Consider the following 144179-nt stretch of genomic DNA (forward strand, 5'->3'; position numbering starts at 1 on the left):
TGAGTCTTTATTACAGTTGTGGATGATTTTTTTATTGACATGTCCAAATGGTGAGAAGTACAAACAGCTCCACAGGATCGTCACATAACATGTAGCAAAGGCACATTCACTTTGTTTTGTCACACAAGAAAAGAAACTTGGCTGACTCACCCTGACCATGTGCTACAAAGTTATGTGAACACGCACACGCACGCACGCACACATGCGTGCACACACACACACACACACACACACACACACACACACACACACGCGCACACACACACACACACACACATCTTTGGATACATTTTCTGATCCTTACACATTTTGATCAAAATGTAATATATGGAAACAAATGATTTCTTGTTCTAAAAGGTGCATACAACTGTACAACTGGCCGACTGTGGCAGTTACTGGTGTTGCATTTGACTAATCTATAAAAATATTTAAAGAAGCAGCTGCATTGGACAGAACTGTACCTTTTACCAAATGAAGCTATCAAGAGAGAACAGAATAGTCAGAACATAACCAGCTATAATATGACGACCAACCAGAACATTCAGAACCAACACGTCACAGCTAATCAACAGTTATGCTTTTCATTGGATCAGTGCTCCTATTCAGAGAGATTTTAACCAGGTTTTTGTCACCACTACTTACAAATACCTAAATGTTACAGTTTAGGAGAACACAATTACTGACCACCAAAGCTACGGCTGCCAGAAACAGCTGCTAAATTCGTCTTTTTAGAATCGTGTGCAAACTTTATTCCAGTTATTTCCACACAAAAGCGTGTCAGCTTCAGGCAATCAGCAGTGAAAGTGTTACAGACAAGTCAGTTATCAGAACTGGGACCTCAGCGGGTCCAGTACCAAGTGTGACAAATGTTTGATCTCCATCAATACACCAGTTCGAGCTGTGAAAAAGACTGGGCAGTTACAACACACACGGTTATACAGCAATTGCGCCTGTTCCAAATGTAGCTGTGCAGAACAGGCGCAATTGTGTAATTTTACAGTCTTGTTGTGTGTTGTTGTGTGTTGTTGTCCGGCTATGTGAGATCACAGCAATGACACTGTGGAAGACATTTTTCACAACCCTTCAAAGGCCTGTTTGAGGGTTCGAGGAAGGGTCTGGCACTTAGGTGTAACGGTTGAAGCTTTATATTTGTGAGACATTCATTTCCCCACGCCTCTTATTCCACCACAACAATACTCACAAATGCTGCCAGTAAATGGCTGTTGAGAAAAGTGATCCCACGCACAGTTCTTTGATTTATTAGTACGATCACAGATCTTACCGATTGGGATGGCCCCCCTCAGCAGCCACTTTCAGTTGCATATGGGACCTTATTTGTGACCTAAACTGAGCTGTAATTTCAATGTACACCAGGACATTAAAACTGCATGTATAGAATAATAAGTCAAATCCCATGAAAACCACTTTAAAATGGTTTGTGTTACTTCCTCGCCCTTCAAATAAAGTTTTAAATCCTTTTCCTCCTGTTGCCAAAGACTTCCCATAGATCAGGAGTCTTTGAGTGCCACGTGACTTTTTTCATCTGTAACACTGTACCTCTGTTTAGATGGGGGTGTTAGGCAAATGTCCATTAGAACCTGAAAGCGCAGCGTTACAAACCAACTCGCTGCCATGTCCACTTTGCTGTCCTTGTTCATTCCTTTTGCTCAGAAACACATTCGCCCTTCGGGCCTCCTGCTCTACAGGGGTCCTTCTGTCAGAGTCTATGGTTGCTGCTTGTGGGGCTGTTCTGTGGTTGCAGCGCTGTGTGATGACAAACAGAAATATGGTGATTAACAAACTGAGGGACAGCACTAGCAAAAGTGACACAATTACCAGCTCCTTTAAATAGCATGGGGCTTGGGCGGCCAGCAGCGCTTCCCCATCCCGGAGCTCTAATTCTCTCTGTCGAGGCTGCTTTGTCCATGAGGTCAGGTTTTTGCCCAGCTGTCTGGTGGTGACTTGAGTGTTCCTGTTGGATGGCGTTGTCTTAGACTCTCCTTGGTGCGTTTCTGTTCCTACAGATATGTGGAGTCCAGATCCCGGCTTGGCCATAGATTGTGTTGTGGGTATGGCATTTGTCCGAGGCTGGGTGTAGCTGGTTGGAGTTTGAGACAGAGGGCTGGTCTTCTGCTTGACATGATAGATGGCCATAGTCTGTTGGTAGCCATTTTCAGTGGAGAGGCAGAGGTAGTGGCCCAGTGTGGCAGGGGTGGCCACAAAGCTCAGACTCCCATCCTCCAAGTTCAGATACAAGTCTGAGGACAGCCGACTGTTGGGACGCTCCCAGAGCTGCTGAGACAGTCGTGATGCAGCAGGACACTGCAGCCGCACGACTTCGTTCAGAGACACAGACACCAGCTCGCCTGGAGGACACGAGGCTGACATACAGATTATAGTTTGCATCAGAAACAGGTGTTTGGATATCACAGAAACTAAGAACAATGACCGTGCTTCTAAACAAGAATCTATTGGAAAAATCTGAACTTCACACAATCATGTCTAAATTAGAAAAGTAAAAGTTAAACAAAGCAAATTCATGTTTTATATGTTTGACTCACAGCCCACACAAAACCTCAGACGTGTGACTTTTCATGATTTATTTCATTCCTTTTAGACTTTTCTCCTCCATTTAATCTTCAGACTAAAATAGATATTAAAAAGATGTTATACTCACCCGCAGGCAGTTTGTTTGGACCAAATCTGCTCTTGTGATTTAATGAAACACTGCTGCATGCCTCTTCAGCGTTTCCTCTTTCTATGTCCTGGGCTCTGAGGAGGGAAACCATTAACAGAGAAGGTGGGCACTAGGTTTCACAGATTCCCCACTGATGACCAATCCTCAAACCAGAAGTAAAAACATGAAATTCACAAAGCAGTCATCTATTAATTGGAAGGTTGGTGGTTTGATCCCTGGCTGCTTCAATCTGCCAAATATCCTTGGGCAAGGTACAAACCCAAGTATGATGTGTGTGAATGTTACAACACACTTTCACAGAGGAAAAAGTTGCACGGAGCGCTTTGAGTGCTCAGGAAGAATAGAAAGGTGCCAAGTAGATAAGAACAAGACCATTAAACATTGACCGAGAGGGAGGAAATTCCTACATGGATGTTGTATAATCCCACCTGGAGTATCCAGATGTGTGGTCGCGCCTGTAAATGATTCATTTAAACAAAGCTGTGCTACCGGCTCAAAAGCTACAAGGTCAAGAATAAAAGCTGACTAGCTTTGCACAGTTTGGTATTACCGACTCCTTCCTCAGCTGATGTAGTTTCATTGTGCAACCTTGTGTTTCATAATAAAATATGTGAGCAGATCGTGTGTGCTGAACGTATTAATCATAATAAAAATGTAGTGTTACTCACAGGTTAGTGTTTGTTGTAGAGACCATCACACAGACCCTACTGGCAGGATCCCAACCACAGAAGGGATCTCGGGCCAGAACACACTGAGCACAGGTCCAGTAAAAAGAACAGTTAGCTGTCGGGACCTTCACGACGCCCTCCGACGTGCCGATATAAATCACTCCCTGCAGTGGGACAGAATAAGCCTTCAGACATGTCTGTATAGTACTCTGTCGCAATGACATCATCCTGCTTCACTGTGATGGAGAAACTTTATCTAGTTTGCAAAACTGAGTTCAAACGGTTTACCTGCAGAACATCTGGAACAACACAGAGATCAAGTCTACTTTTTACCCAGACTTGCAAATTGATCAGTTAAGGACTCCAGCATGTTCATAAAAATAATAGATAACTGAACCGAGTGCACGGTAAACCTCTGGGACATTATGTCACGTCCCATTCGATGCTGCCAGTTTGCACCTCCGACTGTCCCTGAGCTCAGAGAGGTGATTCCCCACGACGCTACCTGCTGTCTCACTGGGAGATTCCCCTGATGCTGTCAGGCATAGAAGGCACATGGGGAACATACAAAGGACTGAGCACTACTTTGAGTTGCTGCAATGGAATCTGGGCAAAATGGACCAGTCTGCCATATCATTAGTTTCAGTGTGTCTTTGAATTCATTTGCATCCAACAATGTGACATCCTTTTGTCCCTGACGTGTCCGTCGGTCCATATCAGTATGAACGTCCAGCATGACCTTGAGATGGGTTTCCTACGTGTTCCTTTATTTTATTTAGCAGTGTAGCTTGGAGCTAAATAATAATACATAAATAATTAACCCTCAAAGCAGCACACAGGAACTCTCTATGGTCATTGCCACGTCTTTGTCTCCATTGCCTCCAATAGTCTAAAAACCTAAATGGAACTGAACCACCAAACGTCAGCAGCAGCGTGCACCTTGGGTATGGAGAGCTTCAGGCTCCTGACAGGCTGAGGCTGCTCAAAGACCTGAATCTCCTCGATGATATGGGCCCCTCTGAGTAGCAGCACTGCTTTATGCAAGTAACCAGACTCTGAAACATCAGAAAAGAAATCATTAATAACATAAAACTATTCAAGAAGAAGTGCTGAGAGGATATAACCTGTACTGTGAGGTGTCAGCCTGGTAGTCGTGGAAGAGTTCAGCCTTTGAAATGTGTTAGTTGTGTATTTTACTGCTCTGCCTGCAGTCCTACCTGTAAGCAGAAACAGGACAGTGTAGTGTTTGCCGTTGGCTGCCTGGACCCTCTGGACAGTCAGGTGGCTGTAGGTGTTTTCAGCAGACACCATGGTCAGGTTCCTTCCAACTGCTCGCACACTGTCATCTGCCAGGAAGTTCTCTTTGACAAAGCGCAGGGCATTGTCTGAGGCGTTGTGCAGGCCACACTAACACAAAAGTTGACACAAACTAATTATTTTTGTATTCATTTCCATTTGTGCGGCACTTTTTTAATCGCACATTATGAGCAGCAGAGAGCGTGCCATCAGCGAAACTGCTCCCTGCTCACTCACTCAACGCTCTAACGTATTTAGGTTACACCTCAGCCTGTGGGTCTCGTCCACTTCACCCTGCCCACTGTTATGTTGCCCATAGTTACATGTTTCAAATCTGAACAGCGCTTTGAAATGTGAAGTAGAGCATTTAAAGAATTTTTAAGAAAACATTTATAATAAGGACTACAGTGTCGATGTTAATAAGTTTACAATATTCTGAACACATTAGTGGGTGTGTTGAAATATGAAAGTATGGAAAAGGAAATATGTTAAAATCTGGGTGAGATGAGAGATGATGATGAGAGATGATGATGAGAGATGATGATGAGATAGCCTTTATTTGTCAGCTGCAGGTCTTTTGCCCACAACCGAGATGACAGACCTTGCCGACCATACATACAATACAAACATCACATTGGGGAGACAGGTCAGGCCAGGTAGCGAGGAAAAAAACATTGAAATGTGTAACACAGAAGGATAATACAGGAATGCACAGGTATCAACACACCACAGCACAATAAACACAGACAGCAACATGGGAAAGAGTTCCAGTGTGGACATCTGATCTGGGACCGCTGCAATCTTTCGACTGCGCCTCCAACTTTTTTTTTTTTTTTTTTTTGCCTGTCCCGTTTGGCTCTTTTGCATCAGAATTGTTGTCTAAAGGCAAAGAAAGATGCCCAACGGATTTACTTTACCAAATTGACCATCCCAGCCTTGCCGTAATGGTCCATTTGATTCACCTTTTATTGTTTATTTTATTTTCACTTACTGAATACGGGACAGACTTGACTGGGGGAAAGAAAGAGGGAAAGAGAAACAGCTGAGAAGAGGGACGGGGGAGAAGGGCAAAAACCAAAAACCAACAGAATGAGCAGAAAAAAGAAAAAGAAAGAAAATGCATATATCAATCACCTGGATCACCTGCTGAGAAAGAAAAAAGAAAACAAGCAGAAGAGAACAAGAGTAATAGAATAAACAACATCACAATGATATATGGGAATATGACAGTAAATACTAAATATTAAACATTATTGTGCAGCACATAAGATCAACAGAACACAGTGTGCTTTGAGGTAGGAGCCAAAAAAGGTGTAGTTTGTGGGTGTGATCACCCGTGTGTACACCTGTGAGCATGGACGCGCTTGTTTTTTGTTTTTTTAAAAGGTTCCTTCATGTAATGATCTGCTAGAGGGTGTGGGGGGGCCACAGCCCCGTCCTCCAGGGCATGAAGCAGGTATGGAGGAGATCAAAACTCCAGACATCCAGAGGCCCCCAGAACACAAGAGACCAAGGAAGACCAGAGGGGCAGCCGCGCCACTGTCCCAGAAAGAGCTGAGGAGAGTCCCAGATGAGGGCTCACTCAGCAGCCGCGGAGCAGAAGCCAGGGGGGGTTGCAGTGACGCGCCCGTGAGCTCCGCCGGCAGCCAGCTGCGCCTGAGTGACCGAGCCCCAGGCCGAGAGGCCGGGGGCACCCCACCTCCGAAGGGGCCCGAGCGAGCCCCAGGCTCCAGGCCCCGATAAGCGGCCGCCAAGGAGTGAGCCGGTGTGTACCCGGACGCCCATCCCCGGACACAAAGAACCACCAACGCACCGATGTCTGAGGGAGTCCGCCACTGGCAGGGGAAGTGGTGGTGGGTGGAGATAGGCCTCCAAACCTTGGAGGGCCTGAGATGTCCCCAGAGAGGTGGCGTCTGATACCCAACCTGACATATAGACACAGACATACAGGCACACACAGATACAAACATCCATTCCCACCCTCATGCTCTCATATGCACTTACTCCACACTCAACCAACGTGGAGACAGACATAAAGAGACGCTGTACACACAATCACACTCCCCAAGCGTACTCTATGAACCGGGTCTAGGTACCCTTGCCCCTGGAGGGGGGAACTGCACCCAGACCCAGGTGGTGTTACCCTTTTCCCTGCGGTGGGGGGAGGCAGACCACCCCGACTCCGCAGCAGCAGGGAGGCCCCACACTCCAGACCGCAGTCGGACGGCCAACTCCTCCTCCTAGCCCCCCCGCTCCAGCAGGTCGCAGAGAACGGGGGTGAGAGAAGACTCCAAACCTCCCTCCACCCGCTCATTGTAGTGTTGATGCATGTGTGTTCTAAGGTGCATTTAAAACCCAGGAGGGCATGGAGCTACCTGCCAGAGAGCAGCAGGTAAGCGCATGGTCCCTCCTGCTAGCCCTCAATGTCTACGTGTATTTAACATTGAGAGGTGGGCAACGATGCCAGGGGTGGGGTGTACACCCTGATGGTCTTTTGGAGTCCGTGTATCGTGCCCACCCCCAAGATCCTACATGTATGTGTAATGAGGGTGTGAGTAATGTGAATGTCTAAGTTGTGAGATAAAATTGAGGCAGAGGCAGCCAGAAGGGGACAGAGGGGGGGGGGGGGGGGTAGCCTCCTCTGCACCCTGGTGACATACCCCTACTCCAAGGTCCTGCATGTGTGGGTGGTTGTGGTGGAGCGGGAAGAGGGAGGCAGCTGGAGATGGGGAGGGAAGGAAGGGAGGGGCAAGTGACCCCTCCCTGGGGCCAGCTCCCCCGCTGACCCCAGTAGGCACCCCCATACTCTGCGACCCGCCAGGGAAAGGGGGCCCAGGCCCATCCAGACCGGGGCCCAGTGCAGCAGCGCCTCCCGGCCCCACAGAGCCCGGGACAGTCCACCCAACCCCACCACAGAGAAAACTGCACCCACCCCACCATCCACTCATCTTCCAGACTACATAAGACAATAAACACCCAGGCTGAGATCTTCCTCCACCTCTCCTGTATCTCCCCCTCCTGCAGGAGGGGGAGATACAGGACTGCGCCTCCAACTGACCCGATGTCCAGATCAGAGGGGAGGTAAGCGTTGGAGGTGGCGTTGGATCCGGGGTAGGGAGGGTGATGCGTCGGTGAGTGCTTATCAGTATCAGTATATGTATGTGTGTGCGTGTCCATAGTTCAGCTGAGACAGTGTCCTTGCCCTGCCAGGCTAAGTAAACAGTCTTCCAGCCAACCCAGGTGGCCTTGTAGGGAATGGGAAGGAACAGACTCAACACAGTCGTTATCAGATGCATTTAGAAAAAATATCATTTACTTTGGTAAACTGAATTTCCCCGGTGTTACTAAACAGAGAAAGGAATTTTTGACACAACTTTCCAAATAACTTCATCCAAACTTTTTTTTTCTTTCCAAAAAACCAATAAATACTGAGGTTAACATTATTAGCTCCCCGATGCTATTCTTCACTTTTTGCTGTATATCAGGCTGCAGTCGTTTGTTGTAGCTCCTCCAGGTTTGATGGCATGGACTCTTCTCTTCAGTTCACCCACAGATTTTCAGCGAGATCCGAGTCGGAGCTTTGTGCAGGTCAGTCGATAACGTTCACCAGGAGAGACGTACGTTTTAGTTGTTGTCATGTTGGAAGACAAACGATGACCCAGTTTCTGCTGCCGAGTGCTTGAGGTTTAAAATGGTCACATATCCTTCTTCTTCATAAATCCAAAAATAAGAAGCATCTCAAAGAGCTGTAGTTTAATGTCATCTGACCAAAGCACGCACTTCCCCTAATCCTGCTCCAGGCTGAGTCTGGTTTGAGGTCGTAAGTTCCTGTGCAGGAGTCAAGTGATCATCTTCTTTGAGACTCCGATTCCCAACTCGGCCAAGTCATTCACTCGTGTTGTGGCAGCGTTTTCTTAAAATCTTTCACTTCTGCAACAGTTGTTCTGTCCTGTTCGGCTCTCATTACATTTCTCGATGATACATCTCAGTAGAACAACTCGGAAACGCTGCGATAACTTTGAGTATCCATCTCCTGCTTTGTGAGCATCAAAAATCATTTTTCTCATGTAAACAGATTTGATTTGGTTTTCGGCTGCTGCTTTCTCTGTGACACACGAGACACTGGAACCTCAGTTTTAACTTAATTTTATAAGCTTTCAGCTTTAAAGAGTTAAAGCACATCATTGCACAACCTGGTTTGTTATTCAGGGATAATTTATACTGACCCTGGAAAAAACACTTTCTCAGATAATTCTATTATTGTGAATAAATATATATAATTTATGCTTTCTAAAGAAAACTAGCATGCTTAGAAATGCTATGTTGGAAATCCTTTGTTCTGTTTTGTCAAAATTTTGACAAAAACTTGAAATTTCATGCTAATAATTTTATCCACATCTGTATAAAGAATGCTAAGCTAACTGTGAAAGTGTGAACTTGGTACCAAGAGCAGAAGTAGGAAGTAGTGAGAAAGCAGGAAGGACCAGACGGCAGTAATGACGTGGAAGAAGACGACAAATAATCGTGAAACTTTTACATCTGAGAATTAAAGTTTCTCACAGCTGTGAATATGTAATTAGTTTTTGCACATGAAGGCAGCGTGTGTGCACGTACACCCGCTGGTTCATGGAGACTTTACTCTAAATAAGTTTTCATAAGTAACCATTTACCTCGCCTGGATTTGCGACCTTCTCTTGAACCCGTGCACTCCACTGTAATGTGTCCCGGTTCAGGACTTTGTAGTTACCAGAAAAGACCGATTTGATGTCAGTGAGGCGGAAGGAACACACTGCTGATCGCCCAGAGTTGACAGACCTGGTTAATCAAAAACAAACATTAAGAATACAGTGACGAAGAATCAGAAACATGGAACTACGGCAAGCAACTTGTTTCATTCTTAAATGTGCGTCCTTTAAATTGTATTTCTTCTCTGTTGTATTCTATGTCCACGGGTGCACATAAGTGTCAAAATAAAAGACGAGCACCAGATAAGAAGTTGCAGCGCGCGTTTGCGTACATATCAAAAGCAGTGTTTTTGTCCACTAGAGTGGGATTTTCACGGCACATTCTGCACCACATCTCTGTGCGTTCATCATTTGTTTGAAGCCAGCTCACCTCCTGCAACCACTTTTCCGAGAATACATGCTTCTTTTGTGGTTCGGACTCCTTCTGCTATTCTTTGGAGGTGGAGGGACACCAAAGTAACTGCTTAAAGGAGCTTCTTCGACATCTTTAAGAGTTCTAAACAAATGTCTGTCCTCCTCCAGAAAATCTTACGTGCGTTGCAACTTCTTATCTGGTGCGCGTCTTTTATTTTGACACCTGCGGACCACTTATGTGCAGCCCTGGTTATATCAACCCTCAATTCGCCCCTGAAGGCCACAGAAAGACTGCCTGGAGGACTCGTGAGCATGACGAGAGCCTTCCTTGACTGGTACAGAAGAGCACATCCCTCAGATTTGAATGCTTCCCCGGTCAGATGGCATGGATACATCACTGCAGTTTTCTAAATGCCCCAAAGATCAAATCTACGCATGCTTCACCTACACAGTAGGTCAAAGATCTGAAAACTGTGCTTCTCAATCTCAACAGCAAGTTTGTATTAATGGAAACATGGTGATTTTTTTCAGGAGACATCATCACTCACCACTGAGAGGTGAATATGCCATAAAAGAGTATGTCATCCACAGGAGCGCCCTCTGCAGGCAGGAGGGTGTCTATGTCCTGGAGCACATTATAGGGCAGCTCATGGTCAGCTTGGCAAAGCAGCTGAGCTTTTGCGAACGTGGTCCAGCGTCGCTGCAGGGTCCGCTGACCTCCAACATCACTCTGACAAATGAGAGAACACTGTGATGTTATCATGTACATAATATTACAGAAAGGTCAGAGTTACAGCCCTTTGACAGAATTATGAATAACAATCCTGACAGGTAGAAATCTTGGAGATGTCATCCAGTCATGTGGGTGGAGTCACAAATTCAGCTTCACCTTGCTGACTAAGTTCCCCTGCACCGTCAGACGCACTAAGAAGTTACCTTACAGGGGGATTTCTTAAATACTGACATCACTCCAGTTCATGTTGAGAAGATCAAAAGAGACAAAGTTGTTATTACAGCCTGTGATGGTGACATTCAGCCTTACTGACCACTAAAAGGGCTTTGCAGGCACATTCACCCATTGTATTTCATAAACACATAACATTCAGTGCATTTTAAGGTTTGTTATGCTATAACTGCATCTGTAGCCTTGGACACACATGTGACTGGCTGTCTGTTTCCTGTGTCTGAATGAGGACTATTAGTGTTTGCGTGACGGGTTTGGTCTGCTCGTGAAGTTTGTTTGTTCCTGGGAGAAAATTCCAAATATCAGAGCACTGCTAAATCTTTGCAGAATCTCTTTGGACGGTTCGTAGACACCATCGTTCCCACTTACCACACAGATCTGAGAGACGCGGGAGACGATGAACTTGTCGATGAAGTCATACTCTCTGCCCACTTCAGTGAAGAAGAAATAAATTTTCTCTTCATCTGGAATAAATGTGGAACTGATGAAAGTTGGATCTATGGCAAACAGAAGGTAACATAAGCAGAAATGTAAGTTACTGGAAACAATGTGTGAAAGACATGGTAAAGCTGGAAATCCAAGTACATTTTCAAGAATTAAACAGAAATAAGAAACACTTATTACAATGTTTGTGATTCCCACCACATAACAGGTAACAGACAAGATGTGCCAGCAAACAAATGGATTGATACTGATCTAAGACGCCATAAACGTATCTAATATTAAAGAAATTCAAATATCTGAGGTTGGGGAAGAACTCGCTGCACTCACCCTCCAACCATCCTAATGTGTCATCCAGCTTCAGGTCGACACGCTTGCCCTCGCTGAGGTGCCTTGAGATGACTGGCCGGTTCCCCCTGTAGTCTGCCACAGTGCCAGTATAAAGCTCTCCATCTGAGACACATGACAACATCTAACATCATACTGACGAGCAACAGCGACACAATGAAAATATATTCGACCATCTTTGTGGCTGCTGGCAGCATGGTTGTGTGCATACACACTGCTGGCAGCATGTTTGTGTGCATACACACTGCTGGCAGCATGGTTGTGTGCATACACACTGTTGGCAGCATGGTTGTGTGCATACACACTGTTGGCAGCATGGTTGTGTGCATACACACTGCTGGCAGCATGGTTGTGTGCATACACACTGCTGGCAGCATGGTTGTGTGCATACACACTGTTGGCAGCATGTTTGTGTGCATACACACTGTTGGCAGCATGTTTGTGTGCATACACACTGTTGGCAGCATGTTTGTGTGCATACACACTGCTGGCAGCATGTTTGTGTGCATACACACTGTTGGCAGCATGGTTGTGTGCATACACACTGCTGGCAGCATGGTTGTGTGCATACACACTGCTGGCAGCATGGTTGTGTGCATACACACTGTTGGCAGCATGTTTGTGTGCATACACACTGTTGGCAGCATGTTTGTGTGCATACACACTGCTGGCAGCATGTTTGTGTGCATACACACTGCTGGCAGCATGGTTGTGTGCATACACACTGCTGGCAGCATGGTTGTGTGCATACACACTGCTGGCAGCATGTTTGTGTGCATACACACTGCTGGCAGCATGGTTGTGTGCATACACACTGTTGGCAGCATGTTTGTGTGCATACACACTGTTGGCAGCACGTTTGTGTGCATACACACTGTTGGCAGCACGTTTGTGTGCATACACACTGCTGGCAGCACGGTTGTGTGCATACACACTGTTGGCAGCACGTTTGTGTGCATACACACTGCTGGCAGCACGGTTGTGTGCATACACACTGCTGGCAGCACGGTTGTGTGCATACACACTGCTGGCAGCACGGTTGTGTGCATACACACTGCTGGCAGCACGGTTGTGTGCATACACACTGCTGGCAGCACGGTTGTGTGCATACACACTGTTGGCAGCACGGTTGTGTGCATACACACTGCTGGCAGCACGGTTGTGTGCATACACACTGTTGGCAGCATGGTTGTGTGCATACACACTGTTGGCAGCATGGTTGTGTGCATACACACTGCTGGCAGCATGGTTGTGTGCATACACACTGTTGGCAGCATGGTTGTGTGCATACACACTGCTGGCAGCATGGTTGTGTGCATACACACTGTTGGCAGCATGGTTGTGTGCATACACACTGTTGGCAGCATGGTTGTGTGCATACACACTGTTGGCAGCATGGTTGTGTGCATACACACTGTCTGTAAACACGATGAAAGTTCTCAGTGGACTCAACGTGATTCCACTTTACACAGTAGAATCATGTCAATAATCCACCGTCTTACGTTCACCAAGCTGATTTATTGGTCGCGCTATAACTTGCATGTGTGGCGTGCGCAATCAACATGCAGAAAGTATTTGATAAAGATTTAAAATGTCATGTCACATTTGACCTCTGACCTCCTCAAGGTCAACAGACTGATCTGCAGGTCAAAGTGATAATGATGATATATGAAGCCATTTAAAGCAGTGTTTCTTACTGCCATTGTACTGAGACATGCACATTCTAAATATCACCTTACTTTGGAACTCCGACCTTCTTCAAGGTAAAAGATAAAATAAGGCCTTTTATCTTTAAAACAATGATCAAAAATCTACTAATGGAAAGATTCTGATTGGTAATGGCTTCATGTTCAGCAACACAAAGATCCCAAACCGGCTGATAATGCAGTAAAAGCACACCCATCATCGTGGATTAGCCTTCGCTAATCGAAAAAAAGGCATTTACAGGTTGGGGTAACATTCAAATAAGAGGTTTGAAATGTCCTCCAAGAACATGGATAACTATTCCTGAGAGCGATTAAAGAAATAACAAGAAACATAACAAAGTTCATACTGTGTTGAACCGAGTTCAGGCTCTGATGAAGGATAAAGGTGGTCACAGCAAACACTGCACAGCTGCAGCCTGAAGGTAATAAGCTCTGCAAGAACCATTACTACCCAGGTTAACTTCAAAACTGCTCGTGTTTGAAGTCATCAAAAGTGCTTCATGCTGTGAATTCCCCAATAAATCCTGCAGCTGTGCAATCCTGCATTTTCCACCAGCCAGAGACAGGACAGGGATAACTGGGACAGGGATGATTGGGACAGAGATGATTGGGACAGAGATGATTGGGACAGAGATGATTGGGACAGGGACAGGACAGGGATGATTGGGACAGGGACAGGACAGGGACGACTGGGACAGGGACGACTGGGACAGGGACGACTGGGACAGGGACGACTGGGACAGGGATGATTGGGACAGGGACAGGACAGGGACGACTGGGACAGGGACGACTGGGACAGGGACGACTGGGACAGGGACGACTGGGACAGGGATAACTGGGACAGGGATGATTGGGACAGGGACAGGACAGGGACGATTGGGACAGGGATAACTGGGACAGGGATAACTGGGACAGGGACAGGACAGGGACGATTGGGACAGGGATGATTGGGACAGGGATGACAGGGACAGGACAGGGATAACTGGGACAGGGACAGGACAGGGATGATTGGGACAGGGATGATTGGGACAGGACAGGGACGACTGGGACAGGGACAGGACAGGGACGACTGGGACAGGGACAGGACAGGGACGACTGGGACAGGGACGACTGGGACAGGGACGACTGGGACAGGGATAACTGGGACAGGGATAACTGGGACAGGGATGATTGGGACAGGGATGATTGGGACAGGGACAGGACAGGGATCACTGGGAGACACCAAAATAGAGTTGTAATAATCCAGTCATGCTGTGGCATCATTTCCTCACCTACAACGAGAGCCGTATTGCGTTGATAAGGGTCATAGGGGCATCGACCTCTCCCTTCATCAGGCTTGAGGCTCATTGTTAATGTGTCAGTGTTCTGGGAAGACAAGGAGAAAAAGTCAAGCTGCTACTGAAGTGAATGCTAAATGGACCATTTCTACAAACACACAAAAAGGGAAATTCAAGCTTTTTTGTATCAAGTTTATGCTACAATCACTAAACAGTGAGTAACACTGTAACACTGTCACAGTGTTAAACAAACTAACAACTTAAATGCCTTACGATGTAGGTGCAGCGTGGACTGAAGGCGAACGTTCCACAGGCATAGATGTGGCTGGTGTTCAGGAACTGCAGCACACGTATGAAATTGGGACAGTCAGCCTGGAAACACAAAGTTTAACATTTCAACAAAACCAGCTCATGTAAAACTGTTAACGGTTTGTCTAAACCAGGACCTGTTGGTTCAACTTCAAACATTCTCATGTTACATCAAAAGGGACTGTAACTGCCAGCTCCCATATGGAAAAGAAATAGTAAAAACATATGATTTACTCATGAAAGTGGCCACTTTCTCAGTACTTTCATTTTTTTTTTTTTAGTAAGTATACAAAACATACAAGTTTCATTATATAATTTTTCAAGGGATCTTATATGTGTTTTCACTCTTGTATGCTTTTCATACAAGTTTCATACAAGACAGATAAAAACTTTATAAGATTTATATATATCTTATATATATCTATATCTATCTTTTCCATATGGGCTGGAACATTATTGGCACCTTTGTCTCGTTTGGTTTGTATATTTGTAATTTAACAGGTTCAAAGCATTTGTTCATACATTCAAACAGAACACTTACCATTTTCTTTCCCTTCATGGAGCACTGCTCAAGGTCTTCATGTGAAGGAGTCCAGTCCAGCTGAGAGAAGAGGAGAGTTCATCAAGTTCTTCACATTAACCACAGCCGCAGGTTTGTGTAAAGATCGTGATGTGAAAGATCACAGCACGGGCCAGAACACATTTCTTTTCGAGACTGCATTTTTTTTAAAATACACCAAAAGCAGGCACTACAAGTTTTACAGTCACAAAGGATTTAACCCAGTTTGTGTTTGTCCGAATGTTTAGAAGGACCTTTAGAAATTCATTTAGCGATTTTAAAAAGCTGCCTGCTTCTACATAAAATACTGGTTTCTGCATCGTGGTCTCCTGACTTAAATAGCACATCAAACAGGAACAGTTAAAAATGCTTTCACTTTTTTACTGTGTGATTATTGCAAACTGTGACACTGAATGTGTGAGGTACATACGAGTACACAAACGTCAAACTAGTCATACTGGACGTACTCTCTAGTCCACAGACTGGATTATCGGATTGTGCCAAGATGTGGCAAGCTTAGCTAACATAGGAGTACACGAGAAAGGAGACGTGGAAAAGGTCCTGATCTAATTCTCAAACTACTGTCTGAATGTCAAGTGTGAAAAAAAATGAATGAAAATAGAAGCAGGCTGTGGTGTGCAGGCTACAAGGATGAAGCGCCAGGTTCCTCGTCTATCTTTGAGCCAGTATTTCATGCTTTAAACACAATAAATATTTCAATATATTTTAACTTGGCAACAGAGACTCTGCCTGCAATGTTTTGCAAAAATACTTTAGAATAGTTTAATAAAAAATGTGCTGTTTTTCTTTTGAGTTCTTTAAATTTAAAAAAGTACAGGTGATGGTGAAGCAGTGATTGTACTGTGTCGCAGACACAGGAAGCTGAAGACTTGACAGCCAAGTAGTCCTTCTTGTTAGGCTTCTTTGAAGTCCACCAGCAGGGCACAGACATGGTTGTTTCACTGTCTCTGCAGTCGGGCCGTCATAAACAATTGATAGTCACATGGACGTCTGTTTAGAGCCTCACAGTCTAATTCCTAACAGAGACCATCTGATCTGCATTTGCATAATCTCAAGTGACTTTATGTCAATATGCATAAGTGTGCATCTGTCAACAGTCAGCCCCTACCTTGTTCCTCAGTATGATGCTGTCCTTGTGGCTAACATTCAGTGCTAACACAGAGTCCCGGGCTCCAACATATAATATGTCCCCATCCTCACTGAGCAGCAGCGTGGTGGTGTTGCTGACATCGTGGCTGTTGAAGCGGATGAGACGTCTCCCAGGACTATCTGTTATCAAACAGCAGTTTGTATCAGGACAAAGCATGTTAGGATTAAATATCCACAGATAACTAAAAGGATCCAGATATAACCGGCTACAGAGTGTTAACTGCTTAGATGTCGAAGAACTCGGTGTCTGCGAAACGTCTCTATTTATTATGTCACAGAAAATATTGTGACCACGCTATCTAGTCACTTATTCAACACTAAACACACAATTCACAGTGCACACAAAAAGAATCCACATTTCATTATAACCTGATTCATTTTACCTCAAAGCTTAAACACAATAGTCCATAATGACAAAGTGAAACAAGGTTGAAATGTAAAAAAATATAACGTACATACGTGTTCACAGCCTTTGCTACGACACTCAAACTTGAGGTCAGCTCAATTCTGTTTCCACTGATAATCTGTGAAGTGTCACGTGACTGGTGATAAATCCAGCTGATTGGATGCCACACCTGTCTAAGGCCCCATAATTGACAGTGCATGTCAGAGCACAAACCAAGCCGTGAAGTCCAACCAACTGTGTGCCGACCTCGGAGACAGGATTAAACCAAGACACAGATCTGGGGAGAGGAAACATTTCTGCAGCATTGAAGGTCCCAATAAGCACAGAGGCCTCAGGAAGAAGTTTGGAACCAGCGCTTGGAGTCAAAGGGCCGTTGTAAGGCAGATGATCAAGAAGTTCAAAGTCACTCTGACAGAACTCCACTGTTGGTTTGTGGAGAAAAGAGAAACTTCCAGAATGACCATCTCTGCACCACTCCACCAATCAGGCCTGTACGGCCAGGTGGAAAAGTCACCTGAGGGACTTTCAGACCATGAAAAACTAAATTCTCTGATCTGATGAGACAAAGATCTAACTCTGTGGTCTAGATACCAAGCACCATATGTGGAGGATACTCTGGAGGCACTGCTTAGCACCTGGCCCCTACCATCCCTACAGTGAAGCACGGTGGGGGCTGCATCATGCACCATCAGGAACTAGGGGACTAGTCAGGGTCAGAGACATCCTTGATGATAACCTGCTCCAGAGGTACTGAAACACAGCCAAGATAACAAAGGAGCGGCTTCACTGTGTCGATGTTCTTGGGTAGCCCAACCAGAACCTGACCGAACATCTCTGAAGAGATCCGAAAGTGGTTGTGCACGGATACTATTGCTGTTATTTTTTATGCATCTTCCAGAATTTCAACCTCTTTTTTTACTTACATGTGAAACAAGCACTGAAACAGTGCCCTGTACTTGCATTATAATCAGACACTGAAGTGTACAATCTCACAGTACTCCATCTAACATGATAACTGTCAACTACATTTGTGTCCCAGTTAATTTGATTAACATGATTTTGCCCTTTTTTTAAATTCATGAGGTTTCAGCACAATATCTGTGCACAAGAATCGATTTCGTATATGAAAGACGTGAGAGAACAAACACATCGCTGTGCTTTGTTCTATCCCTAATACATTTAAATGACCCAACATGATAAAGGGGGTAAAAATGCACGTGATGTTTCAAAGGCTTCACTCACCCATGGGGAAGGAGACTCTGGGAGTCAGTGTTGTCACACATGGGCACAGAAACCCCAGCAAGGCCAGGGCGAGTGGCAGCAGGATGGGGATCTCCATCACAGCAGGAATAATGGAGTCTGGCCTCGTTTACACTGAAGTTCACATACTCTGCTGTCCATCACTCCATCTGAGACACATGCACACACGTTACCGTCCAGTCCTCTAATCAAATGCATTGATTTGTGTTGTTTCAACGGTGAGTTTGTGTAACTCCGTTAATGTTTATATGCCTAAGCATCAAAGCTACAGGTTTAGAAATCAGAGATATCACCTATGAGGAGAACATGAGGAGGAACATGAGGAGGAACATGAGGAGAACATGAGGAGAACATGAGGAGGAACATGGGTCCGTCGCTGCGTTTTGTTTGTTCAGCTGTGTCTTTGTTTCTTGCTGTGATGAAGAGTCACAGCTCAGGCAGCGCCTCGACGTTTCCACAGTGTGGAGATGTCGCTGATTTAAAAAACACGAACCTGAAGATGAGCTCGACCTTGTAACGCGACACATGCACGCGGACGGCTCCGCCAGCACAGCCCGCAGAGTTTACAGATTACTGCTGGGGCGTTTTACGTGGAGTAACGATGCAATGACGACAGTTTCTTGTGTGCTAAATAACTCTATCTTAGAAAAACTTACAGAGCGACAACACAAAGACAGAAAAGTCAGCTTACGTTTCCTTTCCTCCCCGTTTTCCTTCCATCGCTCCCAAACCACCAATATTCTGTCCAACACTCGCGGATCAGTAACGCGAGGAGAAAACGCTGACCGTGGTTCAGCCTTTACTATAACAACAATGCCTCCTCCCATTCGCAGATCTAGGAAGCCCGGCCTCCACCTGCAGGGCGGCCGTACTCATTACAACGTCCGAGCAACAGGCCCTCCTCAGGCCCCAGGTTCAAGCTGCGTGTACCAGGGGTCTCAAACCAAATGCGCTGTGGGCCACGTTAGTGTTCAAGTAGTACAAACAAACAAACCAACAAACAAAGAAACATTTCTGAAAATGTAGTTGTTTTTTAAATATCAAATATTGCATAATAAGATAAAACTGCATTTTCCTCCCTCTTAACTAACTGAAGCCTTTCATTGAACTACCAAATAAACTCATTGGTCCTCTCTGCCTGTGCACACGTGGCAGCACTTCTGCTGTCATTGTGTTCATATTTAACAAAACCGAAGTGCAGACATAAGTGTGTGCATTAGTTTGTGAGTCTGTCAGTGAACTAACACACCCTCTCATGTTTGTGCCTCTGCTCATGTTGCCTTCATATTCAATCATTTGAAGAACTTATTTTAACATTTCACTCAACAACAAACAAAAAAGTCACTTTAAGGCTGCATTATATCTCCTCACATCAGTGTGAGTAGGCCGCAGGTGGGCCCTGGGCTGTGACTTTAAGACCCCTGGTGTATACAGCATGGCCTCCTCTTTAACAAGGCCTTTAGAAATAATATGTGGACACCTTGGTGTGGGTTTGACTACTTGACTAATGACCAACAGGTTTCCATCTCATATCGTTTAGATGAGTGATATTTTTTATCTTTCCAGGAAGAAATAAGTAAACACACAAAACAAACAAAAAAGCAAAATCCTGACAGGAAACTGGTTTGTAGGACAGCTGTGATGTTTAGTCCAGCTGCAGGATGGTCAGATTCAACTTTTTTACACAAGTAAAAGTGAAAAAGTACATGCTCTGAAAAGTACTCAAAGTAAGAAGGCTAAAATATTATTCTAGTAACAAAATAATGTCAGTACACGGGGAATACCAACAAGTCTAATAAGTGGACTTAGCTTGTAGAACACGAGCAGAGAAAAAGAAGGAAATAAATAAATAAATAATGGCTATGTCCTGTTGTAGAGAACAACTTTGTCTCTAAACAGGGAAATGAGTCAGATGAGCACAATCATTTCTATTGAGATGTCTTTAGTGTGCAGGCTGTGATCAGCTGATGTGTGCTGCTCTGAGTGCATTTATACCACTGCATTCAGCAGCCTTTGTCCTGGCTGATTTCTATGCTCTACAGTAGAAAGTTCAATGACTGACTGAAGCATCACCAGCTTAACTTTAAACACTAGATGTAACTCTGACCATGAGCACCAGTCACATGCTGTTCAGTACTTTAACTTCACAGTACAGTAAACTAATAGTTAACCTGCACTAATCTGATGACTGTTTTTAAATAACACAAAGTTACCTTTGTTCAAGACACTGTCACATGTACAGACACAGCATCTGGTTTAAAAACACTTACATGTAAACTTTATATTTCCAGTTTATCAAACAGCATCCTTACCTTTGAATATAACTGCGCTTCCTCCTCTCCTGGACTGTTGTGCTTATCTTTCTCCATCTCTGAGTGAAGTTCACATGCAGGATGTCTCAGGCTATGGTACACGGAGAAGTGAAGAGAAAGCAGTTCCTGCCCTTGCTTTGTACATGTCAGTAGTATATACATGACATCCAACAAGACAAGCCTTCATTGTGAGTTCGATTAAGTCTTCAACCAACCGATGTTCCTTTTTTGTTACTTGTTGCAGTATGTTAGCTGAACAACACGTCTCTAGTTATGAATTTTTACATTAGCACACAACATGTAAAGTGTTTTTATAAACACATATGAGGTCAACATGTGTCACGTGTGGACATACCTTTTGTTAGGAATCTTGCTGTTTTTCTTGATTTCTATCCTGATGCTTTGCTGGGGAATCTTGATCTGACTCAAAAATCTCCCTTCGGGTTGTTTCACCTGCAGACCCCGTTATACACAAACCAGGTGTAGCTGCAGAATCAGTCAAACCACACTGATGTGACCATCAAAACGCAGTTTGCTCTTTGAGACGATGCATTTATTAGCTTCATTTCAAAGTTCTTTGCTGATCTAAACATCCATTTAGCTGTCATGTCCCAGTATTACATACAGTGGAAGCATATATTACTATTTACCAGTATTCCCAGCACTAACATAAGGTCCAAGCCACAGCATGTGAAATTAGTGTTCTTCAGAATAAGTCACAGGCTTCACTGTGAGCGCAGCAGCGGGTAAGATGGCTAATGAGGAGAAAAGAAGATTGGGGAGGATTATCAGTGACCTGGAAACAGCCATGTGGTAACAGACTGAATGCCTCTCAGTATCAAACATGAAGGTGTTAAGACAAGTATAGCAAAAGTTTGTGAATCCTTTGAGATTTTCCATATTTTCACAGAAAAATAACATAAAAAATAATGAATTTATAAGTCAGAAGGAGAACCTAATCAATGAATGATATGTGCTAAAAAAGGAAGATTTCTGAAGAATTCAGTGAAAAGATTTCTTGTTGCTTTGCACACTGGAAAAGGTTACAAAGCCACCTCTGAAGAGTTCAGATACAAAGTCCACGTTCAAAATTGTCAAGAGCAACAGTTACTCTTCTAGGAGTGATCGACCACTAAAGGTCATTACAAGAGCAAAACATTTAATATTCACAAAAGAATCCATGTTAACCTTTAAACAGCGTCAGGTTCTCTCTCTGCCAAGCATGCTGGTAACACTCTGGCAGCTGGAGCGCCAGAAACAAATGCATAAAATAAGAGAAATTTACCATCAAGTTTTTCACAATTAAAATAAAGAAAATGTCCATATTTTTACAAGATAATAAAAAAGTCGTTTTATGTGAAAAATCTGGTACTTTTATTCCATAATTAACACCATCATTTACCAGCTATTTTAAAAAAAGTGCAATTACAGTAATTACAGTATTGTTAATTACAGTTCTTACCAACTACACACTGATGGATGTGAATACTGAAAGACCTGAGCTTAATAAACACTGGCTTTACTTCATGTAATAACATGATAATACTGCCATAAAAACATTAGTACTGTTCACTTTGCTATATTTGTTGTTAAAAACATTTTAAAGTAATAAAAATCTTCTGCTGCTGTATGTCTTTATGTAAATTTTCACTTAAAACTACAAAAAAAGAACAAAGGATTGATGAGATTTTGTTTTACAATGAAAACTCACTTCCTGTGCCTGAACATTTAATTCTGCTAACAAACAGACCAAAACAGAAAACTACAACAATTTGTTTTGAAAAACAAATAACTGTGTTCAAAAGGCTTTTATTGAGCTATAAAAAACAAGCAGAATTAAAATGAAAAACATCTGGCAACTAAACCAAGAATCACGCTGAACGTTTCGCTGGTGCTGCAGAAACTCTGTGCAGACGGCAGAGTTATGTTTCAGTTTAGGTGCAGCTGACGTTCGCTGTGAAAGACTGTGGTAGAGATACCAGGGGAAGCAGGACAGGACTGTAGAAAGGTAAGCACTGTGCCTCAGGACCGCTGTCTTTGTGCAATGAGGAACAGAACAAACGCTGCCAGTCCTTTAGTAGCGGGACGCGCTCACATTCCAGCACCAGCCAAATCGTCTGACGTTCCCCAAAGAATACTGGAACTGGCTGGTCTGCCATGGCATCCCATTCTCTTCACAAATGAGAGCACATAATTTCAGGGAAGAGGACGGTCAGCCACCTGCTCAGTTTTCTTCTTCCCTTTATCACCTTTTGCTAAGATATCTGGGAAAGGCATCTGTTGAGTTAAATTGAAAAGAAGGGCAAACAATTAGTAATCAGTGACACTTCACATTGGGCTGATACTAAGGATTTTCTTCACTGGGAAGCTACACACAAACTGAACACACAGTGTGAGGGAAGGTAAGATGATGATGACAGAGAAACAGACGATATATACAAAAGAGGGAATCAGGCAGAGAGGGGACGCAAAACTGAAGACACACACGAGATGAGGGTCTGTCACAATAAAACAGCAAGTATCACATACGCACACAGATAAAGACACGTGAGCTTGACATAGAGACAGAACACAAAGATATTGGACAGACACACAACACAACTGGGAAGAGCACAACAGGAAACTAACAACCAAGGTAGAGAACGAGAACCATAGTTACCAAACTCGTGACGGGGTAGATACTTCAGAAAGAAAACTATAAAAACCACTGAACCACAATGCTGCCCAGTGCTTCAGACAGTCTCAGGTTTGAACAGGCTCCAGTGTTTGCTTTTCAACTGTCTCTGTTCATTGGAGCAAAAACCAGGGCTGGACTGGTAATCTGGCATACCTTTGAACAGTACCAGCAACAACTAGTTACAACTAGTAACAGCTTGTAACAGCTACAAGCAGCTAGTAACCAGACCTGCTGCTCGCATCAGCTGTGGAGAAGTAAGGAAGAGATGGAGGAAGGTGAAATTAAATGGTAAGAAAACAGATGAAGGGACGTAATCAGGAAGGGAGAGATTCAAGGATTAAAATGAACGGTTGCTTTGATCACGAGTCACTGCTAATAGCTCAAGTGTGACTTTTAATTATTGTCACATGTTGCAGGCAACTAAGAACTAACCCAACAACAACTGTACCTGATTAAAACCTTTTTCAATAATAATAATCATACAAAATGAAATATATACACATATACATTTTTGTCCCAGTCCAGCCCTGCAAAAACTGTCAATAACTGAAAACGTGCAGCAGTGCACATCCAGTACTAATCCAGTTAGGGGTAAACTGCTGAAAACAGCTCCCCAGATTGTCTCAGACTGAACAGGATATTCTACGGTTCCATTCATCCATTTGTTTAAGCAGCTAAAGTCATATTTTAAGCAAGAGTGGGCAAGTTTGTTGTTGGGGCAGTCACCAGCAGTCAACAAGGAGTTTGGCAGGTGGATTTTCTTATGTCTTTATCCTGTCTTCCTTCTCTCACCACAACCAATCACAGCAGATGGCCCCGCCCCTCCCTGAGCCTGGTTCTGCCGGAGGTTTCTTCCTGTTAAAATTGAGTTTTTCCTTCCCACTGTCGCCAAAGTGCTGCTCATAGGGGTCATATGATTGTTGGTTTTTTCTCTGTAGGCTCTACCTTACAATATAAAGCACCTTGAGGCGACTGTTGTTGTGAACACCTCGAGCTTATTTTCTTAGCATCGGCTGTTGTCCAGTGCACTTAGGATATGATTATTACTAATGTCACAGTTTTCATTCCACTTTTATGTGTGATATTTTTTTACAAAACAGTCAAACTCTTACAATAGATTCTCTCTTGAAATATAAAGACTCTAATATTTAATCTTGACTCATTTTAATGAGGTGGGAGTCTTTTTTTCATCTCTCACATGATGTTCTTAACAGCAGTGCACCTTGTAAATAATCTACTTGCCGTTTTAAAAGTGAAGTTGTCTGCTGGGACATCTCAGTGGGATCTACACTTACAACATTTGCATGTGTCAATTAGGAAATTGAGTCAGTTATGAATGGTAGTAATTCACAGTCAGAGCAGAAAGAATATGTTGGTGCACACACTTTAAACAGTGAAGTAACTGTTTAACTGCATGGGCATAGATGCAGGTTTGTCATTTACATTACTATCTAACCAAATGTGGGCAGAGATATAACCTGAAGCTCGTCTATCTGCTGAATCCACAGTGAACTTCATTTCAGCTGCACTTCACAGAGCGTCACAGCTATGTTGAAACTCAGTGGATTTTGGCTTATTGTTCAGCTGTCTTTGGCAGCAGGAATGAACTCTGGTAAGATCATTATATGTTTTTTTTTAATGTAAACATATCAGGATGTCTTTTTTTGAAATAGCACTTCTTTCATCGTAGAATTGTTAAAGACGGAATATATATCAGTAACATGATATCTTAAAGTCTACAGCACCATTGTTAGTGGTCTTTACAGTGATAATGTATTTCTGTACATATGTAAAACAAAGCTACTTAATTTTGATCTGCAATAATAAATAAAAATGCATCGGTGGAAAAAAAATGTCCGAAATAACTTTAATTCAGCCACCAAATGAATCCTCAGTAAGAGGATAGTTTGAGCACGTTGGGAGAAGCATGTGTCAAACTCGGGCCAGGCTAGCTTGTTCCTGTTTTTTGGTCCTTTGTTTATTTAGTGGGTGACTGATGTTAGGACTCAGTATGCAGATGATCCAAGCCCGTCATCGGCATACTCTAAACTACCCTTTGCAGTGGGGATAGTGGGTGCTGACCAGTGAGTGTAGAAAACACTACAGTCAATTGGTGCTCACGTAGATCATACTCCAGAATGTTGTTGTGGCAGCCCCGGATCTGGTGGGGTGTGGGGAACTGGGGAGCTGGCCCTCTCCTTCCATGGGTAGTCCTTATTATACGTTTCTTAGGCTGGAGTGGGGAGGGAAATTTGTGCGGGTTTGTTGACTGTGCCTTGTGGCCTTGTGGCCATCTGCCCCCCACACTGTCATTATGGCTTATGACATATCACTGTGCACATAGGACCTTCCCTGATAGTACATTCAGACAGATTTATTGTTTGATTCTCTGTCATTGCAGACTGGAATGTTCAAAGGAATCAATCCACCTTCATTCCAGGACACTGGTAAGCCACCGCATGATGTAACAGACCGATACTTTTAACACTAGATTAAGCCTGGCAGGGAACAAGCACTGCATATCTGTAGGTTCAATGTTACATAGAAAAACAATGTCCCTTGACATTGACAGGGAATGCTCCTAATGAGACAACAGATCGTGTCCTGGGGCATCTCCTTCCAGATCTGGACCAGGGTATCACTGAGCTCCTGGACAGTCTGAACCTGGCAGTGATGGATGGACTTTCATATACAGTAATGTCCTGGAGGTGTTTTGTTGGATTTACGTCTGTGTAAGGGCAAGTCAGTCATATCAATTTCTTGATCCTTCAATGCTCTGATCAGAGGATGAAGGAATACTCGGGCACTGTTGTGCACCAGGAGGAACCAAGACCATCTGCACTAGTGTAAAGTCTGATGATGGGTCCATGGATTTCATCCCAATACCTAATGGTAGTCATGGTGTCTGCTTCCCCAGACCATCACTGACCCACCACCAAACCAGTCGTGCTGAATGATAATATAAGCACCAAAACATTCTTCGTGGCTTCACCAGGTGAACCTGCTGTCTGTGCTGTCCTGTGGAAACCAGTGGTTTCCAGTTGTAGACCTACCAATTCTGGTATTTTATGGCATATGCCAGTGAGGCTCCACAGTGTGGAGCACAGGGCCCAGTGTTGATGTCAATTCTTCAGGCCACCCAGACCACACAATCCGTTTCTGATTGTTTGGTCAGAGACATTCACACCAGTGGCCTGGTGGAGGTAGTTTGGTTGGGCTCTGGCAGTGCTTATCCCATTTCTCCTTTAACAAATGAGCAGATACCCGTTCTGTTGATGTTTAAGGACTTCTCTGGCCCTGTTTAGCTCTCCTAGAGGAACCGCCTCTGTCCTGGAACCTCCTCCATGATTATGAGACTATGCTGGAAGACACAGCAAATCTTCTGGCTATCTGTGCAACCTCTCTAGGGCCAAGGTATTGCCTCATTCAACCGTTAGGAAAATGACCCTAGTAATATGCAAAACTATTGAAAAATTGGTCAGAAATGGTCTAGCTGTTTTGGGGGTTGTGTTGCCTCACTAGTGCACCTGGTGATAGTTTCACTAACACCAAAGCAAATGAAAGTGATCAACAACCCCCCTCTCCCAATTAACTGGCCAGATCAATATTCCAGACGTTTAACTGAGTTGATGATATACTCTGATTAAAAAGAGTTCCTTTAATATTTGAGCGGTGTATTTGAGCTTAAAATCATGAAGATAAATTTGTATTTCTAAGACCTAGAGAAGGATTCAGAGTATCACTAACATAGCTGTAGACTGACGTAAGCAATACTTAAAAGAGGTAATGTTAATAATTCAAATGCTTTTTAGGCGGGGGCAAAGGGCGTAGGTCCTGGCAGACTATTCCCCGCCTATTGAGATGACTGGGAAACAAAATGTGACCTCTCTGGTGGTGAATGAGCCTGAGCTAGTGCGTGAGGTTGGAGACATCGGCTAGATGACTCAGATGTGACTCACACCGATGCACGCCTTGGGTTCTGAAGCCAGTCTGGAGAGGAGCTGGACTTTGTTCTAGTCCAGTGTTGCTCTCAGTGAGAAGCAGCACATTGGGGGTGGGTATTTTTGTAACCCCTTGGCTTTCTGCCTGTATGTTGGAGTTTTTGCTGGTGGACGAGAGGGTTTTTTTCTTGTGCTTTTGGGCCAGGAAATGGGTCCTGACTGTCGTTTGCCCTCATGCGCTGAACGATAGCTCAGGGTACCCAGCCTGTCGCTGGGAGGGGCTCTTGAGGGTGCTCCATTGGGTGACTCCATTGTCCTACTGGGAGACGTCACCGGTCACATGGTCACGTGGTCACATGTTAGTGTTTTGAAATTGCATAATCAGATCTGTGACTGTATGTTCTGAACACTCTTAGGAAGAGAGGAGCTGAGCTGTCAATATATCACCTGATCACCACCTGGTGGTTAGGTGGATCAGTTGGTGGGGGAGAATGCTGGACAGACTTCATGAATCTAAATATGAGGGTGCACTGGGAAGGCCTGGTAGAGGCCTCTGCCCATAAGATCTTCAACTCCCACCTCTGGCAGAACTTTGACATCATTTCGAGGAAGGCTGAGGACACTGAGTCCATATTGACCATGTTCTGCACCTACATTGCTGAGGCTGCTGTATGATGCTTTGGCTTCAAGGTGGCTTGTTTCTGTTGTGGTGGTAATCCCCTAACTGGACAGTCAACATCTGAGGTGATCAAGCTGAAGAAGGAATTTTATTAGCCTTGGTTAGTGTATGAGACTTTGGAGGCAGATGATGGACACTGGCAGCCCAACTGGAATGCAACTTGGGCAGTGGTTAAAGCAAAAAGTTGAATGCGGAAGGAGTTGAGTGAGAGCATGGAAAAAGACCAGAATCGCTTTGACGCAGTCCCAAAGTCTTTTTCCAAGGTTCAATTGTAAGGCAACTCAGGAGGGGAAAGAGGTCCTAACACAGTGTATAGTGTGTAGGGAGCACTGCTGACTTCAGTTGAGGACATACTTACACAGTAGAAGGAATTCTTTGTGGACCTCCTTAATCCCACTGACATGCCTTCTGTAGAAGAAGCCAAGTTTGGGGAAGAAGGGGATGATTCACCCATTACTGGAGGCCATTAAGATAGGTAAACAAGGTGTGACAATGTGGTCGGTCTGCCATGCATCTTCTGCAGTGGTGCCAAAACCCAGGATCATGGCATAGCTTGACCACGACCGGGCGGGAGGGGAGGTGCGGGCCCAAATGGTGGCCGAGCTCGCAGTCACGCGGGGGGAGCAGGTGGTGGTGTTTTGCTGCACCCATTCCTGGCAGCTGAGCAAGCTCCACCACCTGCTCATTCACCAAAATAAAGGTGCTGAAATGAACGAACTGTGTCGTCATGCGACATGCTCGTGGCCACTTGGAGGAAGCAAGCGGCGGTGTTTTGCTGCCAGTGGGAACAATTGCAGGACTGGACCAAGCATTGGATCCAGTTGATAGAGGATCTGGGGCAGCTCGGATGGGGTCCTGGCTGACACTTGACCGCATAGTTCGTCATAGGTCGACGTGGTTCGTGGTGTGGCTGCGGTGGAGGTTGTTGCATTGTTGTTGTGAATGTATGGCTGGCAGCTGAAAAGCTGCGGCCGAGTGTTCAAGAAACAACAACCAAAATAAAAGAAAGTGTGGAAAGATGTGACAATGTGGTCGGGTCACCATGCATCTTCTACAAGGGGTCTCACACTCCCCAGCCTCCCGAGCAAGGTCTATGTCAGCATACTGGAAAGGAACTCAGATCTCATCTCTGCTTTTTGGGGATAATGAGGCCATGGTTGTCAGCCGGAAAAGGGTGGAGTTCCCACTTCGGATCAGAGACATAGAGATAGAGTGCGAAATTTAGTCATTCAGAGAGACTGAGTAGAACCGCTACGCCTCTATATCGAAAGGACCCAGTTGAGGTGGTTCTGGCATCTGACTAGGATGCCCCCTGGAAACCCACTGGATGATGTGTACTGGGTATGTCCTACTGAGAGGAGGCACCAGGGTAGACCCAGGACACGCCAAAGAAATTATATTTCTTGGCTGGCCTGGGAACCCATCTGTGTTTTGTTGGATGAGTTGGAAGAGGTGGCTGACTGCTGGCCCTGCGATATGGCACCAGATCATGGACGGATGCATTTCCAATAACTCTAATAGTAAAAACAGTAATAATGCAGACAAATTGGAAAGCCCAAAATGGGACTTCAAATCAAAATTGGCATGTTGATTGTGATTTTCAGACATTTCACAATACCAACACAATGTCAGAGAATAACTAATTGCCAAAATCATGCAGTGTTTTCTTTAACTGGGTGTTGCCTACTTGTTTTTTCTTATGTGATAGATGAAATCATTCCAGTTTATTTAAATTAGTCAGAAAGTTATACATTCACATACAATAACAATTTGAGGCATAATTAATGTCTAACAAAACTCATGTAATCCTCAGGGAAAATGACACAAAATACAGCCATCAAACGATAGTAATCATGGAAGAGGAACCTGCAGTGATTGAGTCAGCCACTTACCTGTTCCAGAAGCATCCCAGTTCATCAAATCTGCTAATGTACCATAAGAGGGCACTGTACGTTCTGCAAGGAAGCAATTTGTTTTCGACTAGAAATCATGACATTGTACTGGTTGGCCATGGTAGTCAAAGCCCTACTGGAGCAGCCCAGTTAGCTGGTTATGACCCAAAGGAACTTGCCAGATTTGTTTTCATCTTAAAAACTAAAACAAACATTGGTCATCTTGGTACCATCAGGCTCATAAGCTGCAATATTGGAAATGACCAACACTTCATGTTGCAGTTCCTACAAAGTCTCCGGTTTTTTAGTGTGGAAACAAAGCTCAGCCTATACAACACACTCCTGTCAGTTAATTCTGATGGTGATATACTGACGACAACTAACGGTGTCTGGAGGTCCCATGAGCACTACAGCACAGTCAAAGCTGAACTAAACCAAAGAGGTGATCTGGTGATAAAAAAGGAACTTGGCTGTCCAGGACCAGTATTTCACAATTATAAAGGAAATATTTTGTATCTGCAGATACTGGACTGGCCAAGCCACCCGCAAATGTTTGTCCCAATGGAACTGCGCAAAAAGTATCACTTTATCGACTGCCTGGAGGGGCTGACTTGGAGCTTGTTTTTTGAGGAAAACGAAAGAAGGCGTGCTCCTGATTATACCACAGATGATTCAAGACACCTTAAAGCAATTTGGCTAGAAAAGCCAGCAGCAGGAGAAGACAACATTATCCTGAAGCATATCATAAGCATTCAACATCTGCTAGTGGAGATACGGTACAATGCCAGAGAAGAAATTCCATTGGACCTTTACTACGTTCTCAATGAATGCATTTACAAAGTAAACGGGAAAACTCTGAATGCAACTCTGGTGGGAAAATTCATGGATCCTGACAATCAAGTGGAAATTCAAAATTTTCTTCAGAGCTTTAAGGACCAGCAGGACGAGTCCTCCCTGGAGAAGCTGAGAGAGGGTCTCAAACCATCAAAATTCAATGACTTCTGTCGCCAAACCTTCCAGTTTCAGCAGTGTAATTACAACTGTGAGCGATGGGGCCATTATTTTATGGCAGCTGTGTTTTCAGCATCGGTGCGTAACTTCAGAACCTTCTCACTTTTCCTCATGACTGTCATTGGTTGTGAAGTAGGCCACTCACGAGGAAGTGACAGTCCCTTGTGCACAGCATTTGTGAGGGATGACCACCCCATGATAACCGATCAACCCTGGCCTGAACATTTGAAACGAGGATTCTATGGCTGTGCTGTTGACAACTTTGAAATGGCACCACAGAACATGCAGATTTGGTTAGATCAAGTTGTTGCAAAGGAAAATGCACTGTACATTAAATCAAAGCAGATTATGAGTGCTATTATCCATGATGAGCAAACAGAGCTAGATATCTTTGGGAGGGTTAAAGTCATGAATAAGTACGCATTTTCATCTTATCTTGAATTCTTCCGAGGTACGCCCGAGGGGAAAAAACTCAAAAGAGGATGTGCACCTTCTTTGCATGGGAATATGAATCCATAATGCTGATGTAACAGTTCATATTGTCCACTTCATTGTTTTCATTGTACAGTTACAATATTTTTCTGTGCTAAAAATACTGTACTCTGGATGAATTACAACATAAAACTAAAAAATGCTTCACAGTCATCTACCGCTTCACTTTTGTAGCTAGAAGAATAAAAGAAAAATCTTGATGCATTAAAATGAAAGATTTAAAACAGAACTCCAGAGGTTTTTGTGATGTCTTCTTATGTCAAAATATAAAATATCTGGAAAAGTCAACACTATTCTAAAATTAAACATTTAACTGCATCATATAAACCAGTTAAATTATGTTTCTTTAAAATCAACAAAGGAACGCTGTAACAACAGGTGATATTGGGGAACTCGTTACATGTTTATTTAAATGTTCATTAAATCACTTTTCTTTTGGCGTCAAAGGTCAGACTACAGAGAATTATAAAATATAAATACACAGAAATCAGAATCAGAGGCAAAGCATTCTAGAATGAGGGAATATTACAAAGGCACAATTTGAGATTTCAAATATAATTCTATTATTAGAAATAATACAAAACAACGTGTTTTGTTACTGAGAAACAATTTACTCGCGAGTCAACTTTCTACAAGCCAGGAAATAAATTCTACACTTCAGAGGTCTGAAAGTGATGAATATTTCCAATGACTTGATGTTAAATCTCTCTTAAAGTTGACCACATAATTGGAACGTCACCTGGCGTGACTATTATTAGGCAAGGGAAGGCGGAGCTTGTTTTTTGTTCCCTTTTCTAAAATAGTAAATCATGTTTTACCTTTTTTTTTGTATTTCATTGACCTAACCATTTAAAATGTTGACCTCTGACCTATTAAGAAATACATATCAAGTTGAAAATACCACACCAGCAGACCATTAATATAGTGATATGGACCAGTTTTAAAGCACCCAACACTTTTGCAAATCAAAAACATGACAAACTGGAGCGACATGAACGGGACAGAAGTTATTCACTCTGGTTTTGACGATAGCTAACAGCTTTCTTTTTCAAACAACCAACTTAGTTCCATGTATGTTTTCATTCAAAGCAGAGGTGTTTGTAAGATTTATAGTTTTAAAATTTGTAGAACACTTTTTGGACCAAACACCCAAAGAACTAAATATGATGAGCATCTTGAAGCAAAGAGAGAAGAACATTCAGACACCAGTGACACTGTGGAGTCTAATCACATAAGGTTTAGGCTATTGTAACATGTGCAGCATGATAAATGGAAAAAATAATAATAATACAAAGGAGGACAAATTGAGTATTTTATTCAAAATCAGTTTACATTTTACTTTGAACTTAAACAAAGTAATCTGAATTCAAAGGTAAACTAGTTAAAACTGTAATGTTTAGTCATCAATGCTTAGAATGGATTTTGAACCCTTGTATTATGTTTGACAATTCTTTATGAGCGTGATGTGTATGTGTTACTCTGCTGAGTTAAATTTCCAAATACGTGTTGGGCTGAGAAGCTGCTCTTTACAGGAGAATACAGCTGCATGACGAGCCCTTCTGACCGCTAAGGTGGCCAAACTGCGAGGTGGCTAGTGACTGGATTAAATTCCAGAAGTGCTTGAAAGAGATCCCCTCGCCATCACCTACACCCATCTTCCGCAGGATATCACCAAATCCCTGGTCGGTGCCGACGCCCTGTCAGAACACGACAAAACAACTCACGTTAAAGTGAAAATGTTAACACCTAAACCAGACTTACAAGAAAATATCATTCCAGTTAATTACAAACCGTTAGGTTACTGATCACAGTTCGGAATATCACCTAAGACAAATCTGATCAGACAAAAACAAACGCAAACAGGGAGCACTGAAATGACAGAATTTTACCCAGAATAAAACTAGTACAACTGAAGACACTCTGACAAGACTTGCTCAAGATACTGAGCACCAAAATGGTCCCAACGCATCCACCGGTGTATTTGTGCACTCAAGAGTGCATGCATTGTAAGAATGTGGCTATGTGAATGTGCCTTATAGTGTGAAGAGCTCTGAGTGGTAGATACGCCAGTTCATTTACCATGGGTTAATGTTTTTAATGTATTTAACTTTGTAAAGCTGGTGCTTTGAGGACATCCGACAGATGGTTGTGGATCGGCTGGGCCTCATGCCTGAAGACCACCATTGATGCTTCCTGAGGATCTGCCTTTTGTCTATGCCAGACGGCACTTGAACCCGGTACCGTTAATGGAGGTCCCATTTGAGCCATCTGACCATTTCACAGGAGTGCACTGGGATATTGTTTTGAGTTCTTGTGGATTATAAAACACGATAGTGCCACAGTAAAATGACTTGCTAAGTGACGAGGGCCCTTTAGAGTCACCCAGTGAGTGGGGGATGTTGATTTTGAAGTGATGCGGTCGGACCAGGAAGGAGCCACACAGGTATATCACCTCAAAGCATGGAGAGTGGCTGAAACCACTTCTCTGGTGATTCCCGCCTCCCTCCAGTGTGACGACCAACTCACACAGACCCAAACAATGAATGTTGCTGCACTGCAGCAGTAGTTTTCAGATGTGTTCTCCCTTGTCCGGTCACACCACGCTCATGGAGCACCACTTTGACGTGCCCTGATGTGATGGTGCATCACGGCTCTACAGGCTACCAGAACACAAAAGGCAAATAGTTCAGGCAGAACTGGCTGTGATGCTGAAGATGAGGGTGAAAGTCCCACAGTGCCTGGTGTAGCCCCATGATTCTTGCAGTGATGAAAGATGGGTCTATACGGCTCTGTTTGGACTACCGCAAGGTGAATGAGGTGTCACAGTTTGATGTTTCGAATGCTCCGGAGTGCTGACCCAGCAGGAAGGAGCTGAAACCCTACACTACTGTTGCTCGTACATAAAAACACTGTAAATAAACCCTAATCACAATGGAACGCTGCGTGAATCGGGTTGCATCTTCACATGTTTTTAGACAGACTCACTCTGTATGTTTAATTAAATGGATTCATCTTTTACTATATGCAATATTTGCCCACTTTATTAGGTACACATTGGTCACACAGGGTTGGATCCACCTTGTCCTCTCAGAGCTGCCGTAGTACTTTGTCTTGAGATGCGGTGACTGTGGAGTCCATTCAGTAGATGGATATAAAGGGGTTTACATGGTCAGCGATAATCTTCAAATAGGCGGTGGTATATAAACTATGGTCAACTGATGCTAAGGGACCACAAAGGGCCCTAAACCATTACATGCATTGAAAGCAGGATGGAGCAGCAGAACTCAAGACTCAAAAGGTCAGACATCTTCTTCAAATGTTGTCCAATTTGTTGGGGTGGCTGCAGCTCAGGAGGCAGAGCAGATCATCTGCTGATCGGAAGCTTGGTGGTTTGATCTGCATGCCAAAGTATTCTTGGGCAAGATGTGCGTGACTGTTAAATAGAAAAGGACTTGGGCCTAGAAAAAGTGCTTGTGTGAATGAGGTAAGTTGTGCTTTGAGTAGGAAAGTGCTATATAAGAATCAGTCTATTTACCAATTTCGATGAGGCTGTGCAAATTGTGGCCTCATTTCCTGTTCTTAGCTGACAGGACTGGCATCTGGTGTGGTTTCGCATTTATAGATGCTCCACTGCATTCTTTTTTTAATCAAAGTTCCTGTTACCTTCTTATCAGATCGAAGCAATCTGGCCTGTAATTTAAGTCCTTTCTTCCTCATTCTAATACTTGGTTTGAACTTCAGCAGACACTCTTGACAACAGCCTAAATGCATTGTTACCACCACGTGTGATGGCTGGTTAGATTGCCTTAATGAGCAGATGAAAAGGTGTACCTAACAAAGTGGCTGGGGAGAATATATAGTGCTTTTCAAGTCTTACTGACACTCAGAAACTTTTACAGATCAGCAGTTATGTTTGTATTCAGAGGTTAGGCTGAGACGCTGTTAGATTAATGGAAAGGAGTGCATGTCTTCAGAGGATTAACATTTTTTAGTGTGTGTTTGCCTGTGTGTGGATTAGGCTTGTATAACTCTGTTGTAAGCATGTTCCCCTTAGTCTTTGTGCAAGCTGAATATGGTTAGGTGTGCTGCCACACCCATTTGCTACAGATAACTGCGATCCCGGTCAGAGAGAAGCACAAGGAGGCTTACGGTGGACTTACCTTCATCAGATTGGGCATCTGGGAGGACAAAAGATTTTTGAATTCATCACTTTTCAGCGTCGGAGACTTGTCTGCTGAAGCGGAGTGGAACTGGCTGACCAGTGTATCAATGGCACTCTCCAGGTCAGAATACTGGGAAAAATTAAAGGCGAAAAGAAAAAAACAACAAAAGAGAAAGCCAGGTAATTTTAAAAGAAACCTGTTTTTCTTAAAAAGTTTATTATGTCATTTACCCTAAAACAGAACAAACAAAAAACACTTTCAGATCTTGCTTTATGCACCACATTTAAGTCCAATTTTACCTGTACATTAATTTAGCACTCTGTACCCTTCAACCGTTTTATCTCCCTCAGTCATGGCCAATTTAGAGTCACCAGTGAACCTAACTGGGAAGGACGCTGGAGGACCCAGAGGAAAGTTCCCACTCAGGGTTCAGACCAGGTGCCTTCTCGCTGTGAGGAAACCGCATTACCCACCGGCGCTGTCCAACATGCATTTTAGATCTTGTTGCGGCTGCATTTTGAGCAAACACCAACCTAGAAACGCGACACATCATTGCCCTATGAAGTCATTACAATGAGCCTGTTGAGAAACTCATCCAATTATTATTCGTTGGCCATCAGAACCAGTGCTCCTGCTGTTTCTCAATGCATGTGTGGCAGCAGCTTTGTCAGAACCACACCCTTTCTGACTAACGTACCACAAGCTGCAGCAAGCCTTCTTCACCGTTGTGAAAAAGTATTTCAAAGAAAGTAGCAATGGTCAGGAGATCTATTTATTTCACTGAATTTGTTGTTTTTATATTTCTTTGAAGTCTATTAGTGATTTATCTTAAATAGTTAACGTGGGTGCTCATTAACATATCGAATCCAGCTTGTTGTAAAGCTTGATGTAAACTCCACACAGTGGAGATTCAAAAATGAGGTGCGACAAAGTCTGGGTCAGTTTGTGGCTCTGTAATGCCCGTGTGTTCCTTGATCATGGGTTACAGAGCACTGGCTTTCCTTCAGGAAATTCCTTGCCTTGACTGTTTTGTCTCATTTACTAAACGGTTCAAGATGTAACCATGGAATAATGCGAGATACTCGCTGTTCCTGTGAGCAACAGGGATATGAGAAGGAGCATAGAGAAACAGGAAAATGAGGAAACGCTGCAGAGTCGTGGAGCACACGGACACAGAGGTGGATCGCTGTCTGAGCTCGTGCAGATAAAACTGCTGTTTCAATAAGTCGAGAGCTACAAACGTGTGTGCAGACTGGTGCCAAATGAAAGGAGTGAGTAAGCCCTTCAGCCATCATGTGGAACAGAATTCTTCCTGGCAGCATTCACCATTTGGTGTCTGAGAGTGGCGAAGAGTCAAAACTCTTCAGCAAATATGAAACTGGTTTGATTTCTGTCACGTGCTGTGGCTGTACAGGCATTAAGCCCTTCCACTATACCCGAGGCTCACTGACACCCTGCAAGAGACAACACCCATCACGATAAATAACATTTCATCAGAGGATAAAGGTGATTACTCAACTTTGCACTCATTCACAGACACTCGTGTAAGTGGACCCGAACCGCGCTACAAAATGCGACCCACAGTATAACAGACACACGCTTTTACGGGTCAAGGTACTTTACCCGCAAGTTAACTGTTTGTTACAAATTAGCACAAAACTGTGATGAATTACACGCGTGTACTGTTACCACTTTGAATTCGTCGTGGAGGAGCGGCAGGACCCTGCGCTTAGCACTTCTTTTCGGGGAGGGGCCGCATACCTCTGGAAGTTTCTCCCCGAAAAAAAAGTTCGAGAATAATCCATGGCTGATGTTTCAGTCACTTCTGAATGATAAGTATTTACACCTGCGTATCCAAACAGTCCCCCCGCTGATAATCTGACGCCTTGTGTGACACGTCGCTTCTCCGTGAAGCGCACAGAGGCCATTTTTAAAAAAAATTCCACATATTGATTTCGCACCAAACCACCTTTTCCCGGTTAAAGAGCCGACGGTGTAAACGTCTGCTGCCAAGAGGTCCAATTTTCCATGTCGGCACTAAAAGAAGTTGTCTTTACCTACCTGAGGCATGTTGACTGCGGGAACTCGTCTTCCTGTGTTTCTCGCTGCTGGAGAGGTTCAGTGAAGCCCTGCATCTGTCACCAGCTGGCAGCATTCCGAGATCCTCCCTCCGCCACAAAGAAGAGCCAGGAAGGAGCTGTGCTCTTAGATAACGCCGACGCAATGCCATGAATTTACCACAGTTATACAAGACAGTCACACATGTACATCTCAGGCTGTGTTTTTCGTGAGTGTGTCATTACACAGCACAAAGGATGTGCCACACTTCGGACAGCAGTCAACAGCTTGTTCCACATCTGGAAACTTTTAGCAAAGCTGGAAACTGCTGTTCTCTGCAACAACTGCTTTACTCGGACTGTACACGGTACAGCTTATAGGAAAAGTCCCTAAAAGGATGTTCTCTGATTAAAAAGAAACAAAACTAAAAGAGTAAGGACAGAGACAGCAGGTATGAGCACATTCCTGTTATCCGGTTTGTGTGGTGGCGCAGAGGGGGTGGGGGATATTGGAATTTAAAAAACATTTTTTAAAGAACTGCATCCAAGCTGGGAAAGATAAGAGCAGGCTGCATTTGCCCCTCACCAATAAAGACCCGCTCCCCCTCCTCCTCATGTATGCGCCGGTGTTCGTACGGTTAAGGGTTAATGCCACACCCAATCCCAGAAGCTGCAACGCAGTTTCAGCAGGATGCCGTCAATCATTCTCAGGATTGTAGCTCCTCCCACAGCTTCTACAGTAACAGCCACACGGCCTCCGCTCTTCAGAGCACTTTAAACTTTAATTCTTTGAAATACAAACATTCAGTGAAATTTACCAGCAAAAACGGGCACCAAGCTTTAGCTCTCGGGGCCTTGACAACTGTGCTAAGCTTCAGATGGGTTTTTATTAGTTACCCGGGCAAAAGACTTGTTTCTGAGTTAGTCTTTGATTAAGTATATTAGCATATTACTGGAGAACCGGCTACATCTCTGAAAGCCAGAGACAACCATCCATGTGTTCATTAACTTTCCCCCCACATCGTGACTGTGTGCAGGTGTAAAACCTTGGGCCATATTCAGTTTGGTGTCCTTACCACAGTGTGTAGGAATACATTTCCCAGCATGCCCCTGCACTATCAAAACCTTTCAGTAATGGTCCCTGTTTTAGGCAATGGAGTGAAAAAAATGAGTAAATATTTGTAGATCTAAAATTCAATTCACAGGTAAAATGCACACTGTTTAAAAAGGTTTACACGATCTCTATGATGTAAACATGAGCAGCTCTTGTTTTTTGTACGTTACCTCAATGTTGGGAATATTAGCATCCAGAATAATGTAGAGAAAGGATACTTTGAGTGGTCTCCTCCTACTTTCAGGACCCCGGGGGATATGTTACCTGATGTTGGCAGCTGGCAGGCTCCCTTGCACTGAAACATGTATATCTCTCACCCTGTGCAGTACTGGAGTACTTTGTGAAGCTTTTTCCAAAGTTCATGTTATTAGTTATATTATTATTATTCCACAGCCGTCCACGCTGTGCTGAGTCACCTAGAGCAGCGGCAAAGCTACGTCCGAATGCTCTTCGTGGACTTCAGCTCCGCCTTTAATACAATCACCCCGGACATCCTCATCACCAAACTGGTCACTCTTGGCCTCCCTCCTCTCACATGTGCCTGGATAAAGGACTTTCTCACAAACCGGCCCCAGACTGTAAGACTCGGCCCTCATCTCTCCTCCACTCGCACACTGAGCACCGGCTCCCCACAGAGCTGTGTGCTGAGCCCCCTCCTGTATTCTCTCTACACCCACGACTGCAGCTCAACCCACAACAACACTCACCATCAAGTTTGCTGATGACACCACAGTAGTTGGACTCATCTCAAAGGGAGATGAGGCAGAGTACAGAGAGGAAGTCCTGAAGCTGGCAGCCTGGTGTTCAGAAAACAACCTGGCACTGAACACTAAGAAAACCAAAGAGCTCATTGTCGACTTCAGGAGGCACTGACTTGGCCCCCCTTTACATCAACAGGGAGTGTGTGGAGAGGGTCCACAGCTTCCGGTTCCTTGGTGTCCTCATCTCTGCTGACATCTCCTGGACAGACAACATCTCAGTGGTTGTCAAGAAGGCCCAACAGCGGCTGCACTTCCTGAGGGTCCTCAGGAAGTAGAAGCTGAACTCCAACCTGCTGCTGACCTTCTACTGCTCGTCCATTGAGAGCCTGCTGACATACTGCATCACGGTATGGTACAGCAGCTGCACTAAGGCGGATAGAGTGAGGCTTCAGAGTGTGGTCAAGACAGCACAAAAGATCATCGGCTGCCCTCCCCCCTCCCTGATGGACATTTATTCCTCCTGCTGCCTCAGCAGAGCAGCAAACATCATCAAGGACAGCTCAGAAAACCCACAGACTCAAAAACAGTTTCTTCCCTAAAGCCATAACCACCCTGAACTCACACATGCACCGATAACACAGAAGGAAAAACTCCCTTGTAAGAGGAAGAAACCTCGGGCAGAACCAGGCTGTGGTGTGACTCATCGGGCACAAAGGGAGAGAGAAGAGATAGAGGGACATGAGACCAAACGCACAGTGGAAGAGAGCCAGCATTTAATACAGGTGTAATGTCAGGCGGGGCAGCCCTGAAGGAAGGAGATTCCCTTCTCTACCATACACTGGATGCTTGTATTCTTAAAAGAGCTCCGCTGTATGTTTAAGTCTTTTAAAGAAACGCCAGCAGTATGAACTATGAACTTTTAGCTCTAAATGTACAGTCACACCGATTAAAGTAGTTACCATCTCTGAAAAGTTTTAATGGTGAGTGGGAGCTGGGAAATGTACTGCTTGCACTTCCTGACCTTGTTTCCTGTCATTTGTGCAAAATATTTGCAAACCTTTGGACCTCAGCTAAGCAAAGCAAAAGAGTAGAGCTTAGAAGAGGAAGTAGAGACGAGAGCAGGGTGAGCATAATGCCAGGAACTTGGATTTAAGCTGTGTTTTCAATGCTTTGGCTGATAGCACAGATGGGTGAGCATTTTTAACCTGCTGCCAGATTGAAATGTGCAGTCACATTAAAATTATACAGATATATATTAGGGCTGCTCAATTAATCGAATTTTAATCACGATTACGATCTGGGCTTTCAACGATCATTAAAAATGACTGAGCCGATTATTAGCCCCTCCCTCATTTATCCGCGACACCTTAAAGGCCGGTCCGTGAAAATATTGTCGGGCATAAACCGGTCCGTGGCGCAAAAAAGGTTGGAGACCGCTGATTAAGAGGACCCGAGGGAAGCTCGGAAAGCTAAGCAGAAGTTATTTGGAGAGTGACTGCCGTTGGTTGAAAAGAGAGTTTAAAAAAAAAAAAACTTCAGTGGTGTTGCACACTATGTTATATTATTTTTTAAAGTCATTGTTAACCCTTTAAAGCCGGTCAGAGCAGCACGCTCCGTGTTGTGTAACTATTGTTAAATCCCTGTAGAACCTGAACCGTGTAAGCTAGCGCAATAATTTGTTTTGCATATGAAACCAGAGGAGTTGTACTTACATCTGATGCCATCAGCTTGTCCTCGGTCACGGTTTCCTTCCACATATAGCTTTGCAAAAATTGCATAAAAAGCGCTTGCAGGAACAAAAACATAATATTCCAGAAACAGGCTTTGCCGTTCCTATCAGCTGTTTGTAACACTTCCCACAGTGAAATGATGCACCTGCTGTTTTCTTTGCAAATTTGCATCATAGGATTGTTTTTTGTTTTTCCTGCAGTATATAAAAATTGCTGTATCTCCAAAATAAAACTATGAAGACACTCAAAATAAATTTCCTGTTGTTGTAAACTATTTTTTGCAACTTTATTGTATTTAAAGTTTTGAGGGATAAACCTCTTAAATTTCTCCAAGTAGAAATATATGTAAACAAAACAAAAGCAATTTTCAATTTTTTTTGTAGTTTATTGCACTTTTTTGCAATTTATGTAATTACTATGGACTTAATGCATACATATTATTAAAATATGGGCTATAACAGTTGTATTGATGTATAGCAACTTGAAATGCTCCCACAAATGGCACTACAGCATGTAAAAAAATAATATAAGCTCTGGTGGACTTGGTTCTATAGTAGGTCTTAAAGGGTTAAATAAATATCGTCAAATAATCGTGATCTCAATTTCAGTGAAAATAATCGTGATTATCATTTTTGCCATAATCGAGCAGCCCTAATATATATAGTCCTTGTCAGTTTGTAAACTCGGTGCTCAGTTGAAGGTGGAAACCCTCCAGGTGCTCTTTAAGTTTCATCCTGACATCGTCCCGTATTTCCACTAACGCACCATTTGAATTCTGCTCGCTGTGTTGATCCGGTGACGACTCAACTCTGGACATGCCTCCGCTGCTCTCTGTTAAGTATTCCACACCTTTTAGATCCAGTTCTGACAAAAGAGTGTTTTTTTCTTCGCCGGCCACGTTCTCCATCGTGACAAAACGTTGCGGCTCGTCGTCAGTCGGGACAGTCAACAAGATCACCCGCCCGTCTGCGCTGTCCTGTAACCATAGCAGCTGGTGCTGCAGGTCGCGGTGGTGATCCTGACTCGTCACGTCAGACTCTCCGTGGCGTTTGTCAGAGAGCAGCAGCTTCTGCTGAGAGCCTAGATAATGCAAACTCTGCTCGTCAGTTTTAAGAAAGCACACTCCAGCTGAGACTATATGCTGAACACCTGGATTTTGCAACAAAACTTGGGAACTTGTTACACTGGTATCACTGGTTTCTACGTCTTTCCAGGTTGTTTCTTGCTGCCTATCTATCTGAACGTGATCCACATTTTCAGCTGTGTCACAGGAGCTTGTTGCAACATTTCTCTGGGTGTTCGGTGAGTCCTCGTGCTCCAAATGCCCACCACTCTGCCCCTGCCCTTTTCCACAGTACAAACAGTTTCCCTTGTCCGTCTCAGACCAGCTACTGGACTCTGGTAGAAAATTACATCCTGTCTCCATTTGATCAGCACATTTGTCCTCAATCAACTTCATATCTTTGGATTTAGCCTCATTCTCCTCTAGGTCAGGATCTCCTTTGTGCTGTCTTTCTTCTCCCCCCTCTATGCAGCTTCCCCTGTTTTTGCAACCATTCTGTGACAGAAGCAGAATGTGCTTTAGTCGCTTATCACGGAGCCCCAGCACGGTGCTCCGCAGACGGCTTTCCCTCCGCCTGGCTGCATGCAGTTGTCGTAGGGCTTTTTCCAAGCAGTCTACAACTTGGTCATAACGTCTCCTCCACAACAGGGGACAGAGCTGAGCGTAGCTGTGCTCCTTTGACAAGTAGAAGCCTGGAGGGGGGGGCAGACGTCTCATGTAACGTGACGGGGAAACGGGTCGAGACTCTGGAGGTGGAGGACCGAGTTCTTGCTGCGACAGCTGCTCCAACCCTGATGTTTCTTGAGAAAATCCAGGCATGTCTTGAGTAGTCTCCTCAGTGGAGCTCACTGACTTTTCAACTGTGGGTTCTTCTGCAGTGTGACGCTGGTTGATCTCCTGATGTGTGCCATCCTGTGCTCCTGAGTGGGAACTCTTCCTGCAGAAGAAACTGTGACAAATTAGTTTTTCCTGGACAATCAAATAGCCACTAACACTACAGCCGTCTAGCAGATTATGGATGACTGTATTCTTTTTTATTTCTATTCAAACTGCAAATGCAGTAAAAGCATAAACTGAACACTGTGGACCTCAACATAACCGATACAGTGTGGAACCATCTTGACAGAGAATGAAACAAAAGTTATCTTTAAACACTAATGTTAATGTGTGTTTGCACATCTTTAAATGTTTGCAGCCTTTCCTGTTTTTCTAGAAACACATGAAGAAATGAGTGACGGCTCAAAACCTTCACAGCACTGCAGGCTGTGAAGGTTTAACATCTCACATCTGTCACCACTGAGTGCTTCAGATTCATTCACTATTTCACATCTATCTTTTCTTAAACATTTATTTTTTCCTATTTTCTATTCACTATATCATTTCTATTTTTATGATAAATTTTTCTCTGTTCATTTTAATCATCGTGGCAAACCTTTATGCAGCATCACAGTTGTCACAGGATGCTAACATGGTTGATTTCTTCCCTGTTTTTACCCTGACTGCTATGCTGACAGATGTCATGCTAACTGTAGGCCACACCCAGCTGGGCAGCTGGGTGTGGCCTCCTTCCACTGGGGTTCAAAACTTTAGGCACTCATTCATCAACACCTGCTCATTATGGTTTTTCAGTATGGATATATTTACCCTATTCAGGGATCACTTATAGTCATCTCAGATGATTACTTCAACCTTAATTAAAGTAAATCCCTCATCTCATCACCTCAAAGAGCTGGTCCTGGATCAGCCAGCTGGTCTCAGATCTTTTGCATGTAGAGCTGACCCCAGCACGTACTCGGTGCTCGAACCAAGAATCAGAGAGCTGCTGGAATTCTCATGTTTTCCTGATACTTGGTAACTAAAGTAACAATTTCTTAGTTTATTGTAACTTATCACGTACTAATTCTTATGCTAAATTACACCAAAAATCATTGCACTTTGACTTGCAGGCATACCTGATGCTCCCGTAACAGAATCAGAAGAATACAAGCAAACGTTAGAGTTGGCCTGTTCTTTCACAGAGCATCCTCACAGAGTGGGAACTGAAGCAAAGACTATGTTTAAATAACTATAAAATAATGAATCACTTCAGGAGCTCAGAATCTGCTCACAGATGATGACAAACTATCAGCCTGTGTGAGGTTTGATTACCTGACAGGGATGTTGTCTTCTTTCTGCTGCCTTCCTGCTCTTTTGTGTTTGGCTGCTGGAGGGAAATCAAATAAAGTAGGAACTGCATCTTCCTTTAGTCGTCTGATTCCACTGTGTGAAAGGGTCAAAAACAATACTTAGGCTGCTATCGCAACACTGCCATAACTGAAAACTACACCAGCAGTTAATAACAGAAAATTCTGGTTTTAGCTGAAGTGGTATCTGTAACCTGTGAAAGTCCAGCTGGTCGATACACACCTGCTTCCACTCAGCTCAAAACTCTCGGGTGGGAAGTGCTTTGAACAAAAATAGACAAAGTCCGTCTGAGGATCCCAGGAGTCTGCGCGGTGACAGTTACTGATCCAAAGGTTTCTCCGAGCCGCTCCTTTGGGTAACCTAGCCAGCCACAACATCAGTCTGTGTTACATTAAGCTTCCATTTCAGGTCAAGTTCAATAAAGATATATTATAATATTTCAAAGAACATAACGTCACAACATCATCAGTACATCTCCATTTGAATGTGAATAACACAAATTCACTGCGACCACGTGCCATGAACTTCCTGTTGAAAGCGTTGCTTTGACGATGGCGACCAGGTGTGTGACCACTCGCAGAGAGATACTGGTGCATCAAAACTCAACAGCAACGTGATGGAGCCTGTCTGCTGAAGGTCTGAATGGGGTCAAAGTGGCAGTCACAGCAGGTACAACAAGTACTGAAATACTGTGTAATTTTAAAAGTGTGTATATAATGTTTATTCTGTGTATTTATTATCTCACTCTTACTGCCTGTTGATGCCCTGTCCTTCTCTTCAAAGTCATGCTGCTCTGTTGGACGGTAACTGCCCCTTGGGGACTGTCCATGCTATTCGCACCTCTCTTTCTTCTTCATGCGTTACTTTTTCCTGAGTCATTTCTCATTATTACACATGACCTAATTTATGGACATCTATGGTTTGATTTCTTTGCATGTGTGGATTGGATGGGTTGTTACCAACATCTGGTGTGAATTTCACGTCAATAGCACCTTTACAAATAAATTTGGTTATGTTTTCCACACTTATTGTACCTGCTGTACATGCAATCTGTTTGTGATAACATGGGAATTAACTTTGTTGCTGCCTGTTGTGTTTGTTTTGTCTGTATACACACAGGTTCACATTAACTACTTAGATTTATATTTCAGTCAGAACCTCATAGATTAGACACATTCAGACAGGTTCCCTCCCACCAGGCAACCCGCGTACTCGCCTCGCGATTCAGCGTTTGAGGGTGTTGTACATGTGGCTCAACTACTTGCAACCTCTTTCCAAATGTGAAAAATTAAATCAACCGTTGATTTTTCTAGTTATAAGGAGGTTGGGTATTATTATGATTAACTTCTCTAACTTTCCACATATTGCTCAAATAAATTATTCTAATCGTGTTATAAAACCCACAAAGTACTACAGCTAAACTCATGTCTTCTGGTTCCAGTTTTACAGAGCTTAATATTAACTGTATTTTGACCTGAACGTCAGCCTTGTGTATTACTGAGTGAATATGAGAACAGGAGAAATATAGATGTGCAGATGATTTGTGAGCTTTTGAGTTCCTCTGTTTCATTCATGTGTCTAAATGTGTGAGAGAGAGAATGTGAATAAAAACAATAGCTGGTTACTACACTCTGACCCAAACATAATGTGTAAAGTGCTCACTTGTGAAAGGTGACGCCAGCATTTCGAGTCTCATGGTTGTCCCTGGATTTGCAACCCCCTGCTGAACAATGTCTTGGCATCTGAAAGTAAAACAAAGAGTAGAAAAAGTAGAAAAATGGAGAGTTTATCATGGAAGGGGGTGTGGTTTAGCAGAAAACACATTTTACTGCTTCGAGATGGAGATTTTATTTTGCTTTTTTAGTCTTATTGACCGTCAGTGTCAATTCCTTTCTCTGCCTACCAGCTTTAAAATGGTAGAAAACATTTACTCTGTATCGTATCAACTGACAGCAAGTGAAAAAAAAGAAAAAAGAAATTAAAGACGGATGTTTGAATTTTTGTGTTTTTATTTTTTCCTCCCCAGCTCCTTAGTGTCCAACAACATTAAGCATTCGTCTGACTAAAGTCCTGTTTTCCATTGAAAAGCTGCTTCAGGCTAACAAATAGATTAATACTCATTCTCCTGAATCGAAAGCTTGCAGTTTTTCATTTAAACGTTTCTCTAAATTTGAGTCAAATTTTTAAAGGGGGGGGGGGGCATCATCATATGGACACGCTACACCTAACACAGGCGGGGGGGTCATGCCTGTGTTGGCGTGTTGCCAACATTAGCATTAAGAATACGATCGATATCGAAAAGGATAGAAATGTTTTTGTTTCCATCCACCCCACAGTTGTTCCAAACTTCATGCACCGCCCCCTCCTCATTCGTCCAATCACGGAGTTGCTGATCGCGGTGTGTAGTATCGATACGTTTGCCGCTTATCTGTGACCATCTCGGATGTCTGAATCATACCTGATTAACCCAAGTCCCCATGTAGCTTCAAACAATCGAGTAAACGGGACTAGCTGGTCCTCGATCACCTGACGCTGCAGGTTCAGGTACACATGACCGAGCCGCCTGGAGGCGCGTCACACAGTACGTTACACTGGACATTTAACTTAACAGGGTTTTCTGCTGTTTCTGTAACGAGCAGGCGAAGGGCCTAAAACGCGAAGCCGCCATTACGGAAGGTCTTACTTTCGGTTGTAACGCATTTCAGTTCATGGAAGTGTATATTATTTAAATAATAACATTAATAATAACAAAAATATCAACCCCGGCTGTTGACCTCAGAATGATGGCTGAATTTTTTTCTTCTTTCTTCATCTTCCGCTTCCTTCTTCTTCCTCCTGCCCTGCTCTGCCACTTTTACCGCCGTATACCTGATAGTGGTCGCATTACTGCCACCTACTGGACTGGAGTGTAAGCAGGAACGCGTCCTTTCTGTGGTTCTGCCCCCCCAGAGTAAAATTTGAACTGCTGTCCTCATATAAAGCCACCTCTCTCTCTCATACTTATCAGAGATGAGGGAGACATAAACTCTGATACATAAATTCTTCATATAGTCACTCTGAATTATAATTTCCTCAATTTTTACACTGGGTGCTTTCCTATTACTCTTAGTGTTCATTTTAAATTTAAACAATATATTTATATTGTGTTGCAAATAATGAAATATCTTGTCATTCTTTACAATATAAAGAGCCATGAGGCGACTGCTATCATGATTTGGCGCTATATGAATAGAAAAGAATAGAACAGAATAATTATTACTACTATAAGTGCTACTGTAACGTCAGCTGTGATACGTATTTCAGTGAAGGTGGATGGTTGACAGCCTGCCAGCTGCCTCGCTGTCCACAGAGTCATCGCGTCACAGATTATTTCCTAACAAAAATAACTTCAGTTTCAAACAAACAAACAAAAAACAAGTTGTCTGAGTGCCAAAGGTTCAGCAGACCTGCACTGTGCTACTATGGTCAGTGGTCATAGTAACATAGTAAAATAAGTCCACTGAAGGAATAGGGAAAAGCATACTAACAGTGCAGTCAATACTTGGATAAATAACTGTTGTTATTTATTTTTTTCCATTATTACATGTTGCGCCATATGTTAATATGGGATGTGCTCACATACATATATGTCCATGTTTGAAGTGTGAAACCTACCAGCCAGCACACGGTACCATCACTGCATACCCGATGGACTAAAATGCACCTTGTGTAAATGCATACACTGCCGAGCACCATATGGACACGCTGCACCTAACTCAGGCGTGGGTAGCGATGTGAATATGTTGGAGATGTAAATGCAGTGCGTTTTATAACTGTCCTACAGGAAACACCTACATCCTTGTCTGGGCATTTAATTGTGCGAACAAAAAAATCCTTTTTTGTTAAAAAACAAACAAAAAACTCCCAAACATGTCATGATGCGTGTACAACACCAGTAATCCATCTTTGTTACCCTCAGTATCAGAGACTGTGTGATCATCTGTAAGGGCCACAGGTGAGTGGATCACACAGTCACTGGTCGTTGTTCAAACAAACAGGTTCATGTGTGAACCTGCTTGTTTGACTCCCATAATGTTTTTATTTACAGGCCAAACACATTTATAAATTTAATAGTTAATAGTTTTACATATTTTCATCGTCTTGGTAGCTATTGTAAAATTTCAAGTTTTTAAAATGGTTTCATTTTGCTGCTCAGCAAACAGCAAATGTAGTCTATACTAAAATTTCACAGACGGACGAACACTGTGTACGTGTGTGTGTGGATGCGTATGTGTGTGAGTGTGAGGGGGCGGTGATGATTCAGAAGTCAGATTTCTCACAGGAACAGTCACTTCACTAAAAGCAGAAACACACTGCAGTTGGCTAGTGAGGACAGACTATTCCTTTTTCTCTTTGATGGAGAATTGAATGATTTACAGAAAACTATACAAACTTTCAAACTGAATATTTTATTTCGACTTGCTCACTGCTTTTTCAGTCGGTCTTGAGAAAGTGCGTTATGTCCAGAGTTACCAATCTGTCAAAACTGCGTCAGGAGAGGATGCGGGAGATCAACCTGCGGGTAAGTTGGCATGTTCTCGAGTTCTGCATTAATAATAAAGACTACAGCATCGGTGGCAAGTGTTGGACACATTTTGACGACAGGCAAGAAAGCACATTTACAAAATCTTGTGATTGTTAGAATGTGTGTTCATTAATACAGTATTGTAGGTCATAGACCGTAGCAGTTCATGGTTTTGTCTCCACCCCCACTCACTTCCTCACTCCTTCACCCGCTTTTGCACTCTGAACCATAAATTTGGTCATTTCCGTGTTGTGACAGAGAGCCAGCTCTTGAAAGACATGAGCACAGGGCTGGCAGATCACTGGGCCTTATGTAGCTGCATGGGCTGCAGCTAAGTCTACATGCAGCATGTAGGTGGTTGTGAGTATGTTTGCTTGTACACTGTGTGCGAGCTCCTAGGACTATATTCGACTATAGCAACTGTTGCCATAGAAATGGCTGTGACTGTGTGCTGTTACCAGTTTCTGTTGAGCTTTCTTGGCGCAACAAAGACATTTTCTTTGTTGGGCACAATGTCTTGTCTCCAACCTCCATGCTTGCGATGAGGCAGACTGGGGTGGTGGTTCCCATTTTCGAGATGAGGAGCTGAAGGAATTGTTCCAATTACAGGTTGTTTCACACTGCTCAGTCTTTCTGTGATGTTTCTTCGAAACTATGATTCATTAAGTGTGCTGTGTATTTTCAGCATTCCCAAAAAGTGCTATAGGGAAGTCTAATATGATTTTACTGGACCTCTGAAATCGTCATCAGGGTCAAGAAGGTCAAACTTTCAATCAATCAGACTTTCATAAAAAGTGTTTTATCTTTAAAACTGTGCTTAAAATCCCCCTGCCTTGGTTTTTATTGCTAACATTAACATTAGCATGACCTTAAAATGGCCTCTAATGATTGAAAGCTTTCCAGTGCAGCTGAATTAAAGCAATTCAGTTCAGTTTTATTTATACAGTGTCAAATCACAACAACTGCCTCAAAGTGCATTATATTGTAAGGTAAAGACTAGAGGTGGGAATCACCATATATCCCACGATACGATATTATCACGATACTTAACGCACGATATGACATTATTGCAATTTTTAAAAAATATTTTGCGATATTCAGATTCTGTACATAAAGGTAAACTTTATCAATATTCATTTTATCTAATATCAAAGTCTCACACTCAGTCTTTCTCTCATTTCAGTTTTATTGTTGACAAACTGAACGGTTTGTATTACAGTCTAGTCCAACTTAACTGAATGCAACCATCTGGTACAATTACAGCTATTCTGAACTATGCAATTTATGAAAACTATGCAGCCCATTCAGCAACTGAAGAATTTGAAAGTAAATTAAAACAAAATATAATTTTACATTAAATAAAAAAGTTTTAAACTTAATTAAAATAAAACATAAATTAAAGTTAAACACATTTGGACAGTGAAGGAATGTCAGGATTCTTGCTCAGAAAAAGGATCAACATGCTCTGAAGTCAGAGTTCCAGTCCACAAAAACTTTTTTGTAACAAAATATCGATTTCTGCTGTCCCTGTATCGATACATTATTAGCAAACAAAATATCACGATACTACACAGTATCGATTTTTCCCCCACCCCTAGTAAAGCCTCTACAGTAATGCAAAGAATACAGAGAAAACCCCAATAGTTATATGACCCCCCCGTGTGCTTTGGTGACAGGATCCAGGGTCACCTGGTCCAGCCCTAACTATATGCTTTAGATAGTGTCTGTCTCCTGAATCCAAACTGGAAGCTGGTTCCACAGAAGAGGGGTCTGAAAACTGAAGGCTCTGCCTCCAACTCTACTTTTACCTTAGAAACCCCAAGTAAGCGCAGTCTCACACTGAAATAAAGAACGTGTTAAATCAATAGTGGACATTGGTTGCACACATTTGCTTTGGCATAAACTTAAACAACTTAGTTAAATCAACACAACTTATTCACATTCAATAAACCTGTGCATTTTGTGTTGATGAAACGTGATTGAAACATGTTTAAATGAAGTAAGTTGAGCTCTTGGAATATTTTAATCCTTCACAATTTTGTCACTTTATTCCAACAGTATTCAATAACTTTTACCTCAATACTACTTGGTCACTTGAATACTACATGTTGTCTTCATATTACATAATTGATGGGTTTGTAGCTTGAACCCATCCGCTGGAACGTTAAAGGCAATATAATTACACTGCAAAGCAAGACACAAGTAGGCAAGCTTCTTCATGTTTCTCGTGCACGGGAGAGAACCGGACAGGCACCGTTCCTTCGCTTGACCCCAGTTGCTCTCGTCCGTTCTCCCGTACCACTGTTCTTTTATTGAGGTTACATGAATATGCATAAGTTCATTAACATATGACGTCTACATACACACAAAGAGTACCTTGCCTGTGTGTGTGTGTGTGTGTGTGTGTGTGTGTGTGTGTGGACTGCTGATCAAAGGGTCAAACATCCTTGGTCAGGAAGAGGGTAGCCTCCCCCTCCCCCTAGATGGTTCATCCTAGATAACACGGTGAGGAAGTCCTGCAGTTCATCTAAACAAAGAGCACTTAGACTAGAACAGACGCAACTACGTTAATCCTACCATAAAACAATAAGACACGGTATGACCTCTCATGCTCCCAAAGTGCTGTCTAATACACACAAAGTTTGCAGACTATCAAGGATCAAAACCTCTACCAATCTACAACTAATTACAAAACTCTAAGCATATATAAGTAAATATTTCTAAGCATAAATGACAATCAACAATACAAATCTAACAATAATGTTCAACAAAGTCTAGAGTCTGGCTAACATAAATGGTTTTGTCTCCACTTTACAACAACTTCCACTGTAGCCATCCTACTAGCTTTATCCGGGTTGCAGGGGGGCTGGGGCATAACCCAGAAGTGATAGGGTAAGAGGCAGGGTCCACCCTGGACAGGTCACCAGTCTATCACATAGAGACAAACAACAGGTTTAGAATCACCAATTAACCTAACTCGAATAACTACATGACTTTTAACTGTGGGAGGAAACCAGATTACCCAGTGAGAACCAACTGCAAACTAACCAGATTGTTTAACCAACATTAAACAATGTTTGAACAATAACTGCTTCCAGCTAAACCCAGCCAAAGCAGAAACTTTGATTACTGCACCAGGCAGTGCAATACCTGATATTAAACAGCATCTGGGTGATTTAGGTTCCTCACAGAAGCATAAGCTTAGAAACCTGGGTGTTGGTTTTGATGAAGCTTTTTCTTTGGAGGGACATTTAAATCAGACAGTAAGAACCTGCTTTTTTCACTTGAGGAACATTTCAAAACTTAGATCCATCGTGTCAACAAGTGAACTCGAGATGATGATACATGCTTCTGTCTCTACAAGACTGGACTACTGTAACAGCCTGTTTACTTGTCTAAACATGAAAGGGCTAGCTCGTCTACAGGTTGTTCAACTATGCAGTGAGGCTGCTGACCGGCTTGAACAAGGGAGCTTGTATGACCCCTGTGTTAAAGTCGCTGCAGTGGCTACCAATCAGATTTAGGTCCCATTTTAAAACTTTTACACCATTACAGGGACCCCCCCCCCATTGCTGATGTGATTCGTACACATACCTCTTCTCGTAACCTGAGGTCATCAAACCAAAACCTTTTAGTGGTCCCCCACACTCGCTGTAAAACTCGAGGGGACCGATCTTTCCAGGCTGTTGCATCCAGACTGTGGAATGCACTTCCTTTATTTCTACGGGCTTTGGACTCAGTGGAGACCTTGAAAAAGCAGCTAAAGACATTTTTATTTCAAAAAGCTTTTAATGCTTTTAAAACAACTAGCTTTTAACGCACTTTGTGACACGTCTGTGAAAGGTGCTGTATAAATAAACTTTACTTACTTATTACAAGGCTTGATGCAGAATTTTCTTTATGTTTTTGTCTTTGACAGGTTAAACCACAATAAATAGCGATAGCATACACATGGTGTGGGCAGTTGTCTGCTTCTTATAACCCGTGATCTTGTGAATTTCATGAGTCCAGCAACTAACCACTCTTACTAGATTGTATCATGTCATCTCAACAAGAACAAAATAAGTTGAATTTCATACAGATCCTACATGATTTAATCATGTTTACCATAGAAACATGAAATTATTTTCTTCAAATTACAAGTTATACTTTTGTAAATGTAACAACCACCCAATTTTCTTTTTTTGAGTGCAGAGTGAAGTGCTCTAATGGGATAACATAGTACTATAAGGTCATTAAGATAAGACGGGGCAAAATGAAGCAAGACCTTGTACGTGATAAGAATGATTTTGAATTTGATTTTGGATTTAACAGGGAGCCAATGAAGCAAAGCCAATATGGGAGAAATATTCTCTCTTTCTAGTGCCTGTCAGGACTATAAAGGAGGAGGACTCTTCACTGACATGAACAAATTGTAAATACAAATACAACTACTCTTTCAAGGATGTTTGATATGAAAGGAAGGTTGGAGATTGGCCTATAATTAGCTAAGACTGCTGGGTCTAGAGATGCTTTTTGAGTAAAGGTTTAACTACAGCCAGCTTGAAGGCCTGTGGTACATAGCTGATTATTAGAGATAGGTTGATCATATTTAAGATCGAAGCATTAATTAATGGCAGGACTTCTTTGAGCAGTTTTGTAGGAATGGGGTCTAAAAGACACGTTGATGGTTTGGAGGAAGTAATTATTGAAGTTAACTCAGAAAGATCAATTAGAGAAAAAGAGTCTAACTTAACATCAATGGTACTAAGAGTAGCTGCAGATAATATTTAAGAGTTACATAGAATAGAAGAATAATCCTTTAATTTTCCCACAAGTGAATAATTTGGGTGTGACAGCAGCAAGAGAGACACATATACAAACAAACAGTACACAAGACACAGAACAGAGACATACACAATTTTTACATAATTACAACAAGGACAATAGTTACCGAAAGCAGAGTACTGTACAGTTATTGAAATTAAATAAAATGAAATACAGATAAGAGGCAAACTCAGGTTGTAGTGCGAATCTGTTGATAAAATAGTGTCAAGTTACAGCGCAGATGTAAACATCTGTGTTTGTTGGGAGCAGTTCTGATTGTACAGTCTGACAGCTGCAGGGAGGAAGGACCTGCAGAAACGCTCCTTCATGCATCGAGGATGCATCAGTCTGTCACTGAAGCAGCTCTGCAGCAACATACATGCATGGGGTGGGAGACTCTGTCCATCAGAGATGTTATTTTGGCCAGAGTCCTTCTGTCTCCCACCACCTGCACTGGGTCCAGGGTGCATCCCAGAACAGAGCTGGCCTTCCTGATGAGTTTATCCAACCTCTTCCTCTCAGCTGCTGATAAACTGCTGCTCCTACATACCACACTGTAAAAAATGACAGACGCCACCACAGAGTCATAGAAGGTCTTTAAAAGCGCTCCCTGGACTCCAAATGACCTCAGCCGCCTCAGCAGGTAGAGTCTGCTCTGACCCTTCCTGTAAAGAGCATCAGTGTTGTGGCTCCAGTCCAGTTTATTATTCAGGTGAACACCCAGGTACCTATAAGAGTCCACTATCTCAATGTCCACTCCCTGGATGTTCACCGGTGTCAGTGTGGTGGGTCTGCATCTCCAGAAGTCCACCACTAACTCCTTGGTTTTCCCGGCGTTGATCAGCAGGTGGTTCTGCTGACACCAGTCCACAAAGTCCAGAGTCCACTGTCTGTACTCTGAGTCGTCCTCACCTGTGATGAGGCCGACTATGGCAGAGTCGTCAGAGAACTTCTGTAGGTGGCAGCGTGGGGAGTTGATGGAGAAGTCTGCAGTGTAGAGGTTGTTCCCTCACATACTGTGGGCGGCCTGTGAGGTAGTCCAGTATCCACTGTGACATGTGGTGGTCCACTCCTGATAGCTTCCAGCTTGTCCCTCAGAAGTCGTGGCTGGATGGTGTTGAAAGCACTGGAGAAATCAAAGAACATGATCCTCACAGTGCTTCCAGGCTTCTCCAGGTGAGTCAGAGCTCGGTGCAGGAGGTAGATGATGGCGTCCTCCACTCCGATGCCAGGCTGGTAAGCAAACTGCAGCAGATCCAATGAAGACCTCACCAGGGGGCGCAGATGGTTCAGAACCAACCTCTCGAGGGTCTTCATCAGATGTGATGTCAGGGCTACCGGCCTGTAGCGGCTGAGGTCCTTGGGATGGGAGGTCTTTGGTACCGGTACCACACAGGAGGTCTTCCACAGCCGTGGAACTTTCCCCAGTGACAGGCTCAGGTTGAACTGATAACCTGGGATGCCACACAGTTCATCTGCGCAGCATCTCAGGAACCTGGAGCTGACGCCATCTGGACCTGCAGCCTTCTGCACCTTGATCATGCGAAGCTCGTTCCTCGCTTGAAGTGCAGAGATAGAAAGAGAGGATTTCGTGGGGGGGGGGGGAAACTGTGATGACTGGGAGCTGAGAGGTGTGAAGTCCTGAGATGAAGGACAGGCAGGCCCTAAAGATGAGGGAGATTGCAGCAGGGGGGACGATGCTGGGGGAGGGGTGGGTGTTTGATCAAACCTATTCAAATATTTATTTAGGTCATTCACCCACCCCAAGTCTCCTGCAGCCTGGGGGGTTGGTTTTTGTCCTGAGATTGTCTCCAGGCTGTTCCAAACCCCTCTGATGTTGTCCTGTTGCAGCTGCTCTTCCACCTTCCTGCTGTAGTTTTCCTTCCCTTGCCTTATCTTCCATTTCAGCTTCTTCTGGACAGCTCTCAGCTCCTGTTTGTCTCCAGATCTAAAGACTCTCTTCTTCTCCCTGAGGAGAGGCTTTATTTCAGGATTTATCCATGGCTTGTTAGAAAAACACCGTACCTTTTTGATGGGTACGGTGTTGTCCACACAGAAGTTCATGTAATCTGTAATGCAGTCTGTGATGCTGTTGAGGTCATCCTCCAGGGGGCTGCAGAGGTTGTCCCACACAGTAGAACGGAAACAGTCCCTCAGGGCCTCTTCAGTCTCTGCCGACCATTTTTTAACTGTGCGTTTCACAACTGGTTCTCTGTAGTAGAGGTTTATACACAGGGCTGCACATAAGTGGTCCGCAGGTGCGCATTCGCTGTCAAAATAAAAGATGCAACGCAAAGAAGTTGCAACGCGCGTTTGCGTATATAAGATTTTCTGGAGGAGGACAGACATTTGTTTAGAACTCTTAAAGATGTCAAGAAGCTCCTTTAAGCAGTTACTTTGGTGTTCCTCCACCTCCAAAGAATAGCAGAAGGAGTCCGAACTACAAAAGAAACACGTATTCTCGGAAAAGTGGTTGCAGGAGGTGAGCTGGCTTCAAACAAATGATGATCACACAGAGATGTGGTGCAGAATGTGCCGTGAAAATCCCACTCTAGCGGACAAAAACACTGCCTTTTATATGGACGCAAACACAGGTTGCAACTTCTTATCTGGTGCTCGTCTTTTATTTTGACAGCGAATGTGCACCTGCGGACCACTTATGAGTACCCCTGATTATACACAGGCTGGAGATGAACCAGGGGAGGGAGAGGTGATGAGCTGTATGCCTGGTGCTGTGTTTGGAGTCTGCTGGTTACAGTGTGCAGGACCTCACAGGCTGCTGCAGCGTTAGCAGAGGGCGGGGCATGCACAGCTATCATAATGACGTGTGGAAACTCTCGCTGTAGATAGTACGGTTTCATGCTAACCGTCCTGGCTTCATAACTATGTGCTACAAGCACACTCTGATGGGCAAAGTTAAGTGGCAAACCGTCATGCCTACTTAAATTTGTGCTGGAATTACTCTGTGACAGCAGAAATGTGCATAAACTAGTTATGGTAGGACATTTTGCCAAAGTAGGATGGTTTGTCAGAACACTGGAAGTATATCACATACATGGTGATGGTTGTGATCATTACTAGTTAACGTTAAAGGGATGGTTGGCTCAACAGAACTCTGACTGTTTGTCAGCCTGGCTACAGAGCTGCAGAGAAATCTCGGGCTGTTCTTATTTACATCAATCAGTGATGAATAGTCAGATGTTCTGGCTTTATGGAAGATATTACAACATTGCATTTGTTTATGGCCAAGTTAACTGAACATGTAGTTTAGTAATAATTCTGCTTAAATTGCTCCTCTTTCATCCCAATCTGTCTTTAGACTCATGCTATGATGTAAATAAGCAGAACTAATTTCACAGATGTTAAGCAGCAGATTCAGTGCATAAGCTCTACTGTCTCTCAGTAAATGTATGTGAATAAGTATTTCATACTACACGTTTTTTACATTCTGTTTCATTTTCAGAATAAAGAGCGAGAGCGCATGAGGGAGCAAGAGAAAGCTGCAAGGGAGAGTGTGGTGCTCAAGCCCAATGGTCACCTTTTTACATCTCTGACAGTGTCAGGAACCACACTCTGCTCAGCATGCAACAAGAGCATCACTGCAAAGGAGGCTCTCTGCTGCCCTAGTAAGTAACACTCTAGTTATTCCACCACTGTCTCATCATTATGCTTTATATAGTGTAGTATGACGATGTGTAGTATGACGATAGTATGACGATAAAGCCAGAGACACAAACCTCAGAACAAAGTTCTCTCTATGTCTAAAAACACAGGATGTGCACTGAGTTATGCGTCACCTCTCTCTTGGTTTTTTAGTATTTGGTCCCTTTTTATTAACTGAATTAGACTTTAAAAGGAGGGAGACAGGAGGGGTATTTTAAGGCCATTACATTAATATTTAATTCTTAAATTAAACTAAAAAAAAAACTATTTATGGTCAAAGATGAAGAGACCTGGTTCCACTCTTATTTTCAGTCAGTCTTCACTTTAGTCACAGGAAACAGAGAAGCAACAGAGAAAACCCGACAATCACGTGTCCTTTTATGAGCAAGCACTTTGAAAACAGCGGGGAGGAAAACTCCCTTTAAAACAGGAAGAAACGCCCAGCACACCCAAGCTCGGGGGGGGGGCGGCCGACCGCATCCTGACTACATCAGCAGTCACAGTAGTGCTGATGGGAGAATCTTTATTATGATTTGATGACTGAAGAAATAAAGAGCAGTCAGTGAACAGCTTCAATCACCAAATTAAATAACCTGTCAAAATACAACAATAGGAGTTTTTGCTATTTGTTTTTATCACAGTGTGACGATGACAGCTCAGTCCACTCTCAAGTATCAGTGTTTGGATCAGAGCTACTGGCTGGCTGCAGGCTGTGTGCCCTCATGCACAGTATATGCCATAATAAACTATCGCTCACAGCTTATCATGTGTGAAAAATACTGTTGTTAAGTGAAGTATGTTTTAATCTAAACTGTGAGCCAAACAAGTTGTCATCAGTGCATACGACTTTCTGTCAGCTGTTTCTTACTTTCATTCCCGTCCATACCCGTACATTTACACAGCGCCACTGTTTTGCCCACTGAGGACTGATGTGTTTTACATCACAGTTGTTGGTTTAACCAGTGGGTTCCTTTGCCCTCTTGCTGTTTTAAAAATGTAGGTAAAATAAGCACTGAATAGGTTCTGGATAAATGAAGAAGAGGAGCCTCCCAGGTTACGTTTGAAAACTGCTGGCTTGCAGGTTTTTGGCAGTGAAAATCGTGACTAAAGAGATTATTTTGGTTGTTGATGTGATTATAGTGAAAGATCTGTGTCTATGAATGTGTTGATTTAACTGCATGTTTTATGTTCCTCACTGTTTACTTTGCCTCTTGTGTCTTCATTTACTCCAGCATGCAGTGCCACTATCCACAACCGATGTCGAGATACTTTGCCAAACTGTGCCAAAATGAAACAGAGGGTAAGACACAGACATCACTACTAATCACAGTTTCTGCAAAGAGTCTCTGTGTATCAGTTTGAACACGTGGTCTTCATCCGTCTGGTCTGGGTGAGGCTGAGCTTGTTCAGATGCATGGTCATCTCATTTTCTTCTTGTTTCCTAAGCACTGGCAGTGTCCAGAGTGTCCTGTTGTATCCATCACTGAGTGGCTGTGTGTGTGAATGGGTCAGTGTGGCTGAGAGCTCTTGTGCAAAAGAGCTTCAAGCATTGACTAAGATTAGCTAAATGCTGTTTAATTGACTGATCTCACAGACATGTCACAGATTTAGAGCTACAGTTACCAAGTAAAACAGTGATGTTATAGTCAAACCAACAGACGCTGCACTAGTGAATCCAAGCAATGGAAGAGTTTTGTACTCCTTTTGTATTTGAAGGTATCAGATCACTTTTTAGAACGATGGTCTTTGGTTAATCAGAAATTATGAATCACAGCCTGTAACAGTTCATCAAGACTACGAATCGTTTTTGTCAAACTGTGGACGTAGTGCTGCTGACGTTTACATGTAACACTGAAAGTCTGCACTTCAGTGTCTGTGCTGTCCAGATACTTACTGATCTAAACGTATTTCTATTCTGAATAGTTCCCAATAGTTCCAGCTGTGTCTCCTGCTGTTTCCTGTTTGTGTCATAGTCTTTCTGTTCTTGTACTGTTAGTGTTTCTGTGGTTCCTGTAGTTCCAAGCGCAGAGTCATTTCCTAGCGTTACAGCGTTCCCTCATGAACAGCCTATTGGATTACAATGTCACCAGGGTTTTAATAGTTTTGCAGTTTTCATTAGTATTTATTTTTATTTAGTTTTGACTTCAGATTTTCAATTTTGTATCAGGTTTTATTAGTTTTTACCTTTTGTTTGCTAGTTTAGTTTTTATTTTTTTTAAACCCTTAGTTTCAGTTATAGTTTTCGTCGTGTTTGCAACAATGAAGTGTAACAACATCCCAGTTTCATCATATCAGTCATGCTCTTCTGCTTATCCTTGGGTATGTTGCTCTTCCAGCTACCATACCCTGCACCCTGGACAGGTCGCCAGTCTGTCGCAGGGCTAACACGCAGAGACAGACAACTCACATCCCCACCTATGGGAATAAATAAATAAATGAGGGCAGATGAACAACTATTGATAGCAGGCAACTATAAGATATATATCTTGGCCCCAATGAGACTATTACCTCTTGCAGCTCCGGGTGAATTGCTAAACTTTTTGAAGGCAAAAAGTTGCGCAGATATCCCAGTCTCAATAAACATATTCACCAACGCTTCCTCTCGCTTGTGATGTTCCTGCGAACGGACCAACCAGCAGCCATCGGCTCGCTGTTGGAAGCACTGCATTAATGGTTTTTGTGGAGTTGTCTCGGGATGCTTCACGCTGCCCGGGGTTAGCTTCTGTTTCTGGGGATGAGGCTTGGGCGTGCTCCCTTACCTTCTCAAGCTAAGCTAGGTTAGCCTTCTTGTGTGAGCTTTTCAAAGGTTCCCTTTAGAAATGTTCCGCATAATTTGTCTCTTTCCACTACAAGACACTTGCTTTATCTAAAACGCAATCATATTCAGAGTAATATGAAATTGGACTCTGGCGATTTCTCCCGACTTTTGCTGACGTGATTCTGCGTGGGACGGAGCAGCGACACAGACGACTCGACTAACGTACTGCCCCCTGCTGGCACAATGAGACACAGCAAGAAAAAACCTGGAAACTACACTTCACTTTCACCCGACGCTATTGAAAACTAAACACATTTTCGCTATAAATCCAGTTAATTTTAGTTAGTTTTGTGAACGCTCATTACAGTTTTAGTTAGTTTTCCGTTTTTTGCAAAGTCTTGTTTTTATTTTTATTTCCGTTAAAAGAGGTGAAAAGAGTGAAAAATGTTTTTTCACTTCTAGTTTTTGTTATTTCGTTAGTTTTCGTTAACAATAATAACCTTGAATGTCACTGTCAATAAAAGGTTGTTTTAGTTCCTTTTATTTATTCCTAACAGTTTGCTTTTGAGTTCTCAATCAACATTAAATATAATGAATGGTGAATTTATTCTGGTAGCTAAACTGACCTAAAAACTCTCTTTGTTTCATTTTTGTGCTCCTGTAATTGTAGTTTTTGTCCTTTCAGCAACAGAAGACGGCCCTGATGAAGAACAATGTTCCACTGCGTGCAAAAAGTAAGAACAATGGAACAAATCTAAGAAATGAACTGCATATTCTGCCTCACTCTCGTCCTGTCTTCTTTCCTTCCTCCCTCCTATCTATCTCTTTATCAGTATGTTCCTCCGTCATCATTAAAATCCTCTTTAGCTTGCTAACATGTTGGAATATTTTTCCCTTTCTTCAGCCAATTCTCTTTATAATACAACTATTTTCTCCTCTCAGCTCAAGGAATGCGAGAACGTCCAACTTCAGCTATTTACCCCTCTGAAAGCTTCCGACAATCTCTGCTCAGATCACGCCGTGGCCGCTCTCACCTATCCCTGTCCAAGAGTGTCTCCACCAACAACATCGTAGGGTGGGTCATAAACACAGAGCGAATATTAGTGTTGCTCTGTTGTTTGGTTAAAGCTACCTGAGGTCATCAGTGCACGCTGGTTTGCTGGATTAAGGACAGAAACCAGTCACATCCACTAGTTTGGATTTGCTTTGTCGAATGTTCAGCGAACACCAAGAATGCATAAAAAGCAGGACAGGAAATGATCTTTTAAAAACACAGTATGTGACCTTAACCGTGGTCACTCACTGTCACATGGTGGGACAGGAAAGGTCATGAAGCTAATTCAAGATGATTTTGAGCTGCAACCATGAGTATTCATGCTTGCTTTCCCCCAACATGTCAATGTTTTTGATGAGTGAGGCACAGAACAGACTGTGGCTGACAGACAGATGATGATGAAGATTATCCATCTTCATGCTACAGTCACTGGCAATGATAAAGATGTATACAGGTTTTGTAAATGCTCACAGGGACGGTGTGATAATATCTCAGATTGCAAAATTTACTCTGCTCCACCTGATTTGAATTCAGCTCAGTTCAGTTTATTTATATGATACAAAATCACAACAGCAGCCGCCTCAAGGCACTTTATGTTGCAAGACCCCACAATACTGAGAAAACCCCAACAAGCACTTAGCGACAGTAGGAAGGAAAAACTGTGAAGGCCCGAGACCCAGACTAAGACATGCAAACTGGACACAGAGACCGGTGGGGGTTACAGGAGGCACACATGGCCCCCGTGAAGTCGTGCGAACAGTGCAGCCTTGTTGCTCTTTTTCTGTGACACATACACCCAAAAAGAGCAGAAAACCTTCAAAAAAGATAATCTATTACAAACCCTCCACTCCATGTTTGTCCGAAACCAAAGAGCTCATCCACTGTGTCTGGGATTGACACTGATTTGTTGAGTTTGTGCTGGCAATTTATACGGCTCCACGCTAATATATATACACGAGGAAATTTTCAGTTAACCCACAAACTTAGTTGGAAACTGTCAGTTTCAGTATGTCTGTCAATCAAAACACCAACATTCCCAACTCCAAAATGTATGAGTTGGTGTGCAGCCAGTGAAATCTCTATGCATTAAACACCACTGTTCAAGGTGCCTCTTATTATTTTAACATTTGGCTCTGTTTGGTTCTCCAGTTTGTTTGCCGCTACATTTATCTCATGCACAATAGTTAGGCACCAATAATACCTGCATGCATGTGTGTGCTGCAGGTCGCTGAATGATGATGCTCCCCTGGGACTACGCAGAATTCTCTCCCAGTCGACAGACTCCCTCAGCTTCAGAAACAGAACGATGTCGATGGAGTCGCTCAATGATGACGGTATCGCAAACATCCAAGCAGCACAAAATCTTAGACAGCTCCATGTGTTCACAGTCAGTTAATTATACATGTATGTTATATACTCACAAGTCTGCAGGCCAAAGACTGGTCATTCTTCCAGCAACATCATAATGCACTGGACTGTAGTAGAAAACAAACCAGAACAGTTCATGAAGTCCATTTCCACCCAGAGAACTGATGCTGCTGATTAGATATGTGCATAAATGAGCAGTTGAACAGGTGTACCTGGAGAATGTAGGTATTTAAAAAAGAAATTCCTTGTGACTATTTTCCACATAGAAAGTAAGGGCTGAATGGGAGACTGCAAAGAGTACAAGTTCCAATAATCTGTCTGATAGTTTATGGATTAATAAGGTGGACAGAACGTTCTGTCCACGCCTGCACACCTTCTTATTGTAACATTGTGACAAATGAATGCATGTTTCCAGAATTTAAGCAAGCTTGTCAACATGAATGCCTGTTTGGTGCTTAACTTTAATAGATAATTGCTTAACTACTAGTAGTTGGGGGTGGCTGCAGCTCAGGAGGTGGAGCAGGTGTCCACAGGTGGTTTAATGGGCCGAATATCCTTGGGCAGGATACTGACCCCAAGTTGCATCCATCAGAGTATGAATGTGCGTGAATGCTAGACAGGAAGCACTGTCATATAAAAAAATAAGTGCTTGTATAAATGGCTGAATGACCCTGGTTGTATAAAGTGCTTTGAGTGCTCGGGTAGAGTAGAAAAGTGCCACAAACGTGACACATTTCATGAAGAGGTCGTTGAATCTTCAAACCTTCAGGAGAAAGCTCAAGTCGTCTGTTCAAACTTTTGTCTTCAGTCTACAATAATCTCTCATATAATAATAGTAAAATAAACAATAATCTGTGAGTCTGCAGTCTTTCATACTGATCTTCTTTTCCTCTTTAGGAGAACTGTACTACGCCTCAGTCCTGGAGGAGATCGAGCTTGAGGGCCAGGACTTTAAGGCTGACTCGTGGAGCATGGCTGTGGATAGCAGTTACTTACAGACACATCGCAAAAATGTTATCAAGAGGCAGGATGTCATCTATGGTGACAAAAACATGATCTATTTTTCATCATTTCTGCCTCATATGCAGACGTTCAGTCTATTGCTAAACGTTATACATGTGTTTGCATATGGACACACATAGAAAACAAATCAGTATGTCACCGTTTAGAAATATGCAATGGTTGTCATTTAAAAATGTCGTATGCATCTCATCTCACCTTTGTTATACGTGTGTGTGTCTCTTAGAGCTGATCCATACAGAGCTGCACCACATGCAGACACTGCAGATCATGGAGAGGGTGTTTCGACAGGGCATGCTGGAGGAGCTTCAGTTAGAGCCCAGCACCGTGCATGCTATGTTTCCCTGCCTGGACCAGCTCATCAAGATACATTCCCAGTTTCTGGCACAACTTCTCCTGCGGCGCAAGAACAGCCTGCAACCTGGATCCAACCACAATTACACCATTCATCAGCTGGGGGATATTCTAGTAGAGCAGGTTTGTGATTCTGCTGACTTCCCCTTACTGACTCATATCCACAGTAACGTGACTTGTTTGTGTTCTTCTGCCAGTTCTCAGGCCAGTCTGCAGATGACATGCAGAAGACTTATGCTGAGTTCTGTAGCCGACACTTAAAGGCTGTCAAATTATACAAGGAGCTGCTCGCTAAAGACAAGAAGTTCCAGTTCTTCATACGGGTAGGAGACACATGCATGGACATATGTATATGTTAACGACCGTACCGACCTACCAAGACTTGTTCCAATTATACTTCCTAATTATTATTTCACCTTCCTCCCTCTCTTCCTCATATTGTTGTTGGGACTGCTGGCCTTCCTGCTGCACTCCTCCACAGCTGTTTCCAGCATCAGCAGCCTCGTGTGACCGCGAGGGCTTGTTACCAGTTGTTGTTGGTGCTGCTGTTGACGACGCAGCAGCATAATAAATATGAACAATAAAGCAACAATAAGCATAATTAAATAACTGGCTTACTTGGCACCTACAATGTTTCATACTAAAGGCATTTTAATTTTACTAAGCATAGACTAAAGATGTTGATCATGTCGGAGGAGAGCTAAAGGGTTTGAATGAGCATGTCTGAAAGACATAAGGAACCAGATGTCGCTGCTATAATTGGTTAAAAAAGGGCAAAAATGCTGTTTCAGAACAAGAGGACACGTTCAAGAAAAAGAAAACGCAGCTTCAATTGAAGAGTGGAGGAAATGCTTCATCGGTGCCTAAGATAAATTCACTGCCCCCTAAAATTAAAAGAACACTTGGAAAACACATCAGATCTTAATGGGGAAAACATTCATGCTGGATACTGATACTGGTACAGATGGTAATGAGTTAGGAATGAAAGGATGCCTCATTGTTTGATGGAATGAAATGAAATTATGAACCTACAGACGGCTGAATTTAAAGAATGGCGCAGCAGGCTCTCCCATTTTACTAACGGTACTCAGGAGTTTGTATGACTGACAATGTTGGGACATGCTCCTAATGAGACGGCAGATGGTGACCTGGGGGATCTACTTTTACATCTGCCTGCACATTTGCGCCAGATAAAGTGCACCAGGAGCAGCCCAGTTAACCACTGCACCAGTGCAGGGTACAGTGGGGCAGAGGAATTCCCACTGATACTTAACGACGGTCAGGATGGCGTTGCTCAGCCTGTAGAGACCCGTGTGCGAATTCTTTCCCCCCCATTGATATCTGATGTTTTTTCCAAGTGTTCTGTTCATTTTATCAGGCAGTGCATTTATCTTAGGTACTGATGAAGCACAGACAGGCCACCCCGACCATCACTGGCCCACCACTAAACTTGTCCGGGCAGCAGAGTGTTCCCCACGACTTCTCCGGGTCCTCTTAAGTATATCACGTGTGTTCAGTGTGAACCTGCACTTATGTGTGGACAGCACAGGATACCAGGGTGGACCTGCCAATTCTGCTATTCTGTGACAAATGCCAATCATGCACTCACACATACAGTGTCGATACAGTGTCGATACAGTGTCGATACAGTGTTGATACAGTGTTGATACAGTGTCGATACAGTGTCGATACAGTGTCGATACAGTGTCGATACAGTGTCGATACAGTGTCGATACAGTGTCGATACAGTGTTGATACAGTGTCGATACAGTGTCGATACAGTGTTGATACAGTGTTGATACAGTGTCGATACAGTGTTGATACAGTGTTGATACAGTGTCGATACAGTGTTGATACAGTGTCGATACAGTGTCGATACAGTGTTGATACAGTGTTGATACAGTGTCGATACAGTGTCGATACAGTGTTGATACAGTGTCGATACAGTGTCGATACAGTGTCGATACAGTGTCGATACAGTGTTGATACAGTGTCGATACAGTGTCGATACAGTGTTGATACAGTGTCGATACAGTGTCGATACAGTGTTGATACAGTGTCGATACAGTGTCGATACAGTGTCGATACAGTGTCGATACAGTTAGCACAGGGCTAGCTAGACATTGTCGCGCCCTCAGGCCACCCTCGTGGAAGCTGGTTGAAACCATGACTTCGTGGAGAAAAGTCATACTTTTGACTTCAGCTCTGCTGAGTGTATGATTCAAACTGATCGCTTTTAAATAATGATGAAAAATTAAAGCTTCCTTTCTGTCTCTTAGCAGCAGGTGAGTCGAGGACCCTTGCTACGTTGCCATGGTGTTCAAGAGTGCATCTTATTGGTGACTCAGCGGATGTTCAAGTATCCTGCACTTATTCAGCGCATTCTGGACAACACAACAGGTGACTCATCCCAGTCATCTGCCTCCTTCTTTTCTCAGATCTACAATGTCACTAGAAAATTAAAAAATGCTGGTTTTCACATTTAACTAACATTCATGGTTCCACACAACGAAGCAAAACCAGGCTTCAATGGGAACTTTTTCCTCTTCTCCATTTTTCTGTTATTTACTGTAAACCTAACCCTTTAACACCCAGGGTAATATATTTGGTACATGAAGCTTTTGTGAGCTGGATTTAGTAAATTAAAACTCATATATGCAAATTCATATTTCTTTCTTTCTTTTGAAAAAATTGTCAGAAGATGAAATTCAAACTTCACAGTTTTACTGAAATTAGAGATGAATCAGATGATTGTTTCTATTTTATCCAGATGATGAAGAAGAAGCTTCCTCTGTGGCCCAGGCTCTGCTGATGATCAGAGAACTGCTTAGTTCAATAGACCAACAGGTACTGAAGTGTTTGCTCCCTGTGCAATAATCTGTGCGTCATTCATTCTCTTCATATTCAAATATCAGCAAACTCACAAAGAATTTATGTTCTTTTCTAAATCTTACACATTCAGACATCAAGTACAAGTCAGTGCAAACACTCATTCTTCCTAAATGACGCTTAGATTAGGTCTTTAGATCTCTAGTTTTTAGCTTGTGCTAACAACCCAGCATTCATTTGTTCTCCTACCTCAGCTGTAAAGTGGACGACTTGTTTCACTAACCAGAGAGAGGATTTGTAGCATTTACAGGACAAACAATTGCCTGCCCTGTTCGACAGGCTCTAAACTTCCACACAAGTGCTTTTAGCTCATACTCGAGATCTTTGTTTATTTCTAAGACTGATTTACTTCTGTTTTTTATCTACTGAAAAATCTCATCGTATTTTCTGTCTTATAATGTATTACACTGTAATACAGTCATAATATGTAGTATTTATTAGTTTCAATAGAATAACATTTAGTAATAAGACCTTACTATTCCTCTACTTTTACTAAAACTCAGTAAAACTCAGCTTCATTTTTAAACACTTAGACTTTGTATGTTCATCTTTCCGCCTGACTCCCTCCAATTCACACACATTTATTTTGTCTAAGTGATGTTCATTCCTCTTCTCTTCAGAGCACACCTCCACCTCCATCACCGTTTCGAAACGGATCTTACAAATCTCCTTGTAACATCCATTTTAGCCGACTCAGATTAGCTCGCTGGTTCATTCAGATGATTTAATCAAACTGAAAATGTAAGATTGAATTTCCTGTCGGCAGATGGACGATCTGGAGAAAACGCAGCGGCTTCAGGAAATCCATGCCAAGCTTGACCCAAGGGCTGAGGCCATAGTACGGGATGGAGGAATATTTAAAGCTGGAGAGTTACTCCGACGGAGACTTATCCGTGAAGGGACCCTTTTCTGGAAAACTCCAGGATCACGACTCAAAGGTACACAACAATTGGGTGATTAATATTTAATAAAATAAACATAATACAACAGGTAGACAACAGGTAGACACTGACTATTGTCCTATTACTAGCTGTCTTAATTCTTTATGGCATAGATTCAACGAGGTGGTGAAAAGACTCCTCAGAGATTTTGGTTCATATTGACAAAATACCATCAAGTCAAAACTGAACATTTAAATCAGCCTCAGTTGACCTTTACAGCAGGGGTGACCAACTCCAGGCCTCGAGGGAGGTTTAGATCTCACCCTGGGTCAACACGCCTGAATCACACGATTAGTTCATTACCAGGCCTCTGGAGAACTTCAGGACATTTTGAGGAGGTCATTTAAATTGTGTTGGATCAAGAACACATCTAAACCTGCAGGACACCGGCCCTCCAGGCCTGGAGTTGGACACCCCTGATGTACAGACTGTATATATAAAACACACGTTATACGTTGGCTTATGTAATTATTCTGTCATTAACACTAAACAACATTAAAATGCACCTTAAAAACCGTGAATCTCAATTATGAAACAAATTCTCAATTTAAAAAATGACAAATATAATGAAATAAAAACAATAATAAAAGTAAGTACGGCTGTGCACAATGAAAAGTTGGGACACTCTGCACAACTAGAATTAAATGGTAAATGGCCTGTATTTGTATAGCGCTTTACACTACATCCACACACACATTCACACACTGGTGATGGCAGCTACATTGTAGCCACAGCCACCCTGGGGCGCACTGACAGAGGCGAGGCTGCCGGACACTGGCGCCACCGGGCCCTCTAACCACCACCAGTAGGCAACGGGTGAAGTGTCTTGCCCAAGGACACAACGACCGAGACTGTCCGAGCCGGGGCTCGAACCGGCAACCTTCCGATTACAAGGCGACCTCCCAACTCTTGAGCCACGATCGCCAAGCAAGAAAGGCAAGCAAGAATAAATGCAGACAGACCGACAAGAGACAGAGGACAGCACAGAGCATAAATACACACAAGGTAACGAGGGAAATGCACAACAGGAGGGAGACACAGCTGAACCTAATTAAACATGAGGACAGGGAGGAAAACAGAATACACTGACATAGGACATGGAGTTTCAAAGTAAAACAGGAAACGCAAGAGACATACACAACAATGCTGTCTTAACACTGAGACATAGAGACATGACTGACTGAGGACACAGAGGGAACACGGAGCACAGGAACAGAAGCCAAGATACTAGAAATGAACTCAAAGACCGACCCAGGACTGTGACATTAACAAGGTAGTTATGTTAATGTTAGTTCCCCGAGGCATGGATTATGGATCCGGTAAAAAAAGAAACATCAAAGCCGATATGAAAAATGAACAACACACCAAAAGACGAAGAAGAATGTCGGTGGAGGACAAGGTCCACCTGATGTGTTTGCCCAGAATAAGAGACTTATGTTGTTACCTTGTATCTTACTGATTAATTTTCATTTCACTCCTCACATTTAACTGATTTTTTGTTGTTGTTTATGCTCATAAAATATGAGCATTTATCTTTTTTGTTTTTCTTTAACAAACAATGTCAGACACGGTCATATTCAATTGCTGGCTGTCCGAGTGGTGTGGGTGATTTTAACACCCATGGAGAAAATGACGGCCTTAACACGACAAATAAGAAATAACATATTACTCCCATACTGGCTTCTCATGATTGGCTCCCTGTTAAATCCAAATGTAAAATCCTTTCAATCACAAACAAGCAAACAAACATCTTAATAGCTTTATAATAACATATCACCCCATTAGAGCATAGCCCAAACTTTCCTTTTTGCTAAAGCATAGTTAGGGCTGGATCAGGTGACCCTGAATCCTCCCTTAGTTAAAGGAGGATCCATTCTTCGTTTTATTATGAATATTCTACTATTATTAATTATAATTAAAAAATATTATTATATTGATTGATAACTTGTCCTGTCTCTGTCCCCTGACCCCAACTGGTTGGAGCAGATGGCCCCGCCCCTCCCTGAGCCTGGTTCTGCTGGAGGTTTCTTCCTGCTAAAAGCACCAAAGGGCTCAAAGGAGATCCAATGATTTCGTTTTTCTCTGTTTTCTCTGTTTTCTCTGTATTATTGTAGGTCCCTACTTTGCAATATTAATCTCTCAGTGCCTTAAGGCAACTGCTGTTGTGATTTGGAGCTGTATAAGTACAACTAAATTGAAATTCAAGTTTTAGAAAGGGGCTGTGTTGTTGTTGCCAAGGTTTGAAAGCCTGGGATTGAACCTGCTGGGTGGTGGCGTCTTTCTCTATGGTTGCCTGCATTGGTTTCCTACAGGTCCTCTGTCTATCTTCCACACTTCCGCATTTAAACCCAGAACCATCCTGCACTGCATTAAGTAAAGATTTTATACAATGACACTAAAGGGTGATTCTAGTCTAAAAAAATGTTTATGTGTGTGTTTGTGTAGATATACAGGTCTTACTGATGTCTGACATCCTGGTGTTTCTGCAGGAGAAGGACCAGAGGTGCATCTTTCCATCTATGGTAAGAAAATATTTGCACACATGTTAAAAACACACAAAAAACTAACCAAAACCCCCCCAAAGCATGCTAAAACTAATTACACAAATGCATCATTTTTGGAAAGACATTTTTTAAACATTGTAACCCTTTTGTTTTGAAAAGGATATTTCAAAACACTAAATAAATATGGATAAATAAGTAAATACTGCTTACACACAGACAGCGATGAAGCAGGTGACAGAGAGCGAATGCAGCAAGAAAGAGAAAGTACAATGACGCGCATTACTGGTAACCAAATAGCTGCGGCATGCTAAGCATGCTAACAGAAATGCACAGAATCTGTATCTTTAGGTGTGTCCTGGCTGTTTTACCTGTTCGAGGTGTGTGTGTGCGTGTGTGTGTGTGTGTAAGCCTTCATGTAACTGAACTAAGTCGTTTATTTAAAATGGAAAATAAAAGATAAACGAGGGTGAAAAAAACACATAGTTACAACAAGTTTTTCTCTTTATTTCACTAAAACTATCCATGTTGTACGTTGTAGGACAAGCCTCCAGTACTGTCCCTTCAGAACCTAATAGTAAGGGACATAGCCAATCAGGAACGAGGCATGTATCTGATTAGTGATTCCACCCCTCCTGAGATGTACGAGTTTTATGCTGCCTCCAAGGATGACAAGAACATCTGGATACGCCATGTACAGCACGCTGTCAGCAAGTGGGTAAATGCACACACAACACATGCTAAAGCTTTCCATCGGTTTGTAGTCTACAAACTGAAGTTTATTACATCTTGGGTCTTATTTCTGCATTTTGGAAAATATAAAGAAAAATGTAATTACCCAGAGACAATTATGGACTGTAAATCCCACAGAAAACACAAACATTTATTTGCATTTGCAGAGCAGAATAAATGTAGCATGTTTTTCATAGAGCCTGTACTTTCCTCCTATAGGTTATGAGGTCGGCACACTGGTTCCTATATAATAATAATAATAATACTAATAATAACTCCCAGATGGCTGAGCTCCTCACCCCAGAGGCCAGACACTCTTCAGGGGAAGCTCATTTCTGTCTGTACCCGTTTTTTGGTCACTACCCAGAGCTTGTAACCATAGGTGAGGGCAGGGTAATAAAGTCGAGTTACAAAAATGAGACCCAAGTTGTGATAAACTGTTTAATTATTGAGGTATAAATGTCTACTAATTAGTTTATGAACAAAAAAACGACAAATCTAAAACGTTCGTGTCTGTTATGTGACTGATAAGACGGCATGTGTGGTCTGGATTTTGTGTGTTCAGGTGTCCATCAAGAGAGGAGTTTCCCCTGATAGAGTCGGAACACAAGGCTCACCTGAGGAGGCTCAAAGGTCAGGAGAATATACAGACTAACTGAATTACATTCACATTTCAAATACCTGGGAACCAGAAAAAGACGACATGGTAGCTTAGTCTTACTGGTGGCTACGTGTTCTCTACCACAAACTTTAACCAAAAAGATGAATACTCAGGTTTTCTTTCACCCTTTTGGTCCTAAATAGTTATTTAAAGGTTTCCATACTTTTACCAAATACAGAGGTTCCACTGGACCGAACATCACTGTGATCTCCAAACCAAATCCAAAGGCCCTGTCAGAGTATCAAACATACCAAACCTGATCTAAAAATGTAAACTGCTGTAGTATCCACAGGCAGAACATCTGTGCTAGTGTCAGGAATCGTTTAGATCTTCTGACATGCCAGTATTATCTTGGATTGCGTTTTTGCCCACAGTAAATGCTTTTGCACAAGAAGGCAGCATTTCACAAGTTTGGAACAACAGTAAACAGTAAAACCATAAAGAGCAAAGCAGCTTTGGTAACGGTAAAACCATCAAATGCCTCACAGAATTTCTCTCATCAAGCTGCTTTTTTTCTGATGTATTGATTGCAAACAATTTTGGAGCAGTGACATCTAACCAGAAGCAGAGGAAGTGAAGCACGTGACTAAACGAGGAAACAGACATGAACTTATCGGGGAATTGGCACAAGAGTGGAACTAAACTCTCAACAACCAAGAACTGAGAACAGGACAAACTAAAACTAGGAAGTTAAATGAAGATATGAACAAATAACAAGTCGACCAAAGAATCAGCAGGAAAAACCGTTTCTGCTCCACAGTCATAGCTGCACTGGTCTCCTCCTGTTTAGACCATGTCTGAGCTTGTTTCATACAAATAAAATTAAACTGAAAATTGAACTGAATAGTTATTTACATGAACTGTATTTCAAACTAAAGCGTCCTGCATCAGCTTTTTCATTTTGTCCAGTGAAGGCTGGGGTCTGCCCGACCTTTCTGTCAGATCAACATGAACCAGGGAGACCTGTGAAGAGGCAGGCTTTGTTTTTCTGCACGTCTGTTTTAGACTGATGACTGATTGATTGTCATCCAATCAGCTGACCTGCAGCACAAGGACCAGGAGATGCTGGAGCTCCTGCAGGAAAGAGTGACTTTATTCTGTGAACTGGCAGAGGTGACAAGTGGCCAGGAGAGCCTGCAGCCTCCCATCACTCGCTACTTGTTTAGGGCTGACACACCACAAGCTCCTCGTGCTGAAAAACTATTACTGGATGCCACATCTGAGGGTAACTATCCACGTTTCATATTAGCATGCTTCACATGTGAAGGTGAATATCTGATCCAACTCAACAAAAAAATAAATAACTGTTTTTGTACATAACTTCACATAATTTTAATTAGAAGTATGAGTAAAAACAAACATTTTGTAGCAAACAAGAATGAAAATATTTACTACCCAAACTCCTACATCCACTTTTTCTCCCTGCATTTTTTCTGAAGTGACCGTGAGCTGTCACATAGTTGAGGCTGAGGCTAAAGCTTCAAGACTGAAGCCGACTTTAGTGGACATGTAGACCGAGGGAACAGAGGTGATGAGGTAGTGCTGGGTAGGTAGGGCTGATGGCTGTGGATTTTTCAAAAACCAAGGTGCCTCTGGAAATCAAGATAAGGAAGTAAGTGAAGGTAAAATCCAGGACTGAATGGCAGAAGCTGGATGAAGCGGTGAGGAAAACTGTACTACAGTATTTTATGTATCGTCTGGAAACAGACTGAATGAGCAAGAACTAAATGTACATCAAATAAGAGATAGAGAGGCAAAGGCTTACAGTGTGCTGTCTGCTGTGAGTAAAGAAAGTGTGTTGAGATGGAAGGAGTTTGATGAGCTGATCAATAAAGAAAATGAGAGCGAAAGCAGGACAGATACGGCAAGTACAGAGGATCATTGTAAGTAAGTGTCACGGTACTGGGCCATGTGGCCCAGGGTTTAAGTTCTAACGCTTGTTTTTGTATCCACATGTGTAGTTTAACACATCTAGTTGTTTTCTAGTTTGCAGTTTAGTCCTTGGTTTCTTAGTCCCTTTTGTCATCTCTCCCTGGTCCGTGTGTCTACCTGTCATGTTTCATGTCTCTGGTTAGGTTAAGTTCATGTTCTATCTCCATGTCTATGTCTCTGTGTTTCCTGTTTTATTTTGAAAGAGTATGGTGTTCTTTGTTTATTGTAGTTAGGGTTACTCTCCCCTGTATTGTCATTATGTTTCCTTCTAGTCAGCTGTGTTCTCATGTGTCTCCACTTCCCCAGATCACCTCATGTGTGCATTTAAGTCCTCAGTCTTCCTTTGTTCGTCGCTGCGTCGTCTGTTCTAGGCAAATGGTCTACATGATATACGTGTGGAGGAACTGAGAGGATGTCTGAGGAATAGTGAACTGGTAGCAATTTTCAAAACAAGGGTGATGAGCAGAGCTGTGGTAACTACAGGGGATAAAGTTGATGAGAAAGGAAGAAACTTTAGCAAAGAGTTGTTGAAGTTAGGTTAAGAAGAGACGCGACGACCCTTTGGAAGTTAACAGCTGTTTTGGCCATATCGAGCTCACTTACCATTGACTGACGCACTATATATACATCTGACGTGCTGCAGTTTTGACACAGAGAGGAGATCAAACACAAGACATGCAGGAGGAATCAACATGGGAACAGAAAAATAGAAAAAGATGTAAAGTTAATAGAAATATGTGTGTGTTTGTGTTTGTGTGTGTGCGTGTGTGTGTGTGTGTCCTCACAGTGGACAGGCTGAGTGAACTCCTTCTGGGCTTCAGCATGGACACCCGCCTTTTGTGCCATCACAGCCACATGGAGGTGGTAGACTGTAGTAAGTCAGCGTTTCAGTCTCTCATTCATGATCATCTTAAGTTTGACTGAATTAATTATGGATTTATACATTAAGAAAAATAGTAACAACCTATAATGTGGCACTATCAGGCATTAGTTAGGTATTAGTAAGTGCTTTGGTCATCATTTGGAACACAACACTCCTATTTAGTATGTAATGTATGAATACAGATATAAATGTTCATTCTTGATTAATAAGCTCATAATGTGTTCATGGTAACATTTCTAAATACATAAATAACAAAGTATTTGGACGCCCATTCCTCTATATAATGATTAAGATGATTAAGATATGAGCTCATTGTTTGTGAGGTTAATAGAGGTTTTATAAATGCTGGTTTCATAGTGTAATTCATGGTTAATTAAGACAATTACTATTTGTTAATTGTGAAGTGAAGGTTATTTACGTCTCAGCTATTTTCCCAACAGAGACATGACGCAGACAACACAGAAAGAAGTACAGAACATACAGATGCAAACATAACACACCTGAGGTTTGCACAATAATGCAGGTTTGTAGGCGGGGTTTAAGAGGAAGATGCACCAAGGAGGTGGAGCCACAGGACAGCTCAACTTGAACATACAAAGATTTCTTCATTTAACATAAAACATGAACATTGTTTTTACAAAACAATAATAAATCTTTCACAGAGCTTCACAAATACGTGTATACAATATAAAGAAAGGGTCCATCATATTAAACTGGTAATGCAGGAAAATGTCTCTGGAATGTTTGAGACTTTGGAACTTCTTTAGATCGTTCCCGAGGTTCAGCTTTCGTCTGGTTTGTGGTCTGTTAGCTTTAGTGCAGCTGAATTAGACTAAATAGCCGTTTCACACAGGTGAACAGCTTAAATGAAAGAAGTAAGGACTCCACCTCCTCCTCATTCAGTGAGAACTCAGAGCAGCTCCGTGGGGCGAGGAGGAGATCAGGTTACGAGGTGGTTCTCCACCATGAAGGAGAATCCCAAATCAATGAGCGTTATCATGGAGCCTTGATTTCCCTAGCATGTTACTGCACTCAGTCAGTAAATACTGCTATTTAATGGCCACATAAATCTGAATTCTCAAAAAGGTGCATGAATTCATGGAAAGTAGGGGAGGGGCTGGTTGCAGTAAGGGATGTGATTGGGTGATTTGGTGTCAGTAATGAAAATGAACTGCTGTCAGTGCGATGTGCAGCGGGTCTTCATGCTGCTTACTGGACAGTATAATTACAACGACAAAGGAAAGAAAATATGTGGACACATCAGCCCACATGTGCACTGGGCCACCATCCAAATACTCGGTATGCCAGATTACCAGTCCAGGCCTGCTGGTAACTGCCTGAATTAACCATGAATTATAATCTGCAGTATTAAGAAAACCTTTAAAACACTCAGTCACTGATTTACACTAAATATACCATGGGCGCCTTATGAGTGAGCTTTTTAGTCTAGAATAAACAATTATATCCACATTTATAAATTACATACTAATGAAGAGTAATACTTTATAAATGATGAATTAAGCATACTTACCTTACTAATGCTTAATAGTGTGACATCATTATAAAGTGATACCAGAAAACTATGTTACAACAACAACTTAGAATTACATAAAAAAGCTTCTGTTTTTTTTAAATAAAGGTTAAATTGCACATATCGCTCCAAGACAAGTACTGAGTGTGTTTTGTCTCTTCTCAGGTGACCAAGAGCTGTTGGTCAATGGAGCCCAGCATTTTATTGCAGCAAAGGTGAGGACAAAGAGTTGATGATGGGAAAGGGTTTGGAGGTGCAGTTATGGAACTGAACATGGTCTCAGATTTGGTTTGTGTTGCATATAGTAAAGTTAACGGGACCGATGAGTCATTTTGTCCAGACACTTTTATTTTATCAGCAAAACTAGAGTTTAATTTTCATCTTTGACATCAATAATGTCAGTAAGAATTTAGCTTTCAATGTCAAATTCAAACTTTACTTGTGTTTAGTAATTTCATTAACTGCAAGTATATCTCTAATAATCATATTTTAATATCAGCACAGCAGGTCATGTATTGTATGACCTTCATTCTTTTATTTTCGAGCCACTATAGATATTTCGGTATAGTTTTTGATGAATACAAAAAGCTCTCCTGTATAATAAAGACAGGACAGAGTGACTCCAGTTCACACTGAAGTCACTGGACTCTTGTTTTAGGGGCGTCTGTGTGTCTGTCCTGATTTGTGGTGGTGGGGGACGTGAGTGGATGTTGCCTTGCAGTGTTGAATGGTGCCTGGGATACTTGTGTTGGTAGGTGCTCCTGGGTTGGGTGTGGGGTCTGGGGCATTGGTGCCTCGGGTCCCCTGGTTCCTTGTTAGTTCTGTCCCTGTGTGGGCGTGTCATGAGTGTAACCATCCAGGTCGAGCTGGATCTGTGCGGAAAATCTGAAATGTTTCTCTGAGTTGGTGAACTGTAATAACTTTGCTTCAACTGTTTTCACTCTCTGCTGTCTGTGGAAAACGTTTTTGCCTAATAAAGGAATGCACGAAGCGACAAGACAAGTCACCGCTAATGGTAAGTAACTTTTAAAGTATGTCTGTTTATTTAAAGTGCATTTAAAACAGAAGTCAGTAATAAGTATGCTGCTCGTGTCTGACAGGAGATCTGCCAAAGGCTGGTGAATCTCAGCGTTTATCTTCATGCACTCCAGGTAAGTCGGACTTAACCTGCCACAGCACTCCATACACCACACCACATGTTACAGACACTGTGTACGAGGTCACCTTCACCTTAGTTTTGTTAAGTTGATAAACTTTAAAGCTTGTCTGAATGCCAATGTTCTGACTACATGTACTTTTTGACTACGATAAAACTAACATGATTAATAACTACATTTTATAAAAGCATGTCTCTGAGGGGAATTAGTTGACATAACTTAACTCAGTATTTCCTGTTCACTTTTGTAATCCTCTTTAACTAAAATTCCTGAAAATTATGTTACAAACCTTTTAAAATGAAGGCAGGCAACTGCCACAACTGCACTGAGTGCTGCTAAATTTAGCAGCTTCAAGAAATATTGAAAATAATTCAAACAAACAAATGAAACAAACTAAAAACAAGGAGCCAGAGTCCAAAGCAAAGCCATGAAATGTTCAAGAACACAGTAAACAGTTCTGAAAGGTTCAGGGGGCCCAGAGGTCGACAGCACAACAGCCCTAAACAGTTCAGTTCACGAGGCCGACTGTGCGAAAGGCAATGGCGGCAGCGGCGCAGGTGAAGGAGGTCTGGAGGCCGGCTGTGCGGCAGGACCAGACAACGGCATGGAAGCCGCAGATGGTGGCGCGGCAAGCGATGAAGGCTGGATGGGCCCCTCGGACCCTCCAGCGGGAACAAGACTTACATTCTCTGAATCAACCGATTCAGACAGAATAAATCCTCTGAGTGAAAAACAGTCTTGCTCACAGTGAAAGAAATTGCAGAAGGTTGGGTTGGAATGCTCGAGTGGAGAGGGCAATAAACATTCACTTTCTCCCATGAATGGGGTGTGCTCAGTCGTTCTGGAGTGGCGGCGTTGTGAACGCTGTTTACTCCGGGAAGGGGGTGGGTCGGGCCACGAACCCTCCAGCTGACCGGGCTGCAAATCCTCTGGCTCGTCATACAGGAGCGGTTCTCCAGAACCTCCAGCAGAAACAGTCTGCGGGGGCCATGTTCTGGTCGCGATCTTCTGTCATGTGAAGGCTGTGTGCAGGCAGTAGTGATGGTAAGGTGGACCCAAAAGCGCAGACTCAAAATAAAGATTTATTTCTACATGACACAACTGGCTACACTGGCTACACTGGAAACACTGGAAACACTGGAAACTAAACTGGCAGGCAGAAGGCCGGACCACACAGCATGGAGGGATGATAGATCACGACACTGACCCAGAAACACAGGGCTTGAATACACAGAGGGAGCAGTCAGGGAATGAGAGACAGGAGGGAAACACAGCTGGGACAAATCAGGGCTGACGAGACAGGGGAAGCAAAACCAGATACATTAACATCAGACATGGACCTTCAAAGTAAAACAGGAAACATAACACAGAGACATGGACTTCTCAAGGGGACGCAGCAGACAGGGGAGACAGAGCAAGAAACACAGACAGAAACCAGAACATTAAGAAAGAAACCAAAAGACTAGAAACAATAAACAATAAGAATCAAAGTACAATAGTAAAAAAAACCTTCAAAACTCTGCGTCAACGACCCAGGTCTCCTAACACAGTACCTGCTTGGTAACATTCACATCAGGGTGTGTGGAGATTAGTTTGCACTTGTGTTTAGAAGTGCTTGTATGAGTGGGTGTGTTGTCTACAGCGCTTTGAGCACTCCGGGAGAGCGCTCTATAAGAATCAGTCCATTTACCGAAAACATTACTCTCAGGAGTGTCTCATCCAGTTATTGCTATAAAAAAGTGAAAAGAACAAAGGACAGTGTGACAGGATCCAGCCTCAGAAGTTTCTTCCTTGGGCAGTTTACCAGCTTGCAGACTGTCTTCAGAACGAATGCAGTGTCGTTCAGTCCCAGCAGACAGTTGTAGCAGTGCAGGTGTTGTCACGGTCAGTGGGAGCTGACGGTGTGTAGAGTGACCCAAGGTTTAAACAAACAGCGAGATGTTTATTATGGCTGGTAAGCATGAATACAAAAACATAGCCACAACTAACTGAAACCTAAACTGGGAAAACTAAATAACTATGGAAACTGTGGCGAGAGACATGGAACTGAACAGGTTCATGGGACCATGGAACTGTGAAATAAACCCAACATGAACCTGAGCAGTTAGATCTCTGTGACATGACGTGAAACCAAACAGACAACCTGACACAGACTGAACGCACACAGGAGGTGATCACGGGAACACACGAGGAAACAGCTGAACATAAGGACACCACAGGGGAAGTAAAACAAAACACACTGAACATGGAGACTCCTGACTCTACAAAATAAAACAGGAAACACTGAGAGACGTAGCCATGACAACACGAGCCTGACATCATAAGACATGCAGACATGAGACGCATGAGCTTCACACTGCAATCTTGTGCTGCTCAGACTTGTACTGCTGCTCACTCCTGCCACTTTTTTATGTGCAATTAATCACTTTTCTATTTCTCTCTCTTATGTCTTTCTGTACATTTAGTGCTTAATATTTCTTTATTTATACATGTTTTGATTTTTTTCACAGTAAAAGCTAAACTAAAGCTGATCCGCAGCAGTCTTTTGGTGCTTATTTGGTCGACTGGTTTGAAATATTTGTAAATAAAAGTCAAATCTACCAGAAACAAAGAAGCGAATCCACCTTTACAAAATAACACAACTGTGGAATCTTTCTAAAACATCACAACACAACAGACACACTTCATATTTGACTCTGTCACAAACCAAAAATATCTGACACTGGATTCTCCTTGTAATATGACAGGGTGCTGTTATTAAGCAAGACTCAATCTTGGAGCTGTTACTGCAGCAGCAGGGCACCATGTCTCCAAGTGAAGTATGGCGCCCTCTGTTGCGAGATGGAGGCCATCGGGAAGCCACTGTATTGTCAACCATAGGAGAACTGGCGCTTCTGCAGAGACAACACAGCCTGCTGCAGGAAGAGCTGCTGAGACTGAGGGATGCAGAAAATCGGTTCAAAGACAGCGAGAGGGCCCGGGCTGAGCTAGAGAGGCAGGTCCGACAAATGAAAGCCACCAGTGGGGTTGCACCTGCTTCACAGCGGTATGGAGAACAGGCCTCTCAGGTAAGTTCAATTACTTATACTGATATAGTATAATAGGGGCAACAAGGGGCGCCAAGACACAGATTTTAAACAAATTTTAACTCCATGGAGGTCAGATCCTTCTGTCATGAACAGAATCATGAACCCACACACAGAGGACACAGGGAAAAGGTCACACAGGTTTATTTACAGAAAGTTGGAACAACGCTACCAGGAGATGCAGGCCATCCATGGGAATACAGACCATCACATATGCTCGATCAGAACAGACAACGAGGATAGCTGTGAAAAACAAACTGACTGTAACATGAACAGAACAGACACACTACCTCTGGCTGCTGATCTGGTGATGGCTGAGCTAGGTTGATAACCGAACGCGGAGCAGATAGTTTGATCTTTGGAAGTTAAGCATTTGACAAAGAGGCAGAAAAGCCCAAAGAAACAACCTCTGAGAGGAGTAAAATAAACCTGGTGGTTGTTGTAAATCAGCTGTGTTTTCTGTACCCATTACTCATGTTTCTTTGCTCTTTCCTAGATGTCTAAGCCTTTGTCAATGCAGTCAGAAACAGAGATGTCTGGAGTTTATAACATGCAAGCCAACCAAGATTCTGTTCACCAGTCAAGCCTGCAGCAAGTCATTGACCTAGAGGTATATGTGACGTCAGATGATGATGACGATGGGACTGCATCTGAAAGCTCCAAAGGTTAGGTAACAGACAGACACGACGTGACCGACTGCTGTCTATGTATCTATATCTTTCTTGTCCATTTACCATTTCTTTTGTTTTTGGCACAGCGGTTTCTCAAGTGACAGCCCAAATCATATTGAGTGTTAATTGAAAAATAACAAGTTGTTTTTTCTGAAAATAATTTAGTTATTGTGTAAAAAATAGTAATAACTTTTCCTTACTAAAGAAAACTAGAATGTTTGATTCTGTTCATCAGGACGTTTTCAGTGGGAGAAACGTTTCATCATCATCAGGTGACGTCTTCAGTCTCAGCTGACTGCAGGTTTCCAACCTTTAAACAGGACATCTGCACAATGACTGAAACCAGCAGCACTGAAGGAACAATGGGCTGGGAGGTCAGTTCCTTGATCATTAATATCCAAATTGTCATGATCATTGATCAACAACCATGAGTCCCATTCACAGAGAGTTGGGGAATGGCTGCAATCACAGCATTGTAAGATGGTGACAGATGCACCCTTAGGCCCCTCCTCCATTCAGAGATGGTCTTTCCCTTTTCACGTAAATGGCCTCCTTGACTCTGCCCTCAAACCAGCGCTCCTCCCTGTCCAGGATGTTACATCCTCATCATTGAAAGAGTCCACTGGCCTGTAGGTGTAAATAGACTGCAGAGTCCTGGCCTGACGAGGTGGCTCTTCTGTGATTGCAGCCATTCCCCAGCTCTCTGTGAATGGGACTCATGGCCACTGATCGGTGGTTGTTGATCACTGGTCATGACAATTTGCATACTAATGGTCAAGTTACTGACCTGCAGTCAGCTGAGACTGAAGAAGTCACCTGGATGAGTGACGAAACGTTTCTCCCACTGAAAACGTCCTGATGAACAGAGTCAAGCTTTTGGGATTTACCTGTATAACTGAGCATCAGGACAGAAATGTTACAAAACACTTTCTGACAAAATAACTTTATCGTCATTTGTAGATGTAACTAAATGTAACTAAATGTAACTAAATGTAACTAAAAAAATGTACCAAACTGCTGATGTGGTTTGGTACTCCTAATGTTCCCGTTTGATTTCTTCCATTTTAGTCTAAGCCCTTCTCCTCAGCAACCAAATGCAAATACCACACTTAAGACCTTTTACTGTACTTGGTTGTCTGATTAGGATATAAAGACATAGCCACACCGTTTCCCAAACCATTTACTTTTTGATTTCCCAGAAAAAAGATGGGTTACATGTTTACACTTAGCTTTTTATACAACAACCCGCAGCCAACTTGCCAGTCCAGAGGTACTCCCCACAATTTCCATGCAACGTTGCAAAGCTGTATAAATCCGAACAGCTCCACAACATTCAGAGCTTTAAAGAACTTGGGTGACTCCAGAAGTCCAGCCACCAACGAGTTTATTGACTGCCTTTGTATCCTCATCCCTCATTCCTCAAACAAAACACATGAGCTTTAATTTAATTTGTTCCTCCCCCCGTTATGTTTGGATACTTGACACTAAAATACTGCACTGTTAAACTGATGTTAGAGGTCTGAATTTATATTTGTTCTCTTTTTTTCAGATCTTCACGATATTCCAGAGGAGATCTGATCCTGGCATGTTTTCATTCTGCTAATGACTGTATGAATATATTTGCTCATCTGAAGTCTTGATATTTTTGATCTGCTTTGTTTTTGAGTAGTTTGTGTTGACGTGGCAGTGAGTTTTACATTTAATCACACGTTGCATGATAAACTTACAAGTATTACAACTACTAATGTCTTAATGAAATTTATCAACACTTTACCCAAAGCTCTTGGACTTGGAAAAAACACAAAATATAAAATAAAATTAAAAAAACAACTATAACTTAAACATTTTACAAAATCAATACTAACCATCAAACGGTCTGACAGCGACTGGATCATTTCACCTGCTTTTTCCATCAGTAAGCTGTTGATATATTAAAGTTTTGAAGTTCATGCATTAGGTGCTGGCAAATGATGGGCTTCGATTGTAGATACACTGCACTGTGTGTTCGAATGTTGTGTTGAAATTCTTGACGTGATACTTCGGCCTACAGTTTGATCCCTACTGTGACCAACAGCAAGCGGAGGATGCAGCACATACATGTTCTGGTTTTTCATGTTCTGTGTGTCAGTCTATCTTCTGTTGCTCTGTATTATCTGCAGTATTGTTCTTTCATTAATTACTAACCCATGTGCCTAATTGTTGTAGTACTTTGATGACGACACAGTTGTATGCAAAAAGTACTTGTCTCACATATTAACTACTAAGTAACTAGATCAGTGTTGAACTTTTTCTAGCAGGTATCACAACTCTAAATCAGCGCTCCCCAACCCCCGGGCCACGGACCGGTCCGTGAGTCGTTCGGTACCGGGCTGCGAGGGTTGAGGCTCGGGAGCGAAATTTATGGTTTTCAGCGTTTTTATCGTTATTTTTTTAAATCGTTTTTATCGTTAACTCGGTTTCCCTGGATCTTTTCCTGTGTTATGAATAAATCTTCTTTTTTTGGTACCGATACTGGTTTTATTTTGTTGTACTTATCCGCAACACCTTAAAGGCCGTGAAAATATTGTCGGACATAAACCGGCCCGTGGCACAAAAAAGGTTGGAGACCGCTGACCTAAATGTTTTCTGAGTGTTTTCATTTTGGATTTAGGAATTTTCAGCCACTGTTCACGTTCTGAGATGTTTTCGATGATCTTTGCATGCAGAGCATGTTTACAATCTCTCCAAAGATGATGTTCAGGTCATGAGATTATGAGGACAACTTTACGTCCCTCAGCTTCTGTTTCTTGAAGACATTTATGATAATTAAGGGCTTTGGGTAGTTCCCCCTATGTTGAAGTCAGGCTTTCATAAATGTTACTGCAGTGACTGATTACATGACATTTGCACTTTGTTTTTGTGGAATCTATTCTTCCCCTCACGGGGGTGCAGACTATATCCTGGTAGGTAAAAGTGTTCAGTTCTCACATCTTCTGTGTCCAGCTTATTCAAATCATGCTTTGCAGACTTAAGACAGGATCAGTGACATCATCAACACCACCATCTGACTAACTGTGGTAGCCAAGACAGTGGAAGCCTTTTCATGATCACACTATATGATATGGAGTTAAAGGAACAGCTTTTTTCTCAGCATGTGTGCATCTGAACAGATTTTTTCTTCTTTTCTTTTCACCTACAGATGTCAGTAACAGTTTTTGACCACCTTTACAAGTCCTTATTTGGTCCAGATGCATAATTAAAGTTTAGACATTGTAGAAACAATAGTGACTTTTTAAATGGTAATTTATGTGACTGCTGCATGAGATATACTACTGTCATGTCTTTGCCAGAAAAATCAACCGTATTTGATCTGACTTGCATAAAACTGCAAATATGCAGTGAATCTGGATGTAAACTGATTTGAATTAGTTATAACTAATTCACTGGGTCAGCTGAGATATAATTTAGCACATCTATCGATTAAAAAGACAGGATTTGCAACATTTTGACTGTAAACAATGGTCAAAAGCAACTGAGAACAATGATACTGTATGTATGAGAATGTATGAGATAGTAGCATCAAAGTGTGGATTCATTGCAGTGTTTGCCTGTTACAATATAGGGTTGAATGCAATGTAAGCCAAAAACAAGGACTGTAATTACTTTTGCACACCCTTTTCCAATTGTGCTATTTGTATTACTACATAAAATATATAACCTGAAATATATTCTGGTGTCAATTATTTTCTTTATTATATGATTTCTCTTTTCTGAGATTGGTTTCCATGAACTGCAGAAATAGCAGCCACAAAGTAGCGCAGGTGTCCAGATCTGTAGCCACAACCAGGAAACCATTTGTTAATACAACCCCAGGAAAGTAAAAATAATGTCAGCTCGGCATGTTCAATGTTCTCAGTGCATAAGGATTCCCTCTCAAGATGTTTGTATGTGTGACCTCTGTGCATACATCTGGTGTGGGAAAGCCACAGGGCCAAGCAGGTTAGACAGACCCAGTTAAACAATCAGAGCAACACCTCATATACATACTGTATGCTCATATTTACACTGAAAGGTAAGCGGGGACAAGTTCCCCTATAATTTGCTATAGGTTCCACCATGTGCTCCTCCTACTTTCAGGGCCCTGGCCATCAGAGGATACACCTTTGTTTTTTTGTTTCAGATCAATTTTCCCAAATGAGCAACTCTGGTAAGCTCTCTGTAGAGGAGTTGCCTCCAATCAAATTTGATCAGACTCCCAATCTGACCACTGATTACATAGCTACATGTCATCCTTCAACCGCTAGCTGTCTATGTGGTGCCCAAAAACCAATGTGGGCATTAAAGATAACTGATCTGGTCTTATTAGGAGAGTTTTTGTCATTCCACTTTAGATGGTGCAGCTGTTATTTATAGAAATAAGGATTAATTTATTAAATCAACACTAAGTAAAGACCAGGAATTAAAAGTTGTAGTCTTACTTGGCTCTCTGCAGCTCCCTCCTCCCCCCATAGCCCCAAAACACCACATAGAGCTTTTGTCTGCTCTTAGACCACCTGAGATAAAGCAGCACCAAAGAGCAAAACTATTAAATATGAATTATTAAACATCAGGAGACTCTCTTTATGATCATCTGTTTTGAAAAGACTTTAGAATTGATCAACATATTGATTTATTCTGTCTCAAAACATGTGGTTAAGTTAGAGAGGCGAGGTTAAGATGGTTTGGACATAAGAAGGAAGGACTGTGGGTACATTGGGCAAAAGACCCTGAATGTGGTAGGAGGTTAAAAAAAACACAAAGAGGATTTGTGGATGTAGTGAAGAACAATCTGTAAAAGATTTGTGTGACAGAGGAGGATACTGGAGATGGGGTGAGATGGAAGGCGATGATCTGCTGTGGTGACCCCTGATGGAGGAGGAGGAGTGTTATTAGAATAAAACAAATGTGGCTGCAGCAGGACCCTTAAGACGTCCAGCTGTCATTTTCATGCTCTCAAGACCATGACCTGGGTGACTGTAAAGTTCCAGCTTATGTAACTCAGCTTCATACAAAATCCCAGCATTTCAATCAGATTCAGGTCAGGATTTTGACCTCCCTCTCCCCAGCCACCTCCTCCAGCTTATCCGGGGGAACACCAAGGCGTTCCCAGGCCAGCCGAAAGATATAATCTCTCCAGCGTGTCTTGGGTCTGCCCCGGGGCCTCCTCCCGGTGGGACATGCCCGGAACACCTCACCCAAGAGGCGCCCAGGAGGCATCCTTGCCAGATGCCTGAACCACCTCAGCTGGCTCCTTTCGATGTGGAGCAGCAGCGGCTCTACTCTGAGCCCCTCCCGGGTGGCTGAACTTCCAAGAGTCCAGGAGTTCTACGTGGCCTGGTTCTGAGGGTCTTATTTTCTGTTACTGTCTTCCTCTTTTGTATCGTAGAAAGCTCCATCTCTTCAGCCATCAACGGTCACAATGGGACATGTCTCCTTTCCTGATGTTGAGAGCTTTGCTTTTACACTCAGCTCTCTCTTCGCCACAACAGACCGGTACAGTGTCCGCATCACTGCACCAGTCCGTCTATTGATCTCCCGCTCCCTTCTCCCGTCACTTGCGAACAAGATCCCGAGATACTTAAACTCTTCTACTTGGGGCAGGAACTTGTCCCTGACTCGGAGTGGGCACTCCACCCTTTTCAGGCTGAGGACCATGGCCTCGGATTTGGAGGTGCCGATTCTCATTCCCACCATTTCACATTCAGCCGTGAACGTTCCAGTGCAAGCTGAAGTCCGAGTCCTGCAGCCAACAGATGTTCTCCAAGGCTGACTGAAATATCGCTTCAGGGTCTTTGGCCATTTTTGTGGTTGTCAGAATGTCAGATGTTTCTGGAAGCCTTGGTTTGTTTGCCTGTTTTTTCATTAGGCTTATGTTTTTGGCTAGCTTGATATTGATTTCTCTTTCTAGTTTTATGTTCCTCCCCTCACCCCGTAGACTTCTTTGGGATGTAACACACTGCATGGTTTTGGATCATTGTCCTGCTGCAGAACCCAACTTCAGCTTGACGTCATGAACAGATGGCCAGACAGTCTCGTTCATGCTTCCATTTACCACAGTGAGTCTTCCAGGTCCTCAGTCAGTACAACAACCCCGGGCCACCACCATATTTTGGTATGATGTTCCTATTCTGAAATGTTGTGTTACTTTTACTGCAGATGAATGGGACACACACCTTCCAAAAGGTTCAGCTTCTGTCTCATCAGTCCATAGAGTATTTTCCCAAAAGTCGTGGGGATCATCAAGATGTTTTCTGGCAACACTGAGACGAGCCTTAATGTTCCTTTTGTTCAACAGTGGTTTTTGTCTTGGAACTTTGCCATGCAGGTCATTTTTGTCCAGTCTCTTGTTTTTATGTTGGAGTCATGAACGCTGTCCATAACTGAGAGAAGTGAGGCAAGCAGTTCTTCGGATATTGTGCTGTTTTTTTGTGACCTCTGGATGAGTCGCAGGATTGTGACATGATATGATTCTGAGAGCCTTTTGGTCTACTCTGCTTTGTCAGGCAGGTCCTATTTAAGTCACCAGGCCTGTGTGAGGCTAGAGAAACTGAACTCAAGTTTCCAAAGATGTCATTCACCACTGTTAATTTATGTTATAAAATCACTGTTTCACACAGGACCATATGGGTTTGAATATTTTAGCCTTGATATTAAACACCTTCATTTATAAACTGCATTTTGTGTTTACTTGTGCTATTTTTGTCTAATATTTAAATTTATTTGATGAAACATTAAAAACAGGAAATCAGGAAGATGACAAACTCTTTTCCACACCACTGTATGTTGTTTAAATGGGCTTCCTGTTGAGACTTTTATTGATTTATTATCATTTCTTTTATTTTATTGTGTCTTATTGTATCTCTATCATGTTTCTGGGTCAGTGTGCCCAGCAGTTTCAGTTTTTTAGACTTTCAAGCCTGTTGATTGTCGGTGTGTGTAATGTTTGCAGTTGCTTCATGTATTTTTAGTGGCTTTGGTCTTATTCTTAGTTCCAAGTTGCTTTAGTCTTGACCTGCTGCTCGTATGTCCTGATGCCCAGCCCATCCGCAGACTGTTTCTCTGTTGGTGTCTCCTGACGTCTCGTCTTCTGTGCAGGGGCAGCAAATTTTGGGGGGTGGCCAGTGCCCCCTGGACCTGCTTGGTGGTGCCCCTGCTTCTGTGAGTAAAGAGGAATTGATGGCAGAGACTGGCTTCTGTGGACTGTGGTCTGGTTACTTGATTGTTTTTCCATTTCTTGAACGTTCATATAATCTTAGTGAAATGAACATTTCTGTTTCTGATCAGATTGATGAAGGGAATGAGTTTTCTGTGGGAGAAAGTATAAGTGCATGTTGTGATATTTTGATATCATGGTAGCATTTACAGGATATTGTTTTATAGTGATATTATACAGGAAAACTGTTACTCAATAAGGCCCATTTACTAGTTGTTTTTCTCTTTCTCTGTGACCCAAGAATTAATGTGTAAGAATCACAGGATGGTACCAAGGTCGAAAATACCACAGAGACCACTTCCTTACTCCCATCCTCCCTTCTTTATCTCTTAGAAAAAGGCTCGTTAAAGGCCAGGTGGTTTGTTTCAGAATTCACTAATGAAAGAACTCTGTACTCTATGTCTAGGAGTGTATTTCGCTGGGATGATCATAAATTGTAGCTGAACTATACGAAGGATACTTCTTTGCTCAGAGGGCAGGAAGACGCTTCCTTATTTGGTCTGTACCGGTTTGAACTGAGAATCTGCTGACACACGAACCTTTTTCCTCTATATAAACTGTTGTACTTGTGAATAAAGTTGAGTCAGTTTGGAATGACAACCTAGGACAGTCTCCGCGTCTTCTTGTTCTTCCAAACTGCTCCCGGTACTCCGGCCAGTACCGTGATTAACCGTTGATCATGCATGAGAATATTTTAATTTTGTTATATGTTAAAGGATGAACTCTGCTTATTGGTGCCCACGCCTTAGGAGGAAACTCGATCTACGGATGACGGAGATTTCCCTCAATTTGGTGTCAGAAGTGGGATCAGGCTGACGAAGGTAAATATGCGTCCGTATTATACCTCTCTCAGTGATCGATCCATAAAGAAACGGGATATGCTGACGAAGTTTCACTTAGTGATCCAGAGAGATACACTGACGAATCCCCGAATAAAGTAAATTAAAAGCAGAAAGACACAGGAAGTTGCCTGTTGTTTTGCGAGAAGTTGCTCGTTAAGTGAGAAGTTGCTCACCAAAAGGTGACACAGGAAGTTGCCTGTTGTCTTGAAACGTACGTTAAAAAGTGAGAAGTTGCTCACTCAGAGAAAGCTAGCAAATAATTAAATTAACCTCAGATGTGCCATCCTTCAAGTGTGTAAACTCTACGTAGAAGAAAAAATGAGTGTGAATGTGTCTGACGTCACGGTGTTTTTGTGCGCTGTGTAAAAATAATTGTTTTTGATTGTGAGAGCTGTGATACTGCAGATCACCAGCTATTTAAAAAAAAAAATACAAACAAAAAGAGAGAAAGAGAGATGTGTGTTGATTAAGCAGTGATGATAATAATGAACATGTTTTAGTTTGTCACTTTCAGGTGAAAAGCAGACCCGAATCAATTTTCCACATGCAGCGGTCGGACGAAAATTTAAACAATAGTTGTTAAACAATAGTTTAATAATTGGAAACGTTCAAGCCAAGTTTCTGGCTGACTTATTTACAGCACGATCTGTCTCAAAACTCTCACTCTTACCTGGAAAAAAAACCTGGTCAGCAGCGGCAGTATCGGAGCAGAGGCTGCAGAAGCAATCTAACAAAGCACCAGAGAAGAAGAAAAGCAAACCCATCTTCCTATCTGATTGGATGAATTCCACGGAGGGGCGAGCAAGATGGCGGCGTGAAGAGGAGTTTTTGTTCGAGCTCTTAGAACGAGACATTTATTTGACGTCTTTCTGGCTTTCGGGACTTTTTTGGAGATCAGCGCGCTGAGCTTGCTGGATCTGAGGCCAGGTTCGGCGGCGGCAGCATGTCGAAATGTTCAGAAAGGACTGCTACATGAAAGAAATGGACCCTTAATGATGCGCTCAACGTGCCGGCTGTGGTCGGAAAGGCTCCATCATAAACACGCCCTGTGCAGAGGTCCAAGCCGAAGAAGGTCGGCCCCAGCGTGGGCGAGTTGATCGTGAAAGCCGTGGCCGCTTTCAAGGAGCGCAACGGCGTGTCCGCGGCCGCTCTCAAGCGGGCTCTGGCTGCCGCAGGCTACGATGTGGACAAGAACAAGGCCCGTGTCAAGACCGCCTTCAAGAGCCTGGTGGCGAAGGGCACTCTGGTGCAGACCAAGGGCACCGGGGCCTCCGGATCCTTCAAGATGAACAAGGCTACTGAGACCAAAGCCAAGACGCCCGCCGCGGCCAAAGCCAAGAAACCGGCAGGACCTGCTAAGAAGTTGCCCAGGAAGGCAGCAGCAGCAGTACTTCAGCCACTAGCACGAAGTCAACCGCATCAGAGGACAATAGAATGAGAGTGGTGAGAACACAAATTTTGTTATTAAATGTGGGAAATCAAAATTTGGGTTAGCAAACCTGGGGAAAAGAAAACTGACTGCTTAAGTGGAAAATTGAGACGGAGTTTTAAACACTGCGAAAATAGAATATTCAAAATCACACACAAAAGCAGAACATGCATTAACCCTACTAACACTCCAAACACAAGAGAGCTCATGAAGATTAGACAACATTTTAAGTGTGTGAGTCTGTTTATCATCTTGTCCAAGTCACCTCGTGTGATGCAAAGACCAGTGAAACTCATAGCACATTGCATGCTCTGCTGGATATGCAGCTCCACAGACATGCAATGAAAATTAGCTTGTTATCTTTCATCAGTGTTAAAATAGTGTCAATTTAGCAGACACTTGTTATTAAATACTGAATTTATACAATGCAAAAAAAAATTGACTCTCTAGGTTGCAGGACAACAATTTAACTTTTGTGGAAAAAAAAAATCCTGGTTTGACGAATCAGTGATCAGACAATAAATTTAGTTGTTAAAATGGTAAATTGGGAGAAGCTTCCTGCTGGATTAATGCAGCATAAGTAATTTACTGTATGAGGGAAATTGTCTTTTGTGATAATATTTTGAACATGCTTTTCTGTCGTCCTGTCAACTTAGTGGGTTAATAGCTGATATGCAAATTAGTTGATCGGTTCTTAGATTAATGAAAGGTGATTGAATTTTAGCACGAGTGAATGAGATGTGTTGGAGTTTGTGTGTTAAGTGGAGACTCTAAAACACTGAGTTTCCTGTTTGATGTGCGAGTGACTTTTGTATTTAGCTACACAACTTTGAATACGTCAGAACAAACTTTTTTTTTTTTTGTGAAAATTGAATAAAATAGATCTGTGGTTTAAATGAGTGAAGAGCACAGACCTGGTGATTAAACTCATAGTTATGTGGTGTGGTGTGTTGTGCAGCTGATGGTTGGTTTGGAGTGAATCTAGCTGATGATTCTTCTCCTGTTGTGAAGTTGATGAGGAGTTTGTGTCATGACTTAAAGGCCTTTTTTATTTTGATACTTTTACAGTGCACTGAAAGTTTTGTTTGATAATCTCTGTTATTTTTCATTTTTATCTTTTGAACAAGCACTGATTTTGTTTTCTTTAAGCAGATCTGCACGTCGGGAATTAAAAGTGCTAAACGTCGTCGAGAAAATTGTGTCAAGTGAGTTTTCTCCACATTAAAATGGGCTCTGGAGAAAGCTACTTATTTGGGACAATATTAAATGAGAGTCCCTCCCTAAAAAGGATTCAGCGATGTAATCCTATCTAAAGTTCTTTTTCTTTTATTGAAATGACGTCATTTTGCTGAAAGTGGAAACTAAATGCGATGACAGGTTCCACTATCAGCAAAGAAAGAATGAATGAATGTATGAATGGAAATAAAGAACAAACTGACTGACTGATAGAAGCTGACAAGACTTGACCACGACTCAAGGTTGACCTCCACCTAGACAGGACAAAAGGGTGGATGAATTTATGTGTTTTTTGTTACAGGAGCAGAAAGATGACAGCAACATTCGAGGTTGCGTGACGATTTAATCTTTTAAATGCCATTTTCTCTGTCTGTGAATTTACTATGTGCGTGTCATTCACTAACTTGCGCAGCGCTAACATTTACATTTCTTTTTACAGCAGATGATTAATCATGTGTTTGATCATGTGGTTTATGAGAGGATTAGTTAATGTTTTTCTACTATAGGATTTCTGGGTTTATATGTGAAAGACATTCTTTCCACAAGAAGGGTTGGCTAACTTTATGGTGTTTTTATGGCACCTCTGGAATGTCGATGGCCGACGCCTGCCCACCAGGATAATCAATGTGCATTGCTAATGTTTGTTTCTCTGAGAATGCTGTGGAGGATTTGGCAGAAACGGACAAGTGACATGAGTAAAACAAATAAGGGGTTACGGTGTTTATGGAATAGTTGAAGATGGGCTATTGAGCTCATGGTGATAAAATGGGAGGAGTGACATTGTTTAAGGAAAGTCACAGATTAAATTGTGGAATAAATTGGGATGATTCATGATTTGGGACAAATTCTGGTAATAATAGTGATTTAATGATTTGAGAAAAACCTGAATATGACACTTGTCTTGCTGATGCTGAATGTTTGTTACCCTTGTGATATACTTGTTTATAAGTGTGAAGTTTGATTTTATTTCCAGATCTTGTGTATGCAGGCTCCTGGTGGAGCCGGTTTTTAAGACAGGGATCCAGGTTTGGTGAGTTGACGCATGAGTGTCCATGCGTCAAGAGGTGGGGTCCAGAATTAACATTAAACAATGTTTACTATTATTGTTGCAGTGATTTGTGTGATTAGCCGTTTATTTACAAGTATTAAACCTATGCAAGTGGTGCATCCAGGTTCAGATGGGGCTTTGATGGCCTATAAGTGAGAGGAATGTTAGGTTTTGTACTGTTTATTGTCATTTATGCTTAGAAATATCCATATATGCTTAGAGTTTATACTTAGTTGTAGATTGGTAGAGGTTTGATCCTTGATAGTCTGCAAACTTTGTGTGTATTAGAGAGCACTCTGGAGCATGGGGGAGTTTGTGCCTTGTTTTATTGTTTTATGGTAGGACGTAAGCAGTGTTGGTCAAGTTACTTGAAAAAAGTAATTAGTTACTGATTACTGATTACTTCTCAAAAAAAGTAATCCCGTTACTTTACTGATTACTTGTTTTCAAAAGTAATTAATTACTTAGTTACTTAGTTACTTTTAAAAAACATGATACACTACCTGAATGCTTGATAAAGCAATAGACCTTTTGGGCCAATGCTATTTTTTCTGCATAATCCATCATATAAAAGTGAATCAAATGGAAAAGTGTCTTTTTAAAAAATTGTTTATTACTTTTAATCTTAACTTTATAAACAGTGCATCAAACAAAAATTAAATTAAATTCAACAGTCTTTGACTTTAATAAATTTGTTTAACATTTGAACATATTTCTGCACATTACACCATATTTTAAGAAAATAAAGGCTTAAACTGTATTTCTGCATACTCCAGCATATAACAAATTATTTTTGTGTATACACACATCTTTTCATATAAATAAAGCAAAAAATAAATAAATTAAATAAATAAAATTAACAAAAACATCTTTTAACAGTTGGTAAAGTGCAGAGAGGCATAATATTGAGATTACAAAAACAGAAAATGCTATTGCATGCTACATTCAGGCTGTTAATCCAGTCTCAGTTTGTGGCAACCCTGAAAAAGACCTATGTTTTATTGTTTTCTTTTGGACTGAAACAGTGGTTATATCGCATCAGCAGAAGCTTCTCAAACCTTCTATCAGACATTCTGTTCCTTTTTGGGGAAAGCACCAATCCACCTAAACTGAACAGCCGTTCCACTGGTGCACTGGATGGAGTTGGACTGTTGTATTTCATGTACATCTTTTTGAGATTTGGGAACTGATTCAGAATCTCAAGCTCATAGCCTGACCTTAAAAAGTCAGTTACTTCTTTTTCTGCTGAGAAGCTTTCTGTTGGCTGATTCTGAAATTCAAAAAAGTCCATTTCGGCTGGGCTGGCTGGCATTTGGGACACATTAGTGTTGTCAGTTGCAGGAGCAGCTTTACGACACTCTGTTATCAGGAGCTCCTTCACATACTCTCCTACGCTCATCTCTCAGCCAACGAAGTTTAAACTTGGGACAAGTGGCCGCTGCGAGAAGTCCTTCTTGGCTGTCCAGAACAGCATCAAAACGAGTCTTGATGGCCTGTAACATACAATATGATGCAACTAAGAATAAAATTATTTTACTGTATAATTACCTATTGTCAATATTTTGTGGGCTTTACAGCTCTAAACCATCTATATTTTCTATTATCAATACTGTATGAGATTTAATTTTGGCTGAGGCTTTTGTTGATATTATGATTAATATTCATGATTAATGATGATCAATGTCCCTGATATTTAACAAGGGGTGAATACTTGGTCTTTTATTCTATCATTTTAATAATTGTACCCACTGCTTAAAACAAAGTATAACATCCACCCACTGTGAATGGTATAATAAATTTAACAAATCCACCCAAAGCAATTAATAATAATCTTACCTTTACAATGACATCTGGAAGGCTGGCTGTCATTCTAGAGAGGTCATCTAGAGAGGTCATCTTTCAGGGCAAGGGTCTTTGACATCAGGCTTGTGAGTGTTGGCAGTAAAGCCCCGTAGGTGCACTCATCCCCTTGTAAGATGTCCAGAGCCACTGTCAGGGGCTTCATCACAGTACAGTACTCTTTCAAGAACTGGTACTCCCTTTCATTAAGGCACTTGATTCCCAGTTTTACACACAGGGGATTAAGTTCATTCAAGGGAATTGTGATGATTCTAGAAATGGCCTCATACAGGGAATTCCACCTTGTGGATGTCGGTACCATTAGTTTCCTCCGACTGACTTCCTCCACCTGTTCAGAGGCTAATGTTGATCGACTTGCTTTAGTCCAAAGAGCAGAACATTTTGCAATGCTACTCCTATATGCAGCCTTGGTGTCTGCACAGGAATTTAGATGTTTGTCAACATCGCTTGTTGAAATCAAGTTAATTGTGTGCGATGCACATCTGTAGTGTTGAGGGTGGCTAAACTGTGCATCACCAGATGCAGCTGAAAGAGCTTCTATGACATCAGTAAAGGTCGGTTCCTCGTCATCACCTTCTTCATTTTCAGATTCAGACTCCAAATGACAGGGCTGACATACTCTGAATGCTTTGGCAAAATTGGATGCATTATCCGTTACAGTGGCAACAACTTTGCCTTGTAGTCCATATGATGAATGGATTTCTTCAATCTCTGCTCCAATTACATCATAGGTATGGCTGCCTCTAATTCTCTTGCATGCTAGAGCGGCCTTGTTGTGTTGTAATGTGGAATTAATCCAGTGAACTGTTACACCCATAAAACTTTTATTATTTACCGTCCAGATGTCAGCAGTGGTGGAAACAAACTCTGCCTCTTCGAGTGTAGCCTTCAAGTTAGAGTTCATTTTGTCATATTCTCTCTCAAGGTATCCTACAAATGACTTTCTCTGGGGCAGCTTGACACCACTTTTAGTTGGTATTTTTTCTACGATGCATCGGAATGATTCAGAGTCAACAGTGGAAATCGGCAACATGTCCTCGACGATATAGGCAGCGACGAGCTTCTTCAGTTTAGCGGCACTAAGTCCTGTCGCTCTTACGTCTAGTTTAACCTGTTTAGCAGGAGTGGGTCCATCTGAGGTTTGCCCGGTGGAAGTAGATGTGGTAGCCACAGCGGTCACGTCAGTGAGGGGATCCTGGGGGTTTTCTGTCAATTTAACATTCTTGTGGCAGCGTGCTAGGTGCTTGCTCAGGTTGGAAGTGGAATTTTTCGACGTAGAAAGAAGTTTTCTTCCGATGCAGAGTGTACAACGTACGCTTATGTTTTTGTCGCTTTTTAAAGAGTCAAATTCAAAATAATGTCGGTATTTCCAAGTATTAAATGCTGCACGATCGTACTCTATCCCTCGCTCCATGTTTTCTATTGTTGACACACGAGCTACCATAATTCAATTCAATTCAATTCAATTCAATTTTATTTATATAGCGCCAAATCACAACAAAAGTCGCCTCAAGGCGCTTCATAGATACAGAGAAAAACCCAACAATCATATGACCCCCTATGAGCAAGCACTTTGGCGACAGTGGGAAGGAAAAACTCCCTTTTAACAGGAAGAAACCTCCGGCAGAACCAGGCTCAGGGAGGGGCGGGGCCATCTGCTGCGACCGGTTGGGGTGAGAGAAGGAAGACAGGATAAAGACATGCTGTGGAAGAGAGACAGAGGTTAATAACAGATATGATTCAATGCAGAGAGGTCTATTAATACATAGTGGGTGAGAAAGGTGACTGGAAAGGAAAAACTCAATGCATCATGGGAATCCCCCGGCAGCCTACGTCTATTGCAGCATAACAAAGGGAGGATTCATAGCCGTCGCACTCGCTTGCGTCATTGTCATGAGACATTCTCGCAAAAAGTTCACGGTTTTAGTAACGCAGTAACGCAGCGTTCCTACGGGAAAGTAAAGGTAATCTAATTACCGTTTTTGCAATAGTAATCCCTTACATTACTCGTTACTTGAAAAAAGTAATCCGATTACAGTAACGCGTTACAAGTAACGCGTTACTGCCCATCTCTGGACGTAAGTGCCATTTGCTTAGGCGAACTCTTGGCAGGTTTGGGGAAGTTATTTATGGGGTCACACTCTGACCCCACAAACAAACACACACACACACAAAGATCCAGAGGGGAACAGCGTCACTGAAGGCAATTGTCCGACTATGTTTACAATTTGGCAGAAACACTGAATAATAACTATCAGAAAGTTTGTCTTTCTCAGCCTCTCCCCTCCACAGTGGAGACCAGGAGATGCGGTGTTGGTGAAGTCGCTAAAACCAAGGAAACTCGGGGAGGCCGCGCGTTTTCCAGCCCCCAGACTGTACTGGCAGTGACGAAGAACCAGCATCCTCACAGACGGACAACCTCAGTCGATTCACGCCAGCAGGGTTAAGACCAGCCCAATCAGACCATCTCAGGCGTCGGATCAAGCAGACGACGACACCGGCGAGCCAGCGCCTGGATCCAATAGATACACACACGCAATCACTGATTAACACACAACGCCTGAAAGAGCCAAGACTCAGAGAGCTCTTTGATCCTTCACGTGAACAACAGCAAGGTGCAGGACAAGAAAGCCGAAAGTACCACATGATGTCTAATCTGATAAAGCTAGACTCATTCTATTTTGATAATGGAGAAAATGAAATGCCCATTGTCATCATACGATGCTTATTTAATGTCTCTCGAACCTGGGACCAGGCCAGGAGACGACTGAAGAACTGCGTTTTTTCTTATATATTTAGGTTATTTATCATATCTATTGCATTACTTTTAGGTTTTTTCTACCTTAATGTATTTGCAATTGGCACAAATTGACCCAGATGATGTGCCAGATGTCACCAATGATGTTCCTGATATATATATATTGAGCATTAGGTTGTGAATTACTCCGTTATCAAAGAAGGGAATGAAGTTTTCTTATTTCTCTTTTTTCTTTTTCTTTTTTCTCTTTCTTAGAATTTTGATATCAAGCTTGCTCGGAGGACAAGTTACGTTTATGATTTGTCTTTAGATTATGTTATTACATTCTGTCTTTATACTATGTTATCATTTCATGATAAAAGGAGGGAACTGTTGTGATATTTTGATATCATGGTAGCATTTACAGGATATTGTTTTATAGTGATATTATACAGGAAAACTGTTACTCAATAAGGCCCATTTACTAGTTGTTTTTCTCTTTCTCTGTGACCCAAGAATTAATGTGTAAGAATCACAGGATGGTACCAAGGTCGAAAATACCACAGAGATCACTTCCTTACTCCCATCCTCCCTTCTTTATCTCTTAGAAAAAGGCTCGTTAAAGGCCAGGTGGTTTGTTTCAGAATTCACTAATGAAAGAACTCTGTACTCTATGTCTAGGAGTGTATTTCGCTGGGATGATCATAAATTGTAGCTGAACTATACAAAGGATACTTCTTTGCTCAGAGGGCAGGAAGACGCTTCCTTATTTGGTCTGTACCGGTTTGAACTGAGAATCTGCTGACACACGAACCTTTTTCCTCTATATAAACTGTTGTACTTGTGAATAAAGTTGAGTCAGTTTGGAATGACAACCTAGGACAGTCTCCGCGTCTTCTTGTTCTTCCAAACTGCTCCCGGTACTCCGGCCGGTACCGTGATTAACCGTTGATCATGCATGAGAATATTTTAATTTTGTTATATGTTAAAGGATGAACTCTGCTTATTGGTACCCACGCCTTAGGAGGAAACTCGATCTACGGATGACGGAGATTTCCTTCAGTGCATATTCTGTTTTTGAGTCCACTGATAACAGGACTAAGTTTAATGAGTCTGTGTGTTCAGTATTTGGGAGACAGACTGTGGTTTCTGTTGCTGTGTCAGAGAATGAACTGTGATTAATAAAGTTACGTGTTGTGGTTTAGAACCTATGCAGGTCTGGAACCTGTGCATAACAAGACTGCGTGTCTTTTTGTGCTGGTGAATAACAACAGTATGTCTGTTGGGCCTGACAGTATTACCTCTGAGACAATGGGTTGTGGTGATCAGCCAGCTCATTCAGAGACTGCCTAGACTGTTGAATGTAGTCCTCTCTCAGAGACCACTCACTGTGTTACCTTGTTAGAAACTACATATGGTACTCCAGAGACTGCTTACATTTCACAGCCTGCATCCTCAGAGGCTAATGCTCCACCATCCTTACTCCAGGCTCAGCCTGATTCTCACCTTACCCCTTTCCTAGGGTGATGGTGGCCAGGCTCCAGCCACAGCTCCAGCTTCTAAGAAGGTCTGCGAATAATGCGAAGCAGCCTGAGTCGCCAGAGGAGTGGCTGTGAACCCTGCACAGTTCCAGGCAGGACAACACAATCTGCTAGACCCTGCTGAGCATCCTTCTGAGAGGACAATGCACCCTACTCAACAGCCTGACTGGGAGTCCTGCTCAGATCAAGCTTCCAGGGAGTCCTGAGCCTCAAGAGTCCCCAGAGAATCTAGGGAATCTCAAGCCTCTAGTATCTTCAAAAAATTCGGAACATCCAGCGTCTCGAGCCAGTGGGCCCTGCTCCACCTGAGTGTGAGCCAAAGTCCAGGAGTTCATGTCCTGGTTCTGAGGGTCTCAGTCTCTGCTGCTGGCTTCCTCTTTTGTATCGTGGAGAGCCCCATCTCTTCAGCCACTGACGGTCATGATGGGACATGTCTCCTTCCGTGATGTTGATCTTCAGAATTGCTCCGTGTCCACTACTGGCCTTCTGGTTGGGCTCCTGGCTGGTACCCAGAGTCTCTTTGTGTCTGCTGTGGGCCTCCTAGCCACCCTGCAGAATTCCTTCATCTCTGTTATTTAGCCATCCGTCATCCCCCAGAGTGGTTTCACCTGCTGCTGGACACTCTGTCAAGGTCTTGCCCGGTGGCCAGGAAGGCACCAGAACTGCCTTTGTCACGGTTGAGGCTGGCCAACTGTGGGGAAGTGAGGAAGGAGGACCCAGGCGCGGAGCTCTGAATGCAAACAATGCGTTTAATTACAGTGAAATGGAAAATAACAATAAATCCCCAGTGCGTTCCCAACTCCCGTGACATGTCCTCTTCCCAGTGTCAGTGTTCCTTGTCCCCGCTCCTCAGTGTCTGAGCACCCCGTGCTCGCTGCCCTCTCGTCTCCACGCTTCTCCTGGGGAGATAACAAACAGGCAGCCGTAAGATACGCACAATGCGGCAGACTCACCGTACTGACTGGCCGAGAGACTAACGTGAAGTCACGCAATGATCCAGCGTCGGAGAGAGCACCACACACTCTTAAGTATCTCCTCCGACGAGGCTTGATCAGCTGCGTGATGGTCTTCAGGTGTGGCCAACCACCTGGCAGGGCCACACCCACCTGGCCCGAAGGTGCCTGTAAACAGGTGCTCTCAGAAACACCGGCACAGTTTGACCAGTTTGAAAGCTCCACGATGAGTGTTCCTGGTTTGTTCCTGGTTTGTTCCTGGTTTGTGCCCGTCACACAAAAATGAACTGCAGTGGACAAAGAAGCAGCCTTAACTGCACATGGAAGTTCAAGATGTGAACGCTGTTTGTAAACTCCATACCTGTCTGATTGAGATCAGCAGATTAAATGACCCAATTCCAATATTTCGTTAGGGGCAAACAGGATAAGTCTCCAGAACATCCACCACAGGTTTTGCTGAAACATGGGCTGCAAGCAACTTTTCCAAATGCGTTCGGGAACTGGCAGCTGGTCTTCACAGTTCCTAGACATTATTGGCCTCTGTCATGGGGAGATGTGGTGCTCTGCAGTGATAAATATGCCCCTGCCCTGACGTTTTATCTCCATTTTACAAAGTGTCTCAATTTTTTCCGATTTGGGATTGTATTATTTTGCATATTAGTTACTCTTTACTTGTTCTGTATTATATCTAGAATTGAATTTCAAATTCTTCTTCTCATATACAGTACAAATATTAAAGTTCCAACAGAGAACTTTCCTCTCAGACTGCAGGCTTATCCATTACAAAGTAGACTGGAGGCAGACAACTCTTCTGAGGAACCAGTTTCCAGTTTGGATTCAGGAGACAGACACTCTCTCTACAATACAAAGAGGGGACTATTGTTGTGATCTGGCATGATACAAAATTTTTAACTGAACCGATGTTCGCAGAGTTTATAGATATGACATAATGTGGGAATCGTCTGCCTTGCTGCCGACTCGGTCTCTTACTCTAATCCTTCAGACAATGTCAGCCAAAAGATGTTTATTAATAACTAACTGGGGCTTAGGGGGGAATAAGTGACACATTCAACTCCCTGGCTATCTACCCTACTCATCCCAGGGGAGATCCATTTATAGGCAGCAAAGGCAGGTCATGAAATACTGTCGCAGGGCAGGCAGTCCTTCAACAGTGTCAGTTTGGATTGCATTTGTTCTAGCAAACAACCAACCATCTGATCACAGGGACATTTCATTAAAAAAATAAATTTAATTGATACTGTGTTTAGTTATGAAATTACAAATGTAAGTAAAATTTATTCATGTAGTGTTTTTAATAGAAATCATCAATTGTTTCTCAATAAAACAATAAAAATATAATAACAACATTAAAAAATACAAAATGACAGTAAAAGAAATAAAGTTTCAGTAATTTTATGTGGGATTGATCATTAATTAACAGATATTAGATTAGATTAGATAAACTTTATTAATCCCTCGGGTGGGTTCCTCTGGGAAATTCGGTTTCCAGTAGCACAGCACCGACAGAAGTTACAGAACGTGAGCAGAAATATACCATATATACACATTTATAAATACAGAGAATACAAAAGGGATAAATAGAATAAATAGGAATAAGAATACAAGGGAACGGCACATTTCAAGTATTGAAGTCTATTACACAGTTGGATATTAACAAAAGTATTGCACAGTGAGGTGAAGAGGCACTACAGCTTAGTTGTTCCCCCCTCCTTTGTCCTCCTGTCTCCCCTCCCTCTCCCCTCCAGAGAGGAGTTAAACAGTCTGATGGCGTGTGGGACAAAGGAGTTTTTAAGTCTGCTGGTCCTTGTCTTTGGGAGAAGCAACCTGTCACTGAACAGACTCCTCTGGCCGTGTGCAGAGGATGCCCAGCATTGTCCATAATGTCCAGCAATGCCACTGTCACCAGAGTGTCCAGCTTCATGCCGACCACAGAGCTAGCCTTCCTGATCAGTCTCTCCAGCCTGGATGAGTCCTTCTTTGCTGTGCTGCTCCCCCAGCACACCACAGCATAGAAAAGTACTCCAGCAACCACCGACTGGTAAAACATCCTCAGGAGCTTCCTGCAGATGTTAAAAGACCTCAGCCTCCTGAGGAAGTACAGTCGGCTTTGGGCTTTTTTATACAGGTGCTCTGTGTTGCATGACCAGTCCAGCTTGTTGTCCACCAATAAAATATATTCTTTAATTATGGAAGTTTTGACCACAGAAATGGGTAAAAACAGTATATATGATTTTTATGAGTTCATCTTCAGGTATTAAACTTTTAAAAGCTATGATTATGGTCATTTCCCAGATGCTGTATTTACCATATCCATAACTGGTAAAATAGCAAAAATGACAAAAATAGAATGCACAATGTATCCACAAATTTATTTAATGTGAACAATAAATATTACTTCACATATAACTACTTCAGAAAAAGAAAAGTTTGTTAGACTAAACATATGAAAAATATTTTTGTAATTAGTTTTGTAAAATAAAAATACCAAATATTATTCTGCAACCAACCAGATTTAACGTTTAAGTTTTGAAGAGAAACAAAGGTGTAGGTCTGTGGTGCAGCAGGAGCAGTTAACTTTCAAATGAGCACTATACAGGCCATTGCAGATTATCTGTCTTTTAACAAAGGTACAGTGTTGAACGCATTAAACCAACTCTTTCCTCTTATGATGTTGAGGATGGGCTTGCTGAAAAGCTTAGCAGTTTTAGCTCTTCAGATAGCTGCAGCATTCAGCGCTCATACTTCTTTGGATTTAGACAGATTTATCTATTCAAGTGTTTCACATTCTCACACAGATGTTTGCTGTTTCTCTAAGCAGATTCATGATATGAATTCTTGGTGTCAAGAAATATTTAAAGTGAAAAGGTGAATTTGCACAGTTTACATTTTGTATAGAAGGTTCCAAGTCTCACTGCAGAAATCAGAGATCTTTTGAATGTGTTGCTGACTGTCACCATCAGCTTTCATCTTCTGTGTCACAATGTAAATGAAAAGTACTGTAGTCGGTATATTCCTGATAGATTCTTCCCTCGGTGTTCGTGTGCTCGCTCAGTCTTAGTTATTATGCCAAATTCTTGTCTCTGTGTCTTACGTTTAGTTTCGCTTCCTTTGTCTTTCAGTGTGAATATTAGATTAATATGTAGGACTGCATTTGTTCAATATCTCTAAAATCAGAAACGTGCTGTCTCAGAGAGAGGCTGAAAAACTAGTTCATGCATTTATTACTTCCAGGCTGGACGACTGTAATTCAGTTCAGTTATCAAAATGTCCTAAGATCTGCCTGAAAAGCCTTCAGTTGATCCAAAATGTGGTTCCTTCCTAAATCCAGAATCAAATTTAAAGTCCTTGTCCTCACATGCAAAGTCTGGAAGAATCAGTCTTATAGTACCATAGTACAATACCAGAGTACTTTATAATGGGAGGCACTCTGTATTTGTTTATACACCACTCTGCACTTAGTCGTTAGTTATTATTTATCTCTGGATCTCTGGTGTTACTTCTTGTGAAAAAGGAGTTTTTTCTTTCCGCTGTCAGTGTTTTTTCATAGGGGGTCGTCTGATCGTTTGAGTTTTCTTCGTATTGTTGCACAGTCGTTCATAAATGTGACTGTTGGTGTGATTTAGTGGTGTGTGAAAAAGGTCCAGGACCCAGTTGCAGAGGTTGCAGTTATCAGCAACAACAGTTTGCTAATAGTATTAAAGGTAGAGTTAAAGTCTAGGAGGAGCAGCCTGACACAGGAGCTGGCCATCTTTGTGAGAGCAGATCGTCAACACTGACCACTCTGCATCCAGTGCACAGTGACAATTTTTATGGCACATGAGTCCATGTTAGTGTATGTAGTGGGTCATAACTAGCCCCTTAATGCATTTCATGACATTGCTGCTGCACTCTTGATGCGCTCTCACTCTCTTCAGACACACTGGCACCGTCTGAAAGAGTGAGATGTTAAAAATATCTGTGCAGACTTGTGTGAGTTCATAAGCTCTGAACCCTCTTTGGAATACTGTTTGGGCCTTTTGCTTTTGCTTTCTGGGGGTTGATGCACGGCAGTGTGCTCGTCACATCTGCGCCAGACATACTGATTGGTCAGCTCAGCTGGTGAGACAGCGATTCTGGAGCTGGAGGAGGAGATTCATAGAAGGAGCCTGTAGGCTCTGTGAAGGGTAACTGAGGGACACTCAGCATCACTTACTATAGTCAGTGATGCACTGAAGAATGGCAATAGCGTGGTTGTTGACTTTGCATATAAGGACTTCATATATTCAACATGACTAATTAAAATTTCTCATCTAAATATAATTTCGACTTGCAGTTTTTACATATCCCTTAAGGATATTCAGTCTATTAGCACGACTCACATCGAAATGAAAGCAAGTCTTGATTTTTCCTCCCGGAGCTCCACCTGGAAAGGTTTTTGGTAGGAAAAAGTTAGTTTTGTTTTTCATTTTCTCTTTTGGAAACTTTAATGTTTCAACACTTTGAAGGAAAAAATACAAAAAGAAATGAATAAGCTCCAAACTAGCTCCATGTTAGCCATGAACAGGCCAGCTCGGGGCTATAACAAGACACCATAGTAATATCCTGGCCATCCTTTTATTTTGGTGAACAGTAAACAGCATGCACTGGGATGATGGAGGATGTAAAGTGGTGAGCTGTGGGAGTGAGATATGGAAAGGAGTGGTCATGTTGTTCTTAGTGTCATTGTGTCTTCTGACCTGAAGGATCCCACGTCTTCAGCTGTTTCAGGTCTTACACTACTTCAGCCTGTATACAGCAGCTGTTTCCTGTGTCTGCTGCTTTGCAAAACAACCTCAACCCCAGTTCTACCATTTCAAGCTGTTCGTGTCATTTCATGAACATTTCTGTTGTCAGTGATGCTTTGCTGTGTTTCATGACGGTGTCTTGGTACTACTCTTTCTCCCTCTATGCTTTCCATGTACAGAGATGGGCAGTAACGCGTTACTGTAATCCGATTACTTTTTTCAAGCAACGAGTAAAGTAAGGGATTACTATTGCAAAAACGGTAATTAGATTACCGTTACTTTCCCATAGGAACGCTGCGTTACTGCGTTACTAAAACAGTGATTTTTTTGCGAGAATGTCTCATGACAGTGACGTAAGCGAGTGCGACGTTGGTGACAACAGCTGTGTGCAGATCAACAGTGGATCATATATCGAGTGCAGAGAGAGTATGAGCGTGCAGCGTTTAAAGCGTGGAAGTACTGACCTTACTTTGAGTTTGATTCCATAAAAAGTGACAAAAACATTAGTGTCCGCTGTGCGTGGGAAGAAAACTTCTTTTTACAGCGAAAAAACCCCTAAACTTCCAACAAGCACCGAGTAGCTACGACGTAATGGGAAACTCACAGAGAAACTCGTGGATTCTTCCACTGACCGCGGCACACCTGCACCAGGGTAACCCTCCGCCTACCCCACTCCTGCTTTACAGGTGAAAATAGAGCAACAGGACCACTGAGTCTTTGACTTTATTTATTTTCTGCTGTGTTTTACTTGCATCTATTTGAAAGACTGAGTGTAAACACAAAAAAATATTTTATTTTATGAGCTGGAATGTGTAGAAAATAGGTTTAAATGTTAAACTAATTTCTTCCAGTCAGAGAATGTTGCAGATAATTAAATGTTTGCTTGATGCATAAAGATAAAAGATTAAAACTAATAAAACAAGTTTTAAAAAGAGACTTTTCCATTTGATTACATTTTGTATGATGGATTATGTAGAAAAAGTAGAATTGGGCTGAGAGATCTATCACTTTATCACCTCTTCAGGTTGTAAATCGTGTTTTTAAAAAGTAACTAAGTAACTAAGTAATTAATTACTTTTGAAAATAAGTAATCAGTAAAGTAACGGGATTTCTTTTTTGGGGAAGTAATCAGTAATTAGTTACTGATTACTTTTTTCAAGTGACTTAACCAACACTGTCCATGTATGTGCATGGAAGGACAGACAAAAGTGGTCCTGAAAACACATTTCATTTCTGTTTTTTCCTCCTTCTTCACAGCTACATGATAAGAGCAGATCAAAGATATTCTGAGGTGCTTGTGTGGAGGTTCATCTTCCAGCTAATCTGCAGGGTACAGTTGTGTGTGATTTTGGGGGAGTGTCTCCTTGTCTGTCATATAAATAGTCTGCTGCTTTGTTAGAGTTGGTGTCTCTTCCAGTTTGCCAGTCTCAGGTTCTGCACCAATTAGTATTGATCTTTTACAGGAAAACGCTATTACACATCAACAAAAATGGAGGCCATCAAGAAGAAAATGCTTATGCTGAAGTTGGACAAGGAAAATGCGCTGGATCAGGCGGAACAGGCTGAAACGGACAGAAAAGCAGCTGAAGATAGAAGCAAGCAGGTAGGTCACACAGGTGCAAATCACATGAAGCGGACTCATCAGTCTGGTGGTTTATATGAGCTTAGTATGTGGTGTAGTTTAGCATCTTGTACCAATGAATGAATGAAAATAGGAAAGATGACTTTTTGAGACTTCCAGAGACCCAGTTATCTTTTATCTGTGGTTTTGGTGGATGGTAGTCAAACAAGGACCTGAGTCTGCTGCTGAGGAAAGTCTGTCCAAAAATGTACATTAAAATCTAACCCTGTGTTTCTTGTCCCACGCTATCAGCATGAAGACGAGCTTATACAAATGCAAAAGAAGCTGAAAGCAACAGAAGATGAGCTTGATAAATACTCCGAGGCCTTAAAGGATGCTCAGGAGAAGCTTGAAGTTGCTGATAAGAAAGCTGCTGATGTGAGTAAAACTAATTCACAGTGGTGTGTTTGGTGCATTTCATAATACCACATTATTGATTACTGACCAACCTTTACATTCTGAAAATACAAAAGAAAATATGTCTCTTCCACAAAGCAAACAGATTAGCAGGGTGCTGACGTGGATGTGACTCTTTGGGAGATTTTTTTCCCTATTTTATGACTGGGAAGGCCAAGAAACTGTAATACATGATACAGAGCTCTCTCAGTGGTGGCATTGTGTCTCACACAGCATGAACTGATGGCCAGTGTAAACCAAGCCAGTTTGAGTTCCTGTTTCAGCCTTGCATTCCATTCTCATCATGCTTACGTCTCACAGCTGTTGGGGGATTCAGAGCCCTTTTTAACTCTGATGTCAACCACCCACCCTTGGCAGTGAGATTAACAATTGTTCAAGTCCATTTTAGGTACCCATGCCTCCCAGATCACAGTAACTGACGGCCTTTATTTAATGGATGTAGCCTAATTTAGGCTCATTCACTGTGGCTCTCACAGCACAATAAGAACTAGACTATCATAAACCAGTGGGCTATTGCACTCACCTTTCTCCACCTGTTTTACTTTCATCCTTCAGCTCGTGCTACAATGTTTAGTTCTCAAAGGTGTCCATCCAAATGGTTCTCTTTCACACACTGACTTTGAGAATTTAAACTAGCGTCAGATTCACAGGACGGGCTCTCTGTCAGACATCGCTGAAGTGAAATACAAATGCAGGCCATAAGAGGCTGAAAAGAGATGGGGAACAAATGGAAAACAAACAGATGATATGACAAAAGTACTTTTTATACACACACTGAGGGGTGGTTAGAAATGAGACACCACTGAGGAAAGTCAGACACGGATTAAACTACAGAAAAGAGGGTGGGGCAGATAATCATACACAAGGAAAGACAAGACAGGAGTAGAAGGTCAGACACGAGGAAAGTAATGTTCAAAGGGAGGAAGAGGAATTAACCAAAAACCCATAAATAACACAGAAACTGACTAAATCTAAACAGAGACAGAAGAGGAAACGGGGAGATTTCGTCTGAGAGAAGCGATAGTTATTTCTATTTCTCCATATTTTTGTATGTTTATTTGTTTTATGTTATCCATACAAATAAGTGTTCAAAACCTCTTTTGGACAGATGTCCAATGTTATGATCAGAAAGTCATTGGTGCCCACAGGTGCACACAAGTGGTGAGGCGGTGGAGTCCTTTTGTTTAATGGCTGACCCCATTAAATCCAGTCGAACCAGTCGAACCAGTCGAGCCATTACTTACAGAAACTCAGTCCACTAATTTAGCTCTTAGCTACAGTCCGTATGTTTTTGGACAGTGGCACACTTTTTGTAATTTTGCCTCTATACAGCACCACACTGGATTTTAAATCAAACAATCAAAACCATTTTCAAAAACCCTTTCTTCAAAAGATATGGCAGTTACATCGGATGAGAATCGTGCAAAAACATAGATATATTTATACAAATATTTAAAATATTCCAGGAAAAAGGGAATTTATCTGTCTTTAAAGACAATATCACTATTAATCATTCTTTAGCTCTCATTTTCCAGAGTGTTGATTATGGACACGATTTACCAAAATAAATCTCTTTTGCTATCCATCAGTAGTCCTTCAAATAAACCATAGCTTAAAGATTTTAGTTTGCTGTCAATGATAAAACCTGCTGTTCTGTAGCAGGCTAACAATAAATGTTCAAAGGTTCCACCTTCACCGTGGTTCAGCAGAGGACCTTTTCTTATGGTAATTTAATCTTTCTATATTCTCTTGATTCATAATTATCACCATGACCTCATCAGCACAAGCCATGGCTGCCATTCTGTATGAATCACAGATATTATTACAGACCACTGGACACGCTCAGCCTGAGGATCTATCTCGTTTTGCTGCGCGGCACTGGCCAGCGACTCGATCTTCCAGGTGATCCAACGACGAGGGAGGCTGGGAGGATTGGTTCACTCTCTTTGGGGGGAGAGAGCATCTGCGTTGGTGCTCCACGAGTCTGGGAGGTAGAAGTTTGTATAGTTAAACTGGGCAACCAGAAAAAGACCACCTGGCTTGCAGTGAGTTTGATCATTTCTTGTGGTCATCCAAACAACAAAGGGATTTTCAGCTTCCTCTGCAAGTGCCTCCATTCTTCCAGCGCCAGCTTCACCACCAGCAGTTCTCACCTCCCCATGTTGTAATTGTGCTTTGTGGGTGACAGCTGATGAGCAAAGAAAGCCAAGGGGTGCATTTTATCAGCAGCCCTCTGGGACAACACTGCATCTAGAATCCAAAGTGTCAACCTCCTCAATGAACTAGAGTGTGTTGAGCAAGAATAAGCGCAGAGGCGAGCAGATGCTCCAGATGGTCGAAGGTTTCCCAGGCTGAGACATTCCACTAGAAAGGCGTCTTAAGAAAAGTCAGACTTTGCTATTGTTCCCGATAAACCAGCGACAGAAGTTGGAAAAACCTAAAAAGTAGACACTGTAGATGTTTCCTGGATATGGGAACTACCACTGCCTGCACTTTCACCATGAATTTGCTGCATTCAACTATCTTTTGGAGCAAAATGTCCTGATTTGAAGTGAGGCCACAAAGAACTCACTCACGTTCTCCCCACTTTTGTCATTGGATGGTGATTGCATCCTGGTGCAAATCAGTGTCTGTTGAGCCCATTGTGGTCAGATTGTTGTGTCATAAAACCAGCAGAAAGATGGGCCCACTCACAGATCACTGAGAAAACATCATGACTCAGTGTTTCTGTGTTTCTCAGTTCTGGTATTGTTTAGCTTCCTTGTTCTTCCCACTTTAATCATTTTGTATTTCCAGTTCTGAATTGTTTGTTCCCTTTCGTGTCCTGGTTGTCTTGGTCTCGTCTGTGTTCTCCCCAGCCTGTCATGTCAGTCGCCCTCTCCATCTTCTCAGTCTGTCTCCCCTGTCCCAGTGTTTGTATATCTTAGTCTGCGTCTTAGTATGTTTCCTGTTTTATTTTGGCAGTCTCTCATCCTGTGCTCAGTGTGTTCAGTTTTGCTTCCTCCCTTCCTGTTAGTCTGATTATTTCCTGCTGTGTTCCCTCCTGTTTCCCATCCGCTCATTATCCTGTGTGTATTTAAGGCCTCAGTCTCCCTCTCCTCACTGGTGTGTTGTCCACTGGCTGTGTTTCTCAATGCTCCATGTTCTCCTCACTACTCGTTCCACAGAGATAAAGCTGCTTCTTCCAGTTTACCCTCTTCGTGTTTGAGTCCTGTAACTGGGTCCCACTCTTGACAGACATAGCTAAGCATTTTGCAATCTGGCGCCATCTGTTACAGCTGAAATTTCTTAGGTATCAAAAAGCAGAAATGAGGTTTTCTTGGCAGTCGTCATTTTTGCAAAACCAAAAGAACTCAAAAGTACACAATACTGTACACAACAGTACTCCAGTGCATAATGTATCTGTGCGTGAACAAGTCAGTTAGGCAGAAAATAGCAATTCATGATGGAAACTGCCTTCAAGCCCTTGAGCTCTGCAGGAAATGTGGTTTTATCGAGATGGATTTTTTGGTAGCAAGACAGAAAAGACAGAATTGCTGTTAATGTTGTTCAAATGTGAATCGTAATTCTGGTCTTCGTGTGCTGCTGGTTCAGTAAATTTTGTCGTTGCACGATGAAACTGGCAGCTGTGGAATCTGTGAGAGCTGTGCTTTCAGCAGAGACACTGTTTGTGTACTTGTACTTGAATCTGTATTTTGTGTTTACATCTTTTCACTTATACCTGCTCTTTAATTGGTTAAAGAGTTATTCTAGCTGTTTTATTTTGCCCTTTCAATGCTTGTAAACCTTGGTATATTTTAGAAATGGGTCTAATTCCTGAAATAGATTTTTATGCCATTAGGAAAACATTCAGAACACCCGACACAGATCTTTCTGTTAAATATACTTTCAATCTTATGTTTATTTGTAAAAATCTACAGAAGTCTTTATTTGTCAGTCCTTTTTCTTTCAAATCTTCAAAACCTTTTTAATTGGTCCCATTAAGTAAATCAAAATATTTAACCAAACCCATATCTTTCCCTTTCTTAAATCAAGTATCCGTTATATTTGGGATAAATCCAGGGTTGTGTGAGTCTATAGGGCTCCTGGTCTGGTTCTGTCTGACCACATTAAATGAAGTCCTAGGACATGCTTGTATGCAGGGACTGGATTCATTAAGGTGTGTGGAGAGGCGTCTATCACCTATTATTACCTGCAGACCAGGTTACATATGTCCACTAGATTGCCAGTTGTGCATAAGATGCATTTCACCTGTGTGCACCTTCCTCCACCTTAACATGCCACCCTGTGTTCCTTCCTCTTCTTGAAACATGCATTGACCAGTCATTTCCATCCTTTGCTGAAATCACTTCCTCATCACCCGTGTTCCCATGTCTGTTAAAGTTGACACCAGTTACCACTCATTACCACTATATTCAACTTTTCTGACTGTGCAGCACACGCATTAACATTCACCTATTTCATGTACAGCTTTGAACTAATGCTCCGGTCTGACAGACGCTTCACCTGAACAGAACTATTCGTATAGACTTCAAAATGACCCATAATCGAGTTCTCTCTCTAGAACAGTTTGAATCCACCTCCAATGCTACTGGCCTCATCACTTCGACCTGGTCTCTTGTACACACAATATGTCTGTTTTCCTTCTCTTCATAATATCTCCCTTCATGAGCCGTAGTCCATACGGCTGTCTTTCTCGATGCCTCCTAACTCACCTTCCCTGCTGAGTCTTCCTTTGTCTTCGGCCAACAGTGGCACCCTGTTTTCGCCCTAACACCCCAACCATTTCTGCAGCATTCCAGCAATCAGGTATGTATCATAGAGAGGCCAGACCAGAGCCACTCCTCAGTAAAAGTAAGTTGGAGTTTTCCAAAAGGCACCTGAAGCACTCTCGCACGATGAGAAACAAAATTCCCTGCTCTGATGAAACAAACACTTAGCTCTTTGGCCTGAATGCCAAGCATGATGTCTGGAGGAAATCAGGCACCGCTCATCACCTGGCCAATGCCATCTCTACAGTGAAGCATGATGGTGGCAACCGGCTCCAAACTGCTCTGGGCCTCGAAGGTCCTAAGCACACAGTCCAGATAACAAAGGAGTCACTTTATGATTACTCTGTCCTTATGTGACCTATAGAGCCAAGACTTGATTTAAGACCTGTTAAATCTAATATTTGTAAATATGTTTAAAAAGAAAATTTCAAGCAAATGGAATAATGGTGTAATATGACAAAATGTGGAAAAAGAGAGAATACATGCACTGTATCACGATAAGCTTCTGGCTGAGTACATCATCCTAACTCACTGAAAACCAAAAAGGTTATTTGAAGAGATTCTTTGGAAAAGCTTTGTCCACATCCACATTATATTATCCACTTCTTTGGAATAACATGCAATACGCTTCTATCAGGAAATGCTGCTTTTACTGTGTTAGACATGTGCAGCGTATGTAACAGACTGTTTTTCTAATTAATCTGCTCCTTGTATTCTCAGGCAGAGGCAGAAGTGGCTTCCCTCAACAGACGTATCCAGCTCGTAGAGGAGGAGCTGGACCGCGCTCAGGAGAGGCTGGCAACAGCTCTGCAGAAACTGGAAGAAGCTGAGAAGGCTGCAGATGAGAGCGAGAGGTGACTCTGCTGTGACCTCTATTGTTCTTCTGCGATGAGTATCACAAGTCAAGCGTTATAGGAACAGCTTGAATGTCAGTGACCACACTTTTCCCGTTGGATGGTTCATGAACATACTGTGCTAGAACCACACAAAAAAGACCTGGGACTGAAAATGTATCTTAATATATCAGTAAAAAAACTCCATAGATGTTGAATAGCTACTGAGTATTTGAGCTTAGTGCAGCCATGGAAGCAGATGGAAATTTAAACTGCAAGCGAGATCTTTGTACTGGCTGATCAGACTTTATACAAAACAGGCGCCAGGAACTAAACAGGAACCCTAAACTGGGGGTACACTAGAAACCAGGAACACTTGGAGGTCATCAGACCCATGACTGGAACATAAGAGACACTGACAGAGTGTATACATAAGAGAAGTGGAGATGCATAGAAACACAGCTGGAGCAAACTAGACAAACGTTAGAGGGGAAACAAAACTGAACACAATGCACATGAGACAAGGAGCGAGAGAGCGAGGGACATGACGGGCTGGGGGGAACACAGACGAGACCAAGACAACGAGGACACGAAATGGAACAAGTAACTAGAAATGCAAATGATTCAACTAGCTACATACACGTGGCTACAATGAAACTACTTAACAAACTTAGAAATAGCGACCAAACTAACAACCTTGACGAGTCCAACAGAAAACAGGCGTCCTTACAATTGGACAATCTGTGTAACCTCTGTAAGGCCAAGGTATCGCCTCATGCTACTGGTACTCACACCAACACCAGCCAAATGCAAAACTAAAAAGTACCAAAAAAAAACATTCAGAAAAGATGAGGAGGGGAAAGAGTCAGTGGCCTCCACCTGTTAAACCTGCTTCTCTGGTGCACTTGTTAGTTTTATTAAGACCAAAGCAGCTCAAACAATCCCCTTTGCTACTTAACAGATCAGGTCAATATCTGAAAGTTTCATTGAGTTGGTGCTATACTCATTTTTTTAATTGTGTATTATTGCACAGTCTATTATTAGCTTCCTCCCAGTCATATGTAAGGCAGCAGCATCTAAACAGAGGTTATTAACACCACGTTCTTATATTTAGCTGACAGATTTTCAAAATGAACTGTTCTATGCATCAAATCCTATCTGCCCCACAGAAAACACTGTGTAGCTATGGTGACAGGTCACTGTGTGGCAGCACCATGACCTAAGTGAGGCTCTTGATTACATATTTGATCACCACACTGGTGAGGAGGAGAGAGGCCAGGAAACTGACAGTGAGGATGGATCAGAAGCTGAAGATGGCACGGAATATAATCCAGCTAAAGAGGAATGATGATGACGATGATGGCCATCGAATCATGCTTTGAACTGTTCCTGATTAATTAAACATGATTTACATGTTGTTATGGGCGATTCGCTTTGACAGCCACAATACTATTCAGGGTCATCATCAGCAAGACAAACTGGCAGTGATTAGAGGTTTGTGACGAGTGCGTGGAATAGCAGCCACTCATCACTCATGTCCAAGTCCAAACATCACAGTGTCTGGCCACCGGTAGGGGACGCTGCCCTTTCAAAAAGTAAATGCCAATCAAGCAGTCTAAACATGGCATAAAGATATGTCAGAAGTGCAGTTTTGGGATAATTTCCTAGCCACACAAATAAAACATTCCCGTCCACTTTTGGCCAGGACCACAACAGGTGTTGCTTTATGTGACTATAAAAGATTTGAAATGGTTTAAAAACAAATGTTCTTAACGTTGTAACTTATCCAAAGTAGCCTGTGATAAACAGTAGACTGTGTTTCATCTGATCATTTCTTACAGTCAAACTAATCCAGATGTTTTTTCAGATTAATGAGACTTAGAAAGGCTGTCATGCTCACAAGAACGTGAGCTGATTACAAAAATCTAACACAACATACAGTGATAATACATCTATTATTATAGTTTCTATATCTGATCGAGAACACAAAATTGTTTTACATGAAATGAACGAAGCACGAGGGTTAAAAATGTTTAGCAGTGTATTTGTATTGTCAGAAAGTAAGGATGGTTTGTCTGCACAGAGGCATGAAGGTGATTGAGAACAGAGCTCTGAAAGATGAAGAGAAGATGGAGCTCCAGGAGATTCAGCTGAAGGAAGCTAAACACATCGCTGAGGAGGCTGACCGCAAATACGAGGAGGCGAGTGTTTTTGTTCTTGTCTGTTGCAGTCCGCTGCAGTGATGCACTTTCTTTAGGAACCAAAGACATTTGAAAGGAGCTGGTAACTGTATCTACCTCTGTGTTGTTATTACAATAATACTGAAAAATAGCAAATCCACGGTGCAGGACCTTAAACTCTCACACTTTCTCCTCAGGTTGCTCGTAAACTGGTGATTGTAGAAGGAGAGTTAGAGCGTACAGAGGAGAGGGCAGAGCTGGCTGAGGCGTGAGTACATATACCGTGTTACCTGCCTCATGTTTGGGGTTTTTTGAAGGACAGAAGCAATTATTTCCAAGGAGCACTGCTTCAAGTGTTTACAGGGGTTTTTTTACATGTCATGGCAAACATTTAAACTGTGAGTTTTCTGCACCAACCTATTTTTGTCTTCTAAAAACTCTAAAAGTAAATGTGCTGAGCTGGAGGATGAACTGAAGAATGTCACCAATAACCTAAAGTCCCTGGAGGCCAGGGCTGAGAAGGTAAGGAAAGGCCAGAGACACTGAGAGTAAACATATATTTTCAAAACGTGACTTTTTACATATAACAATAAAGAAGCTGACACAGTACACTCGGGAGGTTTAGAGTCAAACCAAGTATCTCCTTGCCCCGCTGTGACACTTCACCATCCTGCAGACCTCACCCTCTGAATAATCTTCTCCTTCCACACAGTACTCGCAAAAGGAGGACAAGTATGAGGAAGAAATTAAGATCCTAACTGACAAACTGAAAGAGGTGAGCAAGAAAGAAAAATGACCTGTAGATATTCTAAATGCTGGATTTATTGATCATTTTATTTATCTATTTAAAATATTTTCTACATTTAAATGAGCGCTGGGCTCTAAATGTTTTGATGCTTTGAGAGGTCAACATATTGCTGCATTTCTGTTACTTCTTCAACTTCGTTGTCTGATCAAAAGTTGTTGCTTTAACAGGCCGAGACGCGAGCTGAGTTTGCTGAGAGATCTGTGGCCAAGCTGGAGAAGACAATTGATGATCTGGAAGGTAAAACACTCATTTCTCAACAAAGTTCACCCTTTAATTACCGTATTTTTCAGACCATAAGGTGCACCAGATTATAAGACGCACTAAGCGAAACAAAACAGTCAAATAAGTCACACTTTACTCAACTCATTCTTCTTCCTTCCTCCACTTCTGTACCATTGATTCATTAATGTTGAATTCTCTGGCAGCTGCTCTATTCCCATGTTGTTGCAGTATATTAATGACTAACCTCATATTGTGGATGGATTATCTCAGTTGTTCTCCTGACTGAAGTTTGGTCCGTTTACAGCATCCTGCCATGCGATTGCATTTGTCTCTAACTATCAGGAACCTTAACATTATCCAGTGGAAAAAAGTTAGCGTTCATCCTCCAGCTTCACTGTGTTTGTTATGCTAACATAGCTGTGTCGCTAGCGATCACGTAGCACATCATTATATACAGTAGCAGCTAGCCCAACTTCAGTAACCCTACAAACGTCACTGCTGTTTAGTTTCCTGTCTTCATTTATGTTGGAAGTGATGGCAGAGCTGTACGTTTTAATATTTTCAGAAATCTCTCAGTCAGAACATGCTATGGTCATGTCCAAATTCATGGGCTGCATCCTCCTGAGGACCCGGCCTTCGTGGTCTACGTGGGCCGGGTCCTCAGAAGGTCGGGTAGGCCGGAAGTAAACGGCTGTGAAACTGGACGGTCTCGCCTTCTGATCAGCGTCGCCACTGTCTCTGTGGAGTTTAATAAACTCGGCCGTCTGCTTCTTGCTATCTAAAATATAACCAGACACTGGCGTAAATTCTCGACTGTCTCATACTTCTGTTTAATCAGTTTTCTGTTTGACGTTTAGTCAGCTGTGTGAAAACCAAGGAGGAACCCACCCGGGGGATTAATAAAGTTTTATTTTATCTAATCTAATAACTTTAATCTCAGCCAAACCGATTTACTCACGAACAAATAAAACACTGAAAAAAGCCAAACAATAACATTTTTAGGTTGTCTAAGTGACTTATATATTACGTTTAACCTGAGTAGCAAAAGTCTGCGGTGATCTGAAAATGATGTGCCGGGAGTTGTGCCATTCTCGGCGGCTTCAGTGACCCTCGAGCTCCCGGCTAGCTATCGAGCTGGTGGGTAACAGACGTCTCCGAAAATGTCGGCACACTTTTGCAAATATGGGATATCTTGATAAACCGAGCAGATATTTGAAGTTTACACAGCTACTTTCTCACCTGAAAATATGTTAAAAGTTTATTTTGTGACCCAGAAAGAATAATAAGAGTAATTTTAAAACTTAGTAGCGGACGCCATTGCCAGAAACTGGAGTTTGGCTGGGCCGCGCTATGAATTCTGGGATATGGTAAACCACGAAGGACACACCCGACCCATCCTTCAAATTCGGGGAAAAGGAGGACGCATTTGTCGGCTGCATTCGGAGGAGTCTACGACTTTGGACAGCCTTCGTTTGCTGTATATATATACATATATACACACACACACACACACACATATATATATACATATATATATATATATATATATATATATATATATATATATATATATATATATATATATATATATATATTAGGGGTGCAACGATACACAAAATTCACGGTTCGGTTCGGTTCGATACTTTGGTGTCACGGTTCGATATTTTTTCGATACAAAAAAATGTTCATGCCTTTTTAATTTGTCATTTATTAAAATTATAAATATATATTTTAACTCAAAAGTACAGTTTTTAAATTTAACCCTAACCCTTGTGCGCGTTTTTTATTTTGACAGCGAATGCGCACCTGCGGACCACTTATGTGCAGCCCTGGTTATTTAGCTTGTCATATTGCAGCCACAGAAATTCTTTTGTCCATGAAACCATAAAGCTGCACTTTCTTTTTGCCTTATAGTCTGATTTGTCATAACTTCTCCGTTTTGTGGTAAGCTTTTCTTTGGCTGTCACTTCTTCACCCCGACCTGTCTTATTTGGCTCAGCAGAACTAAAATATATATACTGCTACTTTTACACACGACTCACATAAGCTCAGCGATTCTCTGCACGATCAACCTCTCACATGTTTAAGCTGCGGAAGATTTCACTTGTCATGTTTGCATAGTAAGCTAACGATTAATAAGACGATGTCAGAGGAATTGGTGCACAAATTATCATCACTCACAGATCAGTGCTGTCATTGCAAAGTGAAAGCAAAAAAACAAGCGCAAATTCAAACGCGATTTCAATATGTCACATATTGACAGTGGCTCACCGATGCCAATGACATAATTACCCAGCTACATTTCTGAAAGAATGCAAAAGCATTGACATATATTTTTCCTACAATAGCCCGACGGGCAGGGCAGAGAGATTTTTGTAGCCTGACTGGAAAGATCGCTAGCTCCGGGACGTCGGGCTAGCGATTTTGCAAGCCCTGTATCTGATTGAGGAATCACTCATCTTTGGAAAAGAGAGTTTATTACAGAGAAATGTCTCTTTCCAAAATAAAAGCTATACTATCCGATTCTTCTGGGCTATATTCTCAGCAGCATAAGGAGAATCACGTGCTAACAGCTGTCTAAATGACTCGGCTAAAGTTAGTAGCATGCTTGTTGTTTTTGTCTTTGCACTAGGATGATGTCGGTGTAAATGTGCAGTCATATTCGTTGTGTTCCCACTAGTGCTTTCAGGTTAATCTCGTTGAAATGACCTTAACGCCACAACACGGCAAATCTCCGTTAACGAGCTACCGCCGATCGCCCCGTGCATGGGGCTAGACGGCCAACACGTTAACGAGCTAACTGCGCTAACACACTAGTTCACACCAATGTAATTGAGCATTGCATGGCACATCCAACATACTGTTTTACTTTAGTCCATGACTCGCTTACCTTCAGGGTCATACGTCACATGAAAACCAAAATAATTCCAAACGCCAGATCTGAATGAGAGTGGGGGAGGTTCATGTTAAAAGGAGAGCTTAACTTCTGTCTCGCTAGCTTGCCCTGCGCTCTTCCTCCTGACTATGCTGTCTGTGTTGAGCGCTCAGTGGATCTGCGCTCGACAGTGCAGCCTAGGCGGAGTAGTCGAACACAGATTCACTGAGCGCTCAACACAGACAGCATCGTCAGAAGGAAAGTTGATAAAATAAATTACAAATGTTGTATTGTTCGATACATATGCGTACCGAACCGAAAGCACTGTATCGAACGGTTCAATATCGATACGAATATCGTTGCACCCCTAATATATATATATATATATATACCCAATACCCAATTATTAGCACAGACGCATTGTGATTAAATGCTTCCTGGCTCCATTTAAAGCTCGTAATGGCAGAGTCATCACAGTACGGATACCGACTACGGAACAGAGCAGTCGTCAGCCACCTCCTGTACATGGATGGCATCAAGCTGTATGCCAAGAGTGAACGAGACATCGATTCACTGATCCACACTACCAGGCTATACAGCAATGACATTGGAATGTCGTTCGGACTGGAGAAGTGTAGTCAGATGGTAACAAAGAGAGGGAAGGTAGTCAGAACTGAGGGGATTGAACTACCAGAAGGCAACATTGCAGACATAGAGGACAGTTACAAGTACTTGGGGATCCCGCAGGCGAATGGGAACCATGAAGAGGCCGCTAGAAAAGCTGCAACCACCAAGTACCTGCAGAGGGTCAGGCAAGTCCTGAGGAGTCAGCTGAATGGTAAGAACAAGATCCGGGCCATCAACACGTACGCCCTGCCCGTGATCAGGTACCCTGCTGGGGTAATAGGCTGGCCAAAGGAGGAGATAGAAGCCACTGACATAAAGACAAGAAAGCTCCTTACCATGCATGGAGGGTTTCACCCCAAGTCCAGCACCCTGAGGCTGTACGCTAAGCGGAAGGAAGAGGGCCGGGGACTGGTGAGTGTCAGCACCACAGTCCAGGATGAGACAACGAACATCCAAGAATACATTGGGAAGATGGCCCCAACTGACCGAGTGCTCAGTGCATACCTCAGGCAGCAGAAACCCAAGAAAGAGGAGGGAGACGAGGAACCATCATGGAAGGACAGGCCCCTGCACGGTATGTACCACCGGCAGATAGAGGAGGTGGCTGATATCCAGAAATCCTACCAGTGGCTGGACAAAGCTGGACTGAAAGACAGCACAGAGGCACTAATCATGGCAGCACAAGAACAAGCTCTGAGTACAAGATCCATAGAGGCTGGGGTCTATCACACCAGGCAAGACCCCAGGTGCAGGCTGTGTAAAGATGCCCCAGAGACAATCCAGCACATAACAGCAGGGTGCAAGATGCTAGCAGGCATACATGCATGTATGGGAGGATGTCTCCAGTACGTTCAGTTGTGATGAAGAGTCCAAGACAGTGAGCAGCACTAACACAGAAAACAAGGCTACTCTTATTAACTGGACTCTTCTATTTAAGAAAGAACTGCTTAGTTCATTTTTTTATAACTTAGTATTTCACTGTGAATGTTTCTGCAGATCAGTTTCAGCCTCTTTGTTCAAACTGTCTGTTTTCTTTCTTCACTTTTGTCTCTTGTCTGTGTTTATACCCACAGATGAACTTTATGCACAAAAGCTCAAGTACAAAGCCATCAGTGAGGAACTGGACCATGCCCTTAATGACATGACCTCTATGTAAGTTGTGACAGCACATGGATGACCAAGAGTCTTGCACATTTAAATCAACCACTTTGTGATTTAATAATGAATTGTGCCATAAAATATGCATTATTAGTAAATTGATTTCAGAGCATCAGGCTGTCCATTTTACTGCATTAATTTAAAAAATGCTTTAGAAAATTACAAAAATCTTAATTATTGTTAAATTAAGTTTTTAATTGAGTGTTTAATCTTTTTTTTCTAAATAAACAACTAAACATTAAAGAGTTTGATAGTGTTTTACCACACAGAATAAGTGCACTGTAAACTTTAAGGTGCTGATGTTCTGTGTGGCCTCTTCTTACTGTTGATAGACAAACAGCGGGTACAGAATTGAGACACTATTGAAGGCTGATATGCTTGTTTTGGGACCTCAAAGATGATGCTGAAAACACACTAAAGGTTTAAACCAGGGGTCAGCAACCGTTAACACCCATTTGGAGCCGGTTTCCACGCAAAAGAAAACACTGGGAGCCACAAATACTTTCTGACATCTAAAATGAAGATAACACTGTATATATTGTTTTTTACTTTTATGCTTTGTGTGAACAACTAAGGTGTGCTGCTTATGAAATCCATGAAGTGCTACAGAGAAAATGACATTTTATTTATGTAATGAACACATTTTGAACTGAAAGAAATATAACAAAAGGAAAGCTGAACTAAAATGATCCAGCAAACAAAAACTGTTGTGAGCCGCCACCCTTATATCTCCTTTGGGCTTTTGGAGCCTTGACCTGACTTTTAAAAAATAATTGAAGAAAAAAACATTCAGCCTAAATACGTATTTTACCTGGTTAATGTGTGTGGCGGGCGTGGTCTGTGCGGAGTCAAATATCTTGTCAGCAAATTGAGCACCTCTGTTAAAGCTGACGGATTCATCAATGGGTTCTTTTGTCGTGGCCACCATGTTATCTGTAAATCTAGACCTGCTTGTAAACATATTGAATGGCCTATCAATGTTGCACTTGTGTTGCCTAAGATGTTATTTCAGATATAATTGCACTTACTGTCTTTTGCTTCTGTTGTTTTCAGCTAAATGTTCAGAATCTCCACCATCCTTCCAGGTTGTGACCTTTTCTTCTGCTGACCATTACTCTCAGCTCTGCGTCTGTGATCGCCTACCTGTATTTACAGTATTCCCTCTAAATCCTCGAAGTTTGCTCCCGTGCAGTTAGCCTCTTATGATTCAGTTGTCCATGGATAATTGTTTGCTCTCTTAAATGTTGTTTTGTTTTGCTCTTCGTTGTGCTTCTGTATCAATTCTGTGCTGTATCCCTGTTTAAGGAAACATCTCTGGGTTACGTCATCTGTATTCATGGTTTATTTTCTTAGTTTGAAGTTATTAATATTTGTCTTGCAATTTCGACGGGCGTTCTGCAGTGTTCAGTCCCTAATGAATGCTTTCAGGATTTTCTTGTCTCAGGAATTCATGGAAAATTTGGTGATGAAAACCACATCTGGATAGAAATATCACCAACCTATATATATAAATATACTTAAAGATTTTCCTGAATTGTGAATTACAAAGTATTATGATTGTAAAGCCCTGGTGAAAGTATGTCTCATGTTCATTTGTCTGTCAGCAAAGTAATTTGAACAGTTTTGGAATTTGGTGGAGACGTGGAGCACAGGCAAAAAAATAAAACCATTTACATTTTGTTGCAAATCTGGATCTCTTTGTTGAAAATTACACGAAAGCAGAGATTTGCTGGACTGGTGCTTTAAACTTTTTGAAAATACGCCGATGCTGTGTTCTGCCCTGGTGGTTAACATGGAAAATTGACATTCATTTTACTCTCGGTTTGTGCACACTGCACATCGATGATACCCTGCAAAGCATTGTGAGATGTAAGAGCTTCAGGCTTTTCTAAAGAAATGTACCTGTTACCAATTTTTGGAGCTAAATGTGAAAAGCAGCACTGCCTCATTGTGCCTGTTGACACTTTTACTGGAAACATGGACTTACCTGGGATCCCCCTGCCTGCCCACTCTCCTCCTCCAAGAGACACCATGATGTTCAACAACTGTAATCAACCCTTAGCGATTGCTGCCTTTAACCACCTCTCTCCCTACCTGCAGATCCCAAAGCCCCCAGGCCTGATACAGTGATCTGTCACACTGGGCCAATGCATTTGTGGGCTGACGGGTCAATATTATTATGTTTTTCTTCGTCAATATAATTCGACAGGCTGAAAGCGAGCTTAAAGGGCTGCTGCACACCGTCCCTACCAGCACTGAGAGCAGCATATTCATCCATTTTCATTACCGACTATTTGAGCGCCTTGAGACAACTGCTGTTAGGATTTGGTGCTATATAAATAAAATTGAATTTAATGTAATTGAACTGACACTGGATTGCACAATCAAATTTACTCATGCAACAGGCCCCTTCCCTTAGCTTTCCTTTGAACTCACACACCTTACAGAAGAGTTTTATGTGGATGGAGTGGATAAAACTGAACAAACAAAAGTAAAAAGATAGAAAAGCTAAGAGAGATATATTAAGAAATAGTTCTTTTTATGTATGTGTCGAATTAACTGGCATGTTAAGAGCTGCACTGTCAACTGGTAACGAGCTCTCACAGTCACAAGAGGCTGCTGTTTCTGACATTAGCTGTGCAGAATTGCAGGAGGAGGGACAGCAGTAACAACAACAGAGTGAGGAATAGAGAGCAGAGACTGTGATTCCAAAATCAGATGTAGGGGTAGAAGTACGAAGGTAGATTCAAATAACAGGAATAGCTACTTTGACCATGAACCACTCTAAAGTGAACCCCTCACGCTAAAGTGGAGCCTTTAATTGGCACTCGTGCTGTCTGATGATCTGCCTGAGGTATTGCCCTCCCTCTTTCCAGTTCATAGAGCCTCGGGATGAGTGTAGGTGAAGACCTGTGTGCATCGTAAGGAGAAACAGGAAGACATGATGGACACAGTGAGGAAAGACTGTGACCCTTCAAACAAATGAAACAGGTTTTTAACTATGCTGAGCAAGGGTAAGAATCCGACTTTTAAATTAAATTAAATGAAAACTTTGTCTGGGTTTATGGTTGATGAACAAGCTGGAGTGGAAGATTGCTGCTAATCCTCCTCAGAATGTGCGTCAAAAACAAAATTAAACTTAAGTCAGTTTTATTTTATTTAGTGACTGTAAAATGATCATGTAGTGGTTTGTATAAGAAAGAAGAAAACAAATGGATCAAGATCAGCATCGGAATCTTCTTTATTTGACCACTTTGTGCACACAAACAAGGAATTTCACTCCTGATGGAATGAGATGAAGATTAAGATGAAATAAATAGGTCTGGGGAAATAAAAATGGGGGAAATACAAAAGAAAAATAATAAAATAAATAAATAAATACAAACAAATATTTAGGATTTAACAGTTAGTAAGGTGATAAATGTAAAAAGATAATGCCCACCAGCAAAGGACAGCTTAAAGACATTTAATAATGGCCCTATAATAACGACTCAGTAAACACAAATTCTTTTTTTTTTCTTTTTTTTTGCCTGTCCCGTTTGGCTCTTTTGTATCAGAATTGTTGTCTAAAGGCAAACAAAGATGCCCAACGGATTTACTTTACCAAATTGACCATCCCAGCCTTGCCGTAATGGTCCATTTGATTCACCTTTTATTGTTTATTTTATTTTCACTTACTGAATACGGGACAGACTTGACTGGGGGAAAGAAAGAGGGAAAGAGAAACAGCTGAGAAGAGGGACGGGGGAGAAGGGCAAAAGACAAAAACCAACAGAACGGGCAGAGAAAAAAAATGCATATATCAATCACCTGGATCACCTGCTGAGAAAGAAAAAAGAAAACAAGCAGAAGAGAACAAGAGTAATAGAATAAACAACATCACAATGATATATGGGAATATGACAGTAAATACTAAATATTAAACATTATTGTGCAGCACATAAGATCAACAGAACACAGTGTGCTTTGAGGTAGGAGCCAAAAAGGGTGTAGTTTGTGGGTGTGATCACCCGTGTGTACACCTGTGAGCATGGACGCGCTTGTTTTTTTTAAAAGGTTCCTTCATGTAATGATCTGCTAGAGGGTGTGGGGGGGCCACAGCCCCGTCCTCCAGGGCATGAAGCAGGTGTGGAGGAGATCAAAACTCCAGACATCCAGAGGCCCCCAGAACACAAGAGACCAAGGAAGACCAACAGAGGGGCAGCCGCGCCACTGTCCCAGAAAGAGCTGAGGAGAGTCCCAGATGAGGGCTCACTCAGCAGCCGCGGAGCAGAAGCCAGGGGGAGTTGCAGTGACGCGCCCGTGAGCTCCGCCGGCAGCCAGCTGCGCCTGAGTGACTGAGCCCCAGGCCGAGAGGCCGGGGGCACCCCACCTCCGAAGTGGCCCGAGCGAGCCCCAGGCTCCAGGCCCCGATAAGCGGCCGCCAAGGAGTGAGCTGGTGTGTACCTGGACGCCCATCCCCGGACACAAAGAACCACCAATGCACCGATGTCTGAGGGAGTCCGCCACTGGCAGGGGAAGTGGTGGTGGGGGGAGATAGGCCTCCAAACCTTGGAGGGCCTGAGATGTCCCCAGAGAGGTGGCGTCTGATACCCAACCTGACATATAGACACAGACATACAGGCACACACAGATACAAACATCCATTCCCCCCCTCATGCTCTCATATGCACTTACTCCACACTCAACCAACGTGGAGACAGACATAAAGAGACGTTGTACACACGATCACACTCCCCAAGCGTACTCTACAAACCGGGTCTAGGTACCCTTGCCCCTGGAGGGGGAACTGCACCCAGACCCAGGTGGTGTTACCCTTTTCCCTGCGGTGGGGGGAGGCAGACCGCCCCGACTCCGCAGCAGCAGGAAGGCTCCACACTCCAGACCGCAGTCGGACGGCCAACTCCTCCTCCTAGCCCCCCCCCCGCTCCAGCAGGCCACAGAGAACGGGGGTGAGAGAAGACTCCAAACCTCCCTCCACCCGCTCATTGTAGTGTTGATGCATGTGTGTTCTAAGGTGCATTTAAAACCCAGGAGGGCATGGAGCTACCTAAACACAAATTCAATAACCAGTCTAAATTTTCCCTGCTGGCAACAGAAGTGATCAAATGTTTCTTTTAAACATTGTGGCACGATTGTGGCCAGAGGTGGGAAGTAACAAAATACAAATACTCCATTACAGCTGAATTTTCAGGTATTTGTACTTTATTTTCAAATTGTACATTTAAATGTTAGTTCAATGATATCATTGTATGTTGTGGCCGGTGTTTTCCTCCATGCTGTTGAGTAGGTTTGAGAGTCAGAGATGACAACAGGCTTAATAAACTGATCCGTAAGGCCAGTAATGTTGTGGGGATGGAGCTGCACCCTCTTAAGGTGGTGTGGGAGAGGCGGATGTTGTCCAAGATGAGGACGATGTTGGACAATACCTCCCACCCACTCCATGACATGCTCACCAGTCACAGTTTAGTTTAGTTACTTGCTAAACTTACTGTCTTGGAGCAGCTACTATATTTCCAGCTAGGGAAAAGAGTGAAAGACAACCTCTTTCAGATTTGGCCAAGTGCATCTTGGTCTATGTTTGTGTCACTTTTGTTTTACATTGGCTTTGCGTTTGGTTTGCTGTGTGCCATTAAATCACTGCAAGAACTCCTGTTATCTGGTCTTTAAGTCTGATGTCATTAGCCGTGACTGGGCCCAAAGTCAAACGAACACTGCAGCATCACTGAGAGTTAAAAACTGTCTAAAGTCTTTCATCTTTAATAAAATGATCAGTGTTGCTGCTTTACCAGGTGTAACAATTAAGTTTAACATCCAGGCATCCATGAAAACAGGATTTATTACATTTAACAGAGTTAGAAGTTAGCAGGAAGCTACCTCACTAGTTTCCATCTAAACATAGATGTTCTGACTGAGAGATTTCTGAAAAATCTAAATGTTCAGCTCTGCTATCACTTTTTCCCATTTGATAAATGTTAACGTGAGGGTTCCCAATGATTTCCATTTAAAAAAAACTGAGCTTTAAAATGAACAGTGGCCAACAGTGATCACTGACTGTTTTTAGGGGCTTGTTGAGATTAAATAGAACAAGATACAAAACATTAAAACATGTTAAAAACACAACAGCCTTATTAAGCGCAGAGTAGTCTGGACCAAGAAGCAGGATTCATACATCATCACCTAACAACCGGATATCCCACCTGCTGTGAATTAGTACAGTACAGCGGAAGTGATGACATCCTTGCATGACATACCTTAGGTTCATTTTCTGCAGGCAGGTTTCTGACAGAGAACAGGCACATTTGCACTATAACCTGCAGCGTTCTATAGATGGATGCATAAAAAAAAGAAAAATTACATGTATGTGCTAACTTTCTAAACACTTTGTTACATTTGTGATAAATGTATTTGAACGTAGATACAACACATTTGTGTCGGCCTTGGCTCATTAAAGTTCTTGTCTTTAAATGAACTTTGTGTGTGTTTCAGGTGCTGCACTCTCAAAGACTGAATGAACCAGCATTGCAGCTGTGGGTCATTGTGAGCATCACAGGGAAGGTTGAAGCCGCCCACTGCACCTGTATGGCCGGAGTCGTGGAGACCTGCAGCCATGTCCCTGCTCTTCGGTTTAAAGTAGAAGCAACGGTGTTGATCTGTGGCAGGTAAAAAAAGCCGTCCTCAAAACAGAAAAATACCTCCTGCTACTCTGGAGTTGTCAGCGTGTCACCGTTACTGGATAAACTGCTGGTACACAGTAAAGCTGTGGGTTGTGGGAATGAACCATCATTTTTTTATCTAGGGGTCTAGATTTATGCCTGTAGTGCACTGCCATGTAAATAATGTGCATTTACTGAGTATGTACTGACTGAGTCCCACTGTTCAAAAGTTGAATAAAGAAACAAACTAATTTTTGCCTTTTTTTCTTTTAATTAAAACCACTTTAAAGAAAATCACATCAGTTACAGTAGAATCCATGTCATATATAGTTTACAAATGACAAAATGTTTACACAAACTCATGACAGCGTTTCCATAAAATCACCCACTACTAACATTACTTTATTTACTGTGTCTTTTGACAAATTACCGCTACATATACAGCACAAGACTTTTAAGAGTATTTAACAAGAGCAAGTTTCCTTTTTTTTTTTTTTTTTTTTTTTTTTGATTTTATTGATTAGCATTCAAATTCAAATCTCAGTGAAAACAGTGAAAAACAAACAAACAGTGAAAACAGAACAAAAATCTACCATAAAGAAAGAAAGCATGAGACAAGGCTAATCAAAAGGTATTGGCTGAAGCATTTGCTTATTACGCCAACCCTTTTCACAAAATATCTTTTTGTATGCAGCTCCTGTACACAGGGCTTGAAGAAAATAATAAAACAAAGCAAAAACCAACCAAACAAACTAACAAACAAAAAAAAAACAAAGAAAAAAAAACTTTCCACCTTAGATAAGTAACTACATCAAAGCAAAAGAATCAAGAGGTTGTTTTTTTTCTCCTTTTTGCTCTTTTCATTCTTGATTTATATATTTTTCTATTACTCTATTTTTAAACATGTTTTTAAACAAGGAAAATGAACTACACCTTTTTAAATCACTGTCATAACTATTCCACAGGTTAACTCCTCTAACAGAAACACATCTCTGCTTTATATTTGTCCTTATCTTGTTTTCCTTAAAGAAATCTGTTCCCCTTAAGTCATATTGACTCTCTCTGACTTTGAACAGCTTCTGAGTACTGGGGCAAAGCAAGTTATTTTGTGCTTTATACATTATCTGTGCCATTTTATATTCAACTAAATCATAAAATTTCAGGGTATTCAGATTAATAAATAAAATGTTAGTTGGTTCTATATAGTTTGATTGGTTTATAATTCTTATAGCTCTTTTTTGTAACTTGAAAATATGAAGAGTGTTCGTTTTATATGCATTACCCCATATCTCCAGACAGTAAGTCATATATGGAAGCAACAGAGTACAATAAAGTGTGTATAATGATTTTTTTGTTCAGGACATGCTTTGTTTTATAGAGAATAGCAATGGTTTTTGACATTTTTGTTTTCACGTGGTTTATATGAGACTTCCAACTCAACTTATCATCAATTATCACTCCAAGAAATTTATTTTCGTACACTCTTTCAATTTCAATTCCATTAACCCTGATTTTAGATACATTTTTCATTTGTCTAGTGCCAAAAATAGTCAATTTTGTTTTCTTTATATTTAATAACTTATTTACATCAAACCAGTTTTTTAATATATTTAACTCCTTTTCCGCTGTAGTCAGAAGCTGTTCTAGGTTTTTACCTGAGCAGTACAGAGTGGTATCATCAGCAAACTATACACATTTTAACAGTTTGGAAACACTACATATGTCATTTATATATAATATGAATAATTTAGGGCCCAGCACAGAGCCCTGAGGAACACCACAAGCTACCTTCAACTGCTTAGATTTTACATTATTGAATTCGACATATTGACATCTGTCATCCAGGTAACTTTTCATCCACTAGTATGCTATCCCTCTTATGCCATATCTCTCTAGTTTATTCATTAATATAGAATGATCAATTGTATCAAACGCCTTTTTTAAGTCTATAAAAACACCAACAGTATATTCCTTATTATCTATAGCATTAGATATCCCTTCAACAAGTTCCATCACTGCCATCGAAGTGGACCTTTTCACTCTAAAGCCATATTGGTTATCACTTAGGAGATTATGCTTCTCAATATATTTATCAAGTCTATTAACAAATAACTTTTCTAAAATTTTTGAGAACTGTGGGAGTAGTGATATTGGCCTGTAATTGGTAAACTGACATCTCTCTCCGTTTTTATGGATTGGAATAACTTTTGCTATTTTCATTTGTGAGGGAAACACACCAGTTTGAAAGGACAGATTACAAATGTATGCGAAAGGTTGCACTATATATTCTATAATACTTTTAACTAACATCATGTCAATACCAAAACAGTCAGTGGACTTTTTATTTTTAAATGTCTTCACAATGTTAATTATTTCTCTATGAGTTGCAGCACCAATAAACATGGAGGACACATTCTGAGTAATATCTTTATTTAGGTCGTTATTATTTCTTGACTCTGGAATTTCTTTTGCTAAATTAAAGCCAACATTTACAAACAAATCATTAAATTCATTTGCAATGTCTTTAGTTTTATCAAGCACAATATCTTTATCTTTTTTAAAATAATCTGGATAATTCTTATTTTTTGAGCCCTTTTTGATTATACTGTTTAATATCCTCCATCTTTCTTGTGTGTTACTTCTACTTTGCTCCAATAATTTGTGGTAATATTCTTTCTTACTTGTTCTTATAATATTTACTAATCTATTTTTATATAACTTGTACTTTATTTCAGCATCTTTTGTCCTCTGTTTTATGAATCTCTTATATAGATTATTTTTCTTTTTACATGCATCTTCTATCCCCTTTGTGATCCATGGCTTTTTCCCTGGTTTTACTACCACACTGGGGCACATGTTCACCAAAACGCAGCAAACCTTCACCATCTTATCCAGGAGGGTCCCCTCTTCACCCCCACATGGAAGAAGTAATCTGATTGGCATGGTGGTTTGTTTGAAGCAGGGATTTTGAAATGCCCCTTGTGTAGCGCTGGAACTCAGTCATGATGTTTCATCCATTTCATAGGCTGGTTTGCTGCAATAATGCCAAATAATTAGCAACTCTATAAATAGAAGGTAGTTCTGCAAAATCACTCATTAGAATGTTTGTTCTAATTTGCTATGAGCTCAGAGTGCATCGAAAATAAAACTAATAGGCTATAAAGAGTGATATGAACATATTTAGAACTTACCGGAATGAAAATGTCTGGAGCACCGACAGATATTTGAAGATGGAAGAGAACTGCACGTCAGCTCGTCTCACAGCTGCTATCCAGGCTAGACCCAGATAGCAAGGAAACATTGAAACAATGTTGAGTCAATATCAGGCTGTGTCATTGAATCAACGTTGAAGTGTGACGTTGACCTAACGTCACTCTTGCACCCTTTTCTAATATTGAAACAACGTCAGGTTTTGATATTGAATCAATGTTGAAACCTGACATTGATTCAACGTTATATTTTCTAATACTGTTGACATTGAAACAATGTCAGATTCTGATATTGAAACACTGTTGAGCTATGTTGTTGATTTTCCACCTCTTTCGCAGTTGCTTTTTATTAAAACAACAGTTAAATCATGACTGGAAATCTACCTTTCTTTATAGGTATTTTAACCAATACTAAACTACTGCATGTTTATCATCCTTAAACCACCTAAACACATAATTGTACTTATTCCTCAAATTGGACACCCTTTATAAAAAACCCCCAAATGTCTCACAATGTATCATGTCAGTATTAATATCCTAAAATAAGAAAGAATTGCATGTGATGCAACAGAGAAAAAAAACTAAACAAAAAAAGGTCAATAGTTGTCATGGTCCTGGGTCGGTGACCCAGCGCTTTTAGTTTGTTATCATTTTCTAGTTTATGATGATTGTTTAAGTTCTGTGTTATATTCGGTCTGCCTCTGAGTCTGCATTTGTATCTGTCTGTCTATGGTGTCACCCCATCTGTTTGTGAATCTGTCTGTTTAGTTCAATGTCTTGTCTGGTTCCATGTGTCTGAGTTTCCTGTTTTATTGTGAAGGTCCGTGTCGTATGCGAGTGTGATCAGTTTACGTTTCCCCTGTCCCGTCAGCTCAGATTCCTCCCTTCCTCCCATTCCTCCATCCCCTGATTACTGCTGTGTGTATTTAAGCCCTGTGTGTTCTCCTGCCTGTTGCCGGTTCGTCTGTGTTACTCGGTGTCCTGCTCGTCTCTCTGCCTCTCATCCCTTTTTGTATCTTCTCAGGTTTGTCATTTAGCTTTCCCAGTTCAGGTCTTTAGTTTTGTCTTCCCTCTTGCCTGTTTTGCCTTCTCACCACTGTGTAAATAAATCATCACCAGCGTTATCATCTACTGCCTGCGTTTTGGGTCCTTTCTCCCTTCAATACCACACGGCTCGTCTCAGCAGCCGTGACAATAGACATGTTTCGTTTGCTAAATTCTTTATTAAAAGACAGTTTCCTATTTACATTTCTATGTTTCATAAGTTTGTAATTTTTACTCCGGGATGGGGATGGATGATGTGCGTCCTGTGCCACCCATATGATCCAATCAAGGCAAAGCGTCTCACCTATAGACACATTTTAAGAGATGGAATTAGCGTGTCTCATGTCTTAAGTGTAAGTGCTTGTGTGTATAATCAACATGCCGTCGTTAAGTATTTAAATCACATCTGACCGCTATTACACTTTATAGTTGCAAAGTGTACATAATCTTTATATACTTACCATTGCCTTATTTGCCTCTTGTGATTGAGGAGCTGCCTCTGCATTGTTTAGCTCCTCAATGTTGTGCAAGGGCAAATCCAGAGGCAGTACCCCAGCATCTACCGATTCATTGCAGCATGCTCCGACCTCCTCACGGAGTTCGTTAACTGCTCTGGTCAGGTCTGACAGCATAGTTAACACGAGATGGCGCGGCCACGTCCAGACGCCTTCCTGACCGCTCCGCTCCGACTATCTACTTTTCTTGTTTGTTACCTATTTTTTGCGCTGGTTTTCATCCCAAAATCCTCTAGTCTTATAGTTTACGACAGCGGATCACTTGTAAACATCGGTGCCAAGGTTGCACATCTAATCTTGGACACTTTTAAACCTGACCCTTCCTGGCCGTCAGAGATTCTACGCGGCGCGGAGAACAACAAAGGACGGGCCGCTCATCCGAGGCGCAGAACAAAGAAGCGCCGGGGGAAACGCGCTGGTATTAGGAACAGACTGAGACAGCAGGCGCATCGCGCACCACTGCCCAGTATCCTACTGGCCAATGTACAATCCATGGAGAACAAGCTCGATGACCTAAGAGCAAGGGTCACCTTCCAACGTGACATGAGGGACTGCAACATTCTGTGCTTCACGGAGACATGGCTGACCCCCACCGTGCCGGACCAGGCCGTAACTCCATCGGATTCATTCTTTGTGCTCCGCGCGGACAGAACGGCAGAGTCGAACAAAACCAAAGGTGGAGGAGTGTGTTTCATGGTAAATAGAAAGTGGTGTGATGCCAGGAGCATTTCTACTCTCTCCAGCGGCTGCTCGCCACATCTGGAATTCCTGAGCATTAAGTGCCGCCCTTTCTATCTGCCCTGTGAGTTCACCTCGGTCATCGCCACGGCGGTCTACATCCCACCCCAAGCGGACACAGGTATGGCTTTGTCCGAATTACATGATGTGCTGAGCTCGCTTCAAAACAAGGACCCGGGCGCAGCCCTCATTGTAGCAGGAGACTTTAACAAAGCGAACCTCAGACAAGTCATGCCAAACTTTTACCAGCATGTCTCGTGTCAAGCAGGGCTACAAAGCTGTCTCACACCCGGCTTTTGGGAAGTCTGACCACAACGCCATCTTCCTCATCCCCCAGTATAAACAAAGCATACGGAGGGAAGAAGTAACCATGAGGGAGGTAAAACGGTGGACTGCCCAATCAGAAGCTACGCTACAGGACGCACTCAACGACGTCGACTGGGACATGTTCAGAGCATGCGCAGTCGACATCAACGAGTTTACGGAAGTAGCAGTATGCTTTGTCAATATGCTAGCGGAGGAGATTATCCCCACTGCGAGAGTCACCACATTCCCAAACCAGAAACCGTGGATGGACAGATCGATCTGCACTGCAGTAAACGCCAGGACCGCCTCCTACAACGCGGGTCTCGCCACTGGCGATATGAGCGCCTACAAAGCGGCCTCATACGGCATGCGGCGCGCGGTGAGAGATGCCAAACGCCGGTACCGGGAACGTGTGGAGTCCCGCTTCCACCAGGGCGACACACGGAGTATGTGGCACGGACTACGCACCATTACGGACTACAAAGCCAGGGACACTGCGCTGATCAACGCCGACTCTGCATTCACCAACGAGCTGAATCAGTTCTATGCCCGTTTCGAGGTTAGCCAGGCGGCTAATGCTATCTACCGCCTGACTACCGAGGACAGTGACGTCATCAGCGAGAGCCCGGTGACCAGCATCGCGGAGCATGACGTCCGAGCGGCACTGAGGAGAGTGAACACAAGGAAAGTGGCGGGGCCAGACGGCATCACCGGCTGTCTGCTGCGCTGCTGTGCTGACCAGCTAGCAGGTGTGTTCACTTACATCTTCAACGAGTCCCTGGCGAAGTCTGTGGTCCCCACATGCTTCAAAAGATCCACCATCATCCCTGTGCCCAAGAACAGCAAACCCTCATCCCTGAACGATTACCAGTTGCACTGACCTCGGTAGTAATGAAGGTGTTTGAGAGGCTGCTGAAGAACATCATCTCCTCCTCCATCCCAGACACCACAGATCCGCTGCAGTTCGCCTACAGATCCAACAGATCCACAGAGGATGCCATCGCCCACGTCCTACACACCACTCTCAGCCACGTGGACAAGAAACAGGGTAACTATGTGCGAATGCTGTTTGTTGATTACAGTTCAGCGTTTAACACAATAGTGCCCTGCAGACTGTTCACAAAGCTCAGGGATCTGGGACTTAACAGCCGTTTGTGTGCATGGGTGTTGGACTTCCTCACTGGCAGAACTCAGGTGGTGAGGGTGGGCAGGTGCTTCTCCAACAGCATCACCATCAACACAGGAGCACCTCAGGGATGTGTCCTCTCGCCACTGCTCTACTCCCTCTACACTTCAGACTGTGTGGCCACCCACGGCTCCAACACCATTGTGAAGTTTGCTGACGACACAGTGGTGTTGGGTGCCATCTCCAACAACAATGAGGTGGGCTACATAGACGAAGTAAAGAATCTGGCATCGTGGTGCCAGGACAATCACCTCCAGCTGAACGTCGGCAAGACCAAGGAGCTGGTGGTGGACTTCAGAAGGAGTCAGCACAGAGACTACAAGCCCATTATCATCAATGGAGCTCCAGTGGAGAGGGTGCAGTCCTTCAAGTATCTTGGTGTCCACATCTCCTCAGACCTGACATGGGCTGCCCACATTCAGGTCCAGACCAAAAAGGCTAGGCAGCGCCTGTATCACCTACGACAACTGAGGAAGTTCAGGGTCTCTCCAAAGATCCTCAGGATTTTCTATACAGGCGCTGTGGAGAGCATCCTCACACAGAACATGACATCGTGTCTATTCATATTAATGTACAGAATTCACCTGGTTGCTGCTACTACTGCACATTCACCCAGTGTGTGTGTGTGTGTCATATATATATATATATATATATATATATATATATATATATATATATATATAGTGCTCAGTGAATACCTCAGGCAGCAGAAACCCAAGAAAGAGGAGGGAGACGAGGAACCATCATGGAAGGACAGGCCCCTGCACGGTATGTACCACCGCAGGGGCGTGCTGGGTGTTTTTTATATATATATATATATATATATATATATATATATATATATAGAGGGCAAGATCAAAGTAGCATGGAGGGAGGTTAGCCAACTAACGGAGTTGCACGGAGTTGCAGAAAGGTAAGACAAAGAAGGTGCATAAGAAATACAGCAAGCTGTCCATACCTGAGGCCTTGGAAACTGCCAAGCAAAGACTCACAGCCTTGGCCAGCCGCTTGAGGAGGTACACCAGAGAGATAGAAGGCAGGAGAATAAACCAGCTGTTCTCCACAGAACCAGCAAAGGTGTACTCTCAGTGGCAAGGGAACAATAATAAGAGAACAGCACCACCAAGGCTGGAGACGGAGCAATACTGGAAGAGCATATGGGAGAAGGACGCAACCCATAACGGCAATGCTCAGTGGCTAGTGGATCTGAGGGCAGACCACAGCGACCTCCCTGAACAGGGTCCAGTAACCATCACAGTGGCAGATATCCAAGAAAGGGTCCCCAGTATGAAGAGTTGGACAGCACCAGGGCCCGACATGGTTCACGCCTACTGGCTGAAGAAGCTGACTGCACTCCACGAGCGTCTGGCAGCACAAATGAACCAGCTGCTAGTTAACGAGAGACACCCGGAATGGCTAACCGAAGGTCGGACGGTCCTGATCCCCAAGGACCCCAAGAAGGGACCGGTCCCCTCCAACTACCGACCAATAACCTGCCTCAGTACTACATGGAAGCTCCTGTCAGGCATCATATCGGCTAAGATGAACAGGCACATGGGTCAATACATGAGCGGGACACAGAAAGGAATTGGCAAGAATACCAGAGGCGCAAAACACCAGCTACTGGTAGACAGAACAGTCAGCCGAGACTGCAAGACCAGACTGACCAACCTGTGCACTGCCTGGATTGATTACAAGAAGGCCTATGACTCAATGCCCCACAGCTGGATACTGGAATGCCTAGAATTGTACAAGATCAATGGGACCCTAAGAGCCTTCATCAGGAACTCAATGGGGATGTGGCGTACAACACTAGAGGCCAACTCCAAGCCCATAGCACAAGTTACCATCAAGTGCGGGATCTACCAAGGAGATGCTCTGTCCCCACTGCTGTTCTGCATAGGCCTGAACCCCCTCAGTGAGATCATTAACAAGACTGGCTACGGATGCCGACTACGGAACGGAGCAGTTGTCAGCCACCTCCTGTACATGGATGACATCAAGCTGTATGCCAAGAGTGAACGAGACATCGATTCACTGATCCACACTACCAGGCTATACAGCAATGACATTGGAATGTCGTTCGGACTGGAGAAGTGTAGTCGGATGGTAACAAAGAGAGGGAAGGTAGTCAGAACTGAGGGGATTGAACTATCAGAAGGCAACATTGCAGACATAGAGGACAGTTACAAGTACCTGGGGATCCCGCAGGCAAATGGGAACCATGAAGAGGCCGCTAGAAAGGCTGCAACCACCAAGTACCTGCAGAGGGTCAGGCAAGTCCTGAGGAGTCAGCTGAATGGTAAGAACAAGATCCGGGCCATCAACACGTACGCCCCGCCCGTGATCAGGTACCCTGCTGGGGTAATAGGCTGGCCAAAGGAGGAGATAGAAGCCACTGACATCAAGACAAGAAAGCTCCTTACCATGCATGGAGGGTTTCACCCCAAGTCCAGCACCCTGAGGCTGTACGCTAAGCGGAAGGAAGGGGGCCGGGGACTGGAGAGTGTCAGCACCACAGTCCAGGATGAGACAAGGAACATCCAAGAATACATTGGGAAGATGGCCCCAACTGACCGAGTGCTCAGTGAATACCTCAGGCAGCAGAAACCCAAGAAAGAGGAGGGAGACGAGGAACCATCATGGAAGGACAGGCCCCTGCACGGTATGTACCACCGGCAGATAGAGAAGGTGGCTGATATCCAGAAATCCTACCAGTGGCTGGACAAAGCTGGACTGAAAGACAGCACAGAGGCACTAATCATGGCAGCACAAGAACAAGCTCTGAGTACAAGATCCATAGAGGCTGGGGTCTATCACACCAGGCAAGACCCCAGGTGCAGGCTGTGTAAAGATTCCCCAGAGACAATCCAGCACATAACAGCAGGGTGCAAGATGCTAGCAGGCAAGGCATACATGGAACGCCATAACCAAGTGGCCGGCATAGTGTACAGGAACATCTGTGCCGAGTATAACCTGGAAGTCCCGAGGTCAAAATGGGAGATGCCCCCAAGGGTGGTGGAGAATGACCGAGCTAAGATCCTGTGGGACTTCCAGATACAGACGGACAAAATGGTGGTGGCTAACCAACCGGACATAGTGGTGGTAGACAAACAGAAGAAGACGGCCGTAGTGATCGATGTAGCGGTTCCCAATGACAGCAATATCAGGAAGAAGGAACACGAGAAGCTGGAGAAATACCAAGGGCTCAGAGAAGAGCTCGAGAGGATGTGGAGGGTGAAGGTAACGGTGGTCCCCGTGGTAATCGGAGCACTAGGTGCGGTGACTCCCAAGCTAGGCGAGTGGCTCCAGCAGATCCCGGGAATAACATCGGAGATCTCTGTCCAGAAGAGCGCAGTCCTGGGAACAGCTAAGATACTGCGCAGGACCCTCAAGCTCCCAGGCCTCTGGTAGAGGACCCGAGCTTGAAGGATAAACCGCCCGCAGGGGCGTGCTGGGTGTTTTTATATATATATATATATATATATATATATATATATATATATATATATATATATAAAATGTTCTTCCTCTACACCCCCCCCCCCCCCCCATTTTTTTGCACATGTCGAGGAGCGTGTCAGGCTACATTTCACTGTGTGTTATACTTGTATAACTATGCATGTGACAAATAAAGAACCTTGAACCTTGAACATCTTTTGTGAGGTCGCATCTGTTTCAAAGAACAATTCTAGAAAGATTAATGGCTTAAGCAGTGAGAGGCGAAAAACTAATATATCCATAAGTGATGGTGTAACATTCTGCATTCAAGTAGAATAGAATTCAATAGAATAGAATTCAATTTTATTGTCATTGCACATGGACAGGTACAGGGCAACGAAATGCAGTTTGCATCCATCCAGAAGTGCTTTAGTGATATAGATATATTACAATATATATTAGCAATAATATAGATATGTGAGTATATTACAGAAATGGGTCTATTATGGTATGTTATAATGTACACGGTATGAAGTATGTTGTGAATATTCTATAACTATAAGTATGTACAGGCTGTAGTGAGTACAAGCTATGAACAGGATATAAATATGAAAAACTATACAGAATATGAAATAAATAACTTTACAGAAATCTGAGATATACAGCTATACAGAAATGGGAACTATGCAAGTTGTAAACAGTTGTAGGGTTAAAAATTATCTAACTATCTAAGTATAAGTTGTTCTAACTGCTAAAAGTGTTTTCTAGTTTTTGCCTGTCACATATATTTGATATTTACAAAATGTGAACATTGGCATCCTCGAAAGAGTGACCTTTATCCTTAAGATGCAGATGGACTGCTGAGTCTTGTCCTGTGGAGGTGGCTCTTCTGTGTTGTGCGCTTGTGAAGTGGCTGTTTGGTCTCTCCAATGTAGAGGTCTGGGCATTCCTCGCTGCACTGTACAGCATACACCACATTGTTAAGTTTGTGTTTTGGAGTTTTGTCTTTCAGGTGAACCAGTTTCTGTCTGAGCGTGTTGCTGGGTCTGAAATGCACCGGGATGTCATGCTTGGAGAAAACTCTCCTGAGTTTCTCTGATACACCGGCTACATAGGGGATGACAATGTTGTTGCGTCTGTCCTTCTTATCCTCCCTCGCTGGTGTCTGGTCTTCTTTTCTGTGCCTCTTTGCTGACTTTAAGAACGCCCATTTAGGATAGCCGCACGTTTTGAGTGCTTCCTTTACATGTGTGTGTTCCTTCTTTTTTCCTTCAGGCTTAGAGGGAACATGTTCTGCCCGGTGGTGTAGGGTCCTGATTACTCCAAGTTTGTGCTCCAGAGGGTGATGGGAGTCAAAGAGGAGGTACTGGTCCGTGTGTGTGGGCTTCCGGTAAACTTCGATGTTGAGGTTGCCGTTCTCTTCAATGTGCACAGCGCAGTCCAGGAAAGGCAAACAGTCGTCCTTTGTGTCTTCCCTGGTGAACTTGATGTTTTTATCCACAGCGTTAATGTGCGCAGTGAAGGATTCCACTTCTTGTGTCTTGATTTTGACCCAGGTGTCGTCCACATATCTGTACCAGTGGCTCGGTACTCTTCCTTTGAAAGAACCAAGAGCCTTCCTTTCCCCTTCCTCCATGTAAAGGTTGCTACAATAGGTGACACGGGGGAGCCCATGGCACAGCCATGTTTTTGTCTGTAGAAGCCTTTGTTGTATTTGAAGTATGTAGTGGTGAGGCAGAGGTCTAACATTGTGCAGATCTGATCGTGTGTGAAGTTGGTCCTGTCCTCCAAGGAGCTGTCTTCTTGTAGTTGTTTTCTGACAGTCTCCACGGCCTCCGTGGTGGGTATGCAAGTGAAGAGAGAGACTACATCAAAGGACACCATGGTTTCATCTGGATCCAGGGGAAGTTTCTGGACCTTGTCGGTGAAGTCGATGGAGTTCTTGATGTGGTGTGGGGTGTTCCCCACGAGAGGAGCACGGATGGTAGCAAAGTGTTTTGCAATGTTGACTGGCTGAGTTTATGCTACTGACTATGGGTCTGAGTGGGACAGCTTCCTTGTGGATTTTAGGAAGTCCGTAAATGCAGGGTATGGCATCCCCTGGGTAAAGGCGGTGATATGTAAGGCGGTCAATGATCATATTGCCGTACATTTTGGGAGGGACACCCTTCAACTGGTGCGGGAGTATGAAAGGGAATCAAGGAAACTAGCGGATTATAGGAACCATCTCTGTTTCAACCTAAGATGCAGACAAAGCAGAGTTGTTCCTAAGAGCCTGCGCCTTGGATCCACTGTCAGGGGATACAGAGCAGACTTGATTCTACAGAGAGCACAAAATCACCTTTTAAGTGAAAGGATAAGACAGGTCCATTTCACTATAGATGCCCTCCAGATCAAGATCAGCCAGACCCTGCAGGAACTGGAAATCCTTCTACCCTCTCCAATCTTAGAAGAGGTTTACAAGTTTGTGGACAAGGCTCAGCGGGCCCAACACTCTAAAGGAAAAGAAAGACAACGCAGGAAATTCCACACCTTGCTTTCAAAAACACACACTCCTCATTCTGAACCTACACAACCCAGAGAAGAAAACACACCTGATGCCAGTCAGGAGAAATGGGTGAAGAACTTTTCAGACCGGAATCTCACTGAACCTGAAAAGAGAGTATTAGCCAAAGGACTCAATTTTGCCATTTCTCCACAACAGTTGCCCATAGTGGACCTCATCACAGCCACAGAATCTGCCATACGGATTAATAAATTATCACAGACAGAAGCAGAGCAAATCAGGATGAAAGTCTCAGCCACCCTCTCCAGTGCCAAAGTCCCTCCGTCCAACCTCACAATACAAGAAAAGAAGGCCGTCGCTTCCCTGAGCAAAGACCACAACATCACTGTTTTACCAGCTGATAAGGGAGGATGCACCGTGGTCCTAAACACTACAGATTACCATACAAAGATCACTACTCTCCTCAGTGACAACAATACCTACGAAGCCCTAAAGCAAGACCCCACAAGCAGCTACAAAAAGAAAGTTATAGCTTGCCTTCAAGACTTTGAAAAGGACAAAATCATTGACCGCCTTACATATCACCGCCTTTACCCAGGGGATGCCATACCCTGCATTTACGGACTTCCTAAAATCCATAAGGAAGCTGTCCCACTCAGACCCATAATCAGTAGCATAAACTCAGCCACTTATAACATTGCTAAACACCTTGCTACCATCCTTGCTCCTCTCATGGGGAACACCCCACACCACATCAAGAACTCCACCGACTTCACCGACAAGGTCCAGAAACTTCCCCTGGATCCAGATGAAACCATGGTGTCCTTTGATGTAGTCTCTCTCTTCACCTGCATACCCACCACGGAGGCCGTGGAGACTGTCAGAAAACGACTACAAGAAGACAGCTCCTTGGAGGACAGGACCAACTTCACCACGATCAGATTTGCACACTGTTAGACCTCTGCCTCACCACTACATACTTCAAATACAACAAAGGCTTCTACAGTCAAAAACATGGCTGTGCCATGGGCTCCTCCGTGTCACCTATTGTAGCGAGGGGAAACTCCCACTAGGTTTAAATCTGGGACTCTCCACCATTTGACCTTAGAACTGAAGAAGCTTGTCGGATGAGAGGTGAAACGTCTTCTAGCAACTTAAAGAAGTCCAGACGCTTTTCTTTGCAAGCTCCTTTGACTACGATGACCTGGATGACTGAGAACCTTCACAGACATTTTGGAGATTTACTTTCCAGGATGGTTGAGAATGCATCAAGACGCTTTATGAACTGTGTTAATTCTACCTCCGTGTGCCCAGGTTACTATCCGGGGTTTGTGTCTGCCACCTGCCTGTCCTCCTGGCTGCTCAGATCTCTAAGTGCACCATCTGTCCTCATCCCTGCCTCCATGGATTCGCTTCCCACTAACTCGCTCCCCCTCTTCAGAGCCCCACGGTCCGGCTCTGGTCGTAAGCTAAATTACTATAGCCCTGTTTAGTAATGTCCCTCAATCCAACTGCTCACTAGTAATTTTCTCCCCTTTCCGTTGCAGCCCCCCACAGTCCTGATTATGGCTTCCCTGTGTAATTTGTCTTCCCGGTTTCCTTCAGTTCTGCGATTTTGCTTCCTTGGTTGTTCCGGGTCACCTTTTGTTAAAACAATAAAATCTGCACGCTCACATTAAGCGTATTGAGTCTGCTTTTGGATCCTGCTTGTGTGCATGAACTGCGGTTCATGACAATAGGAGGTTAGGGCTAGGGTACCGTCGTTCTACTGGATTTCATCCATAACCCGGCGCGTAGCATAGGAACGCTGAAAGTCATCTTTCGCGTTCCTATGGAACACCTTGGGACGTGACAAACCGTCAGTATATTACGCCTCAAGAGTGAGAACGGTCTGCTATTTTCACTGAAACAAGCTAAATTCTCTCCAAATCTTTCTTAGAATGTTATATATTTGCTGCAGATTACCATTTGAGAAAAACTGTCTCTTTGACATAATGATAATCATTATTGTACACCTATAGTTTACTACCCTACTAACTTTGAAATGTTGGCTTAACAGACAAGAGTTATCTGTTTAGCCAAAGGTAATCCATCACTCACTAGCAAATGCTGCGAAAAGAAAATACCATGAACCATTACATACCTTCTTTATTTTATTTTCTGTATTTCATGCCACAACTATGAAAGTCAATGCTAACATGGTGTGTTAGTCTATTACACACTGCTCTTGTTGTGCAAGATCTGCAATATGGTATACTATAGTTCATATATCGTATGGTTGATTCTGCTTTTTCTAGCTAGCACAAATCCACTAAACAGTAATAATCCTAAACTCTGAAAGTCCAAGCAAAGAGATGGAAAAAGAAGACATAAAAAGAAAAGAACTGTAAGAGAAATATTCAGGCACTTAGAAAAACTCTCAAATCCTTGGCTACACTTTGCTTCATGACATTGTACATGTATTTCACAGACTGATCCTGATCCCATCTTGTGGAGTAGGATATTGTCTTTTGAAGACAAGACCAACAAATTAAAGGGTTTTCAGGTATTTCACAAAACATCCAGGTATTTCACAAAACATCCACATTGCTATTTACATGTGATCCTAGCACTCAATAGCTACATATTCTCACGACGTATTCCCTTAGTCAATTTTATAACCGCTACTGTACAACATGAATTGAACATTCAGATTCAGAGAAAATACATCACTTGTTTGCAGGACAACTTAAAATTATTGTTTTGTGGAGAGAATATAATTTCTTGTACTTTTCCATATGTATCTTTTTTATCAGTACTGGTTTTCCATCGGGTTTCCATTAATCTTCAATGCTAATGTGTTTCAATTAGAACAAAGTTATAAAACAAAAACAGAATCATCAGAACAGTGTGGCCTGTTACAAAGGAATGCAATGAAGAGATAATTCTGAGACTGAAGGAAAGTAACACTACCAACAATTAGAGTCAGCTGCAACTGACATTTAGTATTGTGCTCCCTTTGCACAGTACAGACATACAAAGATTTACTCTGATTGACAACAGCAATAGCAATAAACAAAGATGCCACAAACTGAAGGAACAAATACACAGTACAATAAAGCAACCTGTAGTTGTAGCATGTTTTTGAGTTGTCATCATGTGATCAACATACTATTACAAATATTCTGGAGGGAAACCTGGAAGTCTTGTCTGATCTCTTCATGGCACCTTTGGCATGATTATAATCTGGAAAATGTAAAAACTTGAAGGCCTGTATCCTCTAGAAAGGCCAAAGCCAGAGTTTATGTTCATGATTAGAGTAATAAAAAACAGAAATAATGATTTATAGAGGGCTTGGGATAGGAGTGAAGAGTGGAGTCAGTTACTACACTAGTCAGATAACCTTCTGCTAACCCAGCTGCTTTCTATACTGAAGCTGAATGCAAGCAAACGTAGATCTTCCATGTCTGTTTTTGTGTAGAGATCTTAGTTTGGTACAAATTCCTTCTGAGTTCCTTACAGGATAAAATGAGGGGATTGTTCCATCAGGATGTACTGGAAGAAATCCTAAGCTGTTAATGTGGCTGACTTCTGACTCTATGACTCAGACTTTGTCTCACGATTGAGTACTTCCATGAATAAAAGAAACTTCTCCAGGGTCCATGACCAAAGTCCCTCATATGTTGGTGTTACTCATCATATCCTACCCCTCAACATTAAGGGTTTTCATTTAAACTGCATTACCAAGCACATTACGTTTCCTGCTGTGGTAGCACTGAAGGCAAGAGTTCATATTCAAAACCAAATACTACACTGGATGTTATTACTTCCAGCCAACCATGCTGGAAGTAATATGTTGATATTTTAAGATCTACTTCTAACCATTAATATGCTAAAATATGAATCAAACGTCTTGAAACATTTGTTTAAAATCAGAAATATGTGTATAAATTCATAATGAACAACTCCAAAACTGAGAGAGATTATTATGAATCCTGTTCTTAACAAGACTTAGAGCCCACTGATTGTGTCCTCCAGATTGTATAAAAAACAAGAAAGCTCTTTGAAAGTTGCAATATGATGTCAGGACACATTTAAATTTCACACATTTCACATTTTCAGACAGCCTCTGTAGGAAGACATTCAAACATACATATGTTTCTGCCAAGCATAGCGTGATGTGGATGTGATGGTCAAGTTTCAACTTTGGGAAGTTCAATTAATGTCTGGATACAACCACACTCTGCAGCTTTCAAAGCCCCTGAAAATGCTTTTACTTCAAACAACCACTTAAAAGGTTTCAAGCTAAGAAAAATGTCAGTCGTGATTTAACAGTGTAAGAACCCAATGACATTTGCTGGGATGTTTGATCACTCAAATCTAATCAGACCTTGATGAAGCAGATTATTCCACTTTAAATATTCTAAATATTTAAATGAAACACTGACATCATTATAGATTGATTATTTACATATTTGAAGTTTTCAGCGGTTTTACTCTTTAATCAATAAATTTGCAATTTGTGAAAACACGCACACACACACACACGGACATACCACAGATAGCTCCATCCTGTACAGGAGCTTAGTTTGTGCATTTTAAGCTGAAGTGACTTAGTTTAGTTTAGTGATTTAAAA

The 144179-nt window shown here is 42.5% G+C and overlaps 8 protein-coding genes and 1 pseudogene across 18 annotated transcripts in view; 4 read left to right on the top strand and 5 right to left on the bottom strand.

Moving 5' to 3' along the window:
* Window positions 1-214: 214 nt before the first annotated feature.
* Window positions 215-19011, bottom strand: sema4ab (sema domain, immunoglobulin domain (Ig), transmembrane domain (TM) and short cytoplasmic domain, (semaphorin) 4Ab). The gene is made up of 15 exons (XM_085446352.1): window positions 18893-19011; window positions 18184-18350; window positions 16495-16655; window positions 15348-15407; window positions 14771-14869; window positions 14492-14585; window positions 11497-11619; window positions 11095-11222; window positions 10310-10491; window positions 9333-9477; window positions 4584-4773; window positions 4306-4421; window positions 3367-3530; window positions 2678-2772; window positions 215-2381 (listed from the first exon to the last, which is right to left on the bottom strand). The coding sequence occupies exons 2-15, from the start codon at window positions 18278-18280 to the stop codon at window positions 1564-1566; spliced, it is 2472 nt and encodes an 823-aa protein (XP_085302478.1). The 5' UTR covers window positions 18281-18350; window positions 18893-19011; the 3' UTR covers window positions 215-1563.
* Window positions 19012-30207: 11196 nt separating this feature from the next.
* On the top strand, window positions 30208-31301 carry LOC146683782 (uncharacterized). Its single transcript, XM_085446765.1, has one exon. It carries the CDS (start codon window positions 30252-30254, stop codon window positions 31230-31232), a length of 981 nt encoding a protein of 326 aa, XP_085302891.1. The 5' UTR covers window positions 30208-30251; the 3' UTR covers window positions 31233-31301.
* Window positions 31302-31584: 283 nt separating this feature from the next.
* Window positions 31585-37496, bottom strand: s100v2 (S100 calcium binding protein V2). The gene is made up of 3 exons (XM_085446896.1): window positions 37430-37496; window positions 35366-35497; window positions 31585-32902 (listed from the first exon to the last, which is right to left on the bottom strand). The coding sequence occupies exons 1-3, from the start codon at window positions 37436-37438 to the stop codon at window positions 32732-32734; spliced, it is 312 nt and encodes a 103-aa protein (XP_085303022.1). The 5' UTR covers window positions 37439-37496; the 3' UTR covers window positions 31585-32731.
* Window positions 37476-47064, bottom strand: thap7 (THAP domain containing 7). Of its 4 annotated transcripts, XM_085446893.1 has the most exons (6): window positions 46979-47064; window positions 45880-45959; window positions 44440-44577; window positions 44182-44292; window positions 41736-42970; window positions 37476-37572 (listed from the first exon to the last, which is right to left on the bottom strand). In XM_085446893.1, exons 1-6 carry the CDS (start codon window positions 47027-47029, stop codon window positions 37487-37489), a joined length of 1701 nt encoding a protein of 566 aa, XP_085303019.1. In that variant the 5' UTR covers window positions 47030-47064; the 3' UTR covers window positions 37476-37486. The 4 variants fall into 4 exon arrangements, with proteins under 4 accessions (XP_085303019.1, XP_085303018.1, XP_085303021.1 ...); XM_085446892.1 differs by lacking the exon at window positions 37476-37572 and having other exon boundaries at window positions 41267-42970; XM_085446895.1 differs by lacking the exon at window positions 37476-37572 and having other exon boundaries at window positions 41267-42970; window positions 46992-47050.
* Window positions 46687-84495, top strand: LOC146683785 (rho guanine nucleotide exchange factor 2-like). 4 transcript variants are annotated; one of them, XM_085446891.1, is made up of 23 exons: window positions 46687-46761; window positions 57051-57213; window positions 58483-58550; window positions 60694-60742; window positions 60951-61083; window positions 62287-62396; window positions 63328-63471; window positions 63677-63927; window positions 64002-64127; window positions 66084-66204; window positions 66575-66651; window positions 67460-67631; window positions 70080-70156; window positions 70677-70849; window positions 71433-71500; window positions 72565-72753; window positions 74248-74334; window positions 76040-76089; window positions 76854-76889; window positions 76975-77025; window positions 79779-80099; window positions 80614-80782; window positions 82338-84495. In XM_085446891.1, exons 2-23 carry the CDS (start codon window positions 57069-57071, stop codon window positions 82364-82366), a joined length of 2646 nt encoding a protein of 881 aa, XP_085303017.1. In that variant the 5' UTR covers window positions 46687-46761; window positions 57051-57068; the 3' UTR covers window positions 82367-84495. The 4 variants fall into 4 exon arrangements, with proteins under 4 accessions (XP_085303017.1, XP_085303016.1, XP_085303014.1 ...); XM_085446890.1 differs by having other exon boundaries at window positions 46734-46798; XM_085446888.1 differs by lacking the exon at window positions 46687-46761 and adding an exon at window positions 48538-48778.
* Window positions 84496-88787: 4292 nt separating this feature from the next.
* On the top strand, window positions 88788-90299 carry LOC146683786 (histone H1.5-like). The gene is made up of 2 exons (XM_085445579.1): window positions 88788-88820; window positions 89916-90299. The coding sequence occupies exons 1-2, from the start codon at window positions 88788-88790 to the stop codon at window positions 90297-90299; spliced, it is 417 nt and encodes a 138-aa protein (XP_085301705.1).
* A 3158-nt stretch (window positions 90300-93457) lies between these two features.
* Window positions 93458-94806, bottom strand: LOC146683787 (uncharacterized; annotated as a pseudogene).
* Window positions 94807-105838: 11032 nt separating this feature from the next.
* LOC146683788 (tropomyosin alpha-1 chain-like) lies at window positions 105839-121649 on the top strand. 2 transcript variants are annotated; one of them, XM_085445683.1, is made up of 10 exons: window positions 105840-106052; window positions 106323-106448; window positions 111980-112113; window positions 114176-114293; window positions 114470-114540; window positions 114719-114794; window positions 114985-115047; window positions 115248-115317; window positions 119878-119956; window positions 121016-121649. In XM_085445683.1, the coding sequence occupies exons 1-10, from the start codon at window positions 105939-105941 to the stop codon at window positions 121017-121019; spliced, it is 855 nt and encodes a 284-aa protein (XP_085301809.1). In that variant the 5' UTR covers window positions 105840-105938; the 3' UTR covers window positions 121020-121649. The 2 variants fall into 2 exon arrangements, with proteins under 2 accessions (XP_085301810.1, XP_085301809.1); XM_085445684.1 differs by lacking the exon at window positions 121016-121649 and having other exon boundaries at window positions 105839-106052; window positions 119878-119960.
* Window positions 121650-141693: 20044 nt separating this feature from the next.
* Window positions 141694-144179, bottom strand: part of lrrc3b (leucine rich repeat containing 3B) — a 35820-nt gene continuing 33334 nt past the window's right edge. For all 4 annotated transcript variants that reach the window (XM_085446331.1, XM_085446329.1, XM_085446332.1 and 1 more), the window contains exon 2: window positions 141694-144179. This exon is cut by the window's right edge. The gene's annotated coding sequence lies outside the window, so the exon portion shown is untranslated.

This window comes from Copadichromis virginalis, linkage group LG22, assembly GCF_057382275.1.
Source record: "Copadichromis virginalis isolate Kocher_CV1m ecotype Utaka linkage group LG22, C_Virginalis_male_GT1.1, whole genome shotgun sequence".
Classification (NCBI taxonomy): Eukaryota; Metazoa; Chordata; class Actinopteri; order Cichliformes; family Cichlidae; genus Copadichromis; species Copadichromis virginalis.

What these genes read in the sequence shown, in the direction of transcription:
- sema4ab (XM_085446352.1), bottom strand. Translation starts at nt 18,280, where the DNA reads ATGGAGATCCCCATCCTGCTGCCACTCGCCCTGGCCTTGCTGGGGTTT. An exon ending in CACATTAGGATGGTTGGAGG is followed by an intron (nt 11,223 to 11,496) that starts GTGAGTGCAGCG and finishes TGTTTGCCATAG; the next exon opens with ATCCAACTTTCATCAGTTCC. An exon ending in TGTCCTGTTTCTGCTTACAG is followed by an intron (nt 4,422 to 4,583) that starts GTAGGACTGCAG and finishes CTGATGTTTCAG; the next exon opens with AGTCTGGTTACTTGCATAAA.
- LOC146683782 (XM_085446765.1), top strand. Translation starts at nt 30,252, where the DNA reads ATGTTTGTCCCAATGGAACTGCGCAAAAAGTATCACTTTATCGACTGC.
- s100v2 (XM_085446896.1), bottom strand. An exon ending in AGATGCCCAATCTGATGAAG is followed by an intron (nt 32,903 to 35,365) that starts GTAAGTCCACCG and finishes GTGTTCTGACAG; the next exon opens with GGCGTCGGCACCGACCAGGG.
- thap7 (XM_085446892.1), bottom strand. Translation starts at nt 47,029, where the DNA reads ATGAAGAAAGAAGAAAAAAATTCAGCCATCATTCTGAGGTCAACAGCC. An exon ending in TTTGAGCTGAGTGGAAGCAG is followed by an intron (nt 44,293 to 44,439) that starts GTGTGTATCGAC and finishes CCTTTCACACAG; the next exon opens with TGGAATCAGACGACTAAAGG. An exon ending in GAAGACAACATCCCTGTCAG is followed by an intron (nt 42,971 to 44,181) that starts GTAATCAAACCT and finishes TTTCTTCTGCAG; the next exon opens with GAAGAGTTCCCACTCAGGAG.
- LOC146683785 (XM_085446888.1), top strand. Translation starts at nt 48,716, where the DNA reads ATGTCCAGAGTTACCAATCTGTCAAAACTGCGTCAGGAGAGGATGCGG. An exon ending in TGTTCCACTGCGTGCAAAAA is followed by an intron (nt 60,743 to 60,950) that starts GTAAGAACAATG and finishes TTCTCCTCTCAG; the next exon opens with CTCAAGGAATGCGAGAACGT. An exon ending in TCCAGGATCACGACTCAAAG is followed by an intron (nt 67,632 to 70,079) that starts GTACACAACAAT and finishes GTGTTTGTGTAG; the next exon opens with ATATACAGGTCTTACTGATG.
- LOC146683786 (XM_085445579.1), top strand. Translation starts at nt 88,788, where the DNA reads ATGACGGAGATTTCCCTCAATTTGGTGTCAGAA. An exon ending in CCCTCAATTTGGTGTCAGAA is followed by an intron (nt 88,821 to 89,915) that starts GTGGGATCAGGC and finishes CGCCCTGTGCAG; the next exon opens with AGGTCCAAGCCGAAGAAGGT.
- LOC146683788 (XM_085445684.1), top strand. Translation starts at nt 105,939, where the DNA reads ATGGAGGCCATCAAGAAGAAAATGCTTATGCTGAAGTTGGACAAGGAA. An exon ending in CTGAAGATAGAAGCAAGCAG is followed by an intron (nt 106,053 to 106,322) that starts GTAGGTCACACA and finishes CCACGCTATCAG; the next exon opens with CATGAAGACGAGCTTATACA. An exon ending in CTGACCGCAAATACGAGGAG is followed by an intron (nt 114,294 to 114,469) that starts GCGAGTGTTTTT and finishes CTTTCTCCTCAG; the next exon opens with GTTGCTCGTAAACTGGTGAT.